Here is a 144,179-nt window from a genome sequence, read left to right as displayed (position 1 = left end):
AAATGGGGTAAAAAGTTTCTTTTCTTTCATCCTCATTCATACCCATAGAACAGACTTACGTCCCAGCTTTCAAATACACAGTCTCGGTGTCTTCGTTTTGATATGTTTAATTAATAGCAGTGTTCCTTTCCATGATGATTAAGGATGTTGAACATTTTTTCAGGTGCTTCTCAGCCCTTCGGTATTCCACAGGTGGGAATTCTTTGTTTAGCTATTTACCCTGTTTTTTAATGGGGTTATTGAATTTCTGGAATCCAGCTTCTTGAGCTCTTTGTATATATATATACATTGGTTATTAGTCCCCTAACAAATTTAGGATTGGTAAAAATAGTTTCCCAATCTTTTGGTGACCTAAAAAGGTCTTATTGACAGTGTCTTTTGCCATACATAAGCTTTACAATTTTATGAGGTCCCATTTGTCAATTCTTGATCTTACAGAACAAGCCATTGCTGTTCTGTTTAGGAATTTTTCCCTTGTACCCATATCTTCGAGGCTTTTCCCCACTTTCTCCTCTATAAGTTTCAGTGTCTCTGGTTTTATGTAGAGTTCTTTGATCCACTTAGTCTTAAAGGATCAATTCGCATTCTTCTACATAATAACCACCATTGGTTGAAAATGCTGTCTTTTTTTCCACTGGATGATTTTAGCTCCCTTGTCAAAGATCAAGTAACCATAGGTGTGTGGGTTCATTTCTGGGTCTTCAATTCTATTCCATTGGTCTACCTGTCTGTCCCAACACCAGTACCATGCAGTTTTTATCACAATTGCTCTGTAGTAGAGCTTTAGGTCAGGCACGGTGATTCCACCAGAGGTTCTTTTATTGTTGGGTAGAGTTTTTGCTATCCTAGGTATTTTGTTATTCCAAATGAATTTGCAGATTGCCCTTTCTAACTCAGTGAAGAATTGAGTTGCAATTTTGATGGGGATTGCATTGAATCTGTAGATTGTTTTCAGCAGCATAGCCATTTTGACTATATTATTCCTGCCAATCCATGAGCATGGGAGATCTTTCCATTTTCTGAGATCTTCTTCAATTTCTTTCTTCAGAGACTTGAAGTTCTTGTTACAGATCTTTCACTTCCTTAGTTAGAGTCACACCGAGGCATTTTATATTATTTTTGACTATTGTGAAGTGTGGTGTTTCCCTAATTTCTTTCTCAGCCCGTTTATCCTTTGTGTAGAGAAAGGCCCTTGATTTGTTTGAGTTAATTGTATATCCAGCTACTGCACTGAAGCTGTTTATCAGGTTTAGGGGTTCTTTGGTGGAATTTTTAGGGTCACTTATATATACTATCATATCATCTACAAATAGTGATATTTTGACTTCTTCCTTTCGAATTTGTATCTCCTTGATCTTCTTTTGTTGTGTAATTGCTCTGGCTAGGACTTCAAGTACTATATTGAATAGGTAGGGAGAAAGTGGTCACCCTGGTCTAGTCCCTGATTTTTGTGTAATTGCGTTCAGCTTCTCTCCATTTAGTTTGTTGTTGGCTACAGTCCTTCATGCCTGGGTATCTCAGCTTATCTCTGTATGCTGGAATCCCAAAGAAGTAACCTTTAATGATATTGAAATAATGGGCTAAATATTAAGGGGTCTGGTTAAGTGGCTTGTTGTCAATGAAGGCAAAACAGATAAAGAAAGTTTACTTTGCATTCCAGGTTATATTTGGGGGGATAGTTAAGGATTGTTGTGGCCATTTGTCTAAAGGAGGACAAGAAGTGAGTTTTAGGGGAGCAATGACTGGACAGACAAGAAAACTCTGTATAGAAGATGATGAAGTAATAGCGATGTAAGAAAATAATCAGAAGGGAGACATATTTTAGGGATCTGTGCTTAGAGAGTTTCTAGTTGCAGAGGTTTATCTTGGCAAAATCCTGTGAGATTAGTCCTGATGGACAGAGTGAAAAGTGAGAGACACACATGAAGATGGTGCATGTGGACTTAGAAAGCTTGAAGCATTGCTGATGTTCAAATGTTCATAGGTGATGCCCCACAACTTTTGAGTTATTTCCATCAAGTTTCAGGTCCTCACCCAGGGAAGCATCTGACTCAAAGACCCTACAGTTCAGAAGGCCAGTCAGCCATGAACCTTGGTGGTCATTTGAGTGATTATACTCACTGGGGCTGGCAACAAATGTAAATACGTCTAATCACCTTTTCTGTGGTAGGTTCATTTTCTCACATTCTTTAATAGAATCTGGGTTGAAATTATAATTCTGTGACAAATTTTAGTGGTTAAATTTAGTACAGCAAATTTCCCGTTGGAAAAGCAGATGAAAGTGCCCCCCACCCTTGCAGTAGGACAGACCTGCATAATGTCACTGCAGACAGAGTCTGTCATTCATTGGTCATAGTAGAACTCTGTTTACACTGTGATGGCCAGGACTTGTGACACCCTCCATGTTCTCACCAGAGTTTCTTCCTTGGGCTTCCATGGGCTGCAAGAAACTTTGTCATGTTGTACCTTTCTGTGTACAGTTTAGTGGATAAGTATTGTGTTCTTCATTCTGTATTGAAAAGAAGAGGGGAAGGTGAATAAAAGCACAGAATGATGTACATGTATAAAAATGGCATAATGAAATCCATTATTTTATGTGCTAACTAAAACTTTAACAAGTGGACAAATCTTATGCTTCCTTTCTCATGCCAGTGACTCCCTTGGGAGCCTCACAGCTCCCTTATAAAGGTCTGTGCTCTCAGTATGGGTCCCACATGCCTAGTGCTCAAGGAGATTGCAGTAGATAGATGCTCCTTTGGTGTCTATGAGTACAGGACAGCACAGCCTTTCACAATTCTTTTCCATGATTCTTCAAACTTTGAATCAGATAAAAAACAAACAAACAAATAAACAAAAAAACTCTGTGACTATGCTAATATTCCCTCTCATTCAATTTTAATGACAGGCAAGGCAATCTGCAGAGTTTGAGTTTCAGTAACATCTGCCCAAGACAGTAATTCATGGCTTATTCTTTGTATCCTATATCTGATTTTCTTGGAGCAAATCTCAGCCCAGTAATTTCAGTTTGTTCCTCTGTGGATGGAAAGGAGTAAGGACTTAATACAAATGTGTTTAATGACCACATTTTAAAATAAAATCTGGGGCAAGTTCCACAGTACCAATTATTGGTGAATCTCTCCACAGTGAATGATTTCACCTTTTATCCTTCAGTTTTGGATCCTTGAAAAGATTCTAGAAATTAGGGATCCTTTCACTCAATAGCCTGTTAAATAATTATAACTACTATGCTTGCTATAACTTTTTATAGACCCTCAACATAAATGACTAATTCCAGTTGCTCTAGAATTATGTTAAGTTGCTTTGGAAACTGGCACCAGCTGTTGCTGGAATAGGGCTTTATAAATGTAATTATAAGATTTAATTTGTGGCAAATGTCTCTTGATATACAGCTCTGAAATTTTGATTGGTAATGTGGAACTTAATAGTGACCATTCAGTAGTGTAAATATGTTTGTAGCTTAGGGAAAGTATGGCATTTCTATTTAGGTTCATTGATCAGCTACTTTAGATTGGTCCAAATCTCAAAGGGACAATAATTTGGAGGTCAAATAATAAATGGATATTGCTTTGGGGAGGAATGTGATACCAGGAATGAAACACACATGCTGGTCATATGTGATGACCAGGGTGGAGAAAGGGTGATAAAAGGTTATAGATGAAATATAGATTTCTTGTGCAGAGAAAAACCTGGTTTGGCTACTTGAGATGTTTTTTCTTATGCTTGTATACATTTTGTATTTACTAAGAAACTTACTAAAATTGTCTAATGATTACTCAGAATCTACCATTCCATCTAGATTAGAAACCTTCTAACTTAAGTCCTCTAAACTTAACAAGTTCTCTACCTAGAAAATACCTGACATTTTGTGGGGATTTCTCGAATTTCAAGGAAACACAGGATGTTAACGCATATCAAAGCCCCCTCTTGCCATTTTGAGATTTTTAAAGCCCCTTTCAGACACTGAGAGCTAAATTATATAGAAATCATTGCAATGTTTCAAAATTTTAAATTGTAAAGATTTTATCTTTTCAAATGTTCAAGATTTTAAAAGTTGAAGTACATGGTCACAAACAATAAAGAACTGTTATTTCAGGGCCAGCGAAGGTGACTCAGTGTGGTGCCTGTTCCACCAGAATGAGGACCTCAGTCTGGTCCCTGTCAACCATGTAAAACCTCTGTATACAACTCTGGGTATCTGTAACTCCAGTATAAGAGTTAAGAGTACAGACAGAACATTTTTGCAGCTCATTAGCCAACCAGTCCCATTGAACCAATGAATTCAGGGTCAGTGAGTGAGGCTGTGTAAGAATTAAAGTGGAAGATCCAATGTTCCACCCCACATGTACTATTTACTTGTATGTACTGTATGTACACATGTGCTAGCATGTGCCTATGCATACACATATATACTCACAAAGATCCCCCTATAATACACACACGAACACATGAAAGAGCTTTCCATTATGCTGTTTTATATTTTATTTGCTCTCTCCTCCACCTCTCTCTCTCTCTCTCTCTCTCTCTCTCTCTCTCTCTCTCTCTCTCTCTTTCTCTCTCTCTCTCTGTGTGTGTGTGTGTAAATGCATGTGTGTGAACAGTTCTTTGTCATCTTCTATTTAAAAGTCTCTGGCAATGAACTCAGGTCATCAGTGTTGGTGGCAAGCACCTTAACTCCCTGAGACATCTGGCCAGCACCAGTAATTGGTTATTCTAAGCAAGAGGAACAATAACACACAATGTGTGATAAAGCAAAAGCTGCCATTAAATTACTAAAACAAATTTAAAGAAGCATAATAATTTGCCAACATTCTGAAAAGATAAAACATTGCTCCTAAAACAAGATTAAAGAAACATATATGTCAGGAGCTATAATGGGACAAGCTAATAACTAGCAGGTGATCATCCTGAATGGTCTGCTTTGTATTATTATATAATCTGTGACAGGTGCATCCTTATTAAGCAAGGCTGTAAGGGATTCATTTTAGGAAAGATTCCTGCTTTTAATATTTTTTCTGTTATTATTAAACACATATAACAATCATTAAGTAATAGCATACCCCTTTGGAGCAGATCTACGAAGATGTACTGTCTTGTGGTGATGCTATATAGAAAAATAGGTACCTTAAACCTTAATGATGATCTTGTAAGAATTCCTAAAATTCTATCTGTGATTATTAAGATCTTTTATAGTGGGGCTGTTATTAGGACTTTTTCTGATAGTCAAAACTGCAATGAGAACTCAGCCAGTCTCCCACATGTCACCAGTTAATTGTTCTTAGTAACCAGACTTTCTCCTACTCAGAGCACATTCCAAGAGGTTGTAAAACAATTAACCAAAGATCATAAAAAGGGAACTAATGATTTTTTTATAGGTGCTAGGACAGAAGATAAAATATTGACTGGGTTTATCTATACAAAACTTCACTAATAACTTAGTTATGGTTTTAAAACTTCAGTGAGCTGGGCGTGGTGGCGCACGCCTTTAATCCCAGCACTTGGGAGGCAGAGGCAGGAGGATTTCTGAGTTCGAGGCCAGCCTGGTCTACAAAGTGAGTTCCAGGACAGCCAGGGCTACACAGAGAAATCCTGTCTCGAAAAACCAAAAAAAAAAAAAAAAAAAAAAAAAACCAAAAACAAACACAAAAACAAAACTTCAGTGAACCTGTGGAGCTGAGACAGGTGATTGATCTCTACCCAGATAATTCAGATAATTACTCCTAATGGATATGCATGCAAATATTCACTGTTATAAACTTCTGTTTCAATTTGTGATTTGATTTTTTTATGTGTGAACTTGTGATGAATTTTGTAACATGTGATCATGTATTCTGAAAGATGTATAAGTACTGAAGACAAAAGAGAAAGAATTTTTTTGACTTTCCCCAATTAGACTAGGATTTTTTTCCCCTTTCCTCACTTAGGAGAATTTTTCCCTTTCCCTGTTTAGGATCTTTCTGCTTTTCCTCTTAGATAACTTTCATAGGAAAGTTTTTACAACTTAGTAATAAATGCTATATTCATTTTCTAAATCTCCTTTTTCTTCCTGCGATTTCTGACTAGTAGGCTAAATGTTTGAGCCCAGTAGTTCCTGCTGAGATAGAACAAAGGCTGCATTACTTAATCTCCTGCTTTTAAGCTAGAGGTATTAATCACAAAAGCCAGCAGTCCTTTACCCTTAGAAAGAGCAAGAAAGATTTTAGGACTTTTTAGAACTTATCATCAACATTTCATCACAGTTAAAAAAAAAAGTTAAAAAGCCCCGAGACCATCAGACTTTGAAGCCATCACCAGAGTCCTACTCTGTGCCCTCCACCACTACCCTCTCCGCAAAAAACAAAATTATGACATTTTGAAAAGAATATGAGATAAAGCATTTCTCAATAATTAACTCTAAATAAAATGTTTGTTTAGATGCAAATGAGAATCTAATTGATAGTTTTCATTAAATTCATAAGTTATATGCCAATGAAAAGTATGAGAGGTTAGTGTGAGATTAAGGGGCTAATGTAGGTCCTGGAAACTACAATTGTTCTGAGTTTGTACTGATAAATGAATTGAACATAAGTACATACACATTATATAAATACATGAATCTATAGAATACATAAATGCTGTATATGGTATGAATTTAAAAATAAAAGCATTACATTAAAGCAACTTGTCAAGAATTTTAAACATTTTGGTAATGAATGAAAAGAAGAGACAGGATGAGATGGTGGAGTGAAAAGAGAAAGTGACGGAGGAAGACGGGAAATCAACACTGTATATAAATAGGTACCATCAATCAGAGTGTTTTCTCACAGTTCCTTCTGACAGAGAAGTCACATTGGTAATACAGAATGATTTATTCTTTGATATCATTATTACACTGAGCACAAACTAGGCTACACAGGCGTTAGTGGAAAAGTACTGGAAGCGGCAGCAGAAGATCCTTGTTCAGGTCTTGAACTTATAATTAAAGCTCTGTAAGGTTCAGTTTCCCCATGTTTCATGTAGAATGGAAAAAGTGATCCATAACCTCAAACGTATAAACTAAGGGACTTAAATACTATAGGAAGCAAGGAGTGGCTGAAAGAAATTGGCCCGATGAATTTGTTGCTTAGCATACAACTATTTGGAAGGATTAGGAGTTATAGTCCTGTTGTAGGAGTTCTGTCGCTGGGAGTGGGCTCTGAGGTTTCAAAAGCCCATCTGTACTAAGCCCAGTTGACTCCTCTTTGCAGGCTTCTGTGCATCAGGTCATAGAGCTCTCAGCTACTTTTCCATGACTGTTTACATTCTGCCATCCTCTCTATACCATGATGGTAATGGACCAAGCCTGTGAAATTGTAAGCAATGCTTTCCTTTATAAGAGTTGCCTTGGTCGTGTGTCTTTACAGCAATAGAACACCAAGACAGGGGTAATGTGAAAACATTTTCCTTCAAGAGCGGGTAGATTCAAAATATTTGCCAATTTTGCTTTTTCTCTCACATACTGCTAGAAGACATCAAATTTATGATTCAAAGAAGAGGTGGTTTATGCCAGAGCATCTTTGCCTGCTGCATTTGCTGTGCTAACAGACATGAGTGTGAGTTTTCCCAGTAACAATAACAAAGGAAACTTCTATGACTCTGTTTTAATTAGGGTTTCCATTGTTGTGAGGAGACAGCATGACTGAGGCAACTCTTATAAAGGACAATTATCATCCAATCCATTATCATCAAGGCAGGAAGCATGGCAGCATCCAGGAAGGCATGGCACTGGAGGAACTAAGAGTTCTACATCTTGTTCCAAAGCCAAACAGGAGCAGACTAGGAGGAAGGTCTTTCAAAGTCTACCTCCACAGTGACATACTTCCTCCAACAAGGTCATACCTCCTAATAGTGCCTCTCCCTGGGCCAAACATACTCAAACCACTAACTACAGTCTCTATCACTATATTTGTTTTTTTCTCAGTTGCTATGAAAAAGTTTCAATCTAAATCAATTGAGGGGAAGAAAGCATTGTTTATTTGGCTTACAGGTTACAGTATCAGATTACAGTTAGGGCAAAAACTCAAGGCAGGACTCTGGAAGGAAAAAAATAAAACAGACTATGGAGGAACACTGCTTATTGGCTTGTTCAGTTGGCTAATTTTTCTTTAGGTTTCCATTCCTATTAGTTTATATTTTTACTCCTTTGAGAATTTCATATGTGCATACTGCATTAGTATATTTACATGATTTCTGCCTTTCCCTAGACTCTTCCAATTCCTCTCTTGTTCAATTTGTTCCTCTTAAATTCATGAACTCTTTTAAAGGTATTTTAAAATATTTACATATATAATACCTTCTTCATATGTATACTCTTATAATATACATAAAGATTTTCCTCATCCAATTTGGCATCTCATCTGATGTAATTGTACTGGTTTTGTTTTATTTATTTTTTCCTTCGATTTTCTTTCTTTCTTCCTTCCTTCCTTTCTTTCTTTCTTTCTTTCTTTCTTTCTTTCTTTCTTTCTTTCTTTCTTTCTTTCTTTCTTTCTTTCTTTCTTTCTCTCTTTCATTTTTCCCTTTTATTGAAATTAGTTTATTTCATTATAGAATATATCTTAATAATAGTTTTTTGCTATCAGTTCCTCCATGTTTCTCCTCCCCATCTAGACCTACTTCTGTTCTGTTTCTCATTAGAAAAAAGGAGGCTTCAAAGAGAGACTAATCAAACATTGAGAACTAAAATATCATAAGATGAAGCAAAACTATCATAATGAAGTTGGACACAGAAATCCAACAGGAGAAGAAGAGCATGCACAAGTGCCAGAGATCCACTTGTTCTCTCAGTCAGAATTTCCATAAAAAATACTAAGCTAAAAGTTATAATATGTGTGTAGAGGATCTGGTATGGAACCTTGTAGGCCCAGTACTTGCTGCTTCAGTGTCTCTGAACTCCTAGGAGCCCTTTTAGTTGATTCAGGGGGCTTTGTTCTCTTGATGTCCTCCCTCTCCTCTAATTCTTACAGTCTTTCAATCCCTCTTCTGCAGGATTCTCTGAGCACCAAGGGGAAGTATTTGGTGAAGATCTCCCATTTAGACTCTTTCTCCATGTAATGTCTGGCTGTGAGTCCCTGCATCTGTTCCCATTTGCTGATGAAGAAAGTCTCTCTGGTGACTGGATAAGGCACTGCTATATTAGTATAGAGAGATAACATTAAGAGTCATCTTATTATTTGTTTTTGACCAGTAGTGTTTGGTTTTACTCAGGTATCTGGGCTATCTAGTCTCTGGTTCTTGGTTACTCAAGCAATGTTGGATTTGAGTTCCTTTGCATGAAGTGGGCCTTAAGTCAAAACAGCCAATGGTTGATTACTCCCACGAGTTCCCACTATTGCCATAGCACATTTTCAGACAGGACAGATGGCAAGTAAAAGGTTTTGTGACTATTTTGGTGTTCACATTTCTCTCTTGGTAGCCTGCAGAGTAGCTTTCTGCACCAAAGACACCAGAATTAGGGCAGCAACTCCACACAGGCATGTTCCAACTTTTCCATGTTCAGTGAGTTGTACGAGAGTTGTCCTCAGCAATGGGCCCACACTGCCTCTTTATGGAGCACAAGCTGTAGTCTTAGCATCAGCCTGAGTTTGGGGATTTCCATGGCACCCTCTTGGGCAACAAGTCAATTGAATTCAACTTAGTCTTGCCACTGCCTAGTGACATGAAATAACCAGTTGAGCCTGTATGTCCCATTCCTAGGAGTCCTCAGTAGGATCACCTTCATATATTTCAAGAAGTTTCTACTGCTCTAGGTTTCCACACCATCCTTCAAATGCCCTCAAATTCCCCGAAAGTTCCAGCCATCTGCCCTTGCACTCTCTCACTCCTCCTCACACCCTTCCCCAAGACAATATCTGTGCTCCAGTTCTCAGCTCCCCTCAGCCAACCCATAAAATCTCTTTCTTCTTCCCAGGGAGATCCATGCACCCTATCCAGACCCTTCCATTTTACCGAACCTCTCTAGGTCATCGATTGTAGCTTGGATATCACTTATTTAATTGGTTATATCACCTTATAAGCAAATAAATCCCATATTTATCTTTCTGGGTCTGGGTTACCTCACTTAAGATGGTATTTTTGTAGTTCCATCTATTTGCCTACAACTTTCATGATGCAGTTTTAAAAATACAACTGGGAATGACTCCATTATGTAAATCTACCGCATTATCTTTATCCAGTCTTCAGCTGGAGGACATATAGATTGTTTCCAGTTTCTGGATATCATGAATAAAACCAAAATGAACATGGTTGAGTATGTTCTTATAGTAGCATAGACATTCTTTGGGTATATACCCAAGAGTGGCATAGCTGGATCTTCAGGGAGACTGATTCTGGGAGAACCACCATATTGATTTTTATAGTGGTTACACAAGTTTTCACTCCCACTAGTAATAATGGAGTATTCTCTTGCTTCACATTCTCCTTAGCATGTGCTGTAACATTTGGCTTTCATCTTAGTTATGCTGATAGGTGTAAGATAAGATTAAAAAGTAGTTTTTACTTGGATTTCCTGATGCTAAGGATGTTGAATATTTCTTTAAGTGTTTCTCAGACATTTTAATTTCTTCTATTGACAATTCTGTTTATATCTGTACTCTGTTTTAAAACTGGGTTATTTGTTTCCTTAATATCTAGTTTGTTTGGATATTAGCCCTCTACCAGATGTGAAAGCTGGTAAAAACCTTTTTCCATTCTATAGGCTACCACTTTCTCTCATTGATGGTGCCCTTTGCCATAAGCTTTCAGTTTCATGAGGTCTCATTTATTAACTATCTAACTTAGTGCCTGCTCTATTGGTGTTCTACTCAGTATGGCTATTCCTAACTTTCTCTTCTGTCAGGTTCAGTGTATTTGAATTATGTACAGGTTGATAAGTATTTATTGATTATTCTTCTTTTCTTTTTCATAGTGTATTCTTCTACATGTAGACATCCAGTCTGACCAGAAACATTTGTTGAAAATGCTTTCTCTTTTCCATTGTGCATTTATTCTGTTCCAGCTTGCATCCTTTTGAGCTCCTTTAGTTGTCTTATTGCTCTGGCTAAAACTTCAAATACTATATTGAATAGCTAAAAAGACATTATACAACCTTGTCTTGTTTCTGATTTTAGAAATACTGCTTTGAGTTTCTCTCTATTTAATTTGATGTTGGCTATAGGCTTGCCGTAAATTGTCTTTATTATATTTAGGTATGTTCTTTGTATCCCTGATCTCTCCAGGACTTATCATAAAGGGATGTTGTGTTTTGTCAAAGGCCTTTTCTAGATAAATTGAGATGAACATGTGTATGTTTTCCTTTCAATTTGTTTTATGGTAGATTACCTTTATTGATTGATTTTTTTTTGTATATTAAACCATCTATGACTCACTGGGATGAATCCTAGTTGATCATGCTAGGTAATATTTTATATGTATTCTTGGACTTGTCTTACAAGTATTTTATTCATATTTTTGCATCTCATTATAAGCATATCATAAGGAAAATTGTTCTGTAATTTTCTTTCCTTGTTGAAACATTGTATGGTTTGGGTATCAGGGGGGTAGTGGCCTCATTAAATGAATTTGGCAATGCTCCTTCTGTTTCTATATTGTGGACTAATCTGTGGAATATTGGCATTAGCACACTTTTGAAAGTCTGGTAGAATTCTGTGCTTAAATCATATGGCCCTGGGGTTTTTTGGGAGGAGGGTTGGCAGACATTTTAATGACTGCTTCTATGTCACTAGAAGTTATAGGTTTATTTAAATTGTTTATCTTATCTTGATTTAACTTTGGTAAGTGGTATGTATTGAGAAAACCATTCATTTCTTCTAGATCCTCCAATTTGTTGGAGTACTGGTTTTTAAAGTTTATCCTTATGATTCTCTGGATTTCCTCAGTGCTTGTTGTTGTATCTTCCTTTTTTTTCTTATTTTGTTAATTTGAATATTCTTTCCCAGACTTTTAGTTAGTTTGCATAAGGGTTTGTCTACTTAGCTGATTTTCTCAAAGAACAGACTCTTCGTTTCATAGATTCTTTGTAATTTTTTATTTCAGTTTTGAGTTTGATTATTTCTTGATAGCTCCTCTTTTGGGGTAATTGTTTCTTCTCTCTCTCTCTCTGTCTCTCTCTCTCTGTCTCTCTCTCTCTCTCTCTCTCTCTCTGTCTCTCTCTGTCTCTCTCTCTGTCTCTCTCTCTGTCTCTCTCTCTGTCTCTCTCTCTCTGTGTCTCTCTGTCTCTCTCTCTCTCTCTCTCTCTCTCTCTCTCTCTCTTTATTTTTTAGACTTTTCAGGTATTCAAGTTGCTAGTATGAGATTTCTCCAGGCCTGCTTTGCTGGTGTAATCACAGGGAATGACTGCTGCTGTTGGAGGATGGGATACTTGGATGATTTGGGGGAAGTTGGATTGGAGGAGGTCTTTTTGTTCTTTAGGGGCAGAGAAGAAAGGGAGATTGCAGCAGTTTTCCTGCTAGAGAGCTGGGGATGATACTGGGGGCATAGACAGGAGTACTAGAAAACTTGTGAGTCTGGAATTAGATTAGTTGTCCTGGGGAGAGTGGCCCTTGGATTTTTGGGGTCCCTTCCATGAGCAGCAGATGGGATAAAATAAAATGTGGGGGAGGGAGTGGGAGATGGTGGTCTGTGGCGGGGGTGGGATGGGGTGGGGTGACGGGGAACAGCTGCAGCTGGTGTTCCCTTGCATTTCTAGGGATGAGAATGAGGGGTGGATTTGGAAGGGAACAAGGCATAGTGAGAGCCTTCAGCTACTTTATCTGTATTGTTGTTTCCCTTAGGTGTTATGTTCCCAGTGAATGCCTGCTGCTGTTGGAGTCAGTGATGATAATGGGATTAGTTGGGGAAAGGAAAATTAGGAGAGAAGATCTTAGTGATAGTTTGGGATAGGGTCAGATAAAAAAGGGAGACCACAACAGGTTTCCTGGTACAGAACTGAGAAAGAGATTGGGGAGATTGGATTCCAGGAGCAGTAGGAGAGGTACAGGTCTGCCTTTAGACTATTGTTTCCCTGGGAGTAGAAGCCCTTAGGTTACCAGGGTGTGCCTGCTGGGACTTCGGGCCAATCAATGAGCAAGGGAAGGAAGTGTAAAAGGGGAAGATCTATGGGAGATACAGTGGGATAAGGAAGGATGCCATGGGGCTGTCTGCTGCAGAGCTGGGGATGGGACTGGAGGGTTGGATCTGGGGGTACAGAGAGAGGAGAGAGAATCTGCAGCCAGCCTATCTGGTTTTCTGGCAGGAGTCTACTGGTCTTGTTTAAGCAACCATATTGTTTAGATTTTATAAGTGTTGCTTTCCCATCATATCTAGAAGATGCTATTTACATATCTAGAAGATGCTGTTACAGCTATCTCCTGGTTCTCTGACTCTTATCAAACTTACTACCTCCTCTGAGATGCTCCTTGACCACTAAGTGCATGAATTTTGTTATAAATGTATCAGCTGGGATTAGGCATCCCACCCTCTGTCATTTTCTGCATTTTGATCAGTTACAAATTTTTTTAATAATCTCCATCTGTTTCAAAAATAAACTTATTTGATTCTGAATACTAGCTCTCAGCAAGTCCAAGGTTGCTATTCAAGCTGCCTAGGAAGAAAAGCAATCTAAAGCACTAGCTCCCTTTAAGGCCTATGAACTGTATCAATGACTACCTGATCTATAGGAATTCAATAATGACACTTTTAGCATGGGGTAACAACAGTTATCTAATATGACCTAAGGCCCAATCAATACGAGGGAATTTATGCCTAGTACTATAAACCTAATGATACATACTTGGTGATATAATGGACTCTAGAGGAGAAGCTACACACGCTGCCACTTGCCTAGAAAAGTATAATTTCTAATTGCATCCTAAAAATTGTATTCTTATACTCACAGATTAGTCTAGCTCTCATCTCTTGTAAGTTACCTTTCTTATATAGCTCAGATCTATTTGCTTAGGTGTGGCACTACCCATAGTGGGATGGGTCCTCTTACACCATTTAGCATTAAGAAATCAAAGTGGAAATTTCTGGTTGTCTCATGTGATGCTTTCCTGAAGCAGACTCACATGACATTTTGCTGAAGTAGACTCATGTAATGTTTTGCTAACGCTCACCCATGAGAGGGCATGTGATGTTTGGAGAGCATACGCATAGTACCCAACAGACAGTGATGGCATGTCTGCATTCCTAGCTTTGCAACACTTCTTTGGTCTTGCACCTTTGCTGATCTTGCCTTTGTTGAGAGAGGCATGGCAGAGAACTTCTCCTGGCATTTTAGCTGGCTTGGGTTGCTGCTGATGACTCATGCTGACTCGGTGGAGGTCTGGCTGTTTCTGCTGGATCATGGTGCCACTGTTAATTCCTGTTTGGTGACACTTTTGAACTAGGTTGTTAGTATCCTGACATTACTGAATTAAACTGCTGGTATTCTGACAATGGACTTTTGAATCATCTCAAAAATCTACTTCTGTACAAGTCTGCATCCCCATTATCCTATTTACCATCATTTTCCCCTCTACTTTTGCATAATGGGATAGAAAGGGGTGTTGAGTATTGGAGAACCCTTATTAAAATAGGTTTTGAAAAATACAAGCCTATAAGCAAGTGCCTTATAAGCACAGACACAAGTAAATCTTATCAAGACAATTCTTCAGTTCCCTCTTCCCAGGTTATTGCAGGTTTGTGTCAAAGGTTTGTGTTGACAAATTCTGACATTCTTTTCCTGGTAAAACATATAAACAAAAGGCATAATTTCGAACCCTACGTTTTCATTTCCTGTTTGTCCCCACAATCTCATATTAACACCACAGTTACAATCAGATCAAAGCCAAACCAAACCCTGACAGTGTAAAAACTTCAGTGTCCAACATCTAGAACCCTCTAATAATCACCCAGGCTGCAAAAAGCTTGGGACAACTCTGTCATGTGCAGCATACACAGCCTTTCCTGTAAGTTCATGTCAACTGCTCACCACACTTCTGCTACAATCTTTGGTGATTTTCCCATGGTCATGGAATCTTCAATATGCTGGGTCTTCACTTCAAACAAGCTGCATCTTTATAAATGGACACTTGATCACTCTTCTGGCATTCCAATCCTGCTATGTGGTGCTAAATCTCAGCTTCTTTCCCTGTCCCTTTCAATCTTGGGATTTCTACTGCAGCTGAGCCTGCATCTTTATCAGTGGCATCTCTTATCCTCCCTTTAGGGATATTCAGACCCTGCTACACAGTGCTAAGCCTCAACTGCTCTCCATTATCCCTTTATGCCTTCAAAACTAGTAACATATTAGAGACTCTTATATATTAACAAAATTTGGCTATCTGCCTCAGGAGCAACCTTGCCCCCACCTGTTACCCTCAACCACAACATATATGTGTTGAATGGGAGGAAATAATTCCTGGAAGGTTTCATCTAATAATGATAGTATCTTATTAATCATAACTAATTTTTAGACAGCTAATTAGTGTCTATTTTCACAGAAAACCACAGAATATTTCACTTGCATAAACTCTTTTTTATTAGATATTTTCTTTATTTACATTTCAAATGTTATCCTCTTTCCTAGTTTGCCCTCTGAAAATCCCCTATCCTGTCCCCACCCCTGCTCCCCAACCCACCCACTCCCATTCCTGGTCCTGGCATTCCCCTATACTGGAGCATAGATCCTTCATAGGACCAAGGGCCTCTCCTCCCATTGATGAGTGACTAGGCCATCCTCTGCTACATATATAGCCAGAGCCACAAGTTCCATCATGTGTTTTCTTTGATTGGTGGTATAGTTCCAAGGAGCTCTGGGGGTACTGGTTAGTTCATATTGATGTTCCTTCTATGGGATTCAGTACCCTTCAGCTCCCTGGGTATTTCTCTGGCTCCTTCATTGGGGACCTTGTGCTCCATCCAATGGATGACTGTGAGCATCCACTTCTGTATTCGCCAGGCACTGGCAAAGTCTAGCAGGAGACAGCTATATCTGGCTCCTATCAGCTGGCTCTTGTTGGCACCTGCCTAGTGTCTGGGTTTTGTGGTTGTTTATGGGGTGGATACCCAAGTGGGGCAGCCTCTGGATGGTTGTTCCTTCAGGCTCTGCTCTGAACTTTGTCTCTGTGACTCCTTCCACAGGTATTTTGTTCCCCATTCTGAGAAGAAACAAAGTATCCACACATTGGTCTTCCTTCTTTTTGAGATTCATTGTTTTGCAAACTGTATCTTGGGTAGTCTAAGTTTCTGGGTTAGTATCCACTTATCAGTGAGTGCATACCATGTGTGCTCTTTTGTGATTGGGCTACCTCACTCAGGATGATATCCTCCAGATCCATCCATTTGCCTAAGAATTTCATAAATTCATTGTTTTTAATTGCTGAGTAGTACTCCATCATGTAAATGTACCACATTTTCTGTATCCATTCTTCTGTTGAGGGACATCTGGGTTCTTTCATGATTGGACTGGAACAGATGTTGTGTTCCACTCACCAGTGATCCTACGATCTCATGGAGAGTCCTCTGGGGACTGTGGGACAGTCCGCCAAGTTCGCGCCCAAGGTGACCTGACCAGAAGGGCTCACTTGCATAAATTCTTAATTTAAAATATAACTTAAACAGCCTTGAAAGTATTTAGTTCTCCCTGTAACTCCATAAAACAGGTAGGTCTTTGGTGTCTGTATTTCTCTTAGCATTTTTATCTTCAAGCTTCTACAGAACAGCCCATTAAACTCTAAGCACTCAACAACTTTTCCTGTCAAAAGTTGCAAAACTTTTTTCACAATCCCTTCCAAACAGTAATATACTCAGTGACATTCCATGTTTCTGGTACCAATTTATTCATTATTTTTCTTCTCTGTTGCAGTAATAAGTAATTGACCAAAACCACTTTTGGGGAGGAAAGGGTTTCTTTGGCTTACAGGATATAGTATCATCCAAAGAAGCCATGACAGGAGCTCAAGGCAAAAACCTGGAGGCAGTCATGGAAGCAGAGACAATGAAGGAAAGCTGCCTACTGCCTTGCTCCTGTTGGCTCACACAGTAACCTTTCATACATAGGCCAGCTCCACCTTCCTAGGAATAGTATCTCCCACACTTGGTCACTCTTCTGTATCTGAACTCAGAGACTATCACCCCATTTACATGTTCCAGCTACACAAAATTGTGACAGCAGAGGGGAGAATGAAAACAAATGCTCTCACCTAACTAACAAGTCATTTGCTACTAATACCTGCCATGAGAGGCAAGTAGTCACTTTCTTCAGTGTCAGCTACACTCCAGGTCAGAGCAGTTGGCCAATACAAAACTCTATATTTTGTGTGTGTGTAAGTGTTGTTATTGTTTCTTTGTTTCATTTTTGTCTTTTTTTTTGAGAGAGAAAATAACACTAAGTTATGTCATAGGAAACTGGAAAGAACCTTGAAGAAGGAGGGGAAAGAATATGATCAAGATATATTGTATGAACATTTAAATAAAAAAGAAAATACCTCAATACCTCAGAGACCTCACATCTAGGCAAATATGATGGCAATCATGTTTCGTCAGTTGAGGTTCCTTTTTCCAGATGACTTTTGGTTTGCATGTCGTTGGCACCTGAAGCTAACTATGACAATTATTTATGTAGTACTTAACGTTAAGATTTCTAAAGTTTTATTATATTAAAAATACTACTTCAAATTTTTAAATTAGGTTTTGAGGTAGATACTAAAACTAAAAAGAATAAAATTGTATCACAGAAATATTACATATTTGATTAATATGACTATTTCTTAAAAAACTTTTAAAGTACCACTTACAACATAAAAGTGTTAATATATTTCTACATCTCTAAAATACTGTCTATAAACTATTTTGAAATATTAATTCAGACCAATCATTCCTATATTTTGTCTAATTCATAAAACCTAAGAAGAATATGTTACCAAAACAGAAATCTTGAAGATTTCCCCCACAGGATTAGTTTAGTGATTATGAAGAGCTGTCATGGGTCAGAGCAGCCAGTCATAGCGACTCATAAGTGTAGGATGAATGGGTTGCCGGAGTCTCCAGCAAGACATGAAGCAGCAGTCATCAAAATCAAAAGCTTAAAACAATACTGTAAGCTTGAAATGCCACCAGGCTTGAACCTTTCCAACATGGGCAGCTTGCAGTCAGGTCTGTGTACTATCTGCGAGAGATCTGTGCCCAGCAGGACCACTGCCTCTACAAACTGAAGAGGCCTGGAAGCTTGAACCTCAGACAGCTGACAGAAAGTCCTCCAATTCTGAGCTACAGGAGTGAATCTGCTACTGAAAACACAGGCAGAGCAGACACGCTGCTGTAGACACAGAGGAAGATGACAGGGACAGGAAGATGTAGACACTGATAGCAATTAGCTAAGGAGATTCATTTCTTTTTTCCCTAACCAGGCAAGGACCCTGACTAGAAGACATTTTGTTGTTGAAACATGTTGTTGAAGATACAGTTTTGGGGATGTATGTGAGAAAATGAAGAGTAAACCTGAATTTAACAAGCCATGGCTTTGGGTCTGGTACCATGACGAAGCATAAGTTACAGAATACTTTCTCGTTGCCGTTTTTTGGTTTGTAAATTCAGTCCTTCAAATATCCATACATACTGGGCTCTTGAGAACCCATGAAGAAAGGATGGAATACTTGGTGTTTATGCAAACTTATTTAATACCTACTGCAAAGTTCAAGTCAAGGCTTAATGCCTTGACTACTTTCACAATCAGCCACTACTTATTGGATTGGGTGGTGAAAACATGGCTGAGACATCTTGTAGTCATAATTTTTTTTTAAAGAAAAGTACCTGATCCTTCTTAGAAGGGGGAACAAAATACCCATGTGGGGAGATACAGAGACAAAGTGGAACAGAGATGAAAGGAAAGACCATCTAGAGACTACCCTACCTGGGGATTCATCCTATATAGAGACAACAAATCCAGACACTATAGTGGATACCAACAAGTACTTGCTGACAGGAGCCTGTTGCAGTTGTCTCCTGAGAGGCTTTGCCAGTGTCTGACAAATACAGAGGTGGATGCTTTCAGCCAACCATTGGACTGAGCACAGAGGCCCTAATGGAGGGGCTAGAGAAAGGACCCAAGAAGACGATGAGGTTTGCAATCCCATAAGAGGAGCAACAATATGAACCAACCAGTAACCCCAGAGTTCCTAGGGACTAAACCACCAACCAAAGAGTATACACGGAGGGACTCATGGCTCCAGTTGCATATGTAGCAGAGGATGGCCTTGTTAATCATCAATGGAAGGAGAGGCCTTTGGTCCTGTGAATGCTTGATGGCCCCAGTGTAGTGGGATGCCAGGACCAGGAAGCAGGAGTGAGTGGGTTGGTGAGCTGTGGGGGATCAGGAAAAGGGATAACATTTGAAATGTAAATAAAGAAAATATCTATTAAAAGAAATTACCCTTCATGCTGTCAAACACCTTTTAGTTCCTGTAATCAGGCTTCCTGGTTCTTCTTTCTTCCCCTTTTGACACAGACTCTATGTCCACAAGGCTAGCCTGACTGTTGCAGTAATTCTCTGACCAAATCTCTCAAGTGCTGAAATCATAGGCACTAACTACTAGGCCTGGCTCTAACACTGGATTTTTAAGATCCTATAAATCCTGGACACTTTAAACTTCTATTTTACTCAGAATTTTGTTGGAGAACGTACTGTGTGGGACACAAATCACTGCTATAGTGTTTCCAGAAATTTGAAGAATACTGAGTCCTGTTATGTGGTGACTGAATGGAGCTGTGACCTCCTACAAAGTAGAGCTCAAGGTTCTACATTCTCTGTGGGGTCTCCAGTAATTCCATCATTGCAATGGACTCCTGCCAGGACCATAGTTTCAGAATGGAGTGTAGAAAATAAATAGTACAACATCTGGGTAAGAAATTTGGAGAAACATGATGGAGCGCTTCAAAGCTGTCTACACACACACACACACACACACACACACACACACACACACACACACGTGATCATGATGCATTGAGAGTAAGAATAACAACATTGCTAAAGAGAGTTTGTGGGTACAGAAGAGAAAGAGAAAAATGCTTAAATTAAACATGCAAATAAAACTTCATTTAAGAAGTTTGCAGAATGAATCTCCAAGCTCTAAAGACAAATATTATCCAAAACTACTATGCTGGAATGCCAGTCAACACAGGGGCCACTGGGCAAGTTTTCTCTAATTTAAACAAAACCAAAAACCAAACCAAACCAACTAATTAACCAAACCAAAATCCCAACCAACCAACTAACCAAACAAGCAAACAAAAATCCTGGAACAACATGAGAGCCCAAGGACTGTGAATAGAATCTCAATATTCAAGGTGTATTTGGGAAGCTCCAGCAAGTGAGCTAAGACCACAAGGCAGACCAGGGAGGGATAAAGAGACAGTCTCTCTAGATCAATCTCTAAACAGTCATAGATACAAACTACACAGGGGCTTACTAGGCCACAGTTTAAATTTCACACAAAAAACAAAATTCATTGAAAAGCTGATCCCTTAGAGTATGTAAAAATTCCTTGTTTCTGCTCTAGTTGGCAGTGTCATGAGCCTTATCAACTGGATGGTGCAGGGACTCCATGTTACACAATGTTTTTCTTCTTCTATTTGTTTCTAAAATCAGTGGTGAGATCAGGCACATTTTTAAAAACATGACCATACTCTTGTTCATTACCTTCTCAAGTAAAAAAAAAAAAAAACCTATGATTTGGCGGGTTCTGATTATGGAGGGCTGAAATAGTAATATCAGTCATGAACAGCTGAGAGCACTGGTTTCTGAGCCTCTGATTGAAGCTTTAGAATCCTGTGTTTGGATGTATAATATTAAAGAAACAATAGTCATAAGCCTCAGCCTGTACTCAAGATAGTTTTAAATGTGTGGTTATTTGCTGGTATGTATGTCCGTGCAGCATTTCTGTGCCTGATACCTGTGGAGGTCAGAAAAGTGTGTTGGATTTCCTGGGATTGGAGTTACAGACAATTTTGAGCTGCCATGTTGGTACTGGGACTCAAATCCCAGTCCTCTGCAAGAGCAGCCTGTGCCCTTATCTGCTGAGCCACCTCTCTAGCCCCATTATAACAAGAATTTATAAAGCTGATGACCTATTCCATGTATCCCCTAGTTCATTGCATTGTGAGAGTGAATAATGGTATTTGTAGATAGGTTGAAATTATAAATGTATTTCCTATTGGTTCATCATGAGCCAGACATACAGCTTTTCCAAGATTTAGGTTCCCTGGATAAAGCCCTCAGTCATATTATCAGCTATCAATGTAATGTTATGTTGTAAATATAAATATTAGCCCTAGTACACTAAGGTAGCCACGAGAAGACTTGCTGTGTCTTAAACAAGAGAAATTTGTTTTCTCACAGTTCTGGAGGTTAGAAGTCTAATATCAGATGTCAGCAGGGTTGATTTATTCTAGTGCTGCTGTCCTTGGCTCACAGGCCACTGCCTTCACAGTGCAGCCTCTATGTCTACTTCTAATGTATTCTAGCCTACTCTTCTTGTAAATACATCAATCATGGTAGATTTGGGCACTCTTCAATGACACATTTTAACCTTTATGTCCTCATACTGAGGGTAAGAACTTCAACACACAGTTGTAAAAATTTATTTGTAAGTCATTTACTTAAAAAGTTTTTAATAACAAAATTTTTCGTGTGAATATAACGCATTCAGATTACTCTCATCTTCCACTGTCTTTTATTTACCCTTTACTCTTATCAAATCTCACTGTCATCCCCCCCCAAAAAAAACTCTTTTCCACATTTATGTCTTTTTGTTTTGTGACCCATTGAGTTTAAATATGTCCATTTATGTGACAATGAATATGTGACCATTGGATCCTGGTGAGCTTACTAGTGGGTACACAGCTAAAGACAATGACTTTATGTCTTTCACCATCTATCAATAGCAAACAATTAATCATGGAGAGGTAGGGGCACATACACCCTTCTACTGGTGGTACATAATTAACAGGCACAGTCTTGAATAGATCCAGTGCCAAGAACTTCAGCTGCTGTAAGCTCATGATTAAAATGGCTGTATTATGGCCTGAAGATTATGTTTTGTACTCTTTCTCCATAACATTTAGCATATTATATTCTTCCCCTCTTCAGCTTTCATTCCATAAACTTTAGATGTACTGGTTCAAATGTCCTGTTTAGGGATGAAATATGGAGACAAAGTGTGGAGCAGAAACTGTAGGAAAGGCCATCCAGAGACTATCTCACCTGAGGATCCATCTTGTATATAGACACCAAACCCAGATACTATTGCTGATGCCCAGAAGTGCTTGCTGAAAGGTGCCTGATATAGCTGTCTACTGAGAGGCTCTGACAGAGCCTGACAAATACAAATGTAGACGCTCACAGACAACCGTTGGGCTGAGCACGTAGGTCCCTGATAAAGGAGTTAGAGAAAGTAGGGTTAGCAACCCCATAGGAAGAACAACAATATCAACCAACCAGACCCCCCAGAGCTTCCAGGGACTAAGCCACCTACCAAGGAGTACACATAGAGGGACACATAGCTCAGGCTGCATATATATGTTTTTCAGGCATCAATGGGAGGAGAGGCCCTCGGTCCTATGAAGGCTGGCTGGATGCCCCGGTGTAGGGGAATTGGAGGGCAGGGAAGCAGAAGGGTGTGGATGGGTTGGGGAGCTCCCTCATAGAAGCAGAGGAGGGGGATGGGATAGGGGGTTTCAGGTGGGGATCAGGAAAGCAGATAACATTTGAAATGTAAATAAAGAACATATTCCCCCCAAAAAGACAAATATCACATCACACACACACACATGTGCACACACACACACACACACACACACACACACACTCAGAGAGATTGAGAGAGAGAGAGAGAGAGAGGGAGAGAGAGAGAGAGAGAGAGAGGTGCAGAGAGTGGAAGAGGCAGTTTAACCAGGACAGTTGAACAGAGACAGGTTGCACAAAGAGAACAAGCTAGACACAGAAGACAGAATAAACCAAGGGATGAGAAAGAGGCAGAGTAGAACATATTGCCAAAGTTAGTATCAGGTCAAGCAGAGCAATTTAGAAGAGGCCGAGAGAGAGAAGCCAGAATGAATCAATCAGTGTGGAGAGGATTTTGAGCCATAACAGCTGAGTTGAACCATGTAGAGTTAAAAAAGAACAAGAGAGGGTGAGCTTATTCATCATTAAGTCTTAGAGGCTGAAAATATTCTAGACCTAGATAATACTGTATGGAGGGTAGAAGCTTCCAGGACTAGGCCTATGTTAGCAGAGAGAGGCAGTAAGCCTCTGATATGACAATTACATTAGGTGAAAAATAGTTACAATTACATTTAGGTAGCATGTTTTCATTATTCATCAGCTGACAGACATTTAGACCGTTTCTATTTCATGGCTATTATGAATAGAGAAGAAATTAACATGGATGAGCAAGCCTCTCTGAAGTGGAATATAGAGTTCTTTGGGAATATGCCCAGGAGTTATACAGCGTGATGATATGGAAGACCTACTTCTTCTCTTTTGTAGAAACTCTACATTGATTTTCATAGTGAATGCTTCCCCTTTTCTCCAACCATCATTAAATTAATGTTTGCCTTTCCCAAGTCTGTACTAGAATTTGTTATTTGTCCATTTGTCTTAGACATCCTGAGTGGGGTAAGACTGGGGCCTCCAGTCTCTTGAGGGTTAGGTGCATCATCTCTGTATGAACACAGCCTTGGCAGTCCTCTACTGTAAGTGTTTTGGGGGCCTCATATCAGCTGATATATGCTCTCGGTTTGGTGGTCCAGTTTTTGAGAGATCTTGGGGGTCCAGATTAATTGAGACTGCTGGTCCTCCTACAGAATCACCCCCTTTCTCAGCTTCTTTCAGTCTTCCCTAACTCGGAAACAGGGGTCAGCTGTTTCTGTCCATTGGTTGGTTGCAAGTATCTGCATCTGACACTTTCAGCTGCTTGTTGGGTCTTCTGGTCTGTGGTCATGATAGGTTGGTCCCTTTGTGTGAGCGCTCCATAGTCTCAGTAATAGTGTCAAGCCTTGGGACCTCCCTTTGAGCTGGAATCCATTTTGGACCTGTCAAGGGATCTTCTTCAGGCTCCTCTCTATCTTTTCTCAAATGTATAGCTAATAAATATTTTGAAAATTTCCCTCAGTTTTCAGAATGTCTCTTCACACAAAGGATGGTGTTCTTTTAAGCTTCACAGCCCTATTTGTGAGTTATTCTTAATATCTGTTCAACTGTGTCCTGTTCCACAACCTATAAGTTGAGGTATATTTTCTTTCTCCTCTGAGGAATCATGTTATCAGATTTGTGTTGAGGTGCTTGGAGTTGGATTTTGTACAAGGTGAAGTAGAAGAATCTAGTTTCACTTTTCTACACATTGCTATTCAGTTTGAGGAACATAATTGAACTATTCTGAACTGAGATTCTCTAAACTGAACAGAACTGAATTGAACTGAATTGAAATCTCTATCCTTCCCTGATGTTTAAGTAGCCTCTTTTTCCTGTCTGTTCTTGTGAGAGTTAGGCATATCTTATTTGTGTCTCATTCTGTAAAATCTTTGTCTGTACCTCAATTAGATATCACTGTTTGGGATTAAAGGTATGTACAAAAGATATGTCTAAATCCCAGCCAGGGAAATTAAATGTATGTCTACTCTGCATTCCAGTAGAATTATATCTTTGTATGTGATTCCTTGCCCAAGCACCCATGTTGCTTGATTAAAACCTCTACAACATTTATTCCAAGATATTTTATTTTTTCTGTGGTTATTGTCACCACTTAATTTGATGACATAATTATTAAAATAATTACTCTCCCCCTGAGGAAGACTGAGCTACACCATCTCTATGCTAGCTCAAGACATACTTCCTACTGGCATGAGGATTCTAATTGACTCCCTATCTTCTGAATTCAGAGTGAGTTATATATGACACACGATATTCATTAACACAATTAAAGGATAAGTATGAATATTTGGTAGTTTTTAATGTGGTCAACAGCATCCAACAATGACAGGAGAGTTTGAAAAAATTTCATAGGAAAATTGTCACTGGTTTTTAATTAACACTTAAAAGGTGTAACATTTTTTTTATGCTATTAAGCTCTATTCCAAAAAGTGTTAAGTTCATTTTGTCTATTTGGGAAAAAGAAGAGGTAGAAAATATCTTGAGAAGAAGGAATATTGTGATCACAAGGCTACAGTGAAATGGGCCATGTCCACTAGAGTAGTAGAGGAAAAGTAATAGAGGAAATTATCATGTATTGTAAAAATGACACTTTATTATCAGCAAGGTGGAGCAGTAGAATGTTTGTATGCTGCCTAGATAGGAATGAAAGAGCATGCTTCTTTCTTTGATGGGAACAAATGACTTTGTACAGAAACATTTTCCTGGAGATAGGTCTCTGAGATGTGGAACCTTCCCTAGTGAAAAGGACCATGTTTCCTGCTGTGCTGCCATGAATATTTTTAGTCTTGCTCATCTTTGGCTAAGCCTCAGTGTTTGTGGATACCAGATGCATTGTGCAGGTGTGATGTGGAAACAGGAAATCTGACTACTTGCCATATTCTCAAACATATTTCTTATCTCCCTGAAGCAAAAGTAGAACATAAAACATTTCTGCTATCACCTATTCTAATTAAATGCATATATAGGATTATTTATTAAAAATAGTATTTATGAAAAAGGCTGAAAGCTCTGTGATTTTTCAGTTAACTCCTTTATGCACATGGCTATACTGCTGATATCTGATGAATATGTGTCTGATGCTATTTGTGTTCATCACTTTTCTGTTGCCGTGACAATATACCACAACCAAAGCATCTTATAGAAGGAAGAGTTTATTTGGCTTATGGTTTCTTATGAAGATCCTGAAAGTAAAGGAAGCCCTGAAAAACCATTGTGTGAGGCTTTGAAAATGAAGCCTGGGTTACAGTAGATCCCAAAGGCTTTAGAGATTCCAAAGCCTTACACAGTGGTCTCTCAGGGCTTCTTTTCCTTTCAGTATCTTCATTCAGGATGAACTTGCCACATATAGCATGGCCTCAGAAACTCTCTCAAACAATGGAGAAAACTCCATGAGCCCTTAACTCTTAAAAAACAAACTTCCACAATATTCATGGAAATTATGATATTCTTGGACATTAATCTATCTCTGAAGATGCATCTTCCATTAGAGTCTATAAAAAGGTAAACAAGAGAAAACAAGGCAGAGAAAAAAAATAGATAAAGGTAAGTGGCCAAAGGTTTGTAAACAACACTGAGCCAAAAATTCCTGGCCTGGAAATGAGTAGAGTAACCAGATCATAAGGATGGTCAGAATCTCAGATGTTTAAGTGAAACTGTATTCTCCTACATAACAAAATCATTCCGTGTCAGCGCCAACATGGCTCCAAAGAGTCAGATCTGGTCAACAGCCAAATCCTTAAGAAATCTAGCTCCAAGTTCATTTCCAACTGACTAGAGGTAAATGTTATGCTTTCTTCTGAGTAATTTTCTCTAAATGATTTAAAGAAAGGGTGAAGATAATTTAGAACTCAAATTAAAGGTTACTAAACAAAATTCAAACTTCATTTTCCAGTTCTTTTTCAGTTTGTTTTTTAAAAATATAATTATATCATTTCCACTTTTCTTTTTTCTTTCTCCAAACTCTCCCATATAGCCAATTTGCTCGCAAATTAATTGCTTCCTCTTTATAAAACTGTTATTACAATTTTGCATATTATCATTTTTAATACTTTATAGTATCTGCAATAACAATAATTAATATAAACATAATACTAATATATAATATATATTTTCCTATACATAAAACCACCACCTCCTTGGACTGTATAATGTTACTGTGTGTACATGTTTTGAGGGTTGGTCATTTGGTATTGGAAAGATCTTCCTTGGGGAGCATTATTTCTACCATTCTCATCACTCCTTAGGAACCTACAATTCTTTGTGTAGGGTTTGAGGCCTCTTCAGCCCCCATTCACATTAGCATGCGTATTGGTGTGTTCCTTGGTTGGGTCATGTTTAGGCACCCATGAGGATGAGACTTTGGGTATAGTTTCTTACATTTCTGGGAGACACAGTTTTACAGCACACTCTGTGCTCCTCTGGCTCTTATAGTGTTTCTGCTCCCTTTCCAGAAGGGCCTTCAAGCCTAAAGGAAGGACCTGTGTTGTAGTTACATCAGTTGGGGTGTGGCTCTACAACTCTGAATTTTAATTGGTTCTGGTTTTCTGCTATAGTCTCTGTCTGTTGCAAAGTGAAGTTTCCTCAATGAGGGAGGAATGAGAATTATACTTATCTATAAATATAATGACATACATTTCAAATGTAGTTAGAGATTATAATTGTTTGTAGGCTCTCCAATGTTCATGACTTTGCAAGTCCTGGGTAGTTGGCTAGGTTTCAATGACCAGACATGTTTTCTCCCTTGCTGTGCAGGTCATAAATTCAATGAGAGCTATTGGTTGTCACGAAGGTATGCATGCCACTTATACACCCCAAGGGTTATCACTCCATGCTGGTCACTTGTGTTTCACAGGCATATATCTGGGTAGAACAAGGGGTTGCTTCTCACCTTTGCTAGTGTACATGGCACCTTCTGGTACTGAAAGCTACTCCTTAGGGAGGAGGCTTTTAGGTCAGTTCCAGCTTAGGGCCTCTGTGCTCCGTGTTTGAAGTACATATTGTCATCAGCAATAACAATTTACCTTCTACTTCTGAAGGACAACCAAAAGAAATAATATCAGTAACGTATAATGTATTCTGTGTCTCTTCTATAATCCTGACCAATAACTCAAAAGAGGATTTCTCACTCATCAACCCCTGTAAGTATCGTTGTTGTTTTGTTTTGATATAATTGCAATATTTCACCTCTCTTTTCCTCTCTTCAAGTTTTCCAGTATACCTCTCCCAGGTCTCCTTCACATTGAATGTTCTCTTTTTCTTTAACTGTTATTGCATAATATATGTATATACATATTTATTCTTCAGTATAACCTACTCAGCCTGAGAGTGAATAATGCTACTTGAATGTATGTTTTCAGGGCTGACCACTTGGCACTGGACAAGCAATTTGTATGCTCTTCTCTACAGAGATCATATCTCCTGCACCCAGCTTTTCTCAGTTACCTATTGTCCTTCATGTAGCATTGAGGTCTCATGGACTTTTCCCTGTCCACTTTGACATTTCCCCTTGTGCTAACCTTGTTCAGTTCAGGTTTGAGTAGTCATGAATGTGAGACTTCATGGGTATAGCTTCTGACATTATTAGCAGACATAATCTCATGCAAACTTTCTTGATCCTCTGGCTCTTACAATCTTTCTGTTTCCTCATTCATAAATGTTTCTATTGGGACTGGGCTCTAAAACTTTGTATTTTGACTGGTTGTAGCTTTTCTGTAGTGGTCTCTATTTGTTTCAAAGAAAAGATCCCTTATAAGGAGCAAAGTCTATACTTATCTGTGGGTATAACAACAAATGTTTGTAGATTGTAGTTAGGGATTATTCTGGTTTAGTAAATTAGTGGTTGTAGTTTCTCCTCCAACATCCATGACTTCACTAGCACTGACTAGTTCACTAGGTTTTCAGGTACCAGGCATGGTTTCTCTCTTGCTGAATGACTCATACCCACAATTAGAGGGCTGTTGGTTAATACTCACAAGTATGCATGTGACTCCTGCATGCTTTTGGTTATCATGGACCCTGATGCCACTGAAACACACTAACATCACCTTTTTTTATTTTATCGCTTTCAAGAAACAGAAAATAGGGTCTCTTTAGGGAGCTTGAAACCTTGGTTTGTGGAGTATTGTTTGAGGACACCCTTCCCTTCATTTCAATGCAAAGTAGACCTGTCCTTAATGGTGTAAAACTTTTAAATAATTACAGCCTTCCTTCTGTTGCTTTGGCAGTAACATAAACATACTGTTGGTCTTTTTCTCTCTAAACTATACATTTTGTATTTCTGCCCCAGTTGCTCTTTCTTTCATTATAGATCTGCATAAGTGTTATAGTACAACCATTCCACAGATTCATCATTATGTTGTCTTACAATCACTTCCACTAAAGAAATTCATCCTTTACTTTTCAATTGAGTCTCAGGCAAGTATTCTGCTCAGGACATGAGCAGAAGGTGGCCACAAACCATGATGAAAAAATGAATAGCCTCCAACACACTTGCTGTTAACGTCCTTCATTCCTTCTGAAACCTCTTGGTCCAGGCTTCTACAGTATTTATCCCTCTCAGCCCTGCTGTCTTCCAATCTTCTACGAGAAGGACCTTTTCATCTCTGCTCATAGCATTCATCTGCCTTTCGCTTTCAATGTTTACATTCCTCCAAACCCCAAAATGATTGGGTTCTTCACAGAAATAGCCAACTTTTTTGGTACCAACTTCTGTTCTCATTTCTTTTCTATTGCTGTGAAAGACACCACAGCCAGAAAGCAACTTTGGAGGCGAACCTTTATTTCAGCTTGAAGGTTATAGTTTATCATCAAAGGAAGTCTTGGCAGAAACTGAGCCAGAGGCCATGGAGGAGTGCTACTTGCTGGCTTACTTCCAGAATCACATTCAGCTACCTTTCTTTCTTACATGTCCCAACTTCATTGTTCACAGTAGACTAAACTCTTTTACATCAATCATGAAGCAAGAAAACCACTACATATACACCCACAGGCCAATCTCACAGGTATCAGTTAAGGTTCTCCCCTTCTCAGACATATCTCAATTCATAACACGTTGTAAGCACAACCAGCACACTATTCAAACAGATTTGCTTAGTGATGGGGGAAGCAAAAGGAACTGTCTTAGACTGATATGCTTGCAATGTTTTCAAATAGCTTCATCTCTGGACTAAATTTTGGGTTTTTTTTTTGTTTGTTTATTTCAAATGTTTATATTTCTTTAATTTTGTAATGTAAATATGCTGAGAAATAGTATATAGTATTTGTTGAAGAGCTTTAATTCAATCTCCTTGAACTTCATATCCAGATATCAATCACTTTTTATAAAATTATATTTTCTTTTGCCCTAAATACGTGACCTAGGAATCAGTATAAATATAATAAAATGTAAGTATAAATGCAAGCATTTATGTGTCAATAGTCTTTGGCCTCTTAGTCAATTCTTTCTTTCTTTCTTTTTTGTTTGTTTTCTTCAAGACAGGGTTTCTCAGTATAGCCCTGGCTGTCCTGGAACTCACTCTGTAGACCAGGCTGGCCTTGAACTCAGATATCTGCCTGCCTCTGCCTCCCAAGTGCTGGGATTAAAGGCATGTGCCACCAAAGCCCACTTTCTTAGTTAGTTCTTGTGGCTGCTTAAACATGGTTTCATCGCTAGTTGGAAATAACTTACTTGCCAGAGTAAGATTAATGGAGAGTTTGTATAATTTTTCTTCTTTTTCGCCAATTAGTATCACTCTGGAAACATATGCAGATCTGCTTATTAACTGGGCAAATTTCAATTGGGCAGACATATTTTATTATATATATTGGTTTCACCTAAGAAAAGCACAGCAATGTGAATACTCTCTTTTTTCTTTTGTTTGTTTGTTTCCTGATATATATTGCATAAGCTAAGTGGGTCACCCATCATCACAACACTTGTTTGTATGCTTTAGGTTGCTATATGCTTTAAAAAACTCTGGGACCAGAATGGTTGGTCATGTCCTAATGGATGAAACACCTTTTCACATAAAGAGTGGGTGACTTAGATAGATACCTGAGCAAAAATTTTACATGGACAATTGCTTTGGCAAAAAAATTATGGAAAGTGCAGGATCATTATCAACAGTTTATAAAATGGTAAAACATGTTTCTTGGACATATGTCAACATTCTGAGGATGTATATTTTATAATCATCAAGGAAAGATTGTCTTTTAATATAAAATTTTAGTCAAATTTAAAAATTTGTTTGTGAGGAAGACTGATACCATATTGAGTTTAATTTTTCTATCATCATTGATCTAATTTTTTTCAACTAACAGTAAAAATGAACCATTCTATATGTATTGTATGAAGTCTGTTCATTTGTCACAGAAACTCATGTTGATTTCCCATCTGTCTTTAGTGTTATTTTAACTACTTAAATAATCTCTATACATAAGACCACAGCACAAGATAATTAAGGAGCTAGAATGCTCATTCACTTAATTATTGCCCAACACACTTACAGAGCTCCATTTTACATTTGAAAAATTTGTCAAATTGTTTTACTCTCTCTCTCTCTCTTTATATATATATATATATATAAAAGGTGTGTGTAATAGTATGTGTGTAGTATATGTATGTGTGCAAATGTGTTTTAATATGTATAGTCTATCACTCTCTATTTTCAGTATCATTAAAAATTTTATGCTATTTCTTTGCTTGAGAAGAAACTGCACATTTGAGTAAAATAAGTTGGATTTTTTCTTTGGATAATTACATTGTGTGAAGATGTTTAAATAAGTGTTTTTTTCATATGCACATATTAAAGATCATCTGTGAAACATCTATATTTGTTATGAATTAAAAAGACAAATATTTAGAAAGCCATATTTCTATAGTCTAGGCTTTGACAAGTAAAGTGAGAATCCATAGCTCTGTTCTTTCCATCTTGAGCATGACACACACACAGTCTCTTTGTAAATTACTCAGGCTTTCTTATTCTGATATAAATACAAACACAAAATAACTTGTATTTTGATGAGAAAACTGAAGTGGAACTTAAATATAAATGGACTTGAAGATGCTATATTTAGAAGCTAAAGTATTACTTTGCCCCTAATTTCATTTTCTAATTTGTTTAATCACTTGTTCCATATTTGATATGGAATAACAAGCTTTCACAATACTGATGATGCATTTTATATAATGTTGTAGGCAATCGTTTCAATGCTACTCCATACTTTCAAATTGTCTAAACAGGTAAAAAGTATTAGAATCTCTGAGCGCCTGCTGGACATGCTCCTTTTATTGACTTTCTGTTATTTATTTCCTTGAAAGGCATAATAACCAAATCAATACTGTCAGAAAAATATAAATCCTCTTGGTATGCTATTTTATCCACTTATTTTTCCCTCTGAAAATAAATATTACTGAAAAATATATCTGTCTTATTAATCTGCCCAGTTTTGCTCACAAAAGATATTATAAGTTGGATTTCATAACTTTTCTATCTGGTTGGAAATATTTTACATCCTATAGTAAGATAAAGCTATTGATGGCAGTCACAGACATCTCAGGTATCTTGTGAATGAACTAAGAAATGATTCAAGGCTGCAAATAAGACCTGACCAAATTAAAAGAAATGCTTCCTAGTTCACCCTAAACATCAGTTTACATAAAAATCTCCACTCATCGTACTAAAGAGACAGTTTAGTAATTAAGAGCTCAAATTGCTCTTGAGATCTGAGTTCAGTTTTGAGCACCTACATCAGGAGGCTCAAACATCCTGTATCTCCTGCTTCAGGTGACCTTATACCTCTAGGCTCCTTGAGCACTGGATTCATATTTATACACACTAAAGTAAACATTAAAAACATGCAGTCATTTTTAAGAATGCACTCAGTTGAATTATTTCTAAGAACACTCTTATTTCTGTCATTACACAATACACATAAAATACCTGCCCTATTTTACAGAGATTAGAGAGGTGAGGTGCTAGCTCTAACTCACTGCTAGTTCATAGCAGCACACAGGTCCATCTAGCCTCTGAGTTGTATGTGGACACCCTGTCTCAGATTTATGTCCTGCTTTCTGGAGTTGAGTGCATTTCTGGGGTTCATCAGTATGATCTTTTTCCTCATTTTGAAATAAATAAATTTCTTATATTCCAAAATATCAAATGTATTTTCTATTTGGTTTTATAGTCTTTAAGTCTTGAAATCATGGACATCTTCATTTTCATAGGACTACAGCAATGGTTGTGATGTTTAGAAAGACATCCAACTGAATTATTCACATATGCCATGCTATTTTCCTGTGGCCAAAGTTAACACCTGTTCTTCATTGTTGTTCATTACCCTCTGAGCGTGTGGAATAATAGAATAAACTGCACAAGAGGTCAAATTAAAGATTTTCTTCAGACACTACATTCCCTCTTCATTGATTCTTTTTCTTTTTAAATTTAGTGTCCCATTATTGTTCTGTCTCAAGTTTAAATCTTTGAAAATGAAATATGATTATCATCTTAAAGCCATATATTGGCAGCTTCTCTGCTGCATATCCCATATAAGATTGTAAGATACATATATGCAGATTTCAGCAGCACATGTCTCATGTAATTACAGAAGATGAAGGAGGGACAGGCAGATACTAAGAAGCACATAATACTAAGCATATTATGTCTGTACTCAGTTAAGCCCATTAAATCAACGCTTTCCACCCTTTTAATCACTTTGCGACCATCAGCTTCCTTCTCACCATGACATTTCACTCTGCTTTCTTTGTAATAGTGTACTGTTAAACTCAGGACAAACCTCAAAACTCACTTGTCTCATGGGAAATCAAAGAGAGTGCAGGTCAAGTATATATTTGCCTAGAACATTAATCTACAGCATAATTACGTGATTAAGCTCAGTTAAATCAATGCTATTAGCATGGCAAAATATTAGATTTCACTCGTGGGAGAGCACCTGCACACATCACTCACATGTCCCATTAAGTTGCTCTGCCTTACACTACAGGCTTTGAGTTTAAACTTTAAGTTTTAAAGTGATTTTCAGAACAAGGCTTTGATACTAATGGAGGTGCGGGACAGAAAGGAGAAAACAACAGGAATGTCCAGTTCCTCTCTTTCTTACAGAGGGCTGCAGCTCCATTATAAATGCAGAGACAAGAACCCACAGGTTGATCTTAGAAACCGTCAGCATAGTTTGAAAAGCTGCTTACTGTGCTCAGAGTGCTTTGAAGTGTGTATAGAATAAAGCAGAAATATAATAATAAATCAAAATGGTGAAAATTATTTTACAATTTTATTGTAGTCTTTTTGTAATCTGTGCATGTGTGTGCGTGCATGTGTGTGTTCATGCATATGTGCAAGCATGAATGTGTGTGTGTGTGTGTGTGTGTGCATAGAAAGAATTTCCCAACACCAAAGAACGCTGATACAGATACTCCAAATATAACTGATATGTGTCTTCATGTGTACCTCAGCTCCCGATTTTCCATGTTCATATTCACATTTGAGGGCGATTTGTAACACAGCTGGGTCCTACCTTGTTACTTTCCATCCCTGCTCTGGGAGACTTCACAGACTGGTTTACAGTGATAGAGGATTGTGCCTTCTGGAAAAGCCTACTGGATTATCTCATATCTGACTCTGATGTGATCTGAGTCCAATGCACTCTCAGAGCTCCAGTTTCCCTGTCTAGAAAAGTGACACAAAACTAAACTTATCCCCTTGTGATGATTAAACGGTTCAGCACCTCTGTTCTTTGCCAGACATAAAGCACAGTGCACAGATGTGGAGTTATGGAGCCATTGTAGGAAGCACAACTATCCCAGTGAGTCCTTCGTTGCTCGGCAGTTGGGCCTTAAAGTATCTGACATTTTATTTCTCTTTTAACTGAAATCCCAAGGCTTAAGAGGAGATCCCTGTGAATTTATAAATATGTCATATCGGGAAATATATTAGGTAGTTGTCACTGCAGTCTATCCAACTAACTGAATTTTATGGGTCACTGTGAAAATGCATTATTGGCAGTAATAAAAGAAGAAAAGAAACTAATAAACTAGTGATTTATGCAACAGCATAGGTGAACTAACACATCATGCTGACTGGTATAAACAAAGGCCATATACTCCATGGATATGTACAGAATCAAATAGAATTATAAACATAGTTCAAAGGGATGAAACATTTCCTTTTATCTTTTGAGATTTCACTCAGGTCAGATAACTGGCCAGACTGTGTGACTGAAGATAATAGAAACCAGACAGTGCTGATGTTAGGAGCAACACCCTGACCAGTACCGCTTAGTTTTGCATGCAATGAGTGTTCTAGATATTGAAATAGTCTCTCTTTAAAATGGTATGCTATCACTTGGACTTTTTCAAAATCTGCAGACACAAAATCAGAGCAGTTCACTCTATAAACTATAATTCAATGTAGAATATCATTTGATGCCATCCTGGGTATTTCAGTCATTCTCACATTTATTAATGTGTGCTAGAATGTTCCCAGATGGAAAAACATGAAAAGCTTAAATCTCTAGAAGGAGAGAAGTCGATAGTGACAGAGTAGCCATGCTGAAGGCACAGAATGATGCTTGTGGAAGCTGGTGATATTTATGTAGGAATCTTAGTCTCACAACTGTAAATATGTTTAAATGTTTTACATTCTAAAATTTTAGAGGAGAGGTGTCATCTCAATTCACTTTCTCTTCTATAATAGAAAAAAAAAAAACCTGGCTAAATAGAACATAACTTGGTAAAGTTCTGAGAGGCAGAAAACCAACGCCCAGACGCAACCAAAACAGGCCTGGCAAAACATTATCCCGAGGAAACGTTTGTGTCCTCTCATCTGGCTTTAGACTATTGACAAATAGACCCCAAGAAATTGGAAGTCCTCCAGGAATTTGCTGAGGGAAGGAAAAGGCTGAAGCCTTGTGTCAATTACAGGGTGAGCATGTCTCCCAGGAAGAAATATCAGATATCAGATACTTAGTCAGACCTCCTTGCAGAAGAGACTGGAGCGGAGACAGAGACAGTAGCTGGAAGCACACTTTGACCTACTGCTTAGTCATACATACATCCTGACCTCTATCTAAACAAGATGAACTTGGGGCACTAAACCTCTGTTCCTCTTCTTAACGTGGCCACATTGAATTACTCCCATTTCTAGTATTTCACTATTTATATGTCACTTTACCTGGCTGGTTGAGGACAGGTGTCCTAACTTGGCAGGATGGGGATGCTAGAGCCCAGGATCTAACCCTATCTACTGCAGAGGTGCCACCTTTTCCTTTAATTTCAAGTAAACATGGTATGTGCCACTAGTGTGTAGGAAGGTTGATTTTTAAAGGGAATAAGAATTGAAGGCGTTGCTTAAACAGTTAATTTCTGTCACATTACTTGTACTCTGCATTTGTGGTTTTATCTGCCTCCTTCCTTTATAGCATGCCAAACAAGCTGCTTGTCCCTTGTTTCAAATGCTTTTTTAGACTTCAATTTATTTATTTATTTATTTATTTATTTATTTATTTTTCAGGATTCAGAAGTCAACTGACTTCAAGGATCAGAGAAAGCATTCCCTCCTACGACCCCCCCCCCCTTTTAATACAGTAAACGCTTGATTTAGCTTCCAGTGCCCAACACAAGTTCAGAATACAAGAAAGGAAAAGCAAGGCACTCTGCTGGGGGAGGAGCTTGGCACTCAAATCCACTCTGCTATAAAACAGTGGTATTCTGCTCATCTCAGAGAGAAGTGGGAACGTGTTAAGTAACACAGAAATTGTCTCAAAGCCTGTGCATCTATCTGCGCGTGTGCTTGGATTGGAAGAAGAGTCTGTTCGCTGGAGCTCCACGCAGCCAGAAGTCGGAAAGGTAAGAGGTGTGCAAAATCTGCCATTAAGTAGGGACTAAGGAAGAAACTGCCTGTGATGGTCCCAGAGGGTGAATCCCACAGCCGCTACCTTCCTATCCTGTAACTCTATAGTAAGCCACTTTCTCAAGTGCAAAAAAGCCTTGAGGCAGCTGGTTTTCGACGGTTGGGGGATATTTATTCCTTGCTCCACAGATGGGGAAAAAAAAATCAGCGTCTGGCAGCCGCTGATTGGTGGAAAAGAAAATGGTGATAGTGGAGTGGGAATGAGGATTTGCTGAGCCTCCCCCTGCTTCTTCGACCTGTAACTCTTCCTTAGTCGGCTCCCCTTTGCACCCAGAACCCTTTTAGACTCCTCCGGGGTAAAAACAAATGGAAATCTTAAGCTGTGTGAACAAAAGCAACCCCAAGGGTGTGTGCTCCCTCTCCATTGCCTGGCTCCGCACACAGACCATTTCAGGCGGTCCAGCTCTCTGGTGTGGCATCTGGGCTCGTCCTGGAGGAGGGGGTCGCCTAGAGGAACTGGGAACAGACTGAGGCAGGGAAGGAGGGGGGTGGGGCAGGAGAGGCGCCAGCTCAAGTTCAGCCACGATAAAACTGAGGGCCCTCTGAACTCGAGGGGAGGCTCAGGCCGTCCTCTCTTCCTTCCATCCGGGGGAATGTGCTCCAGATACCCACAGCCCTCACGCACCGCACCTCCAACCAACCCGTCCCCTCCCTAGGAAGAGGAGCGAAGGCACGAGGCAGGCGAGGGGCGGGGAGAGGCGCTGACAAATCAGCTGCGGGGGCGACGTGAAGGAGCCAGGGAGCCAGAGCGCCCGGCAGCAGGCAGCAGACGGCAGGAGACCAGCAGGTGTTCCCCCTGCCCCTGCCTGCCCTTGCCTCTTTCATTGAAATTAGATTGGGGAAAACAGGAAGAATCGGAGTTCTTCAGAAGCCTAGGGAGCCGGTAAGTACCTGTAGATGGGGCAGCTCTGGGGATCTTAGCTAGCCGGAGCAAAGAGCCGGGACGCCTAGAGAAGACCAACTACAGCTGCTTTGGCGGTGGGGACTGGGCCAGTGCGTGGAAAGTACATCACTCGGCTTTCCTTTCGCTGGAGACATGCCCTTCCATCCTGTCAAAGCCCGAGGGAAAGGCCAGGTTGCCTGTGGCATCTGCTTTTTCAAGCGGAAACGCTAGGGTGTTTCATGTTGAGTGCTGGATGGTGGAAGCTTAGTGCTGGGCATTGGGTGGAATTTGAGCATCCAACTTTCATGCTCCAACCCCAGGCATTTCAGCTTCTTTCTGTAGAGGAAGAAGGGTGCCTTTGGCCCATGATTAATAGAAGTGCAGAGGACAGTAGGCAACAGGTGATAAAGGGTTAATGAGCATGGGGTGCAGGGTCTTCTAGAGGATTCCAGCTGAGGACAGAGCTTCTTGGTTGGGTGGTGCTCAAGTGAGACTGCTCAAGTGTATGGACAGCGCCTGCTCTGGGCAGATAGCAGGCAAAGAGCTAGTGGTGGGCAGAAGGTCTTGCAAGATTAGAAAGGCTGGGCTTCAAGCAGTTCCCTACTTCTAGATTAAACAGTTCCCCTCCCTTCCTTCTCCAAAGACTGACTCCTCTCTGGGTCTTTTATCCTCTTGCCCCCACTCCATCTCTGTACGCCCACCTCCCATGTTCCTTTTCTAGATAGTCTTTTTACTTTGAATGTAACCTTTGGGCCCTGGGAACTTGATGGGGTAGAGGATGCCCACCTCCCCTTCTGCAACTCTTCTTCTGAAATATGTATGTAAGAGCAGTCGAATGATCAAACTAGATCCATCCCATCCTTAAGTGACATGACTTTTTCCTAGTATTGAGTGACATAACTCAACAATCAATCAACACTGTGCCCAGCACCCCCACATCCCCCCACCCAAGAAATCACACTTACACCAGGACTTGGGGGAAGGCATACTGATTTTTCCCCCTCAATTTCCTTTCTTTCTCTAGCTGTTTTAAACCTTATTATTATTATTTTTTTACCCAAATTTTCTAATTCAAAATGTATTCTGTATTCTCTAGTGTGGAGCAAAAATACATCTTTAGCCATGGATGTGTTCATGAAAGGACTTTCAAAGGCCAAGGAGGGAGTTGTGGCTGCTGCTGAGAAAACCAAGCAGGGTGTGGCAGAGGCAGCTGGAAAGACAAAAGAGGGAGTCCTCTATGTAGGTAGGTAGTGACACTGTGACTAATGAATTGGGGTGGCTGGTGTGTGGTGTCTGATTCGTGTGCATCACAGCTTCTCAGAAGAGTGACAGCTGTGTGGAGGTGAGAGAATATGAACCTGCATATTAGCTCTCAGAAACAAACAGGGACAATGTTTTCTGTCCTTAGATTCATTAATCTTGTTATTTATGTAGGTTTTTTATTTGGTTTTCTGTTTCTGTGTATGAATACACTGAATTTTAAAAATTGGCAACCCATGAAAAATAACCAAGAATATGCTTATGAATCAAAGACATGTATGGCAGTAAGCCTGGTGGCATTTGGGAAGTGGAGGCCCAAGGACCAGGAGTTGATGGTCATCTTCAGCTACACAGAGAATTTGATGCCAGCCTGAACTATGTGAGAACACACACACACACACACACACACACACACACACACTCACACTCTCTCTCTCTCTCTCTCTCTCTCTCTCTCTCTCTCACACACACACACACTCACACACACACACAATACACACACACACACTCTCTCTTACACACACACATACACACATACACACATACACACACACACATACACACACACACACACTCACACACACACACAAAGAAATAAAGAAATAAAGGAAGGAAGGAAGGAAGGAAGAAAGAAAGAAAGAAAGAGAAAGAAAGAAAGAAAGAAAGAAAGAAAGAAAGAAAGAAAGAAAGAAAGTGAGCCACAAGTACTCATGGGACTTTGATTTCTTTCATCATCACTATAGGTAATACCTGCTAAGTTTAATAAATTATAAAGCTTTAAACAATAGTTTTGCATAATTTTATTTTACAACTGTGAAAATACAACTCCTTTGACCCTCAAATAGAAGAAAGAAAGCAAGTCTTCTTTGGTGGATCTCCTTTTAGGGATCACTTGGTCAGTGGGAACAGCGGGACTTAAGGAACTTCAGAAATGTTTGTTTAGTTCACCTGTCAGAGATCATACATGCTGAACAGTAAGAGGTTGATATTTAGTGCCATTTTCTGCCTGACTGTACACATTGAAAGGAAGGCCAACACTCCCTTTCTCTGTCTTTCCCTGTGTTAAATTGGCTGTAACTTTACAAATCCCTTCTAGTACTTTCATGGAAGGAATAGACACCCATGCACACATGCTTATCCCCAGCAGAGACACAGGTGCACATGGGAGCACAGTTGCAGGGTTCATCTACCTCTCTTTCCTCCTGTGAACACTGTTTCCACCTTCTTAGGAGGGCATCTCTCTTGGTGGAAGACTCAGGGTAAACATTCAGGCTGAAAAGGAGCAGAACAGGTGGCAAAAGTGATGCAGATGCTACCCAGAGTACCAATCGGGGGAAGCCATGCTGACCCTCCAAACGATCAGTGAGGAATTGATACTTGTAAACATTTTCATGAATGTGTCTTTTCATTGAAGTTTCTAGCAGATCACCTTTCCTAATTCTTCACAGAATAATTTTACATTGAATTAATTCTCTTTTTCTACTTAAAACATCCTTTCAGAAAGTCTTGTAATGAGTATTGTAAGAGAAGGGTGTCAATGAGCTAATTTTAGAGTGTTTTTTTTTTAATGAATTGTGAAGTATAATGTTTTAGATAGAATTCAGAATATAAAAGCAGTAATTTGTAGATTTGGGGAAAAACTCAATTCTTCCACAACTACAGGCTTGTGACTGATTTTTTTTTTTTTTACTTCAGTTGCTTAAGAAACATATCTGTAGATCACTAATTTAAAGCAAATTTAGAAGTTGTTGAATATTAATTTAGTATATTACTCTTTCTGGATAATAAATGGATTTTGTCAAGCAGAACACTTCTTTGTTTTTATTGTTAATTTTGAGTTTGGGCAAATAAAGTGATTATATTTTTCAAAGATTAATTTTGTTGGTCTCTGTGAGGCCATTATATTGAAAGTGTAATTTTAATATGTCTAATATTATTAAAATTATCAATGTCTGTTATTATATTTAAAACATGTTTAATTAATCAATTGCTTATTATGTTCTGGAATCTAATTAAAAGCTGAACACATGCATAGAGTTTGGGATGAAGAGTAATGTGTGAAGATAAGAATGATAGCTCAGATATTTGTCAACTTCTGTTAATGTTCCAACACATATTAGAAAATCTGTCATAGATAATCAGCTGTACTGTTGGCTATACTGATTATTGCTTAGATAATCAACTGTGCTGTTAAAGTATGAAAACAACCATAGGCAAAAAACAGTGTGACTCTGCCTCTGTCTTTATTGACTCAGAGACTATAGAGAAATGAAAGGAATGTAGACTCTGGACTTGACTTGATACAGACAGAAATTTAATTCAAGCCACATGATTTCTGCCTTTAGCATCTGCAGGAGGTAACTTGATATCTTTGAGTCTCCTCCCCTTTTTCACATACACATAGTTCATAAAAATGCAACTGCTTTGTAAAGTTACTAAAGTTATGTAGTTAAGGTAGTAACTGAGTGCACTTTCATATTTAGGAAACTTGAATCTTGTCAGAGAAGTTGTTCAATCTATCTGTTACTCAGTCAACCTAATTTCTTACTTTTTATCCAAGATATGAAACTATTATTAATACCTAACCTGAAGGATTAGAAATAATCTGGACTTTGGACATAGCTCCCGTGGCACAGTGCTTGTCTGCCAGCATGCAGCCCTGGGTTCTATTCCCGTACCAGAAAAACAAAAGATTAAAAATAAAAGGTTAGAAGTAATCAAAGAAAAACAATGTAAACTTCAGCACTTATGGCTGAAAAGGCTTGGCAGAAGTCTCATCTCATCTCTAATAACAAATGCCTTGGACAACTGCCTTTCAATGAATTGAAGACCTGCCATACTAATCAGTGTGCTGATTGTCTCTGTGATATTTGCACAAAAAATTCAATTAACATATTTTAGCTTCATAATCAACAGTCTCAATGGCGTGATGTATAATTATAAATTGAATTTAAAGTCAAAAAGTTTTCTTCACTTCATGTTAGTTTTATTAATACTATAAAGAAAATCACCTTCAAGTTCTGTTTCACTGCCTGGTGAAGAGCTGTGGTCACACATCTAACTCCTAAGTCTCACATGTGAGACTTAACTACATGTTGCTAAGTAGTCAGCATATAAACCAATGATATGACTCATTTCTCACATTCCTCTTAGGTCCGTATCCTTGTAATATTCCAAATAAACAAGACAGGGTGGGGTGGAAGGCAGGGTACATTTCTAGGCTCAGAGAAGCCATTATTATATTGTTCCCCAGCTTCCATATCTTACTTCTTATTTGCTACTTGATGACTAATTTTTTTTTGCTATATCTTATCAGTTAGATCTCACCTGTAAACTGAAGATAAACTATCATTTATAACTTAGCTGATAATTAGGATAACAAAGGTGAGAGGTATGGTTTGAGATACAGGGCCTTCAAGACTCATTTGTCTTTCATTAAAGAGGCATTCCATGATTTTACCAAACGTCAAATTCTCTGTTACTGCTGAGGCAAAGAAGACAGACAAGAGACCAGCCAGTGAGCATTAGTTTTCCTTGGTCATGCTTTTTTTTTAATTGGGTATTTTATGTATTTACATTTTAAACGTTATCCCCTATTCTATTCTAAACCCCTTCCCTGGCTTCTATGAGAATGCTCCCCTGCCACCCATATACTTTCACCTCACGGCCCTGGCATTCCCCTACACTAGCGAATCCAGCCTTCACAGGTCCAAGGGCTCTTCTTCTATTGATGCCAGACAATGCCATCCTCTACTACATATGCAGCTGGAGCTATGGGTTCCTCTATGTGTACTTTTTGGTTGGTGGTTTATGGGAGCTCTGGAGGGTCTTGTTGATTGATATTCCTATGGGGTTTCAAAATGGTTGGCTTCCAGCATCCGAATCTGTATTGATCAGGCTCTAGCCGAGCCTCTCAGGAGACAGCTGTATCAGGCTCCTTTCAGCAAGCAGTTCTTGGTATTAGCAGTAGTGTCTGGGTTTGGTGTCTGCAAATAAAATGAAGCCTTTCCTTCAGTCTCTGCTCCACTCTTTGTCCCTGTGTCTCCTCTAGACAGGAGCTCTTAAAGCTTGTTGTAGTGAAGATGATACAGAAGAGTTGAGTTCTCTCACGCAAGCTGTTCTACTACTTGTGCAGGGTGCCCTGCCCACCACCATTTCCAGTTGTGATGTGAATAGCACCTGTCTCATAAAGCACAACTTAAACACCTGTGATTGCAGTGCATAAATTAATAGTAATTATTCGAGGTACAAACTTTACTGCTAGCACTTCACCCTAAAAATTATCGCAAAAATAATGAAAGCCCAATGTAATTGGTGACTACATTAAACTACTTCTTTCAGAATTTGTCCATGAGCTGCCACTTTCCATCTGTTACAAGATTTGCACAAAAAGCAGCACCTGTGGGTGTGCTGTCTTTTGTAACCTGCTAATAAATCCGTGTGATATTTTTACAGACACACATCTCAGAAAGGGGAAACTGACCAGCTGAGGTGAAGTCACATCAAGGCAATAAAGTGCAAAATCCTGGGAGCAATTTGTTTATAGAAAAATAACAGCTGAATATTCAGATTGCAGAAATGTAAATTGAATATTTAATAATTTTGGAAATAGCAATTGGTTCATACCCGGGTTAGTGTATATCAACTTGAAAGAAAGTAGAGCTAGCATATGTGGTCTCTAGTGTAGTCCTAGATAGTATGTACACACTTCAGGGTCAGGAGGTAAATGTACAAGCTTACACTGAGGATTGTGACATATCAGAAGCCATTGTCTCAGAGGAAGTAATGCCTTCTTAACCCCATGCTAAAAGAACTATCAGAGTCAGATCGCGGCATGAAGAGTTGTGGTGGTTTGAATAGGAATGCCACCCAGAGTCTCATGAACCTGGTACCAGCCAGTGGTACTGTTTGGGAAGGAATATGCAGTGTAGCCTTGGTAGCCGAGGTATGTCACAGGGAGAGGCAGTGAAGGTTTAATAGCCACCCATCATTCCCAGTGTACTCTTGGTCCCCTGCTTTTGGATCAATATGCAAGCTCTCCATTGTTCCTGCTGCCCTTCCCTTCCTACTCCACTGTGGATTCTAACACACCCAATGTTTTAGGACATGAAAAAGATACCCACACCGTAAAGGCATATGCAATGAGAAGAAGGCAAGCTTTGTTGAAACTACTTAATAAGCACATTGTTTTTGCAAAAATTAAAAATTCTAAACTACAAAATATAAAATAAATATTAGCTTTAACATTTTATCATTTCCCAACATACTTGTGTTTAATAATTTGACTCATAGCCCCCTCACCATCCACTGCTTATACAGTTTCCCCATTCATTGTTAGGTTCTGTACACTGATCAGCTCAGCTTGTCCTCACAGCTCTACAGTCCCTTGCAAAATGAGCAGTGCCTATGAAATGCATGCAGACAGCACCCATGCAGAACACATATCCGTTCCTGCTAACAAGTGTGCCTTTCTCTCTGCGCTGCTTCTAGTGCGGTGATCTTTCCTGTGCTTTCAGCTTCAGCTTCTCCTTCAGAGGCATTTGTATGGGTAAGAACAAGAGTTTGCACCATGTCTGTATCATGCATTCAACAGTACTGAGGGCTTTACTTCAACGATTTCCTTTTATTCTTTTGCCAAGATCATGATGCAGATTTCGTTAACCTTTAGTGAAGTGAAGAGTTAAATCTGGACTCTGTATCGGGGTGGGGGTGGGTGGTTCTTTATTTTCAAAATAAAAGTTCCTACATATGCTTTTTTAATTAATGAGGGTTTAATTGACTCCTTTCTAAAATATTATTTTAAATAAAATAGACAAAAATTCTCTTAAGGCTATATGTATATATCTTCAAAACTATTTACTAAATAATTTAACATACTTTTGTACATGTACTTAGGTTATCTTATTGATCATATTATTCAGCTTGTAGAAATGCACATCTGAATTTTAAGCAATTTTGGAATTAGAAATTACCTCATAGTTAGTGTTTGTCAACTTGACAGGAAGTAGAGATATGTGGGAAGAGGACATAACATTTGAGGAAATGTCTACCTCTGATTTACCCATAGTAATGTTTGTGAGGATATTTTCCTGATTGACAACTGATGGAGGAGCACCCAGCCCACTGTGGGTGGCACCACCCCTAGGCAGGTATTTTTGAGTGTTATAAGAAAGCAGGCTGAGCAAGATATGGAGAGCAAACCAGTGAGCAGCATTTTCCCGAGGTCTCCACATCAGAGCCTGCCTCCAGGTTCCTGCCATGCTTGGAGTTTCTACTTTTGGTTCCCTCGATAATGAACTTCCAAACTGGAAGCTGAGAAATCTCCTTTTCCACACTTTGTGTTTGGTCACAGTGTTCATCACCAAACAGAAGACTTTGATTGGCAAGTTAGTTATGTACAGGGAATGTTTACTCTAAATGTTGGTATCTGTACTTTATGACTGAGCAGTTGGCTTCTAGGAAGCTATGTATATGATATAGTTTTTGTACTAGTTTTTTTTCCTCTTCTTGTTTTCTGTCCATGTAGCAAGACATTTTTTTTCTTCTCAAATAGTGCATTTTTAAAATCCACTATTTTAAAGTTTTAAAATTCCCCCCCCCCACATGCTGGCCTAAGTCTTTTTCAGCTTATATGTCCTCATGTCCTTTTTATCCTTTGCATTCTTCTGTGTCTAGATAAGATTATTTTAGTTAATGTTCCTCTCTCCATCTCTTTAGTCCTTTCTTCCTTGGTTTCTTGGTAATATTGGGGATCAAATTTAGGTCCTTAAACATCAGAAAACAGTGCTGCACTAAGAACTATGTCTTTATCCCTATAGGATAGCTTTCACTTAAAAATGTGTATTTTTATATGTATGTATATATAATATGCATGTATATTGTATATATATACAGATATATAAAAATTTTATGCATGCAGATAAAATTATCAGTATTGATTGTACAAAGTGAGAGGCCTCATTATGATGTGTGGGTCTCCCCTTCCTTGGAGGTAATTGGCAACTGGCCTAATAGGCTGAGGGGAGCAGAGGCGGTTCAGGCTTCAGACTACCATAAGTATGATGGATTGACTTCTGGGATCAGCTTTAGTGAGACATAACAACTTAGACAGTGCTAGGGATTTCTGGGTGGGTGTAGATTATTGGCTAGGTTCGAGGTGCTGAGGATGTGTCATTTAAAGAAAGAGGAATTCCAGGAATTATTGGGAGAGAGGTTGTTGAATCTGTAATCTGGCCATTGACAACATGATTGTCTTTATAGGTGAGGGACATAGAGGCCTGATGCCACAGCAAGTAGACTAAGAATAGGGAGAGAGTGATCCTAACTCCTGCCTGTCTAAGGATGAGATTTGTCAGCATCTTGATCCCGTCTCACTCTTGCTCCAGGCTAGCTCTGCTGGCTGCACATTCTCACAATGATCTTCCCACAGATGCATTTAATATACAAGGTTATAGCCACCCTTCTATTACTAGTTTTTTATTATTATTTGTAGAGATAATGCTTTTTATATTTTTATTTGCTTTGTTATTCCTGCGCTTTCATTTTTGTTGTGTATACTCATTGTTCATGGTTCCATTCCATAAGGACATTTTTATATAAGTATATAGAACACGATTTTTCACAATTCATGAATGTATTTTGATCATAACTCCTCTCCTTTATTCTTTCTCCCCCTTGCTCTTCCTCTCCACTTCTTTAGTAAAGCCCAGCTGCTTTTGCGTACTTTTTATCACTCTATGCATATCTGGGAGAAAAAATGATGCTATGTTTTTCTCTGTGAGCTGGGTCATTTCATTGAACATGATGATCTGACTTTTTCCCTACACATATCATAATTTCCTTCTTTTTTATTTCCGACTACAAGTCAATTATGAAACCCAGTGTGTGGAGAATTCTTAAAAAGTAAGAAATAAAATTTCCAGCCATGCCACTTCTGTGCAACCACCAGAGCCACCATACAAGAATGATGTACTGCATACCATGCATATTTGACTATTCAACCATAGAGTGTTATGGAAGCAACCCAGATACTCACCAGTGGATGACTGGAAGAAGAGACTCTGGTATAAATCAAAACCAGAGTTTTTCAAATGAACCTTAAATCTCCAAACTATTTAATCAAATGGTGGTCATTATACTGAAATTTTAAGCATTAGAAAGATTATTTTTAAAATGATTAACAAACTTACTTTTAATAATATGTGCAATAGCTATTTCTTTGTTTAGTAATGGCTCAAGGCATAGGTGAAATTCTTATCTTACATACAGTCCTAGTTTGAAAGTAACATGCTGTTACTTAATAATTATGCAAATCACTTAATTATGATTTTTAGTTTCCTTATGTATGAAATGGGTATTGAATGGCTGCATCAGAGATGATGTGAGGTCAATCTGTACCAGGGGTTGGGCAGACGCTGATATCTTCTTTCCTCTCCCTTTTTTGTTGTGGATTGTGCAGTCTCTGCTCTGTTGTGCTTTTACAGCATTCTCAGGTCTGCACAGAGAATCTTACTATGCCTGTGTTATCTTCCCTTTCCTTCTCTCTGTAAATTGATGAAGAAAGCATCAAGCAAGGGTTATGTAAAGAGTCGTTATGTTTTGTGCATTGTGTTTTATGTTTTATCTGATAAATAAAGGCACAAAACTTTTACCAGTGTTGCCTCTGGTGCAGTTCCCATCCATGTTCACATTGTGTGGTCAAGCTACACATATCTGTTGCCTCTAACATATGTCAGATCTTTATGATATTAACCACTGAAGCTTGTAGCCTTTTGAGATCCACAGTGCCCAGTTGCTGTCTATTATCTCCCAGGTGGAACAGCACAGGAGCTTCATACTGCTGACTAACTCAACTGGCTACCCACTAAACCCTCTCCAGGCTTCCCTCCTGAACTCAACCTGGATAGGCTGGTGGTAGCTTTCCTCTGGGGTGGTGGCCAGATCCCCCCCACTTTAGTGATTTCTGAGTGTGATTGGTGGTTGTTAGTCTTCTGAAGTTATCTTTGTACATTCCCTTCTGAATATTGAGAATTTTTAATTGGCTGCTGTAAATTGAAGGACAGTTTAATATTTATGCGTTCAATTTCTTTGTTCTTTAGGTTCCAAAACTAAGGAAGGAGTGGTTCATGGAGTGACAACAGGTAAGCTCTGTTGTCTTTTATCCAGGGGTGATATGCCGAATGCCTTCTAGGCTAAATTAACTTGATGCTTATACTTCAAGATATAAGTGTAAGAGCCATTGTCTACAGAGGAACATGGGTCAATTTATTTTTTTATGTATCTAATTTTTAATTTTGGTATGGTGAGATGGAGTTTAGCTACACAAGCCAGAACAGCTTCTGCTTCAATCTTCTAAGAACTGGGAGTACAGGTATCACCAATGGACCTTGCATATTGGCTTTGTTTAAAGTTTAATGTTTATGCAATGAAATATTTTTAAGTAGACAAATATGGATTAAAAATGTATAGCCCAATATTCTAATGGCTAAGAATGACGGATTTAGATTTGTCAATGGTATTTAATTCTAATAATTTGGTATTTGGGTAGTAGGCTAAATAAATAAAATATAATGATGCTATTATTAATTTAAATATTTGATGTAAACATTTCTTTAGTATTTAGTATTTATACCATCAGTTATACTGATTAGATATTTCCTCTGTGATTAACAATCCTTTTTAGAAAATATACTTAGTAGTGTGTTATTTTTAAAAAGCTGTATATTTTTATTTTATTTGTATCCACTTGTCATATCTTCAAAAAGATTTTCAATAAGACTAAAATAATAAATATTGAACTAATATGACTAAAATTATAATGATCAAAAATGACAAAGACAATGAATTTACTGTGGGAGGAAAAGCAACAGGAGAACAATAAGAAGGGAAAAACCAAAGAGAAAATGATAAACATAACCAAGCTGCCAAAGCTTGGTGGTAGCTAAAGTTCCTTATGTCCATTTGCCATGCATCAGACTACCTTAAGTGGGAAAAGACCTGTCAGGAATGAACTTGATATGATCAGGAACCTTGGCCATGACACCACATAACAAAGCAAATGCACTGCATAAGATAGCATCACACAGTGGCAACCTGTGTCTTCCAGTGGCTCTTTCCCAAGAATCATTTGCTGGCCATGGAGGAAAAGAACTCATTCTTTTTAGCACACTGATAAAGAATAATGATGCTAAAGCAACACTGAAGCCCAGGAACAAGACCCTTTTGGAAGTTCACAATGGTGAGGACTTCTTTCAGTTGCTGTCCCACAAAAAGTGCAGATAGCAAGAGAGTAAGCAGACTGATTGGTTCCTGGAAGCTGAAACTTAGGCTTGACTCTCATAAGACAGATAAGACAGGTACAGAGTGCTGGAGGCCCACATCCAGAGCCACGATGTTCCAGCTTCCATAGTTGAGGGAGAAGGAACTGGTGAGATTCAGAGTCTATTGTGGATGCATTGTTCTCTATTGACAACTTTGGAAATTTTTAATATTCCCTGAATGACAAGGATATAAAGCATGAGTTTTTATACTGTGTGGAAAAGAGAGTGGGGGCTGGAGGAGCAAGAGAGGTCAGAGGGGTGTGGAAAGTTTCTGCAGTAGGCAACATTTTAGAAATATTTTCTAGAAAATAATTGTCAGCAAGCTTGCATTTCCATAGTTTTATAATGTTGACAATTTACATGCCTTTTATATATCCTTTTAGTCTATTAAGGAACTTGAAATGCTCCACAGTAGGTAAAGACACATTATATAATATAACCCAGGATTCTTGAATATTTACTACTGAAAGTTCCCTTCCATATTTAACTGTATCAAATCTAGTGTTAACAAAACACTATAAGAGACACGTTTTTGTTTGTTTGTTTTTTGTTTTGTTTTTGTTTTTGCTTTTTGGGACAGGGTTTCTCTGTATAGCCCTGGCTGTCCTGGAACTCACTTTGTAGACCAGGTTGGCCTCAAGCTCAGAAATCTGTCTTTGCCTCCCAAGTGTTGGGATTAAAGGCATGCACCTCCCGGCTATAAGAGACACTGTTAAGCAGCAAGGACACAGTGGTGTGGTTGTGGCACCTTGTACCACCATTCTACCAGTTTAGAAACCTGACAGTAATATATAATATCAAATATACTGTCACAATTAGTCAGACTATGAAGAAATGCATTGTCAAGAAAGGCCACAGTAAGTGCTATCTCTCCCCATCACATATAAATAAATTGCGTAATTTATTGAGTAGTATTTGTGCTGCTCAAAAGTTAAGAATTTAGGAACATTTTGAATTCTGGACTTTCAAAGAAGTGCCACTACATATGTTTGAAATGTTACTTAGAAGGGATAATAGAAGTGACTTTGGGAAGTGAGGTCACAGAGCTAGCTGGCTTTGATACTGAAATTGTATAGCAATGCTCAGACTTGACACTGCACCTGGCTGCAATGTTTTGTGTCCACTCACCTCAATGCAAACCAAATCCAATTCACTTGTTGCTATGTGTTATAATTAAACTCCCAATATTTTCTAATTTCTGCACTAAATTCATATTCAGTGTTTGGCTGAAACATGTCTCTTCTACCTTGCTGTCTTGTTTCTTCAGACTCCTGTTACCTATGATATATGTGTCTATAGAAGTTGACAGCTGCTAGAAGTGGAATTATTAAAGTCTCTGTCACACCATCATCTTTTACTCTGTTGTCACTCTTGATTTTCTTAAGTGGCTGAGAAGACCAAAGAGCAAGTGACAAATGTTGGAGGAGCAGTGGTGACTGGTGTGACAGCAGTCGCTCAGAAGACAGTGGAGGGAGCTGGGAATATAGCTGCTGCCACTGGCTTTGTCAAGAAGGACCAGATGGGCAAGGTATGGCTGCCTGTTTTATGCTCAGTAATAACCCTGGACACCATGTCCTTGCATGCATCATAGAGCATGCACATGATGCACACTGTGGGGAACACTGCCTTTAAAGGGCTCTTATTTTGATGCACTGATGTCCTTGGGAAATGTCATGCACACAATAACCCTGATTGTTTTAGTTTCTGGAAGAAAGATATAGAACTAAAAAAACGTAGTAAACACTAAGAGACCAGTGACATTTCAGAAAGAATAACCGCTTTCATGTAAATGGTAGGTCTGGAATTCCTCTTTATAGCAATAGCAAGCATTTTCATGAGTAATTTTTACACTGAACTTAGCCAAAAGGTTGAGAAGCAATCATGAGTAATTTCTAAATTTTCAGAAAGAAGATCTTTCATTTGATTTATTTGGAATGACATCATCTCTTATTAAATGACATATTTGCATATCATGTAACAACTCATTTCCAAATATGATTTTGCCAACTGGGAGACTTAAAGTTCATACCAAACACAGATCATGGTTTCATATGGTGATTCTTACATTTTCAGAATTTTAAATTTGCTTCTGGATAAATATGAGGCTGCAGTGACATATTCTAGGTATAATTTTCCTATCAAATGTTAAAGGAACAGAAAATGAGGACCCCTGGAAGATGACGTTTCACAAACCTCATGATCTTACAGTAGGATGAGTTTTGCATTTTTATGTCACATGTACTTTTATACTTTTTTTGAGAGATTCCAGCTTCCCCCCAAAAAAGCCCATCTCAGTTTCTCTTGCTCTGGGTCTTTGTTAAATGACATCTTCCTTGCAATGCCTAATTTATTTAAAGTTGGAACCATTCTCACCCATGAAAACCATAACCTTTCTATTCTAATTTCTTCTTGTTTGATAAAGTGTCATTGCATTTAAAATAAATTAAATAATCTACTTGTTTTGAGTATGTTATTTTTCTTTGTCTATGTAGGCACTATCATAATGTAAATATTTATTTTGCTTGTTGATACTTCATGTGTCTAGGCAAGTTCCTAACTACAAATTCAGTAATGAATAAGAGCTTATTAAGGATCGAAAGAATGGATAAATGACAATTTTCTAAGGATTAATAATCATATACATGGTGTAAAACCTTTGGCTATTGACTGATCCAAAAGTTGTAATCAAATGGGTTCTGAAGTAGACATCCTGAAACACAAAAGAAAGATACTTTCACCTGTGGGCAGACTACTATGGGTCTTCTCTATTTCACTCATCCTAGGTGGCAGAACAAACCATGGATAGTGGATTGGGAAACTGAGGATGTACATTTCATAGACAGTTCTATTGTTAGGGAAATTAAATGTAACCCAAGATAATCTAGGAAGTGTTCAGAGAAGTGCTCAGCTGATGTCAACATGGACTGATCAATTCAGCTCTGCTCTGAGTGCAATATGCTTTTGTGGTAACGTCATTTTTGTGGTAATAACTATATCAATGCCTATTTTCCATTTGACATTGTAATCATATGTTTATCTTTATCATACTTAAAATTTTAAGAGACTTCAGATTAGTATCAAGGAGTCTAGAATTACAGGTTCTTTGACAATCTAGTGAAAACAAGGGAACCTCTTGTCAGAAAAACACATGATCACACATATACAACAAAGCACCAAAGGAAGGCCATCAACAGACCCTCAATTTAAAACCAACTCCTGATGAGGAATGTGGAATTTGTAGAGGGGAAGTGAGTGTCAAGTTCCTGCAGTGACTGGAGTTACCCGATGACCCTCACACACATCTATCTGAGTTGGCAAGATGTGAAGTGTTTTAATAAACCGTTTGTGACTTATAATGCATGTTTTAAGTGCAGACAAAGTGACATCACTTGCCCAGCTGTGTCACCAATACATACCTTCCTTTGTCTACTGATTGAATTGTGCAATACTAGAGTTAGTGGAAAACCTTAGTGCTTTGGAATGTATAAAGGCTGGGAAGCATGTCTCATTCCATTTCCCACTTTGTCTGCACCTAAAACATGCATTATAAGTCACAAACGGTTTATTAAAACACTTCACATCTTGCCAACTCAGACTTATTTTCTACCTTTTATAATAACAATCCATATTTTAGTATTCTAAAGCGGAAATCTACCAGTGTTACAAAATGAAACATTTGCAGATATTTCTCCTAGAGGAATTAACTCTGGGCTCCTAAAATTTTCTAATATAAAAATGAAACCATAAACAGAAATTGCAGTAAAAAAAATTGGGATAAAACCCTGTTGGTTTGGGGTTAGATGGTTGATCTTCATAGTATACTGGTCATTTGGTAGCTATGAAAGCTTGTGCTAAGCGCCCAAGACCTATCCTTATGTAATGGGGAGCTCTGAGTTTTGCTACCTTACCAAAAAGCTGGTAAAGCCCAATTTAGAAATGAATTCTGAATATCTACAATAACTCAAGGAATACACAAATAAATGCCAGTAATTGTGGCCATATTACTTGATTCAAAACATATCCACAGTTTAAATAAAATTGGATTTATTTCTAAAGAAATTTGAAATATTTTATTTCATCTTTCAGATTCTAATTAAAATTATCTTGGTGAAAAGAAACAAGCATATATTTGTTAAATTTTTTAATTGATTGTTAGTGACCCCAATTGGCCCATTTGTAACAAATAATGATTGTGTCTCGTGTGTGAGAAACTTGGAAGAACAGGGATTTGACCAATAGCTCTCATATACTAATAAAAGGCTAATAGAAGGGATTAGTCACACTATCTTGGTGGTTGGGTCTCAAGGACTAGCTTTTTTTTTTTTTGTAAAGTTTTATTCATTTATTTTATGTATATGAGTACAGCATTGCTTTCTTCAGACACACCAGAAGAGGGCGTCAGACCCCATTATAGATGGTTGTGAGCCACCATGTGGTTGCTCAGAATTGAACGCAGGATCTCTGGAAGAGCAGTCAGTGCCCTTAACTGCTGAGCCATCTCTCCAGTCCTGTTCCCAGCTTTAATAAGACAATTAATTATATTTATGTTATTTATCTTTATCTATTTTTCTGAATAACTAACTATGTCTGCCTAGCACTGAGAAGGAGTTCAATGATGATTAATTATATCTATCTTTTATTATTTATTTTAATTTAAAATAACAATAAAATTTAAAATGATTACTCTACAAAAAAGTAGAATATGTCATAACACATGTTAACAGTAGAATGTTATATTAAGTATACATACAACCACAAACTGTTATAGCAATCAAGGTAATTAACATAATCAATGACTTCAATGACTGTGGTGGCAGTCAGGTATTATTAACTGCAAGAACTGTGTCACATGTTAAGTTTCAAGGGCATTCCCTCCCTCCCAGTTCCTTACCCCTGATAACTTATGAGCAACATCTTGCCATTTCTTCCACCTTCTAGCCCCTGGTAGCCACAAATCTAACCTGTTTCTATGGACTTGATGTTTTCTTAGAATATATTCTACATAGATGAGAGATACCAAAGTATATAGCTTTGTTCCTCTGGTTTACTTTGCATTGTATAATGTCCTCAAGGCTTATCCATGCTGTGGCAAATGTAAGGATTTCCCTGTCTGTATAGACCTTTTGAAGGCTTAATAATATTGCATTTGTACACATATGCACACATCTTTACCCATTTAGCTGCTAATTACTCTTTGGCATGTTTGCACATCTTAACTATTCTGCGGGTTTCTTTCTTTATATCTACCAATTCGAGTTTCAGACTATATGGTAGCTGTGATTTTAGTGTTTGAGGACTTGCACTCAGTCTTAGTAGTGACTCAGTTATATTTTTAGCAGAGGTGCTAAAGCTTCCCTGTCCTCTACACCCTCAATTCTTGCCGTGGGTTGTCCTTTTGATGACCAGTCTAATGGCGATAGGTGATAATAGATCATTGTGGCTTTGAATTGTTTTTACTTACGGGTTAGTGAAGAATTGTTTTCATACAGCCCTTGGCTATTTGTATGTCTTCTGTGATAAGTGTCTTTCCAGCCAATTAGTTCAGTGTGTGTGCATGTGTGTGTGTGTTGTTTTTGGTGTGTTTATATGTGATATGTGTCTGTTGTGTGTCTGTGGTATGTAGAGTATATGTGTATGTGCATTTTATGTGTAGTTTGCATGTGTATATGTATGTAACATGTGCATGTGAGTTTGTGTGTGTTATGCAAATTCACTTGTCTGAACAGGCATGTATAGAGTCCATAGATTGACATTGGGATATTTTTTCAGTCATTTGTTTCAGGATCCATTTCCTAGTGTTGAATTTACAGGTGTGCACTGTCACGTGGCTTTTCACGTGGATCTTGGGGATCCAAATCAAGGACATGTGTTTACACAGCAAGCATGTTACTCAGAGAGCCAACTCTAAAGCTTCTTTCGTCGATTTTTTTCTCTTAACCAAAATAGATTTTTTTATACAGAATATTCTGAATATAGTTTCCCTCCTCCAACTCCTCCCAGTTCTCCCCCATCTCCCCTCTCATTTGTATCCATACCCTTTCTGTGTCTCTTAGAAAACAAACAGGTATCTAAGGGATAATAATAAAATTAGATAAAACGAAAACAAACAGAAGAAAAGCAGTGAAAGAAAAAGCACAAAGAACACAAATGAATGCAGAGACATACGTTTACACACACAGGAATCCCATATTAACCACAAGAATGGAAGCGGTGATACATGCATAAAGACCTGTAAGTTAAATACAGTGCTCTGACAAAATATTAGAAGAGAAAGAACCTCCAAAGATGCCACTGACGTAATTTTCTCTTTGGCATCTACTGCTGGGCATGCAGCCCATGGCTTGTTACTCCAGTGAGTCTTGCTTGGAGAAACCAAGTTTTTATTTGCAAGTGGTTATGGATTGGAGCAAGCTTCTAGTGAGGGCTGAAGGCATGTGTCCACTTCTCCTTTCATCTCTAGGACTCCATCTGGTGCAGCTGTGCAGGCTCTGTGCATGCTGCCTCAGGCTGTGTGAGTTCCTCTGTGGCCATGTTTAGAGGCCTTGTTTCCCTGGTGTCTTCCATTCCCTTTGGCTCTGATACTATTTTTCACTTACTTTCTTTTTGTTGAGCACTGAACAAATACATAGTTTGCAAATTGTTTCTCCTCTTTACAGGTTACTCCTGTATCTTGATAGTAGTCTAATTTACAGTGGAGAAGCTGTCAGTCTGATGCAGCTTCTATGTATTCCCACTCTAGCCAGTAGATTTTGAGTTTTACCACCACCCCCAAATATTGTTCAGACCAATGTTGATACATTTTCCTTTGCACTTTATTATAATAGTTTTCAAGTGTTGAATGTTGTGTTTGAGCTTTTGGCTGTTCAGTTTTCCCAGCAATGTCTATTGATGATGTCCTAGAGCTGCTTTCCCCATTGTGTGATTTTGACACTTTTGACATAGCTTGCCTGCTGTTGAGTCTGTGGGTCTACAGTTCTCTGTTCCAGTGCACACATTATGCCAGTACAATGCTGTTTTGGTTACTCAAGTCTTGTTACGGATTTTTAAATCTGGCATTCTGATGCCTCCAGGTTGAATCTGAAATTTTGATATTATTGCTTGTTTCTTAAGGTGGCTTGGATATTTAAAGTCCTCTGATTTGACTCTTGTGGGTTTAGGGTTTTTGACTATGTCTGTAAAATGTTTCATTTTAGTTTGGGGAAGAGGCACATCCCATCTCTAAGTCATTTTGGCGACGTTGGTAATTCTTCAGATCCATGAATACAGGTTTTCTTTCCATTTACCTCTGTCTCACTTTTTAAAAAATCAATGTTTTATAATTTTTAGTTATTTAGGCTTTAAAACCTACGTTCGATTTATTTCTATGTACTTTTTATTGACACTCTTAATGCTCTTGACACTATTTAAGTGGAATTACTGGTTTCTTTCTTAGTTAGATATCTGTGTAAAACTGATTCTTAATTTTGCCTATTGACTTCATATCTTGAAACTACTTTATTTATTAATTCTATTTGGTGTAATATTTAGATTCTTTACATGTACATATCAATTTTACCATATAAAACATATGTATATATTATTACTGTACTATAAACAATCAGGCATAAACACTTAATGATATAAAACATGGAAGATTTTAGAAGTGACTCAGTACTTGGTAGATCTGATCTACAATGTGCTATGTGTAAAAGCTTATCAGTTGTTACAAACTCATTCAGTTGATTGTTACAGTGGAAACTGACTAATATGAGTTGACAGAAATATAAGCTAGTAGTGGTTTTATGTACAGCATATAAAACTAGTCCCCATTTTCACAGAGAGAACGATCTGCTTGTACCAAGAATGTTGAACTTAGGAAGTTACTGGCCTCCATGCTGTTGAGTAATGGCACAGTGTTTACAATGCAAAGCTAGTCACTGAGCATCTGTCTGGGACATCTGGCCTGTCTGTCTGCTTAATGGTGTTCTGTTTGGGCCTACTATTTAAACCAACCATTGCTAAATAAATGGACATCTTTTTAGTTCCATCTAGAGTGCTCTGAAAAGTTGTAGCTAAATATTTAAAAAATGTTTTGAAAATGAGTGAAGGACTGAGTCAATTGTGGAGTGTGCTGCCTTGCATATATGACATTGCTCTGCCTCTTATCCTGTGCTTTTAGGTATCAATCTATTCACATGATAACTCATAGTTTTCACACAGGTAAGCTTGAAGCACCAAAGATCAGGAGTGTTAATTATTTTTCTCCAGAGTCAGAAGAAAGTGCTGAAGCATTGATAATCGTGAAACATTCATCATTAGATTATAAATAATTTTTTAAATTTATCTGTCTGGTCAACTTTATTTTTTTTTGGATTGCATTTTATTTTATTTAGTTATTTTTTTACACTCCAGATTTTATTCCCCCCACCCTGTCCACCCTCCGACTGTTCCATATCCCATACCTCTACTTTACCCACTTGTCTTCACAAGGATGTCCCCCGCCCTCACCCAACCAGACCTCTAAATTCCCTGAATAAAAATAATGTTTGAAAACCTTAATTTCAAGACAGAATAAAACACATGCAGTCTATAATCATTTCTTGATTGATAAGAAGAGAGCTAACCAAATGCAGAAAGAACAGTGTCATGTTTGGCATGGTCTTTAATGATCATGACATTCTTCTCCCTGCTTCCTGTTGGCACGATTGATGAGCGCAGTGTTGTGCACATTAAGTCCTAAACACTGAAACTGACTTTGATCAGATGATATATGCTGCCTCTAGGTGAGTGATTTGATCACAATCTCACAAAGAATCCACAGGTCATAGGCAACATTTTGCATTTCTCTAAGGAAATACATATATTACAGGTGGAATCAAAGGTGAGGATTAGTGAAACATTTTCCTTTATTTTAAGATGTTTTCCTTCAGTGTTTAATAATGACCAATGCAATAAGTTGTGTGAAAGCATTAGAACTCCAAGTTCTGTCTGTTCAGTCGAAGATAGTCAGGACAGTATTCAAACCTAAATGAAAGCTTTGTGATACAGTGAGTGATCTGCTCTGTTGTGGTAGTGGAGTCTGTGAGCAGCATTGGAATCTTAAAGTATGATAATACCCCTCAAAGGAATAAACACAATGGGCTTACTTGATCTGTTTCAAAATCAGTGATGTTCCATATCATCAGTAGCATTTTTGCAATGTGATCCATCTAAGATAGTATTTTTCACTAAAAGGAGAACATGCTAATTGTGTACATTATCCTTGCTTAGAAACAACAGGGGAATGCCAGGGCCAAGAAGTGGGAGTAGGTGGGTGGGGGAGCATGTGGGGGACTTTTGGGATAGCATTGGAAATGTAAATGAAATAAATACCCAATTAAAAAAAAAGAAACACACATGTTGAGTGGTTGTATTGTACATAAATGTTTCACTGCTCTTATATGTATGGAGAGGAATTGTGAATCTTAGTGATTTCTAATCAGGGAAATTTCTAAAAGGAAAAGAATTCTGTAATTGTAAGGAAAAATAGCCTTACTGGACTTTTGTTTGTTGTAATTCCAAAGCACTGAGTCATTTGCTAATATGTGATTGGTATCCAGATGGATCAGCAAGAAATGCATGAATCATGAATGCATGTTCCCTGTGTTATGTATGTAGACCACTGAGGGCAACAGACATTATCCCTAGTGAAAAACAGTGAGTATAGTATGTATATTCCCTAAGCTTATATCTATTATAGAAAGAGTTAAGTGGCTTTTGTTAGAAATGAAAGAGAATTTGTATTATTCGAAATAAATACTAACTCTGATGAGTGTTAACCTGGGTTTTTGTGAATAGCAAATGAAGTAGCTTCAGACAAATAATAACCATAATATTTCACCTGCTTGACACAAGAACACAAACTTTTTCCACTCAAGTTCTATGTTCAGTGGTTTATAATCTGTCAGCATGAAACCTTCAGCAACATAGACATGAATAAAAATGTTTAAAGGCCAGACTATGGATGATGCTCTTTACAAAAGAAATTGTAAGGCCAGCATGGTAGTATGACTTTAAGCATACCAGTGGACAAATACAAGCTATACTATGCAAATCTGTTTATTTTCTCACAAGTGCTGGCAGAGGTTAATATTCTAACAAGTGCTAATACAGTTTCATGAATTGATTTTTAAATTTTTTATTGGTTATTTTATTTATTTACATTTCACATGTTATCCCCCTTCCTGGTTTCCCTGCATAAAACCTCTACTCCATTTCCTTTCCCCATTACTTATATGAGGGTGTCCCCCCCCCACTCCCACCTTACTCCACTATCATTCTCCTACACTGGGGCATTGATCCTTCTCAGGACCAAGGGCCTCCCCTACCATTGATGCCAGACATGGCCATCCTCTGCTACATATGAAGCTGGAGCCAAGGGTCCCTCCATGTGTACTCTTGGATTGGTTGTTTAATCCTTGGAAACTCTGGGGGATCTGGTTGGTGGATTTGTTGTTCTAATTGGTCTTAGTTGTATACATGTGAACATTTATTGCTACTGTCCTTTCACATAAAACCATTGTATAATATTTTATAGGGTTTCATTTGAGCTGCTACTATTATGTTTAAGATGATTTCAAACTTACATGATTTTATGGAATTTATTTATTAAAGGGATTAAAAATGATACATATGCGCGCGCGCACACACACACACACACATACCACATTTCTACAATCGAACAAGTTAACATGCCTGCTATCTCACAGAGTACTTCTCTTTGTTTTTTAGTAACAGAAGCTAAAAGTTACTCTTTTGGAAAATTGCTTGCATACACTCTATATTAGGTATTGTCTTTACATTCCTGAGCTCGCCAGACTTGCTCACACAGTTGACTGTATTCTTTTTAATATCTTTGCACATCTAACTTGTATTTTTACTTTGTAATGAAATGGCAAACTCTTCATATGGAGGCAGAATCTGATTATAATGTGCTTATGTGACAGTCACTAGTCTTATCCCAAATTCAAAGAGTAAGAAATAATTTGATTAGTTCCTTTTTTGGATGTAGGCTTTGACTAGAAACATAGCTTGTATTGCTACTTATCAAAATAAAATGACAGAAAATGTCCTATAGTTTTCCAAATATTCACAATACACAACAATTCAGGACATAAGTCAATTACTGATATTTCCCTCGACAATTTCAGGAATAGGAATAAATAAGACCAGTTGTGTTTGCATTGGGAATATATGATTATGAAAGTGGGAATTAGATGCTATCATGAATCTGATTATTCTATTAGGTGAAAATGAATTATCAATTCCTATATAAGGTAATTGCTCCATAAGAAACTTTATTAAAATTTCTAATTACACTTTAATTTTTAGGTATACTTTAAGAATCCACCCTACTCCCTGGTGTAGTGGAATTATTAAACATATTTGTAATATTTTCATGGTAGTATTTAATTTCCTTTAGAGCTATAATACATAGTAAAACAAACAGTGTAGTCTGAAATGAGTGAATAGATAATGATGAAATAAGTGAAAAATGCGAAAAATTATGTACATTTCAATTTCCTTTTTAAAAAAATTTTATTAGGTATTTTCCTCATTTACATTTCCAATGTTATCCCAAAAGTCCCCCATACCCACCCCCCTACTCCCCTACCCACCCACTCCCCCTTTTTGGCCCTGGCATTTCCCTGTACTGAGGCATATAAAGTTTGCAAGACCAATGGGCCTCTCTTTCCAATGATGGCTGACTAGGCCATCTTCTGATACATATGCAGCTAGAGACAAGAGCTCTGGGGTACTGATTAGTTCATAATGTTGTTCCACCTATAGGGTTGCAGTTCCCTTTAGCTCCTTGGTTACTTTCTCTAGCTCCTCCTTCCTTTCTGCCTCATCTTTCATTCGTATTTTCTTATTCAAACAATAGGACTAATTTGTTTGGAACTCAGTTCAACAAATGAATACAGTTGCAGGTCTGTGTATGCAAGGAGTAAAATGAAATTTACATTTTAACTACACTTGTGAGGGGATGTGTTTGAAAATTCACATCTCTATTTGATTATTGGGTGTCCACACACACAAATGAGAAACAATTTAAATATGTTATATGATTTCCTGTCATGCAACCTTATGGAGTGCGTACTCAGCTTAGCTTGGACACTTTAAGCTTTGTTCAGTAATTGTATGTTATCTGATAAGTCTCTGGGGGTAGGCATGTGCTTCCTACTTATGCTACCTAGCTTGGAATTAATCTATCTGTTATACAAAGTCTAAAATTTACTAGAATATTTCATCTTTAATCTAATTTTATAACAAATGTAAGGCAGATACCTTTCAAAATATCTCTGCTCAAACTAACAGAATTGCTTATAGTAGCAATCATCTGTCCATGGAGGACAGCCACTGTAAGATTGACAGAGAGGTAGTTCTTACATGTTCTGTTAGAGCTACTTCATACCTGCTACTCAATCCACTTTGATAGCCTGATCTTTATCCCCAGGGTCTGGTTTATATGCCCTATTTGCTCAAGCATATAGAAAGTGTGGCTGGGTAAGAGGGCAGCTCTGTACTTCATGGAGTGTGGCATTATCTCTTTCACCATGCTGTATGAGGTCACCACACTGCTTTGAGCACTGACATTTTTATCCATGAAATAGAATTGCTGAATGAAATGAGCTCAAAATGTTTTGTATCTCGATTCAGTGGCTTGAAATTTAGGACAGTTGTTTTTCAATTATGCACTGCCAGACCCCTGGCAACTCATTTAACCTTTCTGAAGAAGCGTTTATCCTCTGTAATTGGCCAGCCAACTGCAGAGTTGGAATGAGAAGGAAATGTAGCAGCAAAGGCAAACAATCAAATGGACTGTGGCATAATTGTGATATTTTTCTATAAAGAATCTGATGTTTCTATTTATATCTTTGGTTTAGACATGTGATTATTGAGATGACTTTTTTTTTTTTTGGTGTGGTTTGGCTTTATTAAGTGGTTTAACACCAAAAGGAATACACTTGAGAGAGGGGATCTCTTTATTGGGCTTAATAAATTGAGTCACATTCTTTGTCTTAGTTTTTTTTTTTCCATGTTGATCTGATTAAAATCCTCTGACTTAAGCAACTTGAAGTAGAACAGTTTTCTTTCACACACAGATCATGGATACAGTACATCATGGCAGGGAAGCAGAGGCAGCAGAAACATGAAGCGTCAAGTCACTTACAAAAAAAAAAAAAAAAAAAAAAAAAAAAAACCTAGTCAAGTACAGAGAGTGACGATTGCTAGCAATTCAGTCATGGCCTTTTTTATATATAATTCAAGATCCTAGTCTAGGACATGGTGTTACTCACAGTGGACTGGTTTTCCCAATTCAGTTATCTAATCAACATAACCTCTCACAGGCATTCCCAGAGGCTAATCTCCTAGGTGATCCTAGATTCCATCAAATTTACAATTGAAGTTAGCAATAACACCTCTGTTACATTGAATTAAATTTCTCAAAACCAATTTTATTAAAGGTTTTATTAAATGTTATCTTCATGTTTTAATTAGAAAGCATCCTGTTCAAAGGATTTTGAGAACACTGGTATAAACAAAGTTTTAAAATTTATCTTTTAAATTGAAAATGCCAAGTACTTAGCATTATATTGCAAGGGCATAATTATCTTTCTTAGTGTCTCTTCACACCAGATGCATAGAGAATAATTCTAAGTACTCATGGAGCACATATACAAGATGGCCTGAGTAATGACCGTTCTCACTCTGTTTTCCTTGTCTTAGTAATAGTCTTTTTAGATCCCAGATAAAAGGACACTCAGAACAAGTGAATGATCTCTCAGCATTTCATATCACAATCTATTTTTTGGAGACACTTTTTAAAACATTCTTGAAAGAAGGACAAAGACATAATTCCTGTGTTCCATGTAAGGTTTTCCATCAAATCATGGAAAAGATTCTGATAGCCTAGATGATGAGAGTCCAGCTAGACCAGCTATGAAATTCTCCTTGCTCTCTTCTCTCTTTGTGGTGAGCCAGCCTACACTTCCTTTCAACACCTAATTTGGACCCAGATAACCTAGGAATCTGCCATTGCAGTGTTGAATCTCATGAACTGAGGTTAGTGTGGGAAGGGCACAATGCTCTCTGCTGATGCTCACATGTTGAGCATGTCTGTGTCACAGGTTAAAAATGCAGTGATAGAAGCATCCCTGAGTACACACGGTACACTGGCGGAAAAGCACTGCAAGTATGCCTCTCCACTCAGTGTATTTTGTGTCTAAGAGTTTAACAGCTCTAGATTTACATATAAGGTTATTTATCAAAGCATTGGTAATGATACATTTCTTAAATGCTGGAAACTTGGCAATAGCCACTAGGCTAAATACATGATGGCTTATCCCCTGTAATAATTATTTCAACAGAAAGGTACAGAAGAGCAATGGGTGACATAATAGGTTGTTCTTGCTGCATTAAGTGAAAATATGAGGTTATAGAACATATTAAAGTTTGTAAACACTTTTGTTATTAAAAACAAACATGTCATGTGATGTCTGTGTGTATTTCTAAGCAGTCTTTTCATTTAATTACAATTAGAAATTAAAGGTACAACATTTTATTTTACTTGTTTGTCCAAATCCCAACTTTAATTGATTTATAAAATAATTTTACCTATGTAGGACATTAATGCAGTTATTAATATGACTGTGACCATTGCTGTTTATTCATTTACTTAGCCACACATATATGTGTTGGCCTACCTAATTCATACTATGTGTTCTACTTTGCACCAAGTATTATAACTGTAGGGATGTAGAAGGTTGATTTCCAGGACCCAGTTCATTGACATCAATCATCTTGTCTCCTCCTAGTATGAAATAAGACTTGTTTTGTTTTCTTTGTTTTGTTTTGTTTTGTTTTTTCGAAGCAGGGTTTCTCTGTGTAGCCCTGGCTGTCCTGGAACTCACTCTGTAGACCAGGCTGGCCTCAAACTCAGCAATCCACCTGCCTCTGCCTTCCAAGTGTTGGGATTAAAGATGTGTGCCACCACTGCCTGGCGAAATCAGATTTCTTTTGTGAAGTTCTGAAGCTTTTAATCATTAAAAATTCCAACCTGGAATAGTTCTTTTATATATTATTATTATTGATAATAATTATCAAATCAATATGAAATACCATTTCAGCAATTCTCTTTCTTGTTGGCTTATGATAATTGCATGGCTTATCCAAATACCAGAACACACTTGAACAAAAAATTTCTAAGAGCAAAGAATTGTATTACCTGAGTGGTTAATTTAATGGCTCATGTATATTTGACAAGAATTTCTGATCTTCTGAGCCCTGATAATTAACTGGCTTTGCTGATTCTTATCTTTGGACTCTGAGAGAGAGCTATCCTCATAGTCAGTATATGCTAGGGTAACAAAACACATGCAATTGAGTAATTCTTGAAAAACAGAATTTACTTATCACATTGTAAAGCTGGGAACTCAGAGATCTAGACGAGTTTTGTGTCCTGGAGAATCTCATCTTTGTTCTGAGATGACATCTTGTTACTGTGTCCTGGAGGAGAGCATTTTCAAGGTGAATAGAACTGAAGGGGTAAAACTGTCCCCTTGTACAGCACAAACCCCACATGGTACCATTACCTGTAAAGAGCCCTACCTCACAATTGGGACATTAGTGACGACATTTCAAGTAATGGGTTTTGGGGATATTCAGGTCATAATAGCTATTATCTTTATTTTCATGTACCATTAGAATGTTAGCTTCTTCTTTTTATTAATATCATTCACAGTAGGGAGAAATCCCTGTATTAAATACCATTCCCTGTGTGCTTGTTATCCACTTTGGTAAGACACAGAAAGCCACAAAAGCACACTCTGGAACTTTGCTTTCGTCATTTCACTCCCAGTAGTTAGACACATCCATAGTGTATGGGTTTATTTTACAACTGAACAGGAATCTCACATGTCATGTGGGAGTTTTTTTAACTATACATGCTTGTATTTGAAAGCAACATTTAACTGTGCATTTTCCTTTGGAAATAACACCTTCCAAAACAATTTTCCCCAGCTCAAATCGAAACATACACAATGTTTCCTGTAGTAATTAGAATATAAGCAAGAAAATGAAACTCTGAGGTAGGCACAGAAAAGGTTTCATGTTCCTTCTGCCTTTATTGCCTTTAACTAGTCATACAGGATGCCAGTAAAAAAAAAAAAGTAAATTCCTTGAAAAGGAATACTTTAGTTTACTTAATGACAAGGATGAGAGAGACAGAGACAGAAAGAGAACACATATACACACAACTCTCTAGCTCTCTCTCTCTCTCTCTCCCTCTCTCTCTCTCTCTCTCTCTCTCACACACACACACACACACACACACACACACACACACACACACTCAGAGGATGTGTATTAAGGACTACAAATGAGATTGTGCTGCTGTGATGAATGGGACAGTGTGATTTTATCACTGGACTCTGCAGTTCAGTGGAACCCTGTAGGTCCTGCTGAAACCCTAGGCTGCTTAAATTCTTCAGCAATGATACTTTCATTGTACAAAGAGACATGTCAAAACACATTTGCTTTTGTGATTCTGAGTATTCACTTCTGAAATTAATCAATGTTCCACAAGGAAAACTGTGATTTCCTTTATTTATAGCTTGTAATAATCTAGCTAGATATTTCTCATTTGGAGGCATATCTTCAATTTTAACAAATCATTGTATTACAAAAGCATATTCAAAATTCCCAAGAAATTTACCCTACTGCACTGTTTGTTCTGGTTGAAAACACTGTAGGTAGGTGTCTTAGTCAGTGTTCTATTACTGTGAAGAGTCATTATGACCATGGCAAGTGTTATAATGAAACTCTTAAAACTGGGGCTTACTTACAGATTCAGAGGCTTAGTCCAGTGTCGTTATGGCAGGGTCCATGGCAGCATGCAGATAGCCATGGTGATGGAAAATAGCTGAGAGTTCTGTATCCAGGTCTGCAGCCAGTAGGAAGAGAGAAAGCCACTGGACCTCGCTTGGGTTACTAAAACTTCAAAGCTCTCTACTAGTAACACTTCCTCCAATAATGCCACACCTCCTAATTCTGTTAAGTAGTGTCACTTCCTGATGAGTAAATATTCAAATATAAATATCTATAGAGCTATTCTTATTCAAAACATAGTTAGCAATTTCTCTTTGGTGGGAGAGAATCAACTGATACGCTATAGCACAACCATGTTCAATGCTGTTACCTGTATGTCCAAGGCATATTTTGTGTGCACTTATTCCTTCATTCAAAACACACCTGTGGTATCTGGAGGCCAGTGAGAATTATGTGAGCAAGATGTTTGAGAGACACAGTCTTTCACGTCTGTACTTGCTTGACCCTCATCTAAGTGACGTTGTTAGAGAAGTCCAAAGCTGGCGTTGTAGCATTCTGCTGCCACAGGTCATCATCCACACCTTATCCTACTCTATTGGGATAATTACTTGGAATTAAAACCAATCTAATTTGTAGGGGAATTGGTTATGCAAATAATCAGCTTAGATTTTTCTGGATTTATTCACAGTATTTAATGTGTAATTATTTCTGCCCTCACTTTTACATGTTCTTTACCCAGCATTTTAACCAAACCTAAGACAGGCTGCATGTGCACATGGGCAGGTTTTTTTTGTGTTTTGTTTTTTGTTTTTGTTTTTTTTTTCTGCAATCAGAACCATTTTTTCTTGGAAAATTAATTTCAAAATACATTCAGTCAGAAAAAAAAGTGCTTATAATGTTTGTCTGGTGTTTCACAAGAGCTGCCCTCATGTCCTACTGCTTACATATCTATAGTTTCCATATAAAGTTTCATTTTCTACGGGCTTTTCATGTTAGTTCCTCTAAGTTTTCTCTCAATTTGAAATTTGTTTTCCTCAATTTCTTTCCTATGTGTTTCTTTTTGGATAATTGAAAGAAGATGCACAATTTCTTAATTCTTATATTTGAAATAATTGAAATGTGTTTTAAAAGTCATCACTGTTACTATAACACAGTTTTCCACAAGAGTTCTATCTTTGGTTTTTGTGCATTTCAGTGTGCCTGGCTGATGTTCAGTGTCCTAGGATGCGCTGAAATGCTATGGCATCATTTCATCCAGTTATATTTCACATGAGCTGGTAGAGATAATCCTTTAGTCGGGACCTATTGATGCCTAGATTTTTAACAGTGTCATACTTTACCTGTCTTAGCATGTTGTCCTAAGATACAAGAATGATTAAGATGTATTCTTAGATCCAGGATAATGAGCATAGCATCTCCATGGAATACCTCTTTCTCTTATTTTCTGTTGAATTCCCATACTAAATTCAAAAATTAACCGAAAGGTAGAGTTTCCTCAGTCTGTCTTAACACACGACATTCTGTGCAGTGCTGGTTTCTCCTGTCCACAGTGGAATCATCTCAAACTTCTTAACTCTTGGGCAGCCATGAAGATGAAGGCTAAGACACTAAATCTTCCACAAATTTATCTTGCTCTTCTGTCTACTCTCACTTTTACTGGCAGTGGCAAATAGAATTGAGGTTGTTAAGAGTCTGTTGTTACTTATTTAATAGAAGGAAAAAGTAAAACAGTATTATTGCTACAGAGCCTTGATCAAAACCAAGACTCAAGGAAGTACAAATCCTTGTACTTCCAGTAAGAGCATCTGGCAAAGAGACCCAAGATTTTGGCACCATCCATATGCTATGTGATAATGTATGCATATGGTGTGGTTTTAAGAAATTAGAATTCTAAAATAGTTTGTATAGTCAGGCTATGTAATGTCGCTTTCTCTAGTGTCCTGCAGAAAGTGAGAGTGCTCTCATTAGGTACCTGGTCAGGAACAAATTGCTTCATTCTTCAGTTATTTAATAATGGAAACTTAAAAAAACAAAAACCCAAAAACATGTTTTAGAGGTGTGGTGATAAATGTCCTAGTGCCTGCCATATAAGAGCTTAGAGATTATAGACTTGGTATTCTTTCGAGGGCTAGATATTTTAATGCTTTATCCTGACATTTATCAAATTGCACTTCGGTTGGTGAGTGTCACATTACCCTGACAAATTATTAACATTATAAAGAAAGGACTGTCACCAATGAGTCAATATAATTTTTATAGTGTTTTATAAATTTCATATTTTGTATAACTTAAGGTGCATGGGATATTTATTAATTTCTATTTGTTGTCAACACTAATGCTACATAAAATGTAATGTAATTTATTTTTGCAAATACATTTTAAAGTCTGTAAAAAGGACCCAAATATACTCCAAATCTCATAAATGGTAAGTGACCCTGAAAGACAACCTACTGAGATTTAGTGACTTGAAAGTCCATGTTTGCATGACTCATCAGAAGTACTGTACCTCAAAGAATTTCATCTTAAGTCATAGAAGTCTCATGAATATAGTCATATGTATCGCAACATGCGGCCTTTTACTCAAAAATCCTAACAGTTAACAAATCTATATCCTATGAAATATTTAAACCAGTAGAAAATGGGTAGTGAAAGATTTATATCTTGTCTACGTAGAAGTCAAATTTTAAAAGTCACCCATTAAAAATCTTAGTTTAGCCTGGCGTGGCTGTGCACACCTCTAATCCATAGCACTCGGGAGGCAGAGGCAGGTGGATTTCTGAGTTCGAGGCCAGCCTGGTCTTCAGAGTGAGTTCCAGGACAGCCAGGGCTATACAGAGAAACCTTGTCTCAAAACAAACAAACAAACCAAAAAAAAAAAAAAAGAAAACAAAACAAAAATCTTAGTTTAACTACTTTGATATTCCCTGTATTTAACATTTTGCCTATCAGTAGTATCTATTCATTTCTTTAGTGCTTGATTGGAACAGCAAAGAAAGTCTATATGACAGCTAGCCACCTGAAAAGCTCACTATATAACTGCTGGATGACCAAATCTATATCAGAGAGGGGTGGTTAGGAAGAGAAACCCAAGCATTGCATCTGTATACACAGAGCATGTTTTGTCATTTTGGAATACAGTTTGGATGTTTCTTTTCGTGTTTGTTTGTTTGTTTGTTTTTACAAAGCTAACTCTGTATATGATCCAAGAGTCAAAATCATTGGTATTTGCTTGCTTGAGTTGAATACCTATGTTTACATGTGAACCTGCAAATAATTGGTACCAGCTTTATCTGCAGTCCACCAAACATGGAAGAAGTCAAGAACTTTTTTAATAAGGAAACACAATGCATCCATTTTGTGGAATTTTATTCAGTGATGATTAAAATTTGAGCCATGATAGCACAAAGGCACATGGAGGAAATTAAAATATATATGCCAAATGAAATAAGACACTCTTTAGACTATGAACCAAGGATGTGATGATATATAAAAATGTGATCGTTTTGGAATGCCAAAATTCTGAGGACAGTAAGAAAGCAAAGCAATAGTTGCAGGGGCCTCTGGAGAGGTGGAAGACTGTGTGGTCAAACAACAGGATGGGAGTGGGGTACAACTAGGCAGGGAAGTTATTATGACAGCATGGTTTTCTATGGTAGGCATTTGCTGACTCATATAAAACAAGGAGGTGCCAACTGTGATCTTCAGTGATGTTATCTCAATTCTCATTAACAATAGGAACTTTCAAGTTCGTAACTCAGTAAGGCAAGATAATAACGTGGGATTGTAACATCTGGAAATCCTCTTTATTGCTGTGTGATTATTCTGCCCAAAGTGTCTATAAAAACAATGTATCAGAAGGGTGTAAACACATGAAACTCAAGAAGAACAAAGACCAAAGTGTGGACACTTTGCCCCTTAAAATTGGGAACAAAACAACCATGGAAGGAGTTACAGAGACAAAGTTTGGAGCTGAGGCAAAAGGATGGACCATCTAGAGACTGCCATACCCGGGGATCCATCCCATAATCAGCCTCCAAACACTGTCGCCATTACATACACTAGCAAGATTTTGCTGAAAGGACCCTGATATAGCTGTCTCTTGTGAGACTATGCCGGGGCCTAGCAAACACAGAAGTGAATGCTCACAGTCAGCTATTGGATGGATCACAGGGCCCCCAATGGAGGAGCTAGAGAAAGTACCCAAGGAGCTAAAGGGTCTGCAACCCTATAGGTGGAACAGCAATATGAACTAACCAGTACCCCACAGAGTTCATGTCTCTAGCTGCATATGTATCAGAAGATCTAGTCGGCCATCATTGGAAAGAGAGGCCCATTGGTCTTGCAAACTTTATATGCCTCAGTACAGGGGAACACCAGGGCCAAGAAGTGGGAGTGGCTGGGTAGGGGGGTGGAGGTGAGGGTATGGGGGACTTTTGGGATAGCATTGGAAATGTAAATGAGGAAAACACCTAATAAAATAAAAGGGTGTAAACTCTTGAGTATCGAAATTTCCAGAGTGCTCAGAGCCTCATTTGTACCCTTTACCATCCTATCTCATGCTGTTGGATTCATTGTGGTAAGAGTATAAATGTAAATATGTAGGTTTAAAATGTATGGGAAAATATTTGTATATCAAAAATAATCTCATTACTACACAGGCTGGACGTAGGCCTCCTGCACATATGTAGCAGAAATGCAGTTTAATCTTCATATGGGTCCCTAACTATTAGAGTCAGGGCTACCCCAAAAGCTGATGCCTGTAAGTGGAATATGTTCTTCTAGCTGGGCTGTCTTGTCTGGCTTCAGTGGGAGAGGAAGCACCTAGCCATGAAAAGACTTGAGTGCCAGGGTGAGGAGGACATCCAACCACTCAGAGGAGAAGGGGTGGGGGAGGCTTGGACAAGTGTTGTGGGAGGGGATTGCAGTGAGCAGGATACAAAAGTGAACAAGTAAATAAATAAATACAACTGTAATTTTGTTACTACAGCGTTCCTCAAATAAAGAGGAGCAGAACATGTCAAATGAGTACCTTAACCACGGAAGACTGGTGGGCATCAGCTACATCTGTAGCTGGAGCCTGAGAGAAGTGTTTACTCTGATAGCTCCACACAAAACTGAAGCACTGGGAAGAGATTTTTGTCTTCTCCCTTCAGACTTCATGTAACCTGGATGCATTCAATAAGTATTTGTTGTGGCATTGTTGAGTAGTCCCTTTATAGGCACTGTAAAGGTTTCTTAGTGACACTGATGGTTTAATACTCAGGTTTAATGTCCAGTCCCTATATAGTCTTAATTGCTTGTCTTGCTTTGGAGGATAACACATCTTCCTCAGGCTCAGACTGCATCTTACTTGCACTTGCACTTCTACAGTATTGATCTCATTTCACAGGCACCTATAATGCGTGGACTCATGAAATGATCCCATAACTAAAGGAGTAGCCAGACATATATTTCTCCTTGCTTGTTTGTTTATAACATTAGACAGGTGAATGCTACAGAAGGTATTTGCTGCCCATGGCCTCAGGGCATGGCCTCAGGTCATGACCTCAGGGTCGACTGCCTTAGGGCACCTCTGGGTGCCCTTGTAGCAGTGCTGTTTTGCAAAGCCCATGATGAGCCACTCCTTATTATAAACACGTATTTCACATGAGAATGATAAGGTGAGTTTTTAATAATCTTTCTAATTAAACAAATAAAGGTATGAAAGGAACTGAAATGTTTAGTGCATGATTACTACAAGGCTGTATGCACTAACATCCCAGTGTCTAGGGCCAAGATGGAGAGAACTTAGTAACTATCTACAATTTTTCTTTTCTCTAAATATTGCGATATATACTTTCTCTGTATTTATTATAATCCCCGTAAGAACAGATGGCCTGCACAGATTAGACAACTTCATTAAGTGACAAATTGTGGAGGTTGGTAATAAAAGAACCTTACAGCAACCAGTTAATCAGGAGAGGTCATCATAAAGAGAAGGAAGAGAGCTAGGGAGAGGGATGGATTTGGAGAAGGGAGGACAACAGAGAGGTCATGAGAGCAGGGGAAGCAAATAGCAAGCCCTGTGTGAAAATGGCCTTCTGACTGGGCTTGCCATCTGTGAAATGCCTGCTTACCCTGGGCCTGGCAGGTAGTAGCCTAGGACTGTCTGGAAACAGATTGCCTCACCTCATATGACCTTCCCCATGCCCTCTTTATGGTGCTTCATTTGGCCAATGTCTTATAATTGTGTAGACATGAAGCAGCATTTAGACATAGAGTACTTTATGTAGGACAGGTTTCTCCAAAGGGACTCTTCGAGTGCACCTCAATCCATGAGAGAGATGTATTTCCCAACATTCTCTGCATAGAAGCTAAGGATTCTCTGTCCAACCTCTAGTGGTCAGAATACATCCTATGATTCAGTCAACTGTTTAGATGTTAATAGTGTAAGTCTCAACAAGCCCCAGTGCAGTCCATATGGTTCTTCTCTGGGCATGGCAGGAGTAGGTGGTTGCCAGTGTCTGAAACATAAAACAGGTGAAAACAGACCTGCGGAGAGACAGCAGGAAAAATAGAAGACAGCTCGCAAGTACATCTGGTGGTGTTTATGAGATTTATTAAAATTCAACAAGGAGTGCTTAACATTTAGCAAATGAAGTTTGTCTTTAGGAAAATCCTTGTGGGATTTATACAAGGATCTGTTAATAAAGGGCACATACAACACTCATAATACAGTCAGACATGTTATGTAAAACAGGACAAGAAAGTAATAGGATAACAGAGTGTTTGCACAAGGGATTTTGTGATATAACACATGATTCTTCAGCCTTCGCTCTGCACTTTTAGAGGCTGGGATTTGCATAGTGATGCAGCCACACGAGACAGTAACCTTGACATTTTTGCAGCTGTACATATTTGCACACACCAAGACACATAGTCTTCCTGTCTAGTTACTATTTGATTCTTTTGTTCATCTCTTATTTATTACCAAAAGTAGTGTTCACAAAACTGTTTCTCACAATTTAAGCTTTTAAATCATGGTGTGAATTACAGACATTTTATCCAAGTTTACCTTTTTCAGCAGAAATGCCATATGTTCTCAAAACCATTTATCACTTTATTTACAATTCTAGCTAGGTTGTTTGCTTAATATTTCTTAGCATACACCACATATGTTTACTTTGATACTCCATTTCTGCCTCAAATGGTCAAAAAGTTCAACTTAATCTTTTTCCTCAAATAAGCATTTCTACCTTATCCATCAATAACGTTGCAAACAGTATTTTACTGTGATCCATAACACAAATCACAGATGTATTTGAGGTTTGTAATTCTGCTTCTCTCTCCAATATAATGAACCTAGGTTCTGTCTTTACAACTCTGTCTTCCATCATTTTCATTCAGAAGGTTTGGATGAGACTTTGCATGGAGAGTGTAGGAGACCATCAACTTGTCTACCTGCTTGGCCTTTCCTTCCAGTTAACTCTTAGCTGCCTTTGTCCCTAGCCACATCATTTCCTGTGAACACAGACTTTCCCAGGTCCTCATGATAAGGCAGAGTTTCTCTTAAGCTTCTGCTTTTCTCCATCTTCATTGTGTGCATTGTGTGACCTTCTGTCATTTGTTTATTCACGCATTTGAATGAGCTAATTATTGAAGATCCAAGATAGTACCCTTTCTAACACAGTGGCTAATAAGTACTTCTTGTTGATCTCTATAGTTTTCTGCCTAAGGCATTTGTAATTGGGTTGATATTGCTTTCTAACCTTTAGAACTGAGATGCAGTTGTAGCACACACTTAACTGATAGATAGGTCAAATAGGTTTCTACACACAATCTCAATTGCGACATAGGTTAAATAGGCTTCTGGCCACCACATTACAAACTACAAAGAAACCTACTTAATCTATCTACCAATGGTTGTATGTGGAATCTGTGTAAGAGTATCAAGAAATTTTATGTTATTTAAAAGACATGTTTCTATGTCTTAGACATCCAGTACACTCTTTATACCCACACCTCACAATTTAACATTTGACACATTTGGAGTCTATCAATGTATCAACTTTATATGATGCTGCAAGATAGTGTAACCATCTTCTTATGCCTATTGTCAGCACTGCAAGGTACCCTCTCTAAATCCTTTCATTATTAATCTTCTTCATTAATACTTTGGTATATGATGATTATGAAACCTTTGCTTGGCTATTCAAAAAAATTAATTAAGCAAGTAGGATAAAGTTTTCAGAAGCAGAAGTCTAAAAAGAACAACAGCAATTGAGGACTGGAAGAGGACTCTTGTTATACAAATGTGAGGAATTTAACTCTGAATCACACGAGCTAATGTGGACTCAGGTATAGCACTGTGTGTCTGTATTCCTAGGTCTCTCTCATATGATGGACATACCATCTTTGTTGTGGCTAGAGAAATGGCTCAGTCTTCAGCTCCTTGGGTACTTTCTCTAGCTCCTTCTTTGGGGGGCCCTGTGATCCATCCAATAGCTGACTGTGAGCATCCACTTCTGTGTTTGCCAGGCACTGGAATAACCTCACAAGAGAGAGCTATTTCAGGGCCCTGTCAGCAAAATCTTGCTGGCATATGCAATAGATTCTGGGTTTGGTGGTTGTATATGGGATGTATCCCTGGATGGGGCAGTCTCTGGATGGTTTTTCCTTCTGTCTTAGCTCCAAACTTTGTCTCTGTACCTCCTTTCGTGGGTATTTTGTTCCCCATTATAAGAAGGACCAAAATATCAACACTTTGGTCTTTCTTCTTCTTGAGTTTCATGTGTTTTGCAAATTGTATCTTGGGTATTTTAAGTTTCCAGGCTAATTTCCACTTATCAGTGAGTGCATACCATGTGTGTTCTTTTGTGACTGGGTTACCTCACTCAGGATGATATCCTCCAGATACATCCATTTGCCTAAGAATTTCATAAATTCATTGTTTTTAATTGCTGAGTAGTACTCCATTGTGTAAATGTACCACATTTTTTGTATCCATTCCTCTGTTGAGGGACATCTGGGTTCTTTCCAGCTTCAGGCTTTTATAAATAAGGCTGCTATGAACATAGTAGAGCATGTGTCCTTATTATAAGTTGGAACATCTTTGAAATGTAATGAAGAAAATATCTAATAAAAAAGTTTTGGCAGGTAAAAGAAAAAGGCTTAATTAATAATTCAATAATATACCATGGTCTTAAAACAAAACAAAACAAAACAAAACCAACAAAAAAAGAAACTTAGAAAGATTTCCTTTCCTAAAGTTGGGATATATCTTTTCCCTTTTATCCTTTCAAGTCACAGGAGTTGTAGGAGTCACTCCAAGTATTTGAAGACAGAGCAAAATTACTTGTCCAGAGGACATCTTCATCTGTAGATTCTGTGGCCATATAGCACAGAAAAAAGAAATTCAGTGATGGGTATGTTTATAAAGACTGAGGTGAAAGCAATCTTGAGAGGATAGTGTGTTGCCACCTTGTCACATGTTTGATACTAAGAGCATGTCACTGATCCAAGTGGTGACATTCTAAATCACAGTGGTGTTTATTATTAATTCTTTCTGTGAGGAAACAAAAAAGCTACCAGTGGACATCAAGTTGCCCTCTTCATATTCAGAGGATGGTGTGACTTCCTATCAATCAGAGACCACTGTTAGAGGAATCATGTCCACCTAATGGCCAGGCTACTTGATCTCTATCTCAGCTTCATTAGCAGGTTTTTTTCTCTCTCTTTTTGACATGTGGAACTGTCATATGAAACAGGAATGAAGTGGTCACAGCATTAGAAGGTATACAGACCTTGAGTAAGAGCTGTGTGCTTGAGCATTAAAGTAGTCCTGACTCCTGTCAGAAGACATTCTAGAAAGTACTGGATTCAGGCAGGCTACAGACATTGCCTAGCAACTATTTTTTGGCCAGCTTGTACTTCTGTTAACAAATGATTATTTCCTGAGGCCAGAATTTCGTCCCTTCGATAGACTATCTCTGAACTTTTTGTTTTTCTTTGTTTCATAGTTCTTGAGTATCACTCTGTCCTCTGAAGTCACTTCTTCCCTAGCAGCAGGCCATCAGCATTGAGTTCCTCTCCCTGTTCATTGCCACTAAGTAAAGTTATGATGAAGAACCCGTGTATACTACCCATCAGGTGTACATGCACACTGCTTCACTTTCTAAAAGCCAGCTCCCCTCTGCAGTGACACCTCCTTTACACCATCACTAAGTTCTTCCCCCATACAGGGCCTCAGAGCTTCTTGTAATATGAATTAGGAAGGCTTAATACTGGCAAGGATATTAAGTTCAACTAGAGGTGGTAGAGAAATGAGGGTCTTGAGAGTGGATTTTTGGAATCATGAGGGGCAAGGACACAGCATTAAGTCTTATAATAAATTTAAAAGGATTATTTTGGGCTTTTCTTGGGAATTAAACACACCCTTAATAAAAATTCTCAGGTGAAAAAAGAAATTTTTTTCAGATTAAAGACTTGGTAAGTACATATTAGGGAGAAGCACATTTCTAACTTAAAATTCATGCTTTCGTCATGTTACATTAGGAAACACGATTGGTTTGTATATCCTTATATCTGTGCTTTCAGTTGAAACTAACAGCATTATTGAGGGAAACAAAGAATTTTTTTTCCTTTACTGCTAGCCTATCAAACCTCTCAATGAAATTTTATGCATAGTACAGTAATCAAGAGATTTTTGTCAATATTTAATACAATGGATAGATGCAGAAATTATTGAAAATCCAAATTATTATTTTGTGAACCATGGTACCGATGTTCAGGCCTGCCTTCATGCATTTGTGAGAAATTTTGACAAGCTGTTGTGAGTGTTCACCAAAGGGAACACACTTTTGGCAGGACCCTTGCATTTCCTACATGGACAGAAAGTGTTTACTGTGAAACAACTGTTTCTCGATGTGTACTGTCCTCTCCTAATTTAAGCATAAACCTCTTTTCTTCCTGAATGTAGAGTTCAGAGAAAGGATTTGTGATGACCCAAAGTCTTGACTTAAAGAGATATTTTATAAAGCAGTGCTGTGGCTCATAATAAAAAGCTGTAAGATGCTAAATGCCAAGCATACAGAAATAAGACATTGCCAGCCATCTGACTTTTGCAACTGGATGATTTAAAAGAACATTTGTTGATCTCAAGTTGTCCTTAGACCATCCTAGTTCTAACAAGATCCAAAGTGAAATGTGAATGTCTGCGTTTGGTTTCTGATAGGGATGTTTTTTTAAAAAATATTTTTATTAGGTATTTTCCTCATTTACATTTCCAATGCTATCCCAAAAGTCCCCCATACTCTCCCCCCAACTCCCCTACCCACCCACTCCCACTTTTTGGCCCTGGTGAAAAACTGATTTTCAAATCATTCTGGCATGACTTTGAAAGCATACCTGTTCAACACTTTTTCCTTGTTCTTCTACCTGCCCTTTGATATTTCTAACCACCCCCATATTGGTATGGGGATATGAAAACATTAGTGCCTGGTATCTGAACAGGCCTGCTGAACAGGAAAAAATGAAATTAAGTCATGTAAAGGTGAGTGTCCAGAAGCCACAGAAGTAGGAAAGGAAAGAAAGAGGTGTCTGAACAGTGCTGAAAGAAGGTATGGCTTCAGACTGTCTGTCACACCAAAAATTAATGGAACAAATAATAAGTAGAATAATTTTAACATTGTCTGGCTTTCATAGTGGTGTTGTGGTTGGTATTGGCTTTCTGACTGATGAGAAATTTTATGTTGTTTGCATAGACTAGTCTTCTTTCCAGGGGATACATGTTGAAAGGGTTACGTCCCATCATCTACCTTGCTACACACACAACACACACACACACAGATAGAGAGAGACAGAGACAGAGAGAGACAGAGAGAAACAGAGAGACAGAGAGAGACAGAGAGAGAGACAGAGAGAGAGACAGAGAGAAAGAGAGAGAGGAAGAGGAGGAGAGAGGAAGAAGGAGAGAGATGGAGTGAGGGAGGAAGGGCAAGAGAGAGAAGGAGAGAGAGGGGAAAGGGAGAGAGTGTGTCAATGAATAGATAAATGAGGTAACATGTTTATGATTAGAGATTCTGAGCAATGTGGGTATAATGCTCCTTAAAAATATTATTGAAACTTTTCTGTGGGTTTGAATTTTGAATTAAGTAAAACTTAAATTACAAAATAAGTATGATTCACTGAATCTCCTATAAAAAAAGATTAATTATAATAAAGACAAAGTGGGTGTTTTGGAAAGTGGGAACTTTCTAAGCAAAGAAATTTAGGCAGCCAATTTCTCTCCTGCTACTGGGTACTGCCCTATCCAAGAGTGTGTCCATCATTCTGTCCTGTGCTTGTAGTAGCGCATATCATTTGTTTTTCCATACCATGAGCTCTGATTCATAATCTAAGGAGGCTGGAAAAATGTCCTGTTGTGTACATGTCAGACAGAGAAAGGAGAACAGATTTTTGGCAGATCACTAGAAAGCCACAATAAGCCCCCTATGAAGCACAATATGGGGTCTGATACCAGAACCTTTCCTCAAGAGGAGAGCTGATCATCTTTCTTTTGTTTGAAACTGGGCTAGGAATTTAACAAGAAGATACCGTTCTGTCAGTGAGATCACAAAAGGTGAATGTGTGAAAAATAATAATGCCTATTCAAAACTAGTACAATTTAAATAAAATGGAACATTCTAAAGTACAATTTAGCAATAAATTGCTGTAGGCAGGCTGAAACTCATCATTAAATACATCATGTCAAGGAGAAAAAGATGAGTTGCAGAAATAGTAATTGCTAAAACAGTTACCCCCCTTTTTTGTTTAAAGATATTTATACTTGTCAACATTCAAGATTGTAATTTTAAAACCACAGTAAGAAAACATGTTATTAATGAAAGTGTTGCATTTTTTCACAGGCAGCAATCTGATCACCTTGGTTGCTCTGTACAGAACTGACCTGGCCATGTATCTAGCCATGACCAGAATACAAGGATGCCCATTTGTGCTGCAGATTTCCACCCACTCACATCCAATTCCTCCTCACATAGTTTTACTAGTGGCATATTCTGAGGCCAGACTTCCTCTTGGCTAGAACATAACCCTTTAAACAAATCTATATGCTATTCTAATGGAAATATCTTCAGGCATTGCCCTACTGGGCATAGATTCAAGTCAGCTTGTGGGCCAGCTTGAACTTGGCTTCTTGTATGTGGTTTGCCTCTAGAAGCATCTACTGCCAGCAGGACACTGGCAGCCTTTGTGAATGTAAGCTCAGAACTTTCTTCCAATATACGTTATCTTTTATTTGAAATAGTTTTTGGACTTATGAAGGAAATCAAAATTATTATGTGGGTAAGTAAATTATATGAAGAAGACTCAGTTAAGTGTCTATGGTGACTTATCCCTTACTTTTCAATAAACTTTTTAGATTCCTTTTCACCCAGGCCTTTTGTCGCTACGTCGTGAGCCAAGTGTTCATAGACTAGTTTTTAATAGACTATCAAACACAACTGTGACATTATGTAGAAGTAAAGGCAGGAGGACTTGGGTTTTAGGTAAACTGGAATATACAGTAAGTTTAAGGCCAACAAAGACTACATGGTGAGGTCCTGGAGGTCCTGTCTCCAGAGAACAAAAAGCAAAAACAATAGCAAAAAAAAAAATCCCAAAAACAACAAAAAATACAAGGAAAGAGATTTAACATTATCATATCATCTAACTTTTGGCATGGTAGCAACATAATAGTAGTAGCTCTACTATAGTCTGTTACCCATCACTGCTTGTGATTTTACAAGATCCACAAGTATATACAAGATGAAGTTCACAGATGCAACTGCACCAACCACAAGCACTTTGGGTAGAATATGGCAGTATCCTAGCAGGGAGAATTTATGCTCAGGCAGCTAACAAGTGATTAAATCCAAGTCTGCTTTTGCTCTCCTGCAATGCAGTGAGGAAATCAGATAGCCCCTTTGCCCTCTGTTTATTTTGAATTAAACTTTATCCACTCAATTTTTAAAAATTTACTAGATTAATTAATGTTTTATATATTATAAATACAGTTTTGTTGGACATCTTTCCTAATATCTTAACTGGTCCTTGGGAAAATTTATAGTAAATAATAGAAGTACAAAATTGCCACTCAAAGTATTGTAAATTCCCAATGGATAAATTCATGTTTAGTAAACATTTCACATTTAATATTTGTTCACTTTTTCATTTTCACGATATTTTTTTCTAAATAAGTGCCTGTCAGGTCATGAAAATGCCAGTAAAATCTCATGAAATCATTTATCCATAAACAATCTTTTGATGTTAGTGGGCTAGTTGATTCTATCAAAGGAATTTAGAGATTATCAGTAGCACACAGTTTTAGAATTCTAGGGTCTGATTGTGTTACACCTCCTGTTAGAGTCTAGTTATAGCAGAATAGTTGCTGTCAATATCTTGTTGCTGCCAATATCTTGTAAGGCAGTGTGTTTACTGGTTGGAAACATGTAAATCTAACCACTTTATAAGCAGTAATAGTTTTTATAGTTTGACCGTTATTAATTTTTTATTAATAAAATATATAACACTTTCAATTTCAGTTATATATATATATATTCAGTCCTCTTTAATACATCATAACACTTGTCAATAGCTATGATTTATTTATTATATTGTGTGTATGCGAGTACCAGTATGTTCATTACATGTGTGTATGATCCCTGCAGAGGCCAGAAGAGGGTGTCAGATCCCAGGGAACTAGAGTTGCAGAAGGTTGTGGACCACAGTGTAGGTTTTGGGAACAGAACTCAGATTCTTGCCAGGAGCATCAAGTGATTTCATAACTGCTTAGCCATCTGTGTAGCCTTGTTTTTTCTATTTTTTGGAGTATGATGTGTTTCAAAATACAGTATCTAAATCTGTAGTCCAGGATAGCTTGAGATTCACTATACAGGCTTCCCCCTAGACTCAAGCAAATAGTATTGGTTTTAACTAAGCTACATTTAAAAAATCCATTTGCCAGTGTGTTTTAGTTGAACATATAGACTTACTTGAAGCAGTCCCTAGACACAGATCAGTTCATGGCTCAATTCCAAGATGGGTCTCATATGGTGTATGATAAAAGGAAAGCAGTACAAGAAATCCATCTGATCTTTGGAGGCTTGTAGAAAGGTTAACTTGACATCTTATCCCACCTTCTGGTGCAGGTAGGTAACTGACACAGTGATATGATGACTGGGCATGATGGACCCAGAAAGAGAAAGCTAGATAATAGCATGATGTCCCTTCAGAAGAGCAGCTTGTTTCATACAAAACAATGAAAAAATTATCACCTGTTGATGGAGAAATGGCTCATCATTTACGATGACTTGCTCTTCCTGCAATGAACCTGGCCTCAGTTCCCAGCACCCACATGGTGATTCACAACTGTTTGTAACTACAGTTCTAGGGATACTACATCCTCTTCTGATCTCTATGGTCATTAGGCATGTGCATCACACAGAGACACACAATCAGGGCAAAACATATACATACATAAAAGGAAAATAAACTTTTTTTCACATTGAAAAAATATTTACCTCATCCCCACTTGTACAAGAAATATGTGTCCAATACCATTTGTATTGTAGAATTTTATACTGTTTCCCTATACTGTCTTATACAAGTAAAACCTAAACTAGATAATCTGATAATCTTATTTTATATATTTGAAATTCTTTTTAGATTGAATCTCTGTTTTCAGATTAAAATGAGTAACTACACATATATTCCAAACAAAATAATTTGTAAAAGAAGCATGATTATTTTTAAGTTTTATAATTGAGTAAATAGCATTGACTCTGAATGAGTTATTAAAGTTTTTCTTAATTCTCATTTATTGGGAAGGAACCATCAAAGAAACGTTTTACTTTACACTCATGGCAGTTTTTTGATTAGAAAATAATTTCTTATTACATATCAAATTCCTAATATTTTGTGCAAGCTTCAAAAGATGCCAATGAAATTTCCAGAACAAGAGTTCAGAAACAACTGTCTACATTCAGGTAGGATGCACACTGTTCTTTATGTTCAGTTTTATCTCTAGATCCAGATGAACTGAATTACAGTCAGTCAACTAGACAGGGAAAATGAGCATCTGCACAGCTCTAGCTTTGGCTGATGGAGCCAACTTACTACATAGCTTCCTGTGTTGTGGTATCATCAAATATTTAACTTCTGTGATATTTCTTTGCCTGTTGCGTAAGTTTAACCAACAAAAACACATTTCCCATTGCCCATCCCAACATGTAATAGCAGCAATTATTTAAAAATCATAGTCATTTGCTCTTTATGTCTACAAGACAATACTTGTTAGTACATTCAATATAAATGTTTTCTTTCACACCAAGGCAGTTTCCTGATTCATTAGAGGGAATTTTGTATCTGAGCAGAGGAACTCTCATGTTCCCCGCTTTCCCTTGTTATAACATTCTGAGCTCCATGACCATGTATTATTCCAGCTCCATGTTTGGACACGGGTGAAGGAAGCATATCACATGTTCTTCCTAAGAGACTTAGACTAAGTATGCAAAAGACCCAAAATTTTCGAAGGTCCAAGTCCCTATCTGTTCATAAGCTCATCCCTAGTCATTCATTGCTTCAGCTGCTGTTTTTGGACCAGTATTGAGTCAACTTCACATGCAGTTTCTCCCTTTCTACCATGACCATTTGTACATCCTCTTTGTTTCATGGTTTAATCCTGCAAAAGTATATATTTACTTTTGTTTGGCCTAATCTTGACCATAACCTAGATTGTACTTTAGACTTCTTACTCTTTAAAATTTTAAAATGTGCAGCATAAATAATTTTCTCCTACTTTGATTAATCCAAAAACTATTTCCAAGGTCATTATAAAAGGTCCCAAATTATGAGTTCCAATATTATGGTCAGTAGACCTATTTGTGCTCTATAACAGTGTTATATAATATTTTAATAGGAATATTAGAACGGAAATGGGCCTCATGTGAACAATGTGTTTTATATTACTCCCTTCCCCATTTATCATGCCTGGTATATGTGAGTATGTATGTATGTATGTATGTATGTATGTATGTATGTGTGTATTTTTTATGTATTGTTATGTATATACAAGTGATATATATATATATAATATATATGTGTGTGTATATATACCTTTATGTATGTATATACACACACACACACATATATATATACATACACACATATATATATATGTATATATATATGTGTATGTATATATATATACTGTGTGTGCATTCAGGTGCATTTGTGTGTGGAGGCATCTATGTCTTTGGCAATGATTCTCATAGAATTTTTTGAAACATTGTCTCTCACTGAATTTGGAATTACTGTTTCAGCTAGACTGGCTGGCCCTTGAACTTCTTCAAAGCCCCCTGCACTGGGTTTATAAACACATCTATGCCAGCTTTTGGTTGTATGGTAGGTATACAAGTTCATTTCCTCCTTCTCTTCAGCAAACACTTTACCCATTCTTCATAATTCCTATGCTCTAAGCCAAGATATTTTTTTCTTAATGTGTCCACCATGGCAAAGGCTCAGAATTATAAATGTGTTTCTCCAAAACCCTCAGTTAAGAATATGGCTGCCTAATTATGCATTTAACTAATAGGCTTCTGAAATTAATAACCAATATAATATCGTGGTTCACTAAGACAAATATTTGTAGATTTTAATAAAGGCAGGTAATGAAGCTAAAGTTAAAGAAAACCTTCAATACTATTTATCACTGTTTGTGAACAAAATATGATGAAAATATTTTGCCCATAACATAACACTGCCTTAACTATATCCATCTTGACTCAAAGAGATAGAAATCCGTTCTGTCACTCACAGTATATGTTTGCAGATGAATGCTAGAACTGATCACAGATGGGAAACTAGGTGTGCATTGCAGGGGCTCAGGTATAGGTCACAACTCTATCAGTCTCTGAACATCATGACACAGGTAGGAAGACCAGGAAGAAATGTGTTTTGTTTCAGGCCTCTATAATGAAAAGTGAATGTGAAAACTCAAAACTTCACCTTGAAAAGCCTCTGTATATCTTATATGTTTTTCCCATTTCCTGGTGAATAGGTAGAATACAGGGAACAAAAACCACTGCTCTCATCCCAGTATCAGCCCAGACTCTTTTCCCAGTACCTCATCTCACAGATATTCCTCCATTCCTTCCTCCCCTTCTCCTCTGAGAATAGGGAGCCCCACTTCTCCCTATAACCTTACCCCCAACCCCTGGCACATCAAATCACAGCAGGTCCATGTAAATCCCATCCCACTGAGGCCAGATAAGGCAGCTCAGCTAGGGGAGCAGGATCCACAGGCAGGCAACAGAGTCAGGGGCAGCCCCTGTTCCAAACCATTCTCATTCCTAGTAATGCTGTCCTAGCACTATGCTGATGACTGGACCAAACATACAATTTTTGTTCTTACTTGACTCTTACAACTTCAAAAATTAACAGTGTAAATTTCCAGTTAGCTTTTGATTTTAAGACAAGCTAATTAGTGAAGAATTAGGCACAGAAATCTACATAATAAAATAATTACAGAAAAAGAAAGTATCTAAGGTCAGCATTAGTATGGCATCTTATTTTCTGTCTGTCATGGGGAAACAAGCAATTCCATATGGATCGTAGAGGTCAGAAAGAGGCACTGCTGATCCCACACTGCTGTTCTATCTAGCACAAGCAGCAAGAGACTCTCCAAAGCCCAGTAAGCAAAAGCGCCCTGCTTATGTTGGCTCCACTAATGCAGGGAATTTCAAATGATGGATGAATTAAAAAATTTGAAAGAGGTTCCGCCTGACAGCCACTCATCTGTGATATATCCTTTGCTGTCACGATGATTAGCCATCTGTTCCTTTTCTAGATCTTACCCATCCACTATCATTACCATCCACCATCACTATCTACTACTAAAACCATTAAAGCACATTTAAAGATGTGAGGTCTAGGAATGGTATCTTTAAGGTAGCATATATGTCCAGTGTGGTAGCACGTGCTCAGGATAGGTCCTGAGTTCTATCCTCCAGCACCATCAAACCACAAAAGATAAAAAATGAAGATGTATGAACTATATACTTTATTAGCTTCTATCTATTACTAGCAATACAATGTCACACTCCATGGCAGTGGAAGGAAGGAGATACCAGGCATGCCACTTGACAAGTTTTTAGACTTGTGACTGGTTTCAGGTTATGTTCATAAAAGACACATGGAAAGGAAAAGTAGTTAAATTTGTGTGTTTGGATGGATTTACTTTGAGGACTGTGGTTATGAAGCACTTGTTTCTAGATTATTTCCTTTTATCCAAAGTAGAAGGGACTTAAAATTGTCTACGTTAGTAGTTCTCAACCTGTACCTGTGGATTGCAACCCCTTTGTGGTCACATATCAGATATCTACATTATGATTCATAACAGTAGCAACATTACAGTAATGAAGTAGCAACAAAAGAATCTTATGGTTGGGGGTCATCACAGCATGAGGAACTGTATTAAAGAGTTGCAGCATGAGGAAGGTTGAGAACCAGTGGTTTAAGGTCAGTGTACAGTCCCAATTTGAAGCAGCACAGATGCAAGTGCTCTTGGGTAACTTCTACATGGTTGTTTTACTGTAGTTACTGATCTAACTGTGAAAAGTGGTCAGCCTGTTGCAGACTGAATCTGAATAGAAATCACAATTTTGCATACTCTTGGTTTCATAATTCCTTTATGCACATCCTTCTGAGACCCTGGTTGTACTACACTACTACCACTTGGGCCTAGAGCCCCTCTCACTGTGAAAGAATGATTGTATCCTTGGGGAGCTATAAAGATTATGACTTTGTGAATTAATCTCAAATCAGGGAGCCACAGGACTTCCAACTTTATTTTCAAATATGTGTGAACTCCCCTGTGAGATGGTTTATCGAAGCCTTTGGGAGGTGCAGCCATCTGATTGACCAGTTATCTTATTTGCAATTGACTCTTTTATTTTATATGAAGCTCTGTTTGCTAAGAAGGACAATTCAATCAGCAGTCACTCATAGAACTACTCAGTTGATGTAATGAATAAAGAGACATTAGGGTCAGTGAAATGACTCAGTGGGTAAAGAAACATTCTGCCAAGTCTGCTGACCCAGGTTTGATACCCTAGGATCGACATAGTTGAAGGAAGGAACACTATTCCACCAGTTGTACTTTGACCTCCCCATTCTCACTTTAGCACATATGCATGCCCATACTAAATAAATGCAAAGTTTAAGAGAAACACCAAGACTTATTCAACAAATTTAATAACTTATTAGAATACTCAAGTACACAGTCAAAGAAAGAAGTTATATTATGGATTAATAGCAAAACACATACTGAGTGTTAAAAATTATATACTGGAGGAGAATGGGGAAGGGTAGATTGAGAGCTAGACATATACAACAGAGTGAACTTTCATCTGGCCCTTCAAAATTCTTAGTATGAAAAGGAATAGGGACTTGCAACTGAAAAGAACTCTAATGGCAATTCATAAAAACTTTAGGGTAGAATTTAGAAGAGGGAATTAAAATTTTAAGTCTACAATCAATTCATACAACAATCTCTTTATATAACAGTGTTTTTTGTACACTGAATACTGTGCAAATATTTTGTAAAAGGTATCAAGAACTATTCTGTTAACAGTGGCTTGCATATAATCAGACAAGATGGCATACATACTCTACATAACGCACATTTGTATAAAACATAAATAAATTGTAAAAACAATAGCCTACACACTATATTTTTAAAGTAGCATTTTCTTATTTTTGTAATAAATAAGATTTTTGAGATTTAGCTTATTTAGCCAACTAATCATTGACCTTTTTATAAGCAGATGTAGTAATTCTTAAAGTTCCCAATTAAAATAAAATGCAAAGTTTTTGCTATTGGTTTTGATACACTGACTCCAAACCATATGGTAGTATAAAGATATTTCTTGAAAACTCTGAAATCTTTTCATTGTCTTCTCTTAGAATTGTTTTATGACTGTTCTTCTTTAACAGTGTAGATGAATGAATGAACATCCAAAATGAATAGACCAAGCAGCCCGTGTTAGAAAATTCATTAGTTTTACTGGATTCCACTGAGGACTGGACAATAAGTGGCAAAACATATGAATGCAGTTCTGTGGAAGCTTCCTCAGGATTTAAATAAATTCAAGCAACACACACACACACACACACACACACACACACACACACACACACACTTGTGTACAGGGAGGAGAGCCATTGTATTAGAAAATGCAACCTGGATGGCCATCAGGGTGTGAATGTCAGCTACCACAAAATATATCAGACTCAAAGCTGAACAGGCACCAGTACTTTTTATGGAGAAGAACCAGGATGGCCTCAAACTCACGATTACCCGTCTCATCCTCCGGAACACTGGGATTATAAGTATACGCCACCACATTTGGTGAAAGAAAGGACTTGTTTTGAATTTCTGTATGAATGAAGTTTCAAAAGAATGCAATTAAGTACGAGATCAAATTTAGAAGAAAGATTTGATCTAAAAAATACAACTAAATGAGAAAAGGTGGATAGGAAAAAGCACAGTATGCATTCTTTATTGTGTTGCTTTCACGATGTCAAAAACAAATTAAATAGGCTAGTAAAATGGAAAGGCCATGAACAAATGTTCCTTGTAGTATAGAATATACTAGACTATCTCTTCTATATAAATTGATTTAAAATTAATGACAAACTTGGTTTCAATTCAACCAGCTCATTCTAAAAAGTTGAAATATACATATGTGTGTTTGTGTGTGTACAAATGAATATATAATGTATATAATGTACAATGTGCATATACATTGTATACATATATATGTTAGAATGATGGGTGTAATCATGTATTTATATTTTTGAATAAATTCTAAACATAACCAAATTCCAGAACAACTTAGCAGTACTAAGAATTACTGATTACATTAAAGTTTATTTATAATCAATACACAAAGATATTAATGCATGTAATTCTATCAGTATTTATGTTTCTGATGTTATAATGCCAATGTTTATTTCACATACGTTTGAATATTGTTTAATATTATACATATTCTAAATATAGTACCAAATGATATTTTTATTTACATTAATGAGAAAATGTAAGTCCTGGTGAAATTCTGTGAAAAAAGTTATGTATCAGTGAAAAATGGTATGGAACAACTTTCTTTCAGCTCCAAAAATGGCAATACTTTTCCCTTTATTCAATAAAGAGTATTTTTAAGTAGAAAAGTTAAAAAAAAAAAACGGGATTCTAGTCAGACAACTCGAAATATATGGGTCAGAGTAACAGTATCTCTGGAATGCAGGCTTAAAACCTGACTAAGATCAGAGACTTGAGTACCATACAGGGTTTTATGTGTGTATTGTCTGATAATGGCAAAAGAAGATGGTTTTAAAAATGACTGATTCATAAGCAAGTCAACATTAAGTGAAACTTGAATGGAAATTTAGTTTTCTAGTAATAAGCATTTAGATAATAAGGAGTGCCTTATTATTATTAGATATTAAGCTGGTACCCCCTGTGCCTTGGCTATGACTCTGAAATGAATAGAATGAAGTTACAGTTAACAGAGATGCAGAGGCAGACACTTCCCTGTGCTACCTAAACAGGTACTTAGTGTACTTTGAACCTTATTTCTGACAGGTCTGAGATGTAAAAGGAGGGAAACCAGTGAGCCCAGTGATTCTAGCGTTGCCGTGAACTGCTCAGAGGTAGTTTGTCATTGCACAGAGCTGTTCTCATAATAGTTATGATCCCAAGCCTTAAATTGTTGGGAACTATGTTACTGTTTATTTGTTGTTGTTTTTTTTTTTTTCCTCTACCCTCTGGTTAAAATATAATTTTGATGCATCAGCATAGTTATGAAGGGGACTTACTAGCAAGTGCTTTTTAACACTGATATTTGGGTCTCCTGGATTCTATGAAAGTCATGTCTCCTTAACTACTTTATCTCCTGCACTGCGCCCTCCCCCCCATATCCACAGAGCATCTGAATGGTCACTCGTGGCCATGCTCCAGAGGTGAGTGATGTACACACGGGTGGAGAATCCAATTTAAAATAGCATGAGAATGTAGAAGAGACAAAGGAGCACTGCAGGAGCATGTGCAGATATAAGTGCTGGAAGTCCCCAGACTGCTTTCTCCAGACTTTCTCAGCTCCTGGTGTTGCTGCCCACTCTGCTGCCCTGGTCCTTACCTTAACCAGCTCCCTTATATGCTTCCATGTTTTATCCTTCACTAAGTCTCTTTCTCTCTGGTTCTGGATGCTTAGATGTTCTTCCATTTGGTTCCATGTCATATGGTCATTTCTGTTTCTGCAGCAGCTAAACTGTTGGATAATGGTTTGCAGGTCTGACTCCCAAGTACCACTGTGAGCTCATTAACAATGGCTGCCATCTCCTTGTATCCTCTGCACTATACCAGCAGATGAAGTTGGACCATGGGCTGTATTCCATGGTGAATGAGTGCTCTGTGCTGGTTGGAACCCTATAGCAATAGACAATGTGAATACATTGACAGTGTTTTGTTGTTGTTGCTGCTGTTGCTGTTGTTGTTGTTGTTGTTGTTGTTTTTGGCAAGATACTCACTTCAGGGTTTTAAGAACATGACCCAACCTGTTAAAAATCAATAAATTCAGACAGAGGATTTTTTAGTTAAGAGTTAAGGTACAAATGAGAGATCACTGAAGGTTTTAAGCAGACTGTAAGGTAAGAAGGGAAGAAAGTTCCCAAAGTATATGCTAGGAGCTAGGGCTCCAGTGTAAAGGATGGCTAAACGTGGGTCTGTTTTAAGGGGTGTACAAACATATTTGGGCTAAGAAGGCCCAATATTTACTTTCGAATGAGGGAAAATGCTTGTGACTTAACAGGTTGCCTGTTCAATGAACTAAAAAAATGTAAACTCTTACTCCATAATCTCTTTAATATCTCACTTTTGCCAAAGGAATCTAACCTTATTGCCACCAAATCCCACTGAACTCCTAGACGAGCAAAAAAAAAAAAAAAAAAAAAAAAAGGGGGGGGGGAGTTCTACCAATCCCCATGACATTCTGCAATTTTCTAATTATAGATTGAAAAAGAGGGTTGAATTCATTTCATGGGACATTCACTGTGTGTCCCTACAGGATGCTGAGCCATAATTGACCCACACATGTGGTGTGTGATATTTGATCAGGGATCCTAGGCTGGAAAGACAGCTCAGTAGGTACCTTGCAAACACAAGGATTTGGATCCACAGAACTCAATTTTAAAAAGCTGGTCATGATAACACACATGAGTGATCCCCGCTCTAAAAGACAAGGATAGTAAGATGTCTGGGTTTCTTGGCTAACCAGCACAACCTACTTGGCAGATTCCAAACCTGCTAGAGATATTGTTGGAAAGAAAGTTCTCAACAGAATCTGAGGAACAACACCAGAAACAGTCTACATGTCTACACACACCTATCATCCCCCCACATCCACATATACACATGTACATGTATACCTATAGATAAACATTACCCTCCCCCACACTTGAAAATACACATATACACAACATTCATTTTAAAGACACAGGCTACAGTTTTCACTGTCTTGGGCATTGCTCATTCTTTTTTGTTAAGAAACTGCCAATGCCATTCCCCTTGCTAATAAATGTTATAAACTGTGGTCACATTATGCTGCAGTAGAAATGCCAGAGACTCTTCCTTTCTACTAGTATTCTGATGTGTTTATTCAGCTTCCTCCCACCTCCTCTATCCCTGTTTACCCTTCATAGTGTCTCATGACAGCTTTCTACTCTCTATATCTTTGAAATAAAGACTTTACCAACATTTTAATAATTTTTTTCATTTGCCGTTTTTATTTTTATCTTTTTAAAATTATTATTAGTTATTTTCCTCGTTTACATTTTCAATGCTATCCCAAAGGTCCCCCATACCCACCCCCCCAATCCCCTACCCACCCACTCCCCCTTTTTGGCCCTGGTGTTCCCCTGTAGTGGGGCATATAAAGTTTGCAAGTCCAATGGGCCTCTCTTTGCAGTGATGGCCGACTAGGCCATCTTTTGATACATATGCAGCTAAAGACAAGAGCTCCCGGGTACTGGTTAGTTCATATTGTTGTTCCACCTATAGGGTTGCAGTTCCCTTTAGCTCCTTGGGTAAATTCTCTAGCTCCTCCATTGGGGGCCGTGTGACCCATCCAATAGCTGACTGTGATCATCCGCTTCTGTGTTTGCTAGGCCCCGGCATAGTCTCACAAGAGAGAGCTATATCTGGGTCCTTTCAGCAAAATCTTGCTAGTGTATGCAATGGTGTCAGCATTTGGAAGCTGATTATGGGATGGATCCCTGCATATGGCAATCACTAGATGGTCCATCCTTTCGTCACAGCTCCAAATTTTGTCTCTGTAACTCCTTCCATGGGTGTTTTGTTCCCATTTCTAGGAAGGGGTAAAGTGTCCACACTTTGGTCTTCCTTCTTCTTGAATTTCATGCGTTTGGCAAGTTGTATCTTAAGTCTTGGGTATCCTAAGTTTCTGGGCTAATATCCACTTATCAGTGAGTACATATTGTGCGAGTTCCGTTGTGATTGGGTTACTTCACTCAGGATGATACCCTCCAGGTCCATCCATTTGCCTAGGAATTTCATAAATTCATTCTTTTTAATAGCTGAGTAGTATTCCATTGTGTAAATGTACCACATTTTCTGTATCCATTCCTCTGTTGAGGAGCATCTGGGCTCTTTCCAGCTTCTGGCTATTATAAACAAGGCTGCTATGAACATAGTAGAGCATGTGTTCTTATTACCTGTTGGGATATCTTCTGGATATATGCCCAGGAGAGGTATTGTGGGATCCTCCGGTAGTACTATGTCCAATTTTCTGAGGAACCGCCAGACTGATTTCCAGAGTGGTTGTACAAGCTTGCAATCCCACCAACAATGGAGGAGTGTTCCCCTTTCTCCACATCCTGGCCAGCATCTGCTGTCACTTGAGTTTTTGATCTTAGCCATTCTGACTGGAGTGAAGTGGAATCTCAGTGTTGCTTTGATTTGCATTTTCCTGATGATTAAGGGTGGTGTGACTCTAACTAAGGAAGTGAAAGATCTGTATGATAAGAACTTCAAGTCTCTAAAGAAAGAAATTAAAGAAGATCTCAGAAGATGGAAAGATCACCCATGCTCATGGATTGGCAGGATCAACATTGTAAAAACGGCTATCTTGCCGAAAGCAATCTATAGATTCAATGCAATCCCCATCAAAATTCCAACTCAATTCTTCAACGAATTAGAAAGGGCAATTGGCAGATTCATCTGGAATAACAAAAAACAGAGGATAGCAAAAAGTCTTCTCAATGATAAAAGAACCTCTGGTGGAATCACCATGCCAGACCTAAAACTGTACTACAGAGCAATTGTGATCAAAACTGCATGGTACTGGTATAGTGACAGACAAGTAGACCAATGGAACAGAATTGAAGACCCAGAGATGAATCCACACACCTATGGTCACTTGATCTTTGACAAGGGAGCTAAAACCATGCAGTGGAAAAAAGACAGCATTTTCAACAATTGGTGCTGGCACAACTGGCGGTTATCATGTAGAAGAATGCGAATTGATCCATTTCTATCTCCTTGTACTAAGGTCAAATCTAAGTGGATTAAGGAACTCCACATAAAACCAGAGACACTGAAACTCATAGAGGAGAAAGTAGGGAAAAACCTCGAAGATATGGGTATAGGGGAAAAATTCCTGAATAGAACAGCAATGGCTTGTGCTGTAAGATCAAGAATTGATAAATGGGACCTCATAAAATTGCAAAGCTTCTGCAAAGCAAAAGACACCGTCAATAGGACAAAAAGACCACCAACAGATTGGGAAGGGATCTTTAAAACTGTACTACAGAGCAATTGTGATCAAAACTGCATGGTACTGGTATAGTGACAGACAAGTAGACCAATGGAACAGAATTGAAGACCCAGAGATGAATCCACACACCTATGGTCACTTGATCTTTGACAAGGGAGCTAAAACCATGCAGTGGAAAAAAGACAGCATTTTCAACAAATGGTGATGGCACAACTGGCGGTTATCATGTAGAAGAATGTGAATTGATCCATTTCTGTCTCCTTGTACTAAGGTCAAATCTAAGTGGATTAATGAACTCCACATAAAACCAGAGACACTGAAACTCATAGAGGAGAAAGTAGGTAAAAACCTCGAAGATATGGGTACAGGGGAAAAATTCCTGAATAGAACAGCAATGGCTTGTGCTGTAAGATCAAGAATTGATAAATGGGACATCATAAAATTGCAAAGTTTCTGCAAAGCAAAAGACACCGTCAATAGGACAAAAAGACCACCAACAGATTGGGAAGGGATCTTTACCTATCCCAAATTGGATAGGGGACTAATATCCAATATATATAAAGAACTCAAGAAGGTGGACTCCAGAAAATCAAATAATCCCATTAAAAATGGGGCTCAGAGCTGAACAAAGAATTCTCACCTGAGGAATACCGAATGGCAGAGAAGCACCTGAAAAAATGTTCAACATTTTAATAATTTTAATACAGTCATTTATTGTAACAACCATTTCAAAAACACTTGTTTCCTTAGAATGAAAATTTTAACTAGATAAATGTGGTTATCCATGAAAATATTAAAGAATATACAATATACATTATATTATTGTATATATAATATGGTATAGCACATGATATAACACACACACACACACACACACACACACTTTACAAAAATGTTAAAAAATAATACCACACAGAATGTTGTGAGAAAATAGCATTAGTGTCTGACTCATCTTCTCATACTTTTAGAAATAAAATTAAAGTTCTTCACACTTTGTGTAAAGCCCAAAAGGTTCAGCCCTAAGGAAAACTTGAAATTTGGGTGTTAAATAAGCCACCAGTCTAAAAGTTGGACATTTCTGAATTAAGGCTCATGCCTCATTTCCACCAAGTGCTGCTTCAAAACAAAACAGTGATAATGGCCACAAAAAACCTCTGGCAACTCTAATTTAAGGTGACGTATACTGATGAATGATTTATTTATCTTAGAAGTGCCAATATTTCACTCTTTTCCATGTCTTTAAAGCAACTGAAATAGTTTCATGAGCACAGGCATAACTGGATTCTTGGATTTGGGGAGAAATGATTTGGCTATGTGCCTGTTGCTGAGGAAAGAAACTGCCAACACTGAGGATGTTTCTAAAGCCAAGTGCCAAATTGTTTGTGCTTAGCATCATGTATCAGGCTGGCCCTGCAAGATGATTCCATTCCAAAGGTCAGAAATACTCTGCCCTGTTTCCAGAATTTTATTCAGAAATTGGAAATAGAGACAGCTTCAAAATAGTACACATCCCATCTTCTTCTCAGAATGAGGGCTTTGATCCAAGCCTTGCTATGTAAAATGCATGGGAGGAAGAGGAACCTAATACAAACTTTGTTTATTCTATCCGCCATTGCTGTTTTCATCTTCAGAAGAATTCTGCTTTTTGGTTTAGTGGTAATAACTTGTACCAAGTCGATGGCAACTCCACCCAGATAATGATGAGTTTGTGAGAACATATTTTTCACATGTTTGAAGAATAGAGCTACATAGGGTTGAATCTGCCTTGCAATTTGATCTTTATCAGTTTTATGGAGGCATATCTCCATGATTACCCCTGTGTATGTTTACTTTAATTAGATAAATAACCAGAAACCAATTGCTCCCTCACTTATGATTATGTGTATTCTCCATGGAGTGAGAGACAATAGCTAGTAGCCATTTGTTTACCTTCTTACTTTCTTACTCTCACTACCCAGTATTTCCTAATTAAAGCTATCAGCAGCCACCATATGCCTGTGACATGAGTCTTACTCTGTGGAAACACCATGATCAAACAAACAAACAAACAAACAAACAAACAAACAAACAACAGGTTGCATTCTCAGCAGTTGCAGAAAAACTCACTTTCTTTTGCATTTTCAACTTGTTTTTACATTAATCACAAACATTAACAGTCTAACAACATAATGTGTTCACTTAAAGATAAACAACACAGCAGTTGTTAACTGAAACTCAGATGTCAACACTGGGTTAAGAGAATTATGGTGGGTTTACCGAAAAGTTGAAAGAGAGAATTGTCTCAGTGAGGTGTGGCCTTCAACTGGAAGCACTGAAGCCAGACAATTAGAGGGAAGATTCAAAGGAGGTGCTCTCAGGATTTAAGTCACCATGTCTCAGTCTTCAGAAGAATGTGCAGCTGACCAAGGCCAGACCTGTGAAGAGACCCAGAAACTACAGGTTGCAGCAGCCTCCATCGATGTTGAGGAGCCATGTTCCTCACCTCATCTTATGGCTACTAGTCTGAAGGACCAGACCAGTGAGGAGACCCAAGTCTCCAAGGATGTGGAGGAACCATGTTCCTCTTCTCAACTTCTTATGGCTAGCGACCAGGATGATTCTGAAGATGAGACAGCCAGTACTTCCAGTGATCTTCAGCATCCCTATGACTCTTCAAGCGAGTCTACTGAGGATCTTGATGACCAAGAAGTGCAGGGTAGCCCAGTCATTCCACCAGATCAGTCAGATAGCACAGATTTACCTGTGATGACTGTAGATGGGAAAGTTGATTTCTTGGTGAATTACATGCTGTACAAGTATCAGGTGAAAGAGGTGATGAGTATGAATGATATAATGACACTCATTGTCAGAGAGGATGAAGATCGTTTTCATGAAATCCTCATGAGAGCTTCTGAGCGCATGGAGATGGTCTTTGGGCTGGATGTGAAGGAAGTAGATCCTATCAACCATTGCTATGCTCTCTTTATCAAATTAGGTCTCACCTATGATGGGATGCGCAATGATGAGTACAGCTTTCCTAAAACTGGTCTCCTGATACTCATCCTGGGTGTAGTCTTTATGAAGGGCAACCGTGCCACTGAAGAGGAGATTTGGGAAGTATTGAATCCAATGGGAATCTATGCTGGGATGACTCATTTCATGTTTGGTGACCCTAGAGAGCTGATAACTGATGAGTTTGTGAGGGAGCAATACCTGGAATACCAGCCAATAGCCAATAGTGATCCCATACAGTATGAATATGTGTGGGGGCTACGGGCTAAAGCTGAAACTAGTAAGATGAGAGTGTTAGAGTTTGTGGCCAAGGTTCATGGGTCAGACCCTACTGTGTTCCTTTCTCAGTATGAAGAGGCACTGATTGAAGAAGAAGAGAGAACCCTTACCATGCTATTAGAGCATGCTGATTCAAGTTCTACTTCTGGTGAAAGTTCTAGTGACACAAGCAGCAACTTCTCTCAGGTCTAGTACAGTCAGAGATCAGTTCCTTCTGTATAATTTACAGAGAATTTTTAAACTTGCGGGGAAAGATGTACGACCTAGATTGTATAGGGAGAAGGGAGCGTCTTAGCTGCATAGTTCTAATTTGTATAAGCACCATGCCATGTTTTTCATTGTTTGCCCTTTATATATGAAAATACTTACACTTAAAAGCATTGTTGTTTAGTTTCAAAATCTCAACTTAATACCATTCACAAATTTAATAAGAGCGTTGTCATAACATAAAACTAATTGGGAAATAATCCCATCTATCTGTACAGTTATCTGGAATAGTTAAACATGCGTTTTCTAAGCTTCTACCTTTTAAACAGCTTTCTTCTAATTACTCCCTTTGTACCTTTCCATTTCTCAGTAAAATTACATGCTCTATGTGGAGTTGTTTACTTTATAGTTGCCAATAAAATTCAAGAAAGTTTAAAAAAAAAAAGAGAGAATTATGGTAATTCCTCTCAAAAAAAAAAGTGTCTCACCATTATTTTCTCACATCTTATTAGAAGGGTATCTAACAAGATCCGTAGGTATGTAGAGCCAGCAAGCATCTGGCTTCTCATCTCTGTGGTGGAAGTAATTAAAGTAGGAAGTGCCCATTTTGACTCTGCTGTCAGCAGAAGAGAACACACTAGACTTGTTAGTGCAGCCTTAGCCAGGCCATCTACTTCCATGACATGGGATAGGTATAAATTAGCATGGCCATCCTTTCTTGTCTTTGTAGTTCATACAGAATCCAGGAAGCAACACATTTAGGAGTAGGAGTTGTACCATTTTTGCATAGGAAATGTACAGTTTCAGTGTCAATGCAGGGAATTACTATATTTATAAAAATCACAGAGTCCCTCTGGCTGGTGCTTTTTAGTCAAATATGAAATGAGTAGTATTGGAATTACAAGCTGGCATCACTTCCGTCATTGGAGACCTGTTTCTGCAGTCACAGCTGCTAAAACAGCTTCATGATTCCTTTACTACGAGCTTTGTGGTCCTGCAGATGAAGGATATCATAGTACATTTCCTGCATCTCTCATGACACTCGTGATCAGCATATAAGACTTTTCTTTTGTCGAGAATTAAATAAGAATATGGCCAAGGAACAGAATTAGTATTGTGAAGAAGGTGTAATGAGATAAGATAAAGAATGATTCAGAGCTGCCAATCATGTATCCCTCTTGCTGGGTTCATTGTCTCTCTATCTCAGGCATTGAATGAAACATACTCTTGTTCCTGACTATAAAATCAGTAATATAAAACAACCAATTTAATAGCATTTAGAAGAGACTCAATAGACCGGCAGGGAGAAGACTGTATCCACTGATTTAAAATATGTATTATGATACCATAAATTTTAAAAAGAAAGGAAGGATAGTCTTATAAATTCCTAAGTTTGATAGCACATAAGGGCTGAATGGTGATCACTTGGGTCCCCTTTACCTTCATTGGTTCTTTGCATCTTCACCTCGAGCAATTGATTGTGTTTCGCTTGTTTGGGTTCTCTGCCTTTCTCCACACTCCATGATTTTTTTCAAAACTGTCTTCTGTTCCCCTTCTTGCCCACATTGTAAACATGTGAAGTAGAAAAGTGAAAGTGATTTTGGTGTCTTTTCTTCAGAATCATTATGTTTTCCAGCAAGAACTAACACTGAAAGCTACCTGAAACACAAATAAATTAATAGAATTGAGCCATACAGTCATCTGTATATAAAGGTGTAACGTAAAAGGGCCACTATATAGGAAGGCAGAGTCAGCATAAGGCTTGATTTAAAAAAATGGCAGAACAATTATCCCTTTGATGAGATAGACTTACATCTTACAAGTGTAGTCATGCTACATCATAAGTTGACCTCATTTTCTAAATTAGTCAGAGGAGCATAACTTTTTTTTCTGTCTTTCATTTTTTTTGCTTTGTTTTTGTTTTTCTAGACAGGGTTTCTCTGTGTATCACTGGCTGTCCTGGAACTCACTCTGTAGACCAGACTGGCCTCAAACTCAGAAATCTGCCTGCCTCTGCCTTCCAAGTGCTGGGATTAAAGGCATGGGCCACCACCATTGCCCGGGTCGTCTGTCTTTTCTAAGTATGCTTCCTCCAGTACATGTAATGTTTCTCCTTTTTTCCCATATTTTCCTGTTCTGGGCAGCTGTTAGGATTTACAGATTGCTTGCTTGCCTTTGGTTATTTCCTGTTGCGCTGTAATAAAACTGCCCTCTTTTAATAAACATAGGCTTTGCTTGACTTCAGAACCTGTTTTAGATGTGTGTTTCCAAAAAGGTTCCCATCTGTATTCTTAGACCCCTTATGTCTTGCATGAGCACATTCTTCCCCAGTTTGTATACTAAAGATACTTGGTTGAACCCATGTTTGTTTGGAACATATTTATTTCATTTGGATTCTGAGTTGTTCCTTTGCTTTACCTAGTGGAGCAGAGCTTATGGGACCCCAGAGTCTTTTCTGGATAAGCTTTCTTCCATGAAGCAAGGCTTCTGGGATTTTATAAGATGTTCTAAGGAAAATTCAGTTTAAAATGAGACGTTATGTTGATGTGATAAAGGTACAAATTTATGACAACTACTTTATTGTTGCCAGTTAAGAACCACATTGTAAACATACCCCCTAGAATACATTTAATTCCATAGCACTTAACTATATGTCCCTACAAGTAAGGTATGACACTCTTCTGTATATAAAGGCATCCTCATAATCTTTATCATCAGTGTTTGGTAAACATTTACCTGTTCAAATTCTGCTTCATGGTGAGAATTTTTATTCAGAAATATAACAAACTAATTAAATCCTTTTTTGACAATTTTCTGTATTATTTAAATACATCATACTAAAGATTTTAGTATATTAACTAAATAAAGATTATAATATTATTTAAAGTAAGCCCATCAATGAATAAGATATATACGCACATAGGGACCCCTTAGTCACAGTCTAGTAGACTCAGGCTTCTCATTGTTTCCTTTTCCATCCTTTCCTTTTCTAGTTGATACCTATGAGTTTGCAGGTTTGTTGTTGAAGGAAGTTGCTCCTGAAAGACTCTGTCCAGGCCAACAGTGGCCACAAGAGCAGGGCCAGATGCAAGTCTCTCTTCCAGCTCTACAGTGATAGTTAAGATGGCTGCCATCTTACCCTCCACAGCTACTGTCAACCATCTGAACTAGCAGTTCCACATACATCTCCCCTAAGCTTGCTTACATTAAGATCAGCATCTCCTTTTCCCTGGTCTCTAGTTAGATCTTTCCATATTATATTTCCAACTACAACTTTTAAATGCTTTCTCAAAACCTTCAAAACATTGTAAAGCATATTATTAACAAACCCAGTTTGTCATTGGTCTAACTTCATTTTCTTCTGCTGCTACTTTTCCAGCAACTAGCTTCCACTGCAAGTAAAATTTTACTATCACCAACACATGAGAGGTAAACATGAAGCCAGAGGAGTCTGTATGTGTATTTTGTGCAATAAGTTGGTTCATGGCCATTACACCAAATGCCTGGTTGTACTGGTTGACAACTGTCTTTCTACCAGATAGACTGTTTGCCCACTGTGCGATCTTGGACAACATTTAAATTTTTGTGTTTCTTAGCTTTTTTACATGTGACATGAGGATAAAAATTACTCCTACTTCATCAGATTTAAATAAAGTGTTTTAACATAATACCTACCCTATAACAATTCAGTTCAATGATGGTATCATGAAGAGAAAACACATGACTTTAATTGAATTTTAGAGTTCTGATGTGTGTGTGTGTGTGTGTGTGTGTGTGTGTGTGTGTGTGTGTGTGCATGTAGATATAAAATATGAACCAGAGGATTACCTGGAAATAACTGGAAACAGAATGACAGAATGTATGATAGATTCGGAATGACCATAGAATTAATATTTGCAAATAAATAGTAGAATGATTCCACTGATCTTTTGGAAACTAAAAGAGAGAAGAATATTTCAAACAGCTTTCAGTGTGGCTTTCTGTGATGCTCTCTGTCTGCTGCTTCTGCTGCTGCAAAATAAAGCTTCCCTCCTCCCCCTTATGAGCAGTGAGAGTGACACTTCCCTGTGGGTGTTGGGATAACTATTTAGAATGCAGCGAGGAATTACATTGCTTAGAAACGTGGCAATAGAACTTCTCTTCTAGGGTCCATTAAGTCACCAGACACAGGTAGTGGGCTGATCTTACAGTAACCAAGCATGAATCTCCCCATATTTAGCAGGCCATGAGCCAACTAGGAGACCAGTATAGAAATCTATAGCCAGCAAGAAGGCAGAGAACAATTGACTCTTGCTTGCTTGTCCCCATCAATTCATTTACAAACAGCCCATATACCAAAGGTGCTGGAGACACTGTGGAAGAGGGGGTAGAAAGACAATGAGACCAGAGGACTCAGTGGTTTGTTAGCATATGGGGTCTTCCTAATAAAATGCAAAAGGGGTATGGAGAGGGGAGTGTGAGTGAATATGTGCATATGACCAGATACAGTGTATGAAATTCTCGAAGAATTAAATTCTCAATATAACTCCCAACTGCAGGCTAGAGAGTTATTCTTAGACCCACAGATAAGTGTAGCCCTTACCATTCATCATAGAAAGCCACAGTTAAAAGCCATCTAAATTGCTTTTTCCCTCTATCATGTTCCAGAAGCTCAGTGACATCATTATTCCCCCCCATTTACAAATATAAATTCTATAGTATTTCCATTTTTTAAAATTTCCTGTTTTCGGTGTTTATTGTTTGTTTGCTTGTATGGGATTCTTGTTGTTGTTGAGGCAGAATCTCTCTACGTAGTTCTACCTGTCTTATAACTACTTGTGTAAACCAGGCTGACTTCAAACACACAGAGATCTTCCTGGCCTCTGCCTCCTGAATACTGAGATTATAGATGTGCAGTGCCATTTCCAGCTACTTATTTTCAAAAGGCTGTTCATATTTTGGTGCCTGTTTCTGTCAAACTCCAAGTGAGAAGATTTGGATTAAGAATTATAGCCCCTTTCCATCTGGTTTGCACCTAATTCTGATCCTAAAACAAAGTAAGCTTCTTTTCAAATTATCTTTTATTTATCAAAACCATGGTTTAAATTTCCAGCATGAATATACAATTTGCCATTTAAAAGTAATGTTTGAAAGTTGTGACAGCTGACCAGAGACAAGGCCTACTGAAGGTGAGTTCCAGTGCTGTGGAGGGAGAGGTCATGAATGGTCTTGATGAAGCTTATTGCATGCAAGATCATCACAACTTCAGAAAAGACCTTAAGATGCCAACTAACTATGTTATTGCTGGGGTTCAGAGAGCCTAAAATGTGGTGTGGATTGTATTGGCAATGTAACTAAAGAGCAAGAATGTTCATATTTTATGTGATTTTAAAGGTATTAAGTATCAATGAACTAATTCTTTCAAGAGCAGAGATAAATGAAACATTTTATCTTTCTGTTTTCCTTCTTACTCTCTAGGAGGCTCATGTTGAAGACAAGTCTGAATAGGAATGCTTGTAGAAGCACTCATTAACTAGGATTAAAATAGCTAGCATGGATTCACCACAGACCTTACAGTAATTGGTCTGCAAGCCATTCAATCCTGCCACCATAACATTAGTCCTTTTTAAATTTTTTAAATTTTATTTATCAATTTCAATCTGATTTTACATAGTGAGGTTTTCAAATTTCAATGTCTTTGGTCCCTGCAAGCTTTATTGAAAGATATATTCATCTATCCAGGGCTAATGGTATTTATAAGCATAACTGTACTCACATGGATTTCTTAAGAGGAACAATACATAAAATTTACATTACAACAAATTTTGTGAAGACTTTATATAAGTGTGCCTCAGCTTATAGAAAGTATAGATAGAAAGTTTAATGGCTATCAACATCATAGACTTTATGTTTGTAAAGTTAACAAGAAAGTCTACACTATAAAGCGATAATAGATAATTATACATAAAGTATGTAACTAATACCAACTTCCTTTAATAAATTGTAGGGAATTTGGCAGTAAAATTACAGCAATGTGCTAACCTAGTAACTCAATCACTGTGTATCACCTCTAAAATTCATTTTAAATTCAACAGTATAATTTCTCATAAGCAATGGCTTACTCACTCATTGAACAAATGTTGAGCATTTGTGGAGACATAGTACTTATTCTAGCCAGGTATGTTGTTATGTGGGCTCATTTTGTATATACAGAATATAAGAAATTATCTGAGAAAAGACAGAGTTAAAGAATTCAACAGTAATGCTTGAGAGTGGTTATTGTTTGGCAAGGCACCCAGCTGTCCTTTCTAGAGAGTAACAACTTCAGCATTGGGATGAGAAATTCTCACTTCTTTGTACCTCACTGACCAGGGGTGAGCAGAGCTGCTCAGAAGCTCTCTTGGTGCCTAATACCCTCCATTCTTGTTAGTGATCTGAAACTCTGGAATCTCCCACAGTTCCCCATTCATAGAGCCTGTTTATCTAAGTGAAAAAATAAGAATAAAAAAGGGTGCTGTAACAAATACACAAGAAATATGAACGGCGTTCTCACCGTGTTCTTGTAGAAATGTAATAGAAATTTAAGCTGATGTTAGGTGACAATTAAAATCTGGGAGGTGTTTTGTACACTATCACCTCTTTGGGATGAGATCTTATGAATGAGTGATGTCTAGTAGAAAAGACCTGTAATCATAGGTTTTGTTGACCCTTTTCCTAGATAATAGACGCTGTCTTAGAAGCGCCACTAACCTCTGATATTTTCCTCCAAGACCTCTGCAAACCTGTATTCTGCTTATTGTACATTGCCATGGCAATACTGTCTAGTCTGCCCATCCAGGTCCCTATTCATATGACTCACTTGGCTGCTCCACAGGAGAGGAGTTAGCTTCACCTAACCAGCACCACTGTAGCTTCCAGGAAGGGACATGGGAAAGAATAGCCTGCCAACTAGCCAGCAGGCCTGCTCGTCCCCTCTTTACTTCTAATAGCAACTGCAGGGCTATAGCCAGCACAGATCACTGTTAATATTAAAAGCTTGTGAATCATGGCAAATCATCGTCTTTTATGGTCAGAAAGAATGATGCCTCTTATAAGTCTTTTCTGCTTAATTATGGTAGAAGGTTTCTACATGTTCCTCTAATTATAGCAAATATAATCAGACTAAAGCTTGGTAGCTAATGCTATACTTATAGGAAGTGTACAGAACAGTGAATAATGTAGATGTTGATAATATACACATGCTAAAGTATCCTCTAAGAAAAGAAGGCAGTGTCGCAAATGAAAGTAATTTAAGTGAAAGTGTTCCTATGAAGAATCATTGTCGTCACAAGCCTGGCAACATATGAATGTATAATCCCTGTGGTTCCTTCTGTGATAATATGAACTCGATCTTCTTACTTCCATAAAGGAATGACAAGCCAAGCTATAGGAACAAGAAAGCAAGCAAGGCACACAAGTATTGCCTACTTTTTCTTTTCTTTTCTTTTTTTTTGTGATTACACTGTCAGAACTCAGCAAATGCCTATATCCCCTGGTAGCCTTTAACAGGAACATTTTCATTGTCTCTGTCATAAAACGACTGTATGTCACATGGATTGAGTGAAAGGAAGGCACTGAGTAAGAACTGTGGATTCTGAATATCAGGATATCCTGTTTTTACGCCAAGGCTCTTTGTTAACCATCTTGATCAATGATGCCAAACTAGTCTAGATTTAGGCTGTGAGATAAACATTTGTTCTTGTATACAGTTCCCCGATCATGGCCAAAGGACAGCATGAACAGAGGTGAAGGCTCTGGTTTCCCAGACAGTGGTCTCATTATCTCTTTTGCATGTTTTAAGGGTCATTCTTAACTACAGCCCAAGACTCTTGATAACAGGGCTCACGTAGAATAATTGCAGGACAGGTTTAGTATAGTATCATTTTTCATCCTCCAATGCTAATCAGATTGAAAATAAACCTGTCACTGAGCAGAAGAAACAAGGCCAAGGCCATTTGCTGCATGTGATCTTTTCACACTGGCTTGCTGAGTTTCAGATGATTTTTCTGTCACACTCCAAAGAACATGAGTCCCTGAAGACTTTTGTGAAGGCTTAGCTATTATCAAGCCATTGCCTCATGGATGACTTCATAAATGTTTGCTTTTGCATCAGGTAATGGCATACAACATAATTTGTTCCTGACTCCCCACTATACACACATATATCTCCTTTGACATTAGCTAATAAAATGACAGAGAGACGTTGATTTCTGACTGATAATATCACAAGAGCTCCCCACACACTGTCTCCTACAAATAGAGTGGAATTTACAGTTTTATAATGTCCTTAACATTTTTCTTTCAAATGATTATATTTAAACATCTAACATTTATGCATACATTTATAGCAAAGCATTTAATTTCAGCAACCTTCCTGCTCCTAATTAAGCAGTCATTTACTCTATAGAAATAAGGAGTATATCAATCTCAAAGGCCATCTTTCAACATGCTCACACTTGACACTCTTGTTTCATTTACCCATGTTTTCTGTCACAGGTTCTGATGGATTAATTTCTGATTTCTCTCAAAGCCTACCAAAAATTTTTTTATCATAAAATCATTTAGAGTGGTTATTTTTAGGAATAATTAATATTGTATGCTTGTGAAAAATATAGATATTTAAAATAAAATATTAGAGTTAATAAAATAAAATAAAATAATCATATAATGTGTTTGTTTGATAAAATTAAGCTTAAACAATATTTTATTTATTAAATTTACATATTTTCTTATATATATTTAATATATCTGTTCACAGTGTTCTTATAATAATCATCAAATACCCCTCTCAGTGGTCATATAAAGCAAATTTTATAAATTTCTCATTTCTGTTATTTATCCACCAATAATGTATATGTCATTGTCCTTCTATATAACACTCCTGCCTAGTGGTTATATAAAGTATGCTTTGTAACATTTTCTCTCTTTTAAAATTTACACATCAATAATTCATATACCGTTGTTCCTCCATATTTGTAAGTGAAGGCTCCAGACCCTCTTCAGATGCCAATGATTGAGGTAGCATCGTCATCACTCTATATCTATAGGACATAGTTTTAGAACCCCCTTCCAATGCCCATGAGTCAAATGTTATCATCCATTTGTACCTATAAGAAATGGCTCCAACACCCCCCTTGAGAGGCCAGATTGAAATTGCTTGAATTCATTAAACTGTATAATAAATACTTTCAACTTGTATCTTCCTACAAACTTACATTATAGTACCTAATACAAGGTAAATGTCATGTAAGTAGTTGTTATAATGTATTTTTATGGACTTTTGGTCTAGCATTGATATCAATCTATGGCTTCACAAATGAATAAGATTCTTTGCTTTGATTAATTACAGTTGCATCTTTTCCTTCTGTGGGTGTGTTTGCTGTTTTTGGAGGGTACTAGGTTGTAGAACAGTTTGGTAATATTTTTGTCTGTTAGACTGGTATCTCAAGCACCAGGTTCTATATCCAATCTGCCCTTGTGTACTCTCTATGGCAAGTCTTTATCCAACAGCAAACCACTCTGATATTAAAGAAAGTGGTGGCTAAATCCACATACTTGTTAGGTGCTTATTAGTTTGAGGAGTCAAGTGACTTCAGAAGTACTGTTTAATTAGTAGGGTTATGATTGGAAAGGGAAAAGAGAGTTCAGAAATGATGGGAAACGAGTGACACGTATTAGATTATTAGATAGGAATTAGAGGAGGAGGATATGTGTGTGGGAATAATTGATGCAAAGGGGAGAAATGCCATGTATGTGTGGAGGTTAGAGCTAGGAGACTAAAAGGAGTAGGTAAAAATACGTACTCAGATATCATAAACCAGGTCAGCCGCTGATCTTTGGGAGATGTGGCAATAAGTGGGAAAGGTACAGAAAGAAGGAAAACACGGAAAAGAAAGTCGGAAAAGGAAAGACGATGAGGGAGATAAGGAAGACAAGCAGGAGGAGAAGAAAAGGAAGAGAGGGAGAGAAAGAATGCCAATCAGTAACAGGTGGAGAGTGAAGGGGCCTGGGTTGAAGGCTACTTCATCTACTAGACTGTAAAGACAGGAAATAGCTGTGCAGAGAGAAGAGCTAAGCAGAAATAGGAAATCTCTGCCAGATATGTTACTGGTGGAGAGATATGGACAATATAAGGAAATGAGGCAACTGGCTTGAGTGCTGTTTTTTTTTTTTTTTTTTTTTTTTTTTATCATCCTAGTGGATCTGGGGCTTAGGCTTCCTTGGTCCTGGTCTTTGCTTTATCTCTGTTGAGTTTAACTGGTCCAGCCGTCTTTTGTACTCACATTTCTCCTTGCATTTGGAGTTTCTTGACTATCTTTTGTGAACTGTGGATAGTGTGGATGCAAACTCTTCCAAACTGAGTTGCTGTGATTTTTTGTCTTTTTTTTTAATTAGGTATTTTCCTCGTTTACATTTTCAATGCTATCCCAAAGGTCCCCCATACCCACCCCCCCCAATCCCCTACCCACCCACTCCCCCTTTTTGGCCCTGGCGTTCCCCTGTACTGGGGCATATAAAGTTTGCAAGTCCAATGGGCCTCTCTTTGCAGTGATGTCCGACTAGGCCATTTTTTATGATCAACAGAGGAGTCTGGCTTTGTGGTGCCCAAATGACTGTTTTGAGCTTGCCTTTCCTCACGGGGTTGCTGATGATGGCCTGAGCAGCAGTCACAGCAAACTTCCTTTTTAATATCTGTACAAGCACAGCTTTTGTAGATTCTTTGATAGGAACCTGCAGTCCACTTTTCTGGAGTGTGATAGAAAAGGCAACTGAGTTGGAAGCTGTGTTGAATTTAGATTCAGCTGGAAATCCAGGGTAATGGCAAAGAAGGTGTGTGCATCCAACAATTGACTTTTGTTAGTATGTTGATCAAGTCAATACAGAGGCTAGAGAAGCTGAGCATCATTAAATACTTCTATTTACTTGTTTTTCCTAAGTAAGGATATGTTTTAGCATGGCTTCTAATCACCATTCTGTCCCAGTTTAATATATTTAAATATATATACTTACTTGGATCTCATTAATATATTTAAATATATATACTTACTTGGATCTCATTGAATTGAAAACCACAGTTCTATATGATAACTAATTGTTTATAATTTAACCAGATAGATGAAATGAAAATATATTATTAACATGTGTATATAATACTCAGCTTAAAATGAGGGGGGGATGTCTCCATCAATGTCCTCCCCTCAGATCTTAGGGAACCCTGTGGAATAAAAAGCAGAAAGAACCAGAGGAGCTGGAGGACACCAGGAGAACATGCATTCTGAATAAAAAAACCAGGCTCATGTGAGATTGAATAACCAAGCACAGGGCCAACATGGGCCAACACTAGGTCCCCGGCATACATATCACAGCTTCCAGTTTAGTGCTTTTATGGTTCTTCAAGTGTGAGAATGAGTGGGTCTTGTGCCTTCTCCTGGGTTCTTTTCATTCTATTGGTTTATATTGTGCAACATTGATATGATCATTTTTGTTTTATGTTATTATATTTTATTTGCTATATTTTATTATTATCTCTTAGAAGCCTGTTCTTTTCTAATGAAAGACAAAAGGTGGCTCTAGATAGGAGGAGTAGAGGATGGGGAAAATGTAATCAGGATAGATTGTGTGAGGAAAGAATCTATTTTCAACCTTAAAAAAGTGTGTCCTGATATTTTGTATTTATATCATAATAATCATGTCTGAAACAAGCAGTCAAGTTCTAATTAGTTTCTTGTGCTATTGTATATTTTTGCTTTTGGGACCCACATAGACTTGTAAACAGCGTTACTATTTTTGAAATTCACCATAACTGCAAACTGAAGCCGTCTTCACTGCCCTGGGAGCCTGACTGGATGTCTGAGCCTTATCTTTCCAAACCCTCTACTGCTGTACAATATGGTCACATAGGTGCATACACAAGCCTGTTGGACTCAGTCTCCAAGCCATAAATAGTCTGTTGAATGGCTTAATTGGAGTCTAGAAATGGAGCTGTTCACATATCATGCCTCTTTCTTTGAATCCCATTACCTTCCTTATGAGTTGATGAACAAAAACTGTTAACAGTTGAAGTCTTCAAGATCTTTGTATTTAGATTCAGTCAGTGAATAAAAGTTCCCAGAAATTAAAAAATGCCACCCATGATTGGCAACTATCTTTATTTTTGTCTTAATCGTGTCTATAATTATCTTTAACAAATGACTGACTGCATGTGGGCATTTGTTCCTGTAGAGGATATCAAACATGGTTTTGAAACATACAAAGATTTGGTGTTTATTGTGAAACATATTAAACACACTTTAAAATCAAACTGATTGCTTAAATTTAATTTTAGATTAAAAAATGACAATTCTTGAGATCAAAAAAAGCAATTCAATAACTCGATTAAATATAAACTTTATTCCTAACAGCTATTCAGCTTTATATAAACTTATCACTGACTGATGATGTTATAGCAAATATGTTTTTAAAATGAATAGTTATGCTGTGTTCATTTTCTTTTTTTTTTGATGTGCACTCTGAGCTTAGTGCTTTGTCTTTTACTAGTTTATTAATTTATATAAATATTAATGCAAAATAAATCATAATAAGATCATGTAGTAATACATTTTTTCAAGTTATTCTAGATTTTTAGTTTTTTTTTAAATTAGGTATTTTCCTCGTTTACATTTTCAATGCTATCCCAAAGGTCCCCCATACCCACCCCCTCAACCCCCTACCCACCCACTGCCCCTTTTTGGCCCTGGCGTTCCCCTGTACTGGGGCATATAAAGTTTGCAAGTCCAATGGGCCTCTCTTTGCAGTGATGACCGACTAGGCCATCTTTTGATACATATGCAGCTAAAGACAAGAGCTCCCGGGTACTGGTTAGTTCATATTGTTGTTCCACCTATAGGGTTGCAGTTCCCTTTAGCTCCTTGGGTATTTTCTCTAGCTCCTTCATTAGGGGCCGTGTGACCCATCCAATAGCTGACTGTGATCATCCACTTCTGTGTTTGCTAGGCCCCGGCATAGTCTCACAAGAGAGAGCTATATCTGGGTCCTATCAGCAAAATCTTGCTAGTGTATGCAATGGTGTCAGCATTTGGAAGCTGATTATGGGATGGATCCCTGCATATGGCAATCACTAGATGGTCCATCCTTTCATCACAGCTCCAAATTTTGTCTCTGTAACTCCTTCTATGGGTGTTTTGTTCCCATTTCTAAGAAAGGGTAAAATGTCCACACTTTGGTCTTCATTCTTCTTGAATTTCATGCGTTTGGCAAGTTGTATCTTATATCATGGGTATCCTAAGTTTCTGGGCTAATATCCACTTATCAGTGAGTACATATTGTGTGAGTTCCTTTGTGATTGGGTTACTTCACTCAGGATGATACCCTCCAGGTCCATCTATTTGCCTAAGAATTTCATAAATTCATTCTTTTTAATAGCTGAGTAGTATTCCATTGTGTAAATGTACCACATTTTCTGTATCCATTCCTCTGTTGAGGGGCATCTGGGTTCTTTCCAGCTTCTGGCTATTATAAATAAGGCTGCTATGAACATAGTAGAGCATGTGTTCTTCTTACCGGTTGGGACATCTTCTGGATATATGCCCAGGAGAGGTATTGCGGGATCCCATAACCCCATTAAAAAATGGGGCTCAGAGCTGAACAAAGAATTCTCACCTGAGGAATACCGAATGGCAGAGAAGCACTTGAAAAAATGTTCAACATCCTTAATCATCAGGGAAATGCAAATCAAAACAACACTGAGATTCCACTTCACTCCAGTCAGAATGGCTAAGATCAAAAACTCAGGTGGCAGCAGATGCTGGCGAGGATGTGGAGAAAGAGGAACACTCCTCCATTGTTGGTGGGATTGCAAGCTTGTACAACCACTCTGGAAATCAGTCTGTGTTCATTTTCTAAAAGCATAATTAATTTGACATTAAAGGAAACATCTAGTGACCGAATATATACTCGGCCATAGCCACTGCCTCTCAAAGATTTCCTATTTTACTTAGAGTAGGTCAATGAAGATATAAAATGGTTCAAGTTAACTGACATTGCAAGAAAAACTATGACCCTAGAATCCTGTGCATTGAAAGGATCATGCAATACAGAGATGAGTGCCAATTCCTACTGTCACATCAGTTGCAGGTTTCCATTGTTGAAAGTTAAATGGATGCTTACATGTACTCCATCATGGAGTTAAAGACAATGACAATGGCATGTCTGTACTAAAAGAAAGCTGGTTAGGAACAGATGAAATCCCGACTGATAGAGTTTCACTAGTTATTCAGCTTATGTGTGTCTTCCCTTGTCTGTTCAACAGCTGACCTATAGCTGTTTAGTAGTGAGTAGGGGAGGGCTGAGCAATGAGTGTGTACCTGACAAGGCACTGAAGTAGGTTTGTGGCTTTTCATAATCTTAGACACTATGTTGGTATAGAGATGGATCTGTAACTGCTAATCATTGACTCTTTCCATCCCACAGCTCATTTCCTTACCCCGAACATCTTCAAACCTAGTAGCTTGAGACTAAACATGTTTTTTTTTTTTTTGTTTTTTTCATTGTAAATGCTATCTTTGGGCAACAAGCCTGCTTCCCAGACCACTAGCGATTTATTAGCATCTATCAGCTTATCTCATACACTTGAGAATGAATAAGTTTGCTTTGACCTGCTTGGCTGTCCTTTTTGAAACCAGCTACCTATGAGTTACTCAGAGAGGAATCATGCAAGTCTGTTCCCCTTGCTAATGACCTAGTTTCTTGTGTCTGGAGTATTCCAGCTGGAGAGTCCTCTGTGGATAGCAGTGCAATCCTTCATGCCAGGCTGGAAATAAGCACTGCTTCCTTAATCTCTCCCATAGTTACTTACATCTATTGTGATTTTGTGAATGCAGGCACATACATATTTTTCAAATTATTATAAAATAACAGCATATGAGATATGAATGTAATACAGCCCATTTTATATATAGGTTATACAGAAAGCCTGCATTTCAATGTGGAACATACAGACAAAGAATCAAACCATATCACAATAGCAGACTGTCAGGGATGGTCCCATTAGATTGTAGGATTGACATATTCAAAGCAGAAAAATTCCTGTATGAAGTTCGAAAAGATTTGAGAATCTTGTGTCTTAACTTCATGAAACTGCAGTCTGAGGGTAGATGGATTAGGTCAGTTATAGCAAGAATAAAATTTTAATTTTGTATATACACTTGTTAATATTTTATGAAAAGAATTATTATTGTCTAGCTTAAGACATATTTTACTTATAACCAGTTCTAATCCAGAAACAAACTTGGACACCAATACTGGGATGGTAGTGGCCAGCAGGGTCCCAAAATGCATGTATATGCTTTATACAGATGTAAAGCTCTTTTACTACTTTCCTTACGAATTTATACATGCATATGTTTGTGAATGCTAAATTTTATTGGTGATGGTTGCTAAAATGATTTCCACTTACTAATAAGAAACATATCACTCTTGAGCTAATGCATGCACTTCTTTTTTTAACCTTCTTAGAATACTGGAAGAAGAAATTACTTCAAAGTGTACATAAGGGCTTTCAAGTAATTTTGTGACTAGAGAGGGTATAAATGGTTGGTTTATGGCTTCAAAACCATCACTGAAAGCAGATGTATAGTATGGATTCCCTTACCTCCATCCATTCTCTAGATGATGAGTATCTGGGCTTGTTCCATTGCCTATGCTTGAGAAGGGAGATGAAGGGAGGAAGAGAGATACTGAGAGAACAATGGAGAAAGAAATCAAATAGCTCACGTTTTCTCTCATATACAGAATCTAGATTTAAATATATATTGCTCTAAGTATGACAGGAAAATACAAGTGAAGCATTGGGGAAGAAGAGAGGTGTCCGTATGAAGGAGAGAAGGGTTAAAAGAGGACAATGGGGAGAATATGATCAAGTACAGTGATGTAAACCTAGGGAAATACTGTAAGGAAATCAATCACTTCACATGCTCACTTAAATATTTAATTTAAAAGTGAACTTGGAATTTACCAATTGAAATAGACTCAGAATTCCCACATTCTCAAAGCATTTGCTTTCATGGGTTGCTTCAAGTAGCAAGACATCTTTTTAAAGTGTTGAGGACAAGGCTGTAGATTTTGCTGTATAAAAAGATGCTGAAAGAAAGAAAGAAAGAAAGAAAGAAAGAAAGAAAGAAAGAAAGAAGAAAAGAAGGAAGGAAGGAAGGAATTAAGAAAAAAGAAGCTCCGTTTACACCAGTATTACATGACTTTATTTACAAATGGATACTATTCTGTCTTTCTGCTGGCAGCTTTACTGTCTGCTTGCTCAATCTTCTACTGATCTCCTTGCTAGACTTTAGACACTTTATCCATTTGATGTAATCTTCTCAGAAGACCAAGGCTGCAGTTACAGTCCACATTCAATATCTTATTCTTTTCCTTTATTTTGAACATAAGTAACACTTGTCTCTAAGTAACAAGGTCAAGGTTTTTGCTTTATTTCTGCCTCCCTCAAAACATTTCTCTTCCTCTCTACAAGTTTCAAACTTATTCACAAAGGAATATTGCAATACGGATGCTATTGTCCGCGTTTCTTCCTGGAACAAGTGTTAATTGATCTCTTTGGGTCTATGTGTAGAGAGGAGTTGGGACCTAGGAAAGGTATTATCTGGGGAGTTCCCTTGTCCTTGGAACAGAACAAAGAGATGCTGCCTACAAAGGCTTTACCTCCCCAGGGCTTCTCTGTGGCTAGACTCAATTACAGCTGGAGAAGCTGTGGCCTATGTGCTCCCAAGGCCATTTGACAAGATAGTCAGCTGTTTATTCTTGTTTCTTCCCTTGTACCTGTACTCCTCAGAAAAACATTCTTCGAATAAGTGACACATTTAATCTGCAATCTTCAAAGGGCATAGTGTGTTCAAACACAAAAATAAATGAGACAATGCAATTTCTGAAATCGACTTACAGCGATATCCCATGGGAGTGTACTCCAAACCATCCACCCAGGCTCATTGCTCTTCTAGGCAAGAGCCATTACAGAGAGCACAGCTGGAAACCTGGAAAACAGCTTTCCCTAGCATTTGTGGTTGTAGAGCTTTTCTTACCTACTTAGGTGACATTATAGTACTTACAGAGTCTATAAATAGACTAAGATATTTTTTGAGGTTAAAACAGTTTAAATTGTACAGATTATTAGAACTAAAAAAGGAAAATGATTCCATTACACTTGACCTTAGTTTACGGGTTGCTCTCCTTAGACTAGATGAAGCATTTTTCAAAAGCTAAAAGGCTGTGGCGATTGCACAGAAGCAAAAACAACACATATCATAGACGTTATCTGATTATTTAATGGACAGGTGGGAAGATTGAAACACTGCTTCATAAGACCTGAAGTGGGTTAGCCAGTGGGAAGACTGATAAGCATTATCTAGGGTTGAACCTGTGCTTTCTACTGCAGAATACTACAAGTTACTTATAAAACTGTGAGGTGGTAGGGCTCTAATCAGTCAAATAGTTATCAGGGCAATGCCTGAGTCAGTGAAGTTCTTGCCATTCACAAGACAAATACCTGGCTCCTGTACAGCCAGCCTATGCTAGTCAGAGTCCCAGGCTAAACAGACACCTTGTTTCAAAAAACAAATTGTACATATCCTGAAAAAATGACACTCAAGGTTGCCCTGTGGCCTGCACCCCCACCACCCCCAGACATACATGTGCACACATATAAATAAAAGAGAAAAAAATAGTAAAATTGAGGGCATGCTTTGGTTCCCTAGTTCTAATGTCCATTTTCTCATGAAACTGAATGCTGACAAAACTTGACAAAAGCCAAGAATCACACAGGGTCTCAGAACAACCTCTCAAAAAGCATGCCTAACTCAAGTGTGACCTAAATAGGCTTCTTAAGTACCTGCATCTTACCTATATCTAACATACAAAGTTGCCCGTTGATAACCACTGTGGAAGAAGTGCCAGTCTTTAGAGATGCAATCTGAGAGTGACAGTATAATGATCCATTGTGTTATCTGTTTTTGTTCTTCTAAATATTTAATAGAAGTTTGTAAGAAGATGTATTAGTTTCTGAGCAATGTGACCAAATTTAAAGCCAAATCTAGAGGACACTTTCGATTTCAGAATAAGATGTCAAATTAAAAAAAAATTTCATATGTAAAGCAATATTTGTGTGTGTGTGTGTCTGTATACAATCAATTATAAAGTTCCCACATGTCTGTAATAGCTTTACTGTAGTATTAGAAAGTGTGTAATGCACACTGAATGAATTCAATGGTACTTTCTATTATTTTGAAAGTAAAAGTATTTCCCCATCTTCTTGAAATTTCAGACCATAAGGTGAAGACTGGTAAGTGGTTTCTGCCATACTGGCTTGCTGTCCCCTAAGCATGAAGCCACACATGAATGTGCTCTGAGAGGCCCTGGGGTCTGGTAGCTCAGAATGAAGCCTTGCTTCCTAATCATCCTCTGTAATGGAGAGCTCTGGGTTAATCATCTTCAGAGTAAGTGTAATCCTTGATGACACCTACTGAGACTGAGCTAAAGTTCTGTAAAGGGAACTTAAAAAAAAAGGGGCCATTCCACGCTAGTGCCGGCTACTCTCTGACCCCGGCAGTCTCGCTACCTCCATGGCTAGCCCCATGTAGCAACCTTACATCTCGTGGTTCTCTTTTTGCAGATTGTAACCCGATAAAATAAAAACTCTAGAGGCTTGTGATTTATTAATCAGATTTATATTAGTAAATTCTCAACCCACAAAATGCCTGCACAATGAACTCAAAACTCAATTAATATAAACACAAGCTACACCCCTAGATGAGGCACATGAACCCTACTTATTATTTAATCACCTATGTAAGAAATCCCCAATACTTACCGCTCCCAGGACTGTTTGCTTCTGGCTCCTCTTCCTCTCCTACTGGTTCCATCTTATCTCTTCCTCTCCCCCCCCCTTTTTTTTCTCTTGGTCTCTCTGTCCTCATCTCTAAAATCCTCAGCCCACTTTCCTTGTCTACTGCCCAGTCACAGGCTCTCACCTTATCTTGTAACTGTCCTCACCTGCATATAGACAGCAGCCTTCAAAGTTCTCAGTGTGTTTCTGACAAGGACTAAATCTTCAGAAATGTGTCAATGTAAGTCCTCTGCCCTACAGCCCCCTTTATTGTCAAGATTCTGTAGATTTAAACCTTGCCCACATAACTCATCTTCTGGCAATTTCTGAGAAACTGTGCCTTCTGGTAATGTCAGAAGCTACACCCATAAAGTCTCATCAATATGACTGCCTAAACATGAACTGAACAATGACAATGAAATGCTAAACTGGAAGGAAAAGAGCCCATGGGATCTCAACTCTACACAAAGAACTATAGGCAGCTAAAGAAATCTGATAATGAGAGAAATAGTCTTCCCCAGGGAAGAGCACAACAACTGGCTATCCAATACCAGACAGCTCTGAAAATGCACACATAAGTAACATTATAAAGACTGAAGAATATTATATTTAGAAATATGTATAGTATATATATACATGTACATATGTGTATGTAACAACAATGAATGAAAAAGGTGCCATTAGTTTGAAAAGGAGCAAGAGGGGGTATATGGGAGGGGTTAGAGGGAAGAAAGGGAAGTGATAAATGATGTAATTATATTAAAATCTCAAAACAGAAAAGAACAACTCAATATCAACAATGCGCATGTTTTTCCTATGATATAAGAAAATCATATATGCTTAGGACAGTAGTTCCTTTTAAAATTCAGCCACAAATCACTGAGAGTTTCCAGTTTAAAAACAGTTAAATTGTCTCACATATTTATGCTTTCCATTTTCAATTTTCAGTTTAAAATTGAGAAAAACTTATAAAAGTTGCAGATAATGGTATGTGATTTCCTTATTTTTAAGATCTTCATCACCATATTGGAATAAAGGCTTTTATGTACTCCAGAACTGTCCATCATGGCACTCTATGTGGAAGGGTACTTGCATTAGCACATAGGGAAGAAATAATTCCATTAGAACCAAGGTTGACTCTCATCTGTAGAATCTAAGAATAGGGAACACCATTGGGTTACTCTTCTCATATCCCTTTTCTTCTTGGGGCATATCTCCCAGCCTTAGCACAAAGGACTTAGGAGAGTAGGTGAGGGAAGGGAGTCCAAGTTTATCAGTCAAGTAACACATTACTATAACATAGGCAGCCTCTGAATGTCTCTGGGAAATATGCTTTAATGCTCATCTTACCATCACATTGTTATCCCAAGAGAAGCCCTTGGGCTAGATGTGGGCCAGTCTCCAGTTGATCACTTCAGTTCTCAGCTCACTCCTCATCTTGCTGTGCTTTCTCACCTGACAGTGGTGATACAGTGTGAAGACAATTTTAGCCACTTGATGACAGCCAGCACCTGGTTCACATGTCTATGCTAGTTCAAATGAATCAGCCAGAAAGTATATTAGAATTCATCAAAGATGTGTGAATTTCAAAATGACCTATTTCTTTAAAATGTGTAAAAGTACAATTGTGAAGGCTCATTCTAGAAGATTCTTTCCTTTGCTTCTCCCTTTTTCCTTAAATCTCTGAGTGAGAAAATGTAGCTGAGAAGCAGGCTTTTTATCTTAATATCTCCCCAACTCTGTTAAGAAATAAAAGACTAAAAATAAATTACTTTAAGATTCAGAGCAGCAACCTGTCCCCAGTGAAGCTCTCTTAATTAATGTGGTGACCTGTGTAGAGAAAAGGGACAACTGCAGAGTCTCTCAGTAATTATCCAACCAAAGCTTCAGATAATTACAGTAGGGAGGTTTTTGAGACACAGGACATCCTGAAAACTTGAACTTCCTTGTTGACTTAGGCCTTCTATTCATTCATGTTGGGGTTTGTAATTGACAAAGTCAGAGCATATCAGAAACTCACACATTACTAAAGTCTCTGTGTTTGTACTTGACAAAGACAGCACATATCAGAAATTCAAACACTACTAAAGTCTCTGTGCGAGTTCTCAACAGAAAATAAAGTGCCTCATAAAATGGTGGAAATTAGGGGATTAGCTAAAGGTAAAATTGAGAAGTGCTCGTGCAGTACTGAGTAATGTGGGCCAGATAAAAGATATATTTTATATAGACTATAAGATATATTAGACAGCAAATTGAGAACTGTTGTCAAAGATTGATACCAGACAACAATATGTTGTATTCATAAAGAGTATTCTTCAGCACTCCAATAATGGGCAGTGTTGGAAAATCTTTCCAAGGTGCTGTATTTATGAATGTTCAAACTACTCATTAGCTAAATTTCCTTTTGATTTAAACTCATAATTGGTAATCAAAATAAATTTCAATTTCCCCCTTTGCGGCTTTAAAAAAGTGGAATCTCAGTGGCCTTCAGGTGACTCACTGGACTCGTACATTCAGTCAATCTGAAACCACATAAATGGATTTGGTTTCATTAAAACCATTTCGCCCCAGTGGCTTTCTAAGCCTATAAAAAAACCTGCTCTCAGTGACCCAGTCTAACTTAAATCACAGCAGTGCTTTCTCAAAACAATAAATGTTATCTTTTCCATGGGAGTCAAGATGAGAAGCTAAAATCACCTTAGAGACCAAGCTATCTCATAGATGTCCTGTCCTTCAATAAAGAAAGAATATTTGCTTTGCACTGAGTGGCCACAGTGTTCATTTTAGCCACAGACCATGCATGTTCTTTTTGGCACAGCTATGTAGTAGGCTACAAGATGGAAGGCTTATATTGACTGTTCTCAGTACTCTCCTCATGTCTCCTGGGTTGCTCTCCTGCTTTGGTAGCCTTTTCTCACAGGTGCCTTTGCTGCACAGTACTGTGTGTTCATTAAGCAAGAGAGTCATTGTTTCTTCCAGAAAGAGAAGGCCTTTAAAAGAAAGGGTCTGTGGCAACAATGGCCTGTAACATGCAAAGCAGATGAAATGATAAGTTAAAGAGTGGTTTGGGAGCAATCCGTAGCAGCTCCATTTCAAATACAGTCACAAATGGTTGCATGTAATGAACAATAACGCTCCTCAACTAGTTGCAGCAGATTGCTGACTCATCCGGTACATATTTTGATGGTATATGAAGAAAATAAAGGGAAATTCTAAATTTTCTAGGTGTGCTGTTGATATGCAGCATATTGGGTACTCAGTCAAATTGTAATTTATCAGTGCAATGGACGTGGCCTCATTCATTAATCAGTAGCAGTGGATTGTATTATGTATGTCTTTTGGTAGAAATATGACTTAGTTTACTGCTGTGGTTTTCACACTTGTTCCAGTGAATCGTATAGATACATTTTATGTGTCTAAGTCATATAATCCAGCAGAGGCAGGTGGATATCTGAGTTCAAGGCCAGCCTTGTTTACAGAGTGAATTCTAGGATAGCCAGGGTTAAGCAGAGAAACCCTGTCTTAAATAATCAACCAACCAACAAACAAGATATTTCTCCCCCAACTCTATATATCCTCCCAAGGAGTCTTTGATGGGGGCAGCAGCTAGCACAAGAGGTGGTATGCACTGCCCCTCCACACTGCTGGGCTTTCACACCCATCACATTTGTGCTACCTACATCATGATCAATCTGCACAGATTGAATGTTCAAGTACTAGACACAAAATTATGATTTAAGGAATGAATAATAAGCAAGAAGAGCCACAGTTTCAGGGGAAAATGCCAGCATTCAACAAATGTCACTAGGAAATAGCTCAGAATTGAGAGTTATCAAAAGCAAGTGATAGAACCAATATGCATTCTATCTATTTGTGAAAATCTCAAGGAGTAAAAATGAAATTTAATTAAAAAATTAAAGTAGCAAGAATGTATCAAATTCGGTAAGTCGAATAGTAAGTTTCTCTAGAGAGATAATACAAAAAAAAACCAATATTTGCTCAGAACAAATAAATAAAAACAGATCCATTTGTGTTTCATTTCAAAAAGCAACTCTCAATTTTTAAAGTTCATTGTGTAAAATCACTTTTGTGTAAGTCAATTTTATGTTCAAATGATATTTTTTCTTTTAGATCTTTGTTGGTTTTCTTTTACATCCAATATTTTAATACAGGAATTTAATTCATGAATTTGATAGGATTATATTTTGCATATGTGTTACACATGTGTTTAACTTGTCATTTAGTAGCTGTGACATTGTAGGGCACCTGACTCCTTTATGTCCCACCTAGCTGAACATGCTCCTTGGAGAATTGTTGCTGTTACTTTGGACAGTATTTTTTCATTATAAATACAAACAGTCTGTATGTTATTTTGTTCTTAAAAGATTAATAATTTTTACTGTCTTTAATTTTTAGAGAAAAATGAAGACATCAGGCTGACTGACTAACCCCTAAATGGCAAGGCCCAGGTTCTATTTGTTATGCTCCACTTCTTCCTCAACAATGCCCAGGTCCCATTAGTTACACATTGCCTCTCTCAGCAGTTGGCTAATTTCCTTCTAATTTATTTTTCAGACTCCATTATAGAACTTTTCCAATTACAGCTACATCTCAGCACTTAAGACCCATGCTTTGGTTTAACATTTGCACGGCTGCAGACTGAGCTTGAAGGCCATCACTGTCACTCCAGAGATAGAGATGTACTCTCAAGTTTTACTACTCTAAATAAGATAGGTTGAATTCCTGCTTCACAGGGTTACTTGGTGAATAAATGAATCCCCCTTTCTCTTTTGCTTTCTTATTCTGGATCTTATCAGTTTCAATGAGAAAAGAAAGGGTGTGTCATCTTTGGACTCTCCCATCAGGGTAGAGGACTATTGCTTATACATTAGCCAGAGATTTATGTTTGTTGGCTCAGCTGCAGACTTATTTCTCTGAACTTTAACCACCTGTGACCCTGGAACTTACTTCCTATTGTAACCATCAATTTCCAGCTCCAATGAATGCTCTTTGCATGCAGGCAGCTCCTGCCAGTGATAACAGCCCTCTGTAGGACACCAAGACTAGGACCCATAGCTACCATGGCTAGTGTTGTAGCCTTCTGAAACAGTTCTTCGTTACTATTCTCCTCATCTCTAAAGCACTGTGTCATAGTTCCAGGATTGTTTGGGTTGTCAGCTGTTGACAGCATCCAGGATACAAGGTCTAAGTCATCTTCATGCCTGGGGGCTTCCTGGAACTTGCAGTGGAGGTAGGTGTGCAGCTTATTGTATCTAGCTCCTTACAGCCTTCATGGTCTTCATGACCTCTGCTCCCCGTCATCTCTTCTCAGCTGTTCTCTGGAGCTTTTCAGCCTCTCTCTTCACTGCTGTGCAGCTGTTCTCCTTTCTTTTGTTGCCATATCAGCTACTCTACTGATGGCTAATTGACTGACAGTCGGTCACTCAGACAGGGTACCAGAGAAATTCTAGCAGCTGTCAGTTAGCGAGGTACACTCCACACCAACCCATTCCATAGTTTATTTAAAAGAAAAGCATGCGTCAAAATAGTGTTCAGGATAAAGGCTTATCATAAATATTACTGATGTTTTAATGGTATTTAGCAATTTCTAAATCTGCCCAGTGCCTCAGTTACAGTGGCCTCCTTCTCTTATTTGTCTTTAAAACACACTTATAGGGGCTGGGGACAAAAAAACCCACACACTTATATATCTGATATCTTTAATGCATCATTTATGGTAGGTTTGAAGAAGCATCTCCGACAATGTATACCAGACAGGATTTATGTGCCCTGAAATGTCTTTTTTTCTATAGCTAGTAACAGTCCCTGTCTTGATGATCAATCAAACACAAATTCCAATAACTGGTCAATGAAAACATACATATAAGTAACATTATATGGAGTCAACAGGCTATGTTAGAAATGTATATCTATATACAAATACATGTGTATGTGTGACATAATGATGAAAATATGACCTCAAATTTGAAGTAGAACAGAGGGTGGTATATGGAAGGATTTAGAGGAAGAAAGGGAGAAATATAATTAAATTATAATCTCAAAAAATATTAAAAAATGCTAAAAAACCAATCAGTTCATCCCCTTTCTTTCTAACACTTATCCAGATTCACACAGTCTTGGAATCCACAGATCTCACATTTCTGCATATTTTAAACAAGGCACCAATTGCTTTCGCTTGGGTCTGCCTTCATGAGGATATTAGCACAATGATCAGCCTTGAAAGGTAGAAGTAGTTTCTCCTCCTGAGTCAAAGACAGATGTGAGTGTGTAGCCTTAGTCAGATGCTCGGTTTATAGTCATTCCTTATAATTTAAAAAAAATCTGGATTGGTGAGATGGCTCAGTGGTTAAGAACACTGGCTGTTCTTCCAGAGGACCCTGTTCAGTTCGCAGCATTCACATGGCAGCTGACAACTGTCTGTAACTCCATCCCAGAGGGTTTGGCTCCCTCACATAGACATTTGAGCAGGCAAAACATCAATGCACATGAAAATAAATCTTAAAAGATGCTATTTCCTTAAGTTCCAAAGTTCTCTTCTATCATGAACCCAGTGACTGGGAGTTTTGGTGTCTTTAAACTTTCCTGTGAGAATTGGGACGTTCCCTGTGGCTTTGGGATTTCCATGTGAGATCTGTGCTCTGGCTCCTGCTATTTTCATAAACAGTCATGTAACTTGTCTCAAAATTTTGTATTTTGTTTCAACTTCTATAGTATTGATCTTGACAAATGTGATAATTTACAAGTAGTACAAAACCAAACTGTGGACAACTTTTAAGTAATCATTGCCAATTCAAATGAAGTAAATTATAGCTACTCCATCTTCATTTTTAATATGCAACCTGTCCAACATAAGGTTTCGCTGTCATGTGCACCTGATCCTCATGTCCTGCAGCCATTCTGCAGGTCACTGCCAGACTGATTTACCTGAAACCAATTTTCACCTTATAGCTGTCAGTCAAAGCATGGTGGTTATTAAATGTGCAAGCCCTGTTGGCAAGTGTTCCCGGTACTCATCTACCTCCAATTCCCATTAGCCCAGGGACAGTATCACTTTTCTTCTGCCATATTTTGTCCATGATATATCCCGTGTTTAGTTTTCCCAGCTAGCCTCAAAATATTGAGATTCAATACTGATGTTTCTGGGAGTAATCGCTCCTCATTTTGAATGTGTTATTTTTACGTCTCAGTGCCCTAGACCAAGGTTATATAGTCTTCTGTTTTTTCAGATCTCACATTTTATTTAATTTTCTAGAATTGATAGTTTGAGGTGAAACTTATGTTTCACTATATACTTTGCAATTATTGACCTCATTCACAGTATATACAAATGTTTATACTGCTAATTCCTCCTTCTTTTGAAGAACCAATATGCTGATATTAGTAGGAACACTGTAGATTTGTTGGCATTAAGCATAGATCTCATCAAGGAGTTAGAATGTAGAGAAACAACATTTTCTATTCAATTTCATGAAAGTTTTTTAGTTTTTCTGCTACATAAAAATACAATGTTCTTATGACTTGATCAATTCTTCATATAAAATAACTTAAAGTCTACATTTTCAGAAGTCTTATAACCTCTTAACCCACAAAATATATCATGGTTTTCAAATCTGGCTACTATGCGGCGAGTTGCTGTCATAAGCATTAATACTGTGTGATAATTAATTGTCAGCTTTAAGACAGTAACCTTACTTTCTGTGCTGTGCTTATGTCACAGTTGTGTCTGTCCAATATAAGCAACATACAGTTTCGTAGAGAGTACATTAGGTCTTCTGGGAGTTTGAAGACAGAGACTCAAAGAAAAAGTCATGCTTTTCAGAGAGTTCTTAACCTGCTTTACTTAAAGAGAACCAGTGACTGAAATATTAAGAGCTGTTTTCTTGGCAGCATCATAAGAATCAATAAAAGACTACTCATTCTCCAGAACCAAGGCTGGAAAGTTGTCCCACCAAGTGCTTTGTTGTCACCTCAGCTCTGGCTGCTGTGGGTAAGCCTGCAAGTGAAGGATCCTGGCAGCTGCACTTTAGTTTCTGCTCTGTGCCTTTGTCTCACACCAGGTGCTTCCTACCCATGGCTAGGGCTTCAGCACCTGTTCCTACAGTCTACACCTAAATTCCTGGGCAGCTGAGAGGTGGGGATATGGAATATGTGTCCCACTTTGACAAAGACAAACATTGAGGTTTTGTAGAGTCTCAAATGAAACTAATTGGTGAAAGCAGACAAAAAGTTTCTATTATAAAAAGATAAAAAATGAAGCCTATTCTGAAGAAAAACTTAGCTACAACTTGATAATATAAAAATAATAAGTACTCATTAATTAAATAATATGTGTTTATTAAAATACGTAAACAAATTAGATGCTATCCGAGTACATAGGGTCTCAGTAAATATTCTGTTATATAACTATGTACTGGTGATTACTGGCTACTCTATGTCACCGTGTTTAATATCTCTAATGTCACAGGTACCATTTGCCACATGGCAAGTCAGTTACCAAATATTTTGTTTAGAGCAGGGAGGGGTATACTTTATCCAGAGTTTCCAATCAACCCGTCATATGTGCAGTTTTGAGGAAGGGACTCTGACACAAGGTGCTTGGAGTGGTTTTGTAAGGAAGCTTTTATTTGTTCCATAAAGTGATAAAGCTGGCCATTTTTTACAGATGTACTTCTCTGTCACATACGCATGCACTCTCACCACAGAAGAGTGCCTGCAGCTACTGCTCACATTCATAAAGATGCTCACATTGTCTTATTACAGATACTCTGTCTGTGGGAAACTGAGAATTCCTGTTGAACATTCATAAGTAGATCTAAAGGAACCATGCTGAAGGAAGATCCATTGAGAATGTTGAGCAGAGCTGTGGATTGACTTATTGAGAGTTTTATAATGTGTGTAATCCAGAAATAATGGATGCTTTAGAAGTAATTAAAAGACTATAAATAAACACTTAGTGCCTTAATATAAAGAGGAGAAAGACAACATTGAGCTCATCAGCTGTGATGACGAAGTAATCTTTCTCTTTAAACGCTATGTGAATAAGTAAGCAAACTACACTTGATGACTAGATACAGCATCTGCCTCATGGACTTAATGGATCATGATGCCTTATTATAATAATCAAAGTGGACATAAATGCAGGGGCTTAAGAGGGATTACCACCTTCAGTGCTCAGCAAAGCTTTGCTCCTTGTCAGCAGGGGAGAAGAAAGCACTCAAGTGATGATAATTCAAACTATTCTAGTTTGAAGTTCCTAGTGGCAGAACCTCCAATAAAATGGCTTACTACAAATTCAGAAGATAACATTGTCTGAGCAGCTCTCTTCATTAGAAGCAATGTGTTCATTGCCCCCTAAATAAAAAGGTCCATTTTTGTACTTGGCAAAACATCAGGCACACACACACACACACACACACACACACACACACACACACACACACTCAACTCCCTTAGCTGTCTGAGATTACTCCTCTTGATGCAAATAGTAACAAGCTTTAATTAATACCAGAGGTAGTTGAGGTACTCAGACATTAATTATACCTCATTCATGGAATCTGGCTTAATGTTTTATTATGAAAGGTTTATTTACAAGAAGTGTCACAAAATACAACATAATAATTAGGAGGGCAGACTTTGGAACCAGGTGTAGTCTGTTCTGCAGTGGGTAAAATGGGAATCATAATGGCAGCCTTCTCTAAGGACTAGTTTGAGTTCAGGTAAAGTTTATACCGTCTTTGGAATGTGTCCAGACCCCAATAAAGCACCAAGGAGAGTCTGGTTTGTTGTTATTATTGTTGTTTTTAAACTGTGGTTTATTTATAAGTAAGATGGGCAAGAAATCATTTGGTAGCATTTGCTTTTAATTACCTTAATTTTTTTTAAAATTTAACTTAGTGTATTAATTTACTTAGTTTTAAAATCAAGCCTCACTCTATATTTCATCCTGACTTGAAACTTACTAGGTAAAAATGGGTGGCCTCAAGTCCTTGGCATTCCTGCTTGAGTCTCCAAGGGCAGTATTACAGGCATGAAGCACCATGACAGGTTTTGCCTTGCATATCAGGTTTCTTTATAATCTAGTTTAGAGTTCCCCTTTATCACTAATTTGTCCAAACAGATTTGAAGTTCCCAGAAATACTCTAAGTTTAGAAAAGTGACCACTGGCACGATGTGACAATATTTAACTGTGACAGTATTTTCAAATCCTTCTGAAGTGTATTGCTGTGATCTGCGTGGCCCTACTTCCTCAGTGCTGATGATCCCATGGAGACACTGATAGCACAGTCACTTTAATAGGCTGGGGCCCAGTGAGGAACTTTTCCTTCTAGATGGTAGACCTGGTAGACTTCACTTGGCCTCAGCTCACATTCTTGCTTCAGCTTTCTTAAAGCCTTTTAATCACTCAGATAAGAAAGACATAGCCTCCTTGTGTACTATAAAGAACATATCTAATAAAAAAAAAGAGTTCTTGGTTTCATATCTATTGATTTCTAAGCCTTCAGTCTATGTCAGAACCTCACAACTCTTGTCATTTTTTTGGATACAAGCATCTTGTTTTGCCTGAAGCATTTTTCATCAGTCTTATAGTAAGATAGACTATCCACCATTTCTTTCTTTGTTTAAAGCAAGCACCCGTGCCATGGTTTGCTAAAGTGTGAATGTTCCCTCTTTTTTTCCTTCAAATTCTTCACCATTCCGTAAGGTCTTCTAAAATGAAAGCATCAATCCTGTTTTATAGATGGCCAAAGTCTACCTTTTTTATTCAGTTACTGATTTTAGGACTTCCTTTCAAAGACCATTGCATTAATGAACAGGATGCAGCCTTTAAAAGTCCAATCTATACATGTTTAAAGTAATAGTAAAAAGAACCTCATGTATACATGCAATCATACAAAAATCATACATTCCCTCAACAGTCCTAAAGCACTGGAAATGCAGGTTATTCTCAGGTTTCCATTGTGTGTGAGTATTTCCACCAGAACATATTCAAATAACAGGAATAAAAGCTGGCAGTGGTTGCCTCGCTGTGTAGGCTCATTAGATGAGTCAGCTAATGACAGGGTTGTGCATTCAAAAGGGCAGGCACTCTGCCACTTACCAAAGAGAATGAGGATTAAGATAGCATGTTACCTCCTGAAAACTAGAGTTAAAAATGCTTTTGCCTAGATACCTACTTAGTGTGCCAAGTGTTTTATACAACTGGGTTTTTGATAATTGATTAAAACCCTCTTAAAAGATTCTTCAAGTATATTTAATATATTATCTTGCTTTTTCCTTGTCTCCCAAAACTTTTAAAAGAATGAGGTAAAGGAGTGTTTATCTATTCTCTGTACTGTTCTGTCCCTCTAAGAGACTAAATCACTGTGCCAGAGGGGAGGAGAACCTGAGCAATCAGACTTTCAAAGCAGAACACAGGCACATGTTCAATGAGAAGAGGAGTACACGTCATTTCCATGTAGGACTAGATTCTCCATGAATGCCACTGAACTGTATAAAAATTTATACACATAAAAATTTATTGTATTCACAATCTGAAAAGTGACCCGAGAAGAGTGTGTTTTCGGCATTGCTTATCAGTGTTCCCTAACTTTGCTATTCCAGTGTGACACATGCAATTGATGGCATAGCAATTTCCTGTTCACTGAGGAAATCTTGCTAGATGTAATGAAGCTGGATGTGCCATAATAAATGAGGGCAGATAAGTCACTCTGATCAGCAAGTAGCCTTTCAGATGAGCTAGGAAACTCCTATCTTCAGTCAGCTTGTGGCTAGTCATTTTGTTGTGGTTGTGGTTGTTAAAATCAGGCTGTAGTTATGGTTTTGTTTTATGGTTTTAAAAACTCAACTACTGAACCCTTTAGTTTTAATATATATATTAATATATATATACTCTGTATCACCATGTATATGTATATGAATATAGGGTGCCTGGTATAGGGTTTGCCTGTTAGTAGATATATATAGGTTAAAGATAATCTGGAAGTAGTTTTTCCCAGGTTCCACACAGGCAGAGTCATTTGGAGACATGGAACTGAGAGTAGATTAGCTTGTCTAATCAGCAAGCTCCAAGGATCTACTTGTCCTTAATGCCCATCATTAACCTGCCGCCCACTCTCCGCTGCCACATATATACACATATCCTATCCAGAGAATACAAGCACACGCTACTCTACTTGGTTGCTCATGCATAGAAAGGGGCATTTTTCATTTTTCAAGGGCTCTCTCCCCGCCTAATGTTTTCATATAGAACAAAGCCCCTCCAAGTTGTAAATTGTTTATGATGGTGAATATCTAGGCCAGGGCAAAAATTGGCAACAGAAAAGGCTGAATACATGGTAAATATCTTGTTTGTTTGTTTGATTTTTGAGACAGGGTTTCTCTGTATAGCCCTGGCTGTTCTGGAACTCACTTTGTAGACCAGGCTGGACTCGAACTCAGAAATCCGCCTGCCTCTGCCTCCCGAGTGCTGGGATTAAAGGCATGCACCACCATGCCCGGCATATGGTAAATATCTTACACTTATGTTCTAACAAGTGTTTTTTTTTTATTTCTGCCAAGTTCACTTTTTTAATGTGTCCATATAATACATGGCTATTTCTCTTAGTAAAATGTGCTTTGTAATATATATATATGCACTTCCCTACGTGGGAAATGAAGTATATGGTGTGTACACTTTTTCTATTAAATTTACCTAACCGTTTTACACACACAAACACACACACACACACACACACACACACACACACACACACACATCTTCTAATTACTCTCTCCCTAACACCATTATTTTTCTTTCATCCCTATTAAGACCTTACTCCCACCATTGCTACTAGTCCCTTCCCCAGATTCATGGATTTTGGTTTTGTGACTCATTTGGTTTAGTCAGACCTTTTTCTGTGAACTTTCGATTGAGACTGCACATCAGTACATGATGTGATCTTCAGTGGGTATAAAACTGAAGGCAATGATTTACCCTTGCCCCAAATCATCAGTAGTAAGTAGTATAGCAGTGACAGGGTCATCTGAGTCCTTCTATCTATTTCTGACATTTGACAGGCTCATATTTGTGTATATACAAAATATTTATGCATATATTTGCATATATTAGGCATATATTTATGCATATACAGAGCAAGCACCTGTAGCTTCTATAAGTTCATGATTGAAATTCCTATGATTTGCCATGGAACACTATTTCTTCCTTTTGGCCCTTACAATCTTTCTGCTGCCCCTTCTTCACTACCTACTGGTCCTTAGAAGAGACAGGATAAGTGTAGTGTTTATACCTGAGCACTAATACTCTGCCTTTTGTAACCTGGAACCACGTGTCTCTACATTTACCATTGTTCACTGAAAGGAGAGGTTTATCTTATTAAGGCTGAAAGTAGCTTTTGTTCCATGCTACTGTGACAGACAACAAAGAGGAATGGCAAGAACCTGTACTGGTTGAGGGGTTTACTTGTGTCTTTGTGATGAACAGTCCTGGAATTTGGGTTTTGGTATAATAAAATGACTTCCAGGACAAATTTTGTTCAGCCTGTACTTTTTTTTTTAAATAGATCTATGTTATTTTTTATTTAAAATGGAATTCTGGGATGTATTTTATATTAGAGATACTTAACACAGTAAGATGTATGCTTAAATAAACCTTGCCCTATCATGTCAAAGTTCTTTTAAATGTCTGCCTTTTTCTTTATGGCTGTTGTTTTCTCCATCTTTATGATCTATTGAGCAAATGTGTTACTGTATTTATTAATGGGTTGATTAATATTACCTGACATTATAACAAAATACTGGTCTCATCCAAAACATATGTTTAGCATAAGAGCAGTGGGATCAGATCTTGACCTGCTGCTTTCAGTGTTGTAAGTGTAGATATCAGGTACTTGTTTAGCCCTTACATTTGAAAAAATACCATATACTCTTCCAGCTGTCTTTCAGAAACCCAGTTTTCCTTTAGCTCCTTGTAAATTTTGAAGCAGAGATCACCTTTTATTTTCCTGTATTTATATTGGTAGATAGAACATTGTTATTTTCTTATATTAAATGTCACTGTGGAGGTGACAAATGATTGCTGACAGTGGATAGTAATTACCAGGGTCAATTGTAAATTTTGGTCAGTTCTGATCTTAAATTCTGTTTACGTGAATAATCTTTGTTTTCTGTATTGCAACATTGCCACCAAGAATTATCCTTTACAAAATACTTTGTTGTAAACATCAGTGAAGATTATGATGCAAGCTATGCATGGGGAGGTAAGATGTATACTATACATGGGAGCCAAGTAGCATGCAAGTTAGGGTACAGTCTATGCATTAGGGGCCAGGAAGTTTCAAGACATTTATGAGGGTTGGGTAGGATGGAAACTGTACATGAAAAGACCAGGTAGCATGAAAGCTATATTTTAGGAACTAGAAACATGCAAGATATATGTGGAGGTGGCAGGTAGGATATAAACTATGCATTTGGAGTCCAGGCAGAATGGAAACATGTTAGAAGGATTCAAGCTATGCATTAAGAACCAGACAGAATTCAAGTGATAAGGAGGGGGTATGGAGGGGGGGGTAGTGGGATACAAGCTGTGCATTAAATGCAATGTGACCTGCTGGCTATGCATTAGGGGCTAGGTAGGATGCAGGATATACAGTAAGGACCAAGTAGCATGCATTAAAGTCCAGGTAGTATACGAGTATACAAGCTACACAAAAGAAGCTAGGTGGTATTGCAGCACAGATCTCTCTGAAAAAGAGGAGATACATATTTGATATCCTTGATACAGAATTTTGACGATCTTCTCTGCAGGAAAAATGGTGGATGCGAGCCTGTCTTTTGTATGGCCACTAAATCTGTACCAACACCTTGACCTGTACTAGATCCTCTATCTTTGCCCTTTGACAGGTTTTGCCCACATGCAGGTTACCAGTTAGTGTTTTTTTGTTTGTTTGTTTGTTTGGTTGGTTTTTTTTTGTTTCGTTTTATAGGTCAAGACACTTGCTTTTTTATTTAGACAGCATCTCTCTTCTTTTGAGTATGTATTTATATTTTAAATGATACAGTTCTCTGTTCACAGATAAACTTATGGACACATCCGTGGTTTCACTTTTATTATAGAAATTATGGATCCTTTATGATTTTATGGAACCCTTGCCTACAAATTAAGCTGTGAATTTTTAAAAAAATCTTTGATAAATTTGTAGCTGGAGCTGTGAGTCCCTCCATGTGTACTCTTTGGATGGTGGTTTAGTCCCTGGGAGCTCTGGGGGTACTGGTTGCTTCATATCGTTGTTCCTCCTATAGGGCTGCAAATCCTGTCTGCTCCTTGGGTCCTTTCTCTAGCTCCTCCATTGGGGACCCTGTGCTCAGTCCAATGGTTGACTGAGAGCATCCACCTCTGTATTTGTCAGGCACTGGCAGAGCTTCTCAGGAGACAGCTATATCAGGCTCCTGTCAGCAAGCACTTGTTGGCATCCACAATAGTGTCTGGCTTTGGTGACTGTATGTGGGATGGATCTCCAGGTGGAGCAGTCTCTGGATGGCCTTCCCTTCTGGTCATCAATAGGAGGAGAGGCCGTTGGTCCTGTGAGGGCTCAATGCCCCATTGTAGGGGAATGCCAGGACCAGGAATTGGGAGTGGATGGGTTGATGAGCAGGGGGGAGGGAGAGAGGATATGGGGTTTTCAGCAGGGAAACCAAGAAAGGGTAGATACTTGAAATGTAAATAAAGAAAATATCTAATAAAAATATTAAGCACACATACAAAAAAAACTTTGATAAAGATAACTCCTCAAGATTTGTGGAACACGGTGTTTCCTAAATGAATGCCAGGAGAGTACAATCTTTAGCACAGGAAAATGTAGTACTAAGAAACACAAACACGTATACTATGTTTTTAAAAAGAAACCAACAATTATTGATTTACAACTTGGATGATTTTATGATTAAAATTGACATGAAGGGATTTTAATTGATTGTATTTCATGGTAAACCCAGGAAGGAATTTCTAAGCAACATTCAGCATTATCTGGATGAACTCTGAAGGGCAAACACAGTTATCCCCTTATACACATGGACACCCACAGCCTGTGACATCCTCTTCTACTAATGTAGGAATATCAGAGTTAGGAGCCCCCAGGGTTGGCCTTTCATATTGTCTTATCCAGTTTATAACATAAATCTCACAAGTTACATTGGAAAATGCACTGAAGAGGTGGTTTACTATATTTCCTTCCTATGAGCTGTATAAAAATCACGTAAACATCAGTGAGAGGGGTCCATTGTGTCACTTGCTCCTCCCAGTTATATACAAATGAAAAGATCTCTTTGCTGTCTTTTCTCAACACAGTTAGTTGATGCTCAGGAGTGGTGGTAACATGCCCAGAGTCACAAAAGATAACTTAGGCTGGAATTGTAATGTGCATCCTATGATCAAGTTCTGGGGCTGAACTACCACACAACCAAAACCTGGATTCTTATACTACCATGTAAAATACTGTTACTCTACATTTTGAAGTGAGGTGATTTGGGGACAGTTTAAGACTTATTTAACTTATAAACAAATTGGCCTCTCTGGGTTTGTAACCAGAGATTGTTGATATCTATACAGCATGATAGGATGATCTGTAAGGTGCCCTGCCAAGCTACCGAAAGCATGACCTTCAGAGTCTGACCTTGCCTTAGTGTCAACTCTTATTTCTTCCCTCTGCCCACCTGTCCATTATGCCTATGATAAAAGCAGAGGGAGATAGCATTTACAGTGAGTATATTGCCCACAGAAGCTGAGCATCCTTTGATCTCATTGAAATAGACCATTTAGCCTCTAGTTGCTCTTTGAGTATTTGCTGAACTCTGTCATTCAATAATTACTTTGGTGGAACAAATGGAAAAGAACAAAAGATCTTTGATGAAGGATACAAAAAAGCTCCATCATGTCAAGCTGAATGCTAGGGTGTCTGCATTGTGGAGAGATAATCTGAAATTTTGTCCAATCATATCTTTGTTTTGGTTTTGGTTTTGGTTTTACTTCAAGTACATATAATTTCAAACTTCAGCTTTCCAAAGAGAACTATTTCTTTGGCAGCATTTAAGAATGAATTATTGGGGCTCAAAATATAGCTCACTGTTTAAGAACATATGTATTTTTCTTCCAGAGGACTCTAGTTTATAATCTAGCACCTATATGGAGAATCACAAGGATCTATAGCTCCGGTTCCAGGGAATGTGATGCCCTCATTATTCACCACACATGCACATAGTCCACACACATACTCACAAATAAAAGAAAAGAAAACAATGAATTATAAAACACATGTACTTTACCTTTTAAAATTTAGGAAAAATAAATAATAATGATAATTTGTCAATATTTGTTTTACTTTTTTGGAACATTTTTACTTTTTCATTGAAATGCTATGTGGGTTCTGTCTACAAATGACATCCTGTTAAACATTACACCAAAAATAAGCTATCCTTATTAGAGAATTGGCAAATGATTTCAGAAAAGTTTTGAATACATTACTGTTATTTGATTCATCATTACCCATTGACTACAAACCATTGTTACTATAGCATTGCGCTTATGGAGAGAACTTATGGACTTTAGCTTTGGCAACTTCCAGTGTAGTTAATTACCTGTGCAAAATATTTGTACTCTTTAGATTGGTAACCCATGCATGCACAATGTTTTTTCCAGTGGTTTGGTACACTTAGAATCCATCAATAATACAGAAGAATGCACTTCTGATAACACTTCGTGCAGCACCTTGAAGATAAGGTGTCTTTTTCAAGCTGGTTTTCAGAAGTTAAAACACTCTCTTATTGTGCTTTCTCTTCCCTCTCTGTAGGGTGAGGAGGGGTACCCACAGGAAGGAATCCTGGAAGACATGCCTGTGGATCCTGGCAGTGAGGCTTATGAAATGCCTTCAGAGGTAAATGCCTGTATAAAGAAAACTAAGCAAAACACTTTAGGTGTTTAATTTGGAACACATACCATCAAAACCCTGCCACTATCAGATCTCTCTCACATTATGGTTGGCATAGTTCAATCAAGAAAATATTTTAGAGCAAATGATTTTAATCTTTGTGGGAGAGGGTAAGGGATATAGTAGGTCAAAATTAAAACATTCTAGAACAAGAGACTGGTAGTAACAAAGGCATATGGAAATGTCTGAGTAACAACGGGCAGTTATGAATCATGGTTAGAAAACAGAAAAATGACAGATTAAGGCTGAAGACATAACTAAGGTTTTAGACAAACTGTAGAGCCCCAAGTTACCATCATTTAAGTTTATTTTTACATTTGGAAAAAGAAGAGTTTGATGATAGGTTTAGTTTAACAGCACAATCCTAATTAGAGTTAATTTTGAGGAAGGCTATCAAATTCAGTTACATTGGGTCATTACTGTCATGAATGTTATCTGGATTTTGTCCAGGAGGCTTGGGCTTTCATGTGAAAGATCCTTCATGGAAGCAATTCATGAAGGTGGAGTGTTCTAATGGGGGAGAGAAAGGCGAAAGATGAGCTCTGGAGGAGGCTTCATGCAGCTTACCTAGGTGTGCACAGCTCACACTGCAGAGCAAAGGAGAGAATCCAGAGACCCTGCCAATTCACACTGCAGGAGGAGAGCACAGATCAAATGATATACCTAGAATTGGGCCTAATAATCTAACGGTGATGTCCTCTATAACTTACAGTTGATACGTATGAAAAAGCCAATAAATGTCAATGACAGATAAGTTCCAAACACTGCTCTGAGGATCAATTTTATCTGATTGAAATGATGAGCCCTCCCCCACTGTGAAGCAGACAGTTGATATCTGTCACTTCACTGACAAGGCATGCTGTTATTATTTTCTTTTCCTGATATTAGGAAGGCTACCAAGACTATGAGCCTGAAGCCTAAGAATGTCATTGCACCCAATCTCCTAAGATCTGCCGGCTGCTCTTCCATGGCGTACAAGTGCTCAGTTCCAATGTGCCCAGTCATGACCTTTTCTCAAAGCTGTACAGTGTGTTTCAAAGTCTTCCATCAGCAGTGATCGGCGTCCTGTACCTGCCCCTCAGCATCCCGGTGCTCCCCTCTCACTACAGTGAAAACCTGGTAGCAGGGTCTTGTGTGCTGTGGATATTGTTGTGGCTTCACACTTAAATTGTTAGAAGAAACTTAAAACACCTAAGTGACTACCACTTATTTCTAAATCTTCATCGTTTTCTTTTTGTTGCTGTTCTTAAGAAGTTGTGATTTGCTCCAAGAGTTTTAGGTGTCCTGAATGACTCTTTCTGTCTAAGAATGATGTGTTGTGAAATTTGTTAATATATATTTTAAAATTATGTGAGCATGAGACTATGCACCTATAAATATTAATTTATGAATTTTACAGTTTTGTGATGTGTTTTATTAACTTGTGTTTGTATATAAATGGTGGAAAATAAAATAAAATATTATCCATTGCAAAATCTTTCCTGGTTCCTTTTACTTTAGTAACAAAATCATGCATATCAGGAACATGAACATTTAATGACAACTGACACAGTGAACTGGAATGAAAAGTTGCAACATGTCTTAAGGAACCGAGGGGATTTAGAGATGGAACAGCAGGAAGGATTCTCCAGTGAGATTGAACACAGCCAGCTTTATCTACAGTTCTGCTCAGAGCTGTGGCTGCACTTGAGGAAACACTTCATTGGAACTAAAACGTGTGAGGGATAGTGAACTTTTACATATTCATAAGACACATTAGCATATCAGAGGCAGGCCATTGAAGAACCTTAATTTGGAATTTATGGCATGTATATGTGTGTGTGTGTGTGTGTGTGTGTGTGTGTATTTGTGTGTGTGTGTGTGTGTGTGTGTGTGTGTGTGTGTGTGTATAAAAGAACCCAGGAAATACCTTAAAACTCCTCAGGGACCCCAGGCAGTGGGCTATGTATATGATACCTTAGCAGGTACGCAAAGGTAAAAGCAAAATGGAACAAAAGGCAATGTCAATTTGTGAATAACAGGGATTTGGGAATATCTTTTAGGAAAAGGTTTCTTTAGATAGGCTTAATTACCCATGAATGAAGACAAAAACTTGACTGACTGAGAAATTACTCAGTTCATCTTCCTAATTATTCAGAAGAAAACCAGCAAAGCCACAGTGAAAACCACTTGCAGAGAGTACACTTTCTGTAACGAATATTGTTGCTCCTGTACGGTCATGAGTAATTGATGTGTGTTGGACAGTGACAGGAACAGAAGAGGAGTGGGAGACCATGAAGATAGCACCACTGGAACTTCCTTCTGCCCAGTTGAGAAAATACTATGGAGTGTTCAGTTGCATGTGTGCTTTGACCCTGGAAATAGGTGATAACTCCTTATCTAATTTATGTTTCCTTGAAGCTGATGAAGGATTCATTATTAAGGTAGCCCAGATGGTGTTTAGGGTACATTATATATTTACCGAAAGTACCCTCTTCTTAAAAAGGAAAGATACAAACAGAACACAATCAAATTGATGACAATGACAATGAGCAGTGTAGGACTGGAGGCAGACTGTGCTTGACCTTGAGAACTGCTATTGATGGGTATGGTATTGTAAAGCTCTTCTTCTCTTAAGCAGTGCCACGCTGTCAATGTGCGAACAGTTAATGAGTTTTTGCTGTTTAGCTTTCTTTTATCTTAAGAGTGTTTCACTCACCACCTAAAGGAAGCTCCTTAGTTCACACAAGCCCTGGTAGGAGTCCAGCCCTTGAGAAGTGCAGTCTGAGGATGCCTCTTGACTAGAGCTTTAGCTTTCCAGATTTAAATCCCAAGTCAGAGCTGTTTGATTTGTAATGAGTCCACGAAGGACTTTAAAGAAAGCCGTCCACAGCAGGCTTGGGCCCCACAATTGGCAGCACTACACAATCAAATGTACACTTTGGAATTTCAACTTTTGCCTTCTTTTCAAAAGTCTCTTCTCCAGATTGTAAGATGCAAGTATACTTCATAATTTGTATAGCTATTTGTGGCATAATGGAATTTATACATAGGGTGTCATACAACTAGTACACTTATAATCTATTCAGAGCCAGGAGGCTTATGGTTTGAGACACTGTCTCAGGAAACATATTCAGAATGTTTCTGCCTCTAATTCCTGGAGGAGTAATTTAAAAGCATTGTGATTTTATGTGCCATATGATTGCTAAGTGTGTCTCTTATTCTAATAACTGATCTATCGATATCTATCTATCTATCTATCATCTATCTATCTATCTATCTATCTATCTATCTATCAATCATCTATCTATCTATCTATCTATCTATCTATCTATCTATATCATCTATCATCTATCGATCTATCTCTCATCCGTGGTTTGCACATAGCTCCCAGTGCTAAGAATTTCTTAACTCTTGTTCTGATGAAATGCACACAATTTGGCTTCTGAAGCTGGCTGATGTATAAGAGAGAAAGGACTATATTTACCTCAATCAGCACAAGGATGGCAGTAGATATCTCTGTAAGAAAGAAGAGCAAAATGAAGAGCTAACTTAGCTAACCAAAGTTTGGCATGATAGATGAGGAGTTAGGCATTAAGGGCTAAAAATAGTAGAAAACTATATTTTTATGTTTGAATTTTGTAGAAGAATAAACAGTTTTATAGAACTATGGTTAACTTCAAATGTCATATCACCTAATGGAAATATACTGAGAGGGCTGACAAATCCAGTTTGTATTTTTCTTGCTTCTGTTAGTATTCTTTCCTTCGGAGATGGGTGAGTATTACTTGAGGGTCTTCAGAGATGGAAAGGTCAGAGAGAAGGAGGAAGGTAGGGGGGAGAGAGAGAGAGAGAAAGAGAGAGAGAGAGAGAGAGAGAGAGAGAGAGAGAGAGAGAGAGAGAGAGAGAGAGAGAGAGAGGAGCTTTCTGATTCCAAAGCTTTCTTCTGTTTCCCTCAGTTTCAAATACACAACAAGCCAAAGTGTTAACATATTTCAAGACATGTATTCTGAGTCCTGGCCTTGGGCAGCAGAACTGTGAAACCATGATTAGCAACTTAAAGCTTTTAGACCCTATTTCAGTCCCCCAGGAAGGGGAAAGATTTAGATCTTAAGATCCATCTTCACTATTTCTTTATAAAAGTCCCTATAAAAGGCTTAGGCAGCTTCTGGGCAATTGAGCAAACAGAGATGTCCTGAGGTTCCTAACACACACCTACGATGCTCTTTGTGTCTTTTTTATGTGGTTGCTCCTGGAGTCTATCTTTTGCAATAAACTGGTAATATACTGAGTAAGTTGTATATTATTACTCCTAAAAATCATTAAAACTAAGCAGAGAATCTTGGGAACCTCTAATTAAGGAACCAAGGTCAGAAGTTGGGAGTAACTTGAAGACCCAGTACTCACTACTGGCATCTTTTACTGGAGTTTTGTGGGACACTTTAGCCTGAGTGCAGTAATTTTTTTCTTTTTATAGGAGTCTGTGGTATTTAAACCCATCCCAAGGAAGAAAATACATTCTTCTAAAAACTTAGCATACTGCCCCTGGCATTGCCATGGGGAAGTTGTATTTCTATGTAGGATGAGTGTGTCTGCATTCTTTCTTCCTTGGGCATCGCAACACATCAGGACTGGCATGATCATGCTAGCCCTGTCCCTGAATTTGGATATACTTTAAGAAAACGTTATTTGACTAATATATATATTTAGGTGTGATTTTAATACATAATTTTAGGTCATTTAATTCTCAAAACAATACCAAGAAATTGAATTTTCTATCTCACTTATTACATGAACAAGATTAAGCACCTAATGGCTAAAGAGTTTGATCAAGACTACCTCTCCAGTAAGTGGAAGGATTTAGAGTCCCAGCCTTCACAAAGTCTCTAGAAGAAGAATGTGCCACTACATTAGAGAAATTTCTAAATGTCTGATCACTAGTGTGGATTGTACTGCTCAAGGTACAAATACTGGGATGCTTCTATTTTTCTTTATGTGCCTTTGTGCTATGAGAGTTTTATATCTGAAGAGATATTTCTTTTCTTCTCTCTTCTTTTCTTTTCTTTTCTTTTCTTTTCTTTTAATTGGATATTTTCTTTATTTACATTTCAAATGTTTTCCCCTTTCCAGGTCTCCCCTTCAGAAATTCCATATCCCATTCTCCTTCCCCCTGCCTCTATGAGGTTGTTCCCCCACTCACCCACCCACTTCTGTCTTTCCTCTCTGGCATTCCCCTACATTGGGGCATCAAACAACCTCAGACTCAAGAGCCTCTTTTCCCAGTGATGTCCAACAAGGCCATCCACTGCCACATATGCAGCCAGAGCCATGGGTCCCTCCATGTGTATTCTTTGATTGGTGGTCCCATCCCTAGGAGCTCCAGAGGGTATGGCTGGTTGACACTGTTGCTCCCTAAATGGAGCTGCAAAGCCCCTCACCTCCTTCAGTCCCTTCTCCAACTCCTCCATCAGGGACGCCATATTCAGTCCAATGGTTGACTGTGAGCATCTGCCTCTGTTTTTGTCAGACTCTGGCAGAGCCTCTCAGGAGGCATCCAAATCAGTCTTCCATCAGCAAGCACTTCCTGGCATCCACAATAGCATCCAGGTTTGGTGGCTATATATGGAATGGATCCCCAGGTGGGGCAGTCTCTAGATGGCCTTTACTTCAGTCTCTGCTCCACACTTTGTCTCCATATTTCCTCCTGTGAGTTTTTGTTCAACCTTCCAAGAAGGACTGAAGCATCCACATTTTGTTCTTCATTCTTGGGCTTCATAGGGTCTGTGAATTGAATCTTGGATATTCCAAACCTTTAGTACATATCATGTGTGTTCTTTTGTGACTGAGTTACCTCATTCAAGATGATATTTCCAAGTTTTATCCATTTGTCTGCAAGTTTCATGAAGTCATTGTTTTTAATAGCTGAGTAGTACTCCATCATGTAAATGTACCACATTTTCTGTGTCCATTCCTCTGTTGGGGGACATCTGGGTTGTTTCTAGCTTCTGGCTATTATAAATATGGCTGCTATGAACATAGTGGAGCATGTGTCCTTATTACATCTTCTGGATATATGGCCCGGAGTGATATAGCTGGGTCCTAAGGTAGTACTATGTCTAATTTTCTGAGGAACTGCTAGACAGATTTCCATTCTGATATTAGATAATCTTGTCACCCATTGACAGGTATTTTATTGTAGTTAAATGATGCATTTGCTGATGATCTTCCTCATTTATTTCCAGTAAAAACTGAAATATTGATGTAATCATAACAATAATCTGTCACAAGGCAAGCTTTGCCATGTCTCCATTGAATCATTGGCTTCTGCCAAATGGCCAAAGAAATAGATAAATTCTTTCTTTTCTTTTCTTTCTTTCTTTCTTTCTTTCTTTCTTTCTTTCTTTCTTTCTTTCTTTTTTTTTTTTTTTCGAGACAGGTTTTCTCTGTATAGCCCTGGCTGTCCTGGAACTCACTCTGTAGACCAGGCTGGCCTCGAACTCAGAAATCCGCCTGCCTCTGCCTCCCAAGTGCTGGGATTAAAGGCGCACGCCACCACACCTGGCGATAAATTCTTTCTTAACTAGGAATTTTAATTGTGTTTATTTATCAGTGAAAACCTAGTATATGAATGCATTACCATATTAAGGGAATAAGCTAAAAATTTCCATTGGCCAATGATATTGATCCTTTAATGTTTTGCGATAAAATTCTAATTTCTAGTTACACTTTGATAGAGTGAGGCCTTATTTTTATAGTTAGTGAAACATATGATAGAAGAGCTCAAAATGTAGCAGAACAGATATATCATCAGAACTTTTTGAAAGATGACTTTGTTTCCTTTAATCTCAACATTTCTTCTTCTTTGCTGCTCACATGGTCACTGTGTTAATCTTAGATCTCATATTAGAATCAGTTAAAAATATTTCTTCAAAGAGTTATACTTTGACTCTATAGTAACGCTGAACAATACAATTTAACTCTAAAATCATCCAGGACTGCAAAGGGGATTTCAAAATGCTCCACCAGAAACTAGAGATGAATATCCTAGGCTGATTACTCTTATGAGTTTTATGAAAGCATATTCTTGCATTATCTGAAAGGTCAGTGACCAGAAATCCCCATTGTTTCTATAGCAACATAGCAAAGTCATGCTGCCTTAGAAATCTGTTTCATATTAATTATGTTCCTTCAAGCCTTTTTAACTGCCTTTTGTAGGTAAATAAACACCAGGTTTATACCGTAAAAGGAGATAGACACGAACTCATGTTCATAAATATGGAAGTTAAGCTGGGATCTAGTAACGTCAAATCTAAGCAAATATAGTGGCAAATCTATGTGTTTATCTTAGGAAGGATATAATATTCTTGACTTAGAATAGACAATGATGCATGCTTGGGAGGCTGACCAGGGGAGTGTTGAAGACCCAGATATCAAAACAAGACCCTTAAAGATTGTCTAGCCTATTGCTAGTGGTAGTACAAACAAATAATTTGATACCCAGATGGGTACCTCTATTTATCGGTCAAAAATGCATATGGCAATCATAGTATGTCAAAGCATTGCTCCACAAAAGATAAATATTATGTAGCATGTTTTGGATTATTACTGGCTGATAGAAAATGGTCTGTGAGTCTGTGATGCTATTACTGCTTAGAATGAGTTATATTCTTAGAGTTCTGTAAGAAACATGATGTCAGATATGCTCAGTTATAGAATTTATATCTACTTTTAATAGAAAATACCAAACAAGGTTAAGATAATGTTGAAACTACTTTGGGGACTAGAGACAGAAGCTAATTGATATTGGGACATTTTAATAGTTTATTAAAAAACAGTACTACCATACATAGACTTAATGGAGTATTGTTAAATTATGAGAACAATGATAAATTACTGAGAGCCAAATATGTGTATCATCCATAAACAATGTGTTGATGAAGCACATCTATCTTTAGATCCAACTATATTCATCACTCACTTAGCTTTTCAACCAGGTGACATGATACACGATAGACTGATAGAAAGAGAATAAATACATATAAGTACATAGTATTTAGTGTACTTATAGATTAGTGTTCTGGTCATGATGGTAAAGAGACAAAACTCATAGTAAAAAATATCATGGTAAAATATAAAGTACTGACCTAAAACTCATTGATATATAAACTAGAAGAAAATAAAAACTTTAAAAATCTGTCCATGAATGTACCTCAGATTCCAAAATTTAATTCATTTCCCATCTTTCTTTATGTTCTTCCCACTGGGTTAAATGTTTGACCCCAAAGAAGGTAATGTTTAGATGACAACTTCTACACTACTTCTGAAACAGCTAACATGCCAGAAGGTGTACTTCCAGGGATAGTATTGCTTGTTTTCCTTTATTTCTGTGATTGCACACTATTAAAAGAGAGTGACAGATGAGGTAGTTTCAGTGACAGCTGCCTATAGACCACCCTGAGGGCTAGAGTTGGAAGTTAGTGAGTAGGACAATATGAACTTGACATTTCACACCCTGGGTCCTCACAATATTTCACAGCATCAGCATCTAATAGCAGAATATTGTTATCCAACTTTATCACTTCTAACAAACACTAACTCGTGTAGAATATCTCTCTATATACACCCTGTTTGTTGTATGTGGCCTCACTTCATGCGTAAATGGTAGGACCAGTCTTCAGAGTCTGCCAAGTATTTGTAATTTGCCAAGACTGGATTCCTGCTGTTAAAGATGTAGTGTCATGTTGAATGATGAGAAACTGTCAAGTGTTGGCAAATGTCCCTAGCCACCAGTCTTGAGAGACCTTAGCAGCATATGCAATAGTTTCCCTCAGGCAATTTCCTGAGCATGATGAACAAAAGGGTAACTACAGAGATAATACTTTTCTCACAACCTTATAGATCTTCTCTAAGCTAAGTGAAGATTCAGAAACAAAGGCTAGTGCTGTTGATAACAAACTTTAAGATTTAATAATCACAGCTTGTGCTGGGGAAATATACTAGTACATATTTAATGTGGTTCTAAGGAGTCTAGCGTATCTCAAAGCTGTGTCTCAGGAGAACTCTGGGGTATCACTATTATGACGGCTGTCTTGTCATTGTCTGTGACCAGACATTCAAACGCCATGTTTTATTTGCTTCCTCCTACCAGTCTTAGTTCCAAGCCATTAGAAACATCCTTAGATCATCATTTTCATGAAAGTTTCTGGATGAGATAGAAACAATTTTTTTCCCAGAGTAACTCTTCTTGGAATAATAATGACTTGAACTTTCCTTTTTTATGGATGATAACTTCTATTGACAGGTTTTAATTGACTTGAATTCCTGGAGCAGTTCCTCAGCTGACATACTTCTCCATCCCACTCCTCCCACCCATCACAGCTTATACAGACCCATCTGTCATCCTCTGTATTTGATTCTGTAATATATTAAGATCAGATATGTTCATATCTGGTATTTAACATGTAACACCTATGTAACATTTTCAACCATTAAATACTAACTTTATACATGTATTCAACTTGTCTCCAAAAAGTACTTTGCTAACAATCTAACAATTAACAAACAAGTAAGTCACCAAAAACCAGACACAAAATATTACAGTGAACTTAAAATAAGGCTGATTGGCTATTTTAATGTAAAAAAATTCTTAAATAGCAGAATAATGTAACTACAGAAAATGAGGTAGAAAATAATTATCCAAATGATTCTAATTAGCAAATGTCTATTTTAAAGCATGGCACCTGATAATGTTCCCCTTTTTTCCTCCATCTCTCATCCCCACCCAGTTCCCTCCTTCTTCTGCCTTCCATGATAGCTTTCTTCTCCCTCACAGGTGGGATTGAAGCATCCTCCCTTGGGCCCTTCAGCTTGTTCACCTTCTTGAATTCTGTGGATGCTATTTTGGGTATTCTGTACTTTTTTTTTTTTTTTTTTTTTTTTTTTTTTACTAGTATCCACTTAGTGAGTACACATCACTCACACCCTTTTGGGTCTGAGTTACCTCACTCAGGATGATATTTTCTAGTACCATCCATTTGCCTGCAACACTCCTGATGTCCTCTGTGGGAAGCCACATATGCCATTACAAGGTGGCGCTGGCTACCGCTGGCCACCACGTATAAGTTTGGGTAAACAACCAATGTGTACATATGCAGCAAAGTTTTTTGCCAAGACACTGCCTGACCCGGGCATGATAATGAGGTTCTGTGAGGTACTGAGAGTATAACCAATCAGATGTGAGATATGCAAATGAGGTAGAATAACCAATCTGGGTGTGAGACACGCCTCTCCTAGGCCTATATAAGCAGCACCAGTTCTGGGCTTGGGGTCTTTTCACCTCTGCAATCAAGCTCTCCTAATAAACGTGTGCAGAAGGATCCTGTTGTGTTGTCTGCTTTGCTGGTGAGTCGGGCGCTCACAGTCCTCATTCTTAATAGCTGAATAACAAACATTCCATTGTGTAAATGAACCACATTTTCTGTATCCATTCTTCCACTGTGAAACATCTGGGTTGTTTCCAGCTTCTGGATATCACAAATAAGGCTGCTATGAACATAGTGGAACATGTGCACCTGTGGCCTGGTAGGGCATCTTTTGGGTATATGCCCAAGTGTGTGATATAGATGGATCTTCAGGTAGATCTATTTCTAATTTTCTTAGGAAACTCCAGATAAGTGAAGCCCTGAGGGCTAACAAATTGAATGGAAACAGACAACCTCAGGAATTGGTAGGAGGAGGGGATCTTCTAGAATGTACCAGAGACCTGGGAGAGGAGAGACTCTCAAGACTCCAAGGAAGGGACCTTAGATGAAATGCCCAACAGTGGGGAGAGGGAAGTTGTAGAGTCTACCATCAGTAGAAAGACAAGATATCATGTAAAGAGATGAGGTTGCCATCCCACAGTCAAATGCAGTGACCCAGAATTGTTCCTTTCTGAAAGAACTACAGGGACAAAAATGGAGAAGAAACTGGGGGAAAGGAGGTCCAGTGACATGTCTGGCTTGGGATTTATCTCAAGGGGAAGCTCCAAGGCCT

At 38.0% G+C, this 144,179-nt stretch overlaps 1 protein-coding gene and 1 pseudogene across 2 annotated transcripts; both read left to right on the top strand.

The window, feature by feature from the left end:
* The first annotated feature begins 36,360 nt into the window (after positions 1 to 36,360).
* On the top strand, positions 36,361 to 134,643 carry Snca (synuclein, alpha). Of its 2 annotated transcripts, none has more exons than NM_009221.2 (6): positions 36,361 to 36,545; positions 38,589 to 38,735; positions 47,851 to 47,892; positions 50,457 to 50,599; positions 133,029 to 133,112; positions 134,055 to 134,643. In NM_009221.2, the coding sequence occupies exons 2-6, from the start codon at positions 38,615 to 38,617 to the stop codon at positions 134,085 to 134,087; spliced, it is 423 nt and encodes a 140-aa protein (NP_033247.1). In that variant the 5' UTR covers positions 36,361 to 36,545; positions 38,589 to 38,614; the 3' UTR covers positions 134,088 to 134,643. The 2 variants fall into 2 exon arrangements, with proteins under 2 accessions (NP_033247.1, NP_001035916.1); NM_001042451.2 differs by lacking the exon at positions 36,361 to 36,545 and adding an exon at positions 37,212 to 37,492.
* Positions 95,036 to 96,697, top strand: Mageb16-ps2 (melanoma antigen family B, 16, pseudogene 2; annotated as a pseudogene).
* Positions 134,644 to 144,179: the final 9,536 nt, after the last annotated feature.

This window comes from Mus musculus, chromosome 6, assembly GCF_000001635.26.
Source record: "Mus musculus strain C57BL/6J chromosome 6, GRCm38.p6 C57BL/6J".
Taxonomy (NCBI): domain Eukaryota; kingdom Metazoa; phylum Chordata; class Mammalia; order Rodentia; family Muridae; genus Mus; species Mus musculus.
Note: the sequence above shows the minus strand (reverse complement) of the source record. Positions and strands in the feature narration are given on the sequence as shown.

Coding starts and splice junctions, on each gene's coding strand:
- Snca (NM_009221.2), top strand. CDS start 38,615: ATGGATGTGTTCATGAAAGGACTTTCAAAGGCCAAGGAGGGAGTTGTG. Junction 38,736..47,850: donor AGAGGGAGTCCTCTATGTAG/GTAGGTAGTGAC, acceptor TTTGTTCTTTAG/GTTCCAAAACTAAGGAAGGA. Junction 133,113..134,054: donor CTTATGAAATGCCTTCAGAG/GTAAATGCCTGT, acceptor TCCTGATATTAG/GAAGGCTACCAAGACTATGA.